Source organism: Delphinapterus leucas, chromosome 5 (assembly GCF_059928025.1).
Source record: "Delphinapterus leucas isolate spDelLeu-1000000601 "Yukka" chromosome 5, BTC_Dleu_Yukka2, whole genome shotgun sequence".
Classification (NCBI taxonomy): Eukaryota; Metazoa; Chordata; class Mammalia; order Artiodactyla; family Monodontidae; genus Delphinapterus; species Delphinapterus leucas.
The window spans coordinates 130127438-130252855 of record NC_143133.1 but is presented as its reverse complement, the minus strand read 5'-3'; the positions used below and the strand labels follow the sequence as shown (position 1 = coordinate 130252855).

Below are 125418 nucleotides of genomic sequence, written 5' to 3'. Positions count from 1 at the left end.
GTAGCCTGGGGATGACAATTCAAGTGCATCTTCAATCTGGGTCTCCAGGGCTGCAGTTCTAACAACCCCCAAATAAACATCTCTAATTCAATCAGGTCTGGGTTTCTGAAATTTTGTTTGACACCACAAACTGCCTCTGACAGAGACATCCCGGAGGGGGATCCCACAGTGGCTTCAGACCAGCTTCTTCCGTCACAAAAGATATCAGTCTCTCCATCCTTGGGCCCCGGACAGGGCGGGAACTGGGCATCGGCGCTCTCAGCAACATTTAGGTGACCTAGGACAAGGCCCGCTGAGGGGCTGGGAAACCTAATAAAGGGCGTGTTCTTACATAAGCCAAACCCAAGTCTGGATTCCCTTGGAGGTGGATCCCTAGGCTTGGCCCAGCGCAGGGGATCAGGAAGCCCCCAGTTGTGCCCCATCCTGGATCCCCACTTATCTGGGGCTGCGGTTCTTTCCTGGTTCACAGGGCCGGGTCCTCAGGCTGCTCTCCCACCAGATAGTGTGGTCCAGGATGTGACCCGGGCTTATATACACCCCCAGGAGGAGGATGGAGCTATTGGGGTCCCACCCTAAAGACCGTGGCTCCTCCCCCTGGGGAGTGGGGTCCTGTGAGGGAAGAGGGTGTTCAGACCTGCTGCCCAGAAGGGAGCAGAGGGCAGGGGAGGGGAAAGGAGGGGAGGGTCTACTCTGATTAGGTCAGGCACGGTTGGCCCTGGTGATAACAAGGTCTCCGCTGCACCTCTGTGATCTCCTCATGATCCTCTCAAGGCCACTTAACCCCATCTTCACTGATAAGGGACTGAAATCTGAAAGGCTTCTTCCCTGGGGAGGTGTGATGCCAGACCCTCGGGCTCCCCTGCTCTTCCCAGGCACAATCTCTGGCACCCCGGGCATGTGGAGGGGCCTGCACCCCTCAGGTTCAGGGGTCTGGTTGAGTCCATCCTATGTTCCCTGCGCCCACAGATCAAGTGGGTCCCTAGTGCAGGGTTGGAGGGCTCCTCATCCCAGAGGGGGCAGTGTACACAGACCAGCTCTGGACCTGCCTGACACACAGAAGAAAAACTGTGCAAAGTCCCAGCCCAGGAGACAGGTGTGCTGATGGTGGTTCAGGTTTCCAGCCTGAGAAGAGCGTCCAGTATGGTGTAGAATGAAGCAGGAACCCCAGGGCCAGGGGGCAGCGGTGAACACGGTACAGAGTCCTCTGAGCGTCTGCTGACTCTGCTTCCTGCTTGTGCCCCACGGCTTCAGTGCAGCAGCGATTAGAATGACCTCACCCTTTCCAGTCCTCAGCCCTACCCCATCTTTAGGCAGGTCACAGCCCTGGCCAAGACCAAGTTACCAGCATGTTTTTTCTCACATCAGTAATATTCTCCTTTGCATAAATAAAGTCTGCACTGGAGAGTGGAAGTGGCAGTGATTGGAAGAGAAATGATGATTTTACTTTTTATCTGTTGTGATGAGAGCTAAGGGCTTAGTCACACCTTACAGGAAAGGAGAGAGAGTGTTGGCCTTACAAGTGCACCAAGCAGACAAAATCAATTAACAAGGCGTGCACTGGACCATGGTTTTGACGTATAAGATTTGCATATTCTAGAATTAATTAGCTAGTTAATGAGTATATTTATTGAGCGCTTATTAATTAATAACTAGGACCATTATAGGAGATGGGAATACGGTAATGAACAACAGCAATTCCCCACAATGTCTTGTCTCAGCATCTTAGAAATGATTTTTCCCTTAATAGGTAAAATGTAACTCTTATTTTCCAGCAACCTTCTCTGCAATTCAGAAAACTACTCATTTCCTACTGTGTACATCTCAGTAATGGAACTATCATTTGCCCAAGTGCAAATGCAGAAATCCTTGGAAGAATCTTTGAATTCTCATTCCTTAATCCCAACCAATCAGTCCAGCTGCAAGTCCTGTGAGCACTAGATTGAACCTATGTCACTGCATCCCACACCACTGTCCTAGGGCCCCTGCTCTGGCCCCTCCTCTGTAACCCCCCCCCTTTAAGGCCACAGAATTCTAACGGGAAAAGTTCTTGTTCACGTGACTCCTGGCAAGCAGGGAACTGGTATAAAACACAGTTGATTCTTGTCAATCTCGTGGCCAAGAACAGAGTCAATAAGCACAGAAAAGTAAAGAAGAACTGAAGTCAAGTGACTTGACTTCCAGATCACTTATGAAGTTTCTGAAAAGTGTCAACTGAGTGATAAGGTCTGATGTCCGACTGCTCTGAGTCCAAGTGTGAAGAAGAGACAGACATCGATTCTTCAAATCACCTATCCTAGGAGATTCAACTGTGTGGAACGATTGGCCCTTGAAGGCATTTCATCAGGATTCTGGTTTTCCCTACTAATATTCTGTTAGTCCTCTGTGTTCTAACCCATATGGTATGACAATGTCATTAACCAGCCCAACAGGGAGCTCATGACGAATACCTTTAGCCTTTGAGAATACACATACTGTCCTAGGGAGAATGTTGGCAGAAACGTGAATTTTAAAGGTGCTTTGGTGAGAACTCAGGTGGAAATGAGGAACGTGTGACTTGAAACTGGAAGAAAGGTGATTCTTGGTATATCGCGGGAGAAAAAGACGGCTGAATTGTGTCCTACAGCTGTGTGGAAAGCAGAACTTGAGAGGGAATCGCCTGGATATTTGGCTGAGATTTCCAAGCAACGTGTTGAGGGTGTGGCCTGGTTCCTTCTTGCTGCTTACAGAAAAATGTGAGAGGAGGGAGATCGATTAAGGGGACCAGTCAGAAAATAAATAAGTAAATAAAATAAAATAAAAGCAGGATTTGATGATTTTGGAGATCCTCAGCCTATCCAGATTGCAAAAATAGCTGAAATTAGGAGAGTCGCTGTTAGACAATGTGTGCTGGAGAGAAGACCAGGGTGTGGCGGCACCACGTGGCTAGGGCAGATTTGAAATCCAGCAGAACCAATGTCATGAGCTTTCAAGGCCTGGCAGTAATCCTCTCTGGCTGGGGACCCCACCCTCTGGGTCCAGATAGTTTATACTTTATGGAAATATGGTTAATATACCCTGGTTAACTATTGATGACATTTGACCCACTGGGGGATGTGTTCTTTAACTAACCAGAGTGACAGAATTTTGTACATATCAGAACCACGCAAAGCACAAAATACGTCTGTGTGTGTGACTGTGTGTTTCCGGTCGGGACGTACCTCCACCCACCTCTGGTCTTCAGCACGTCACTCCAGTCATTTACGTAGCTCCTAGATCCTCATCCACAGAAGCCTTTCTCAGTTAAGAGATTTTTCTTCTTTCATTCCATTGTGTTTAGACATCACACTCCGTGATTTTTTCTGACGAATCACCAAAATTTCATAATAATAATGCTTTATAATTCTCCTAATGAAAACTGTTTTAAGGCTTATTTTACTTAAAAGAAATATCTTCTATAAACTTATTGAACAACTGCTATCAAATTGAGCCAAAATTATTAACAGTTTCTATGTTTATGTATTTATAAGTTGTATTTGGAAAGTTTTATTTCTAGCCCTCAGTATTAATGTAAATTTCATGAGTGTCTAATTGGACTCAAGAATTGTGGTTAACATCATTTTTTTTTACCTCTTGATACATATACCTTTACAGCCCCCTTGAGATGAGTGGGGCTTTACAATTTGTTTCAGAGAATACAATAAGAGAAAATGTGGGTCCCCTACTGGTGTTGGCTTTTAAGCCTCAGTGTGCCATTTTAAAGCTCCCTCTTGCTAACCTGAAACAAATAGATGGCCAGATGTTTCTCCAGAAAAGACGGGTTGGTTCTCACAGAATTGCCATTTGGGATCTGCCACCATGGCAAGCCATGTGCAAGTCCCCAGCACAGATGGAGAGGAGAGCTCTTTTATAGACAGAAAGGACACTGGGAGGGCTGTAGCAAAGAGTTCAGGGTTTCTCACTGATCAAGTCCTTGCCAGGAAAGAAGAGGTGTCTTTCTGAAACCGTGGCTTTAATCTATTTCACCTGCTTTCACTTATCAAGGTCGTTTTAAGACTTGCATGTCCTCCACAAACAGTAAGATGTTGGCCCCAGTGATTTTCCAGGGACTTGGAGTCAGCAGTGTCTAGTTCGATCTGAGCCAGTTAAGACTGGATGGGACCATCCATCAACAGATGAATGGATAAAGAAGATGTGGTGTGTATACATACACACACACACACACACACACACACACAATGGAATATTACCCAGTCATAAAAAAGAATGAAATAATGGCATTTATAGCAGCATCATGGCCATCATCAAAAAGTCTACAAATAATAAATGTTGGAGAGAGTATGGAGAAAAGGGAAGCCTCCTATACTGTTGGTGGGAATGTAAATTGTTACAGCCACTATGAAGAACACAAGGGAGATTCTTTAAAAAACTAAAAATATGATCCAGGAATCTCACTCCTGGGCATATATCTGGACAAATCTATAGTTCTGAAGGATACATGCACCCTTCTGTTCATACCAGCACTATTCACAAGAGCCAGAACATGGAAGAAACCTAAATGTCCCTTGATAGATGAATGGATAAAGAAGATATGGTACATATAATACAGTGGAATACTACTCAGCCATAAAAAAGAATGAAATTATGCCATTTTCAACAACTTGGATGGACCTAGAGATTATCATACTAAGTGAGGTGAGTCAGGCAGAGAAAGACATATAGCACATGATATCACTCATATGTGGAATCTAAAGTATGATACAAATGAGCTTATTTCCAAAACAGAAATAAACTCACTGACATAGAAAACATACTTATGTTTACCGCACGTTAAATTGCATGGGAAAGGAATAAAGTAGGAGTTTGGTATTAGCATATACAAACTAGTGTATATAAAATAGAGAAGCAACAAGGACATACAGTATAGTACAGGGAACTATATTCAATATCCTGGAATAAACAATTATGGAAATGAATATGAAAAAGAATAAAAATATATATTTTATATGTATATATATATACATATGAAAAATAATAAATATGACTGAATCACTTTGCTGTACACCAGAAACTATCAAAACACTCTAAATCAACTATACTTCAATGTATTTTTTTTTAAAGCAATGCAGTTATTGCCCTGTTTCGGTGTGGATGACCTTCCATTCGGGAGAGGGGGTAAGGCTTTTATTTTCATTGTGGACACAAATTCCTGTCCTAAGGACTTGTGCACTGAATAGTGTCTAGCACCATCTGCTGGAAAGCTTTTGAACAACCAAACTGATATGAATAGATGAAAAATAATGCAGGGTGTGCAGTCCTCTACTGGCCACTGCAGCACGTGTCAGAGCTGAATGTTTCCAGCTGTAGGTCTATACTGGAAGTGGCCTCTGCACATATAGGTGAATGTCCATTATGCCTTTTAAACCACAACTGAGAGGAGAAGTGTTCTCTAACCACACCCCTGCCCCTTTTCTCACTTAACTTCGGGTCTTAGAAATTATCCCATATCCACACAAATATTTCAATTTGGGGGGGGTCAACTGTGAGCAAAAAAACTTAAATGGAAAGTGTTGTATTCATGATGGGAAAAGAAGGTTTTTGGAGAAAGGATATCCTTTCGCTAGATCAGCCTTTCCTCCAGTATTCTTTGCTCTCTCATTTTAAAATAAAAGCTACCCTTTATTGAGTACTTTACTATAGTTTAGACCTTCTGCTCTATGCTTTAGTCAAACTTCCCATGAAAACTTTATGAGAATTCTCTGTTGTAGGAAGAATTGTCTCCCATAGACAAAAGTAGAAAGGGAGGCTTAGAGTGGTGATTTACTCGGGGCCACCCGGAGGGAATGTCACTTCTCTGGGCTGTGACAACAGCCTGTCTCTTTCAAAATACTTAGATCTGTACCTTTACTCCTCCTTGACGTGCTAATTCCTGATTTGAGAATATTCTCCCCAAAAAAGTCCCAAAAGAGGTAAAGCATGATTCGTAAGACTTCCATACAAGGAGGATTTATGGAAGGATGAGAGACAAGCCATGTGCGGGGGAAGCAGAATGAGCTTGAGCTTTGGGGTGATCTCAGTTATCTGCCAAATAAATCTAAGTCAAAAGTCACAGCGATGTTGTTAATAGTAAGTGTAGATGTATATTCTCCACGTTAACGGGCACAAATCAGTTACTCTGTAAGTTATATTAGCGTTAGATCAGCCTCCCAAAAAAGGGAAATGTTAGGGAATTAGTAGATTATTAAAAACTCAGAGGACAAGGAGACCTTAGCAAGTATTGACCCCAAAACCTTACTTCTAGCTTTCGTTTTCATTTTTTTTTAGGTATGTTATCAACTATACACTTATAGAAATGCCTAGAACTTCGGTATATTTTTGCTCGATATGTGCACATCAAACGGTGTTAAAATCATTTCTAACGTTCTGACTTTGAGGAGTGAGAGTAGGTGCGAAGATGGGAAGGAGATTGTTCCGCATAATTTAATAATAATATATCCTCATTAGTTTACTGTACGAAGTGACTCATACAATATGGTAGGGTATAATATTTTTAAAAAGTGACTGTATCTGAGTCCGTTCCAACTCACCAATTCACTTAATTCCAGGAATCGATCTCTCAAGAAGCAAACACTCCTATTTTTCCACACTCTTTTTAAAAATAATTACAAACCTACAGAAAAATGAAACGAATGGTAAAATTGACACCTATATACCTATCCCTCCAACTGTCAAATGGACATGTTGGCCACAGCGTATTATTTCTCTCCATATATCCATTTTGTTTATCTCTTAAATTGTTTTGCTAAAGCATTTGGGAGTTTCAGACACCTGCTAAATATTCAATTTTAACATCCTAAAACTGAGAATGTCTCCTACACAATATCATTACTGTAATGAAGGAATATGTTTTTAATTAATACGTAACATTCATTTCTCCAATCGCTGCAAAGCCATATTTAAATTTATTTTCAAAATTCAGATCTCGATTAATGTTCATACATTATCATTTTGTTTCAGCTATTTTAATCTAGAAAAGTTTCCCTGACTCTTTTAAAACATACATTTATCAAGGTATGATTGACAAGCAATAAAGTACAAACTAAGGTGCACAGTTTCATGGGGGCTGACATGAGTATAATGCATGAAAGCACCAGCATCATCAAGGCAATGAAAACACTCCTCACCCCCCATATTATCTTCAATCTAGAACACTGCTCCTGTCCCTCCCCCTCTTTGTCTTTCAAGACATTGACTTTTAGGAAAACTTCAGGCCAGGTGTCTCCTGCAGTGTTCCCCATTCTAGATTTGCCTCATTGTTTCCTCGTGATTCAATTCTGATTGAACATTTTTGTCCAGGACATCACCTGGGCGATGTAGAGTTCCTCCCACTGCATCCCATTAGGGGACGCACAATGTCAGTTTGGGCACTTGGTTCAAGTGGTGTCTGGGCATGTCTCCATGAGAAAGGTCCCTTTCTCCTTCATCGTCACAGGCCAAGTGGTCTGTCCCTGATACCCAGCTCCCTAACAAAGCCTTTGACCACCAGTGAGGATTCTTTCTGGCTCAGTGGTGGCATTGTGGGTAGCAGATGGTGGTTCTCTAATTGTGCATGCCTACACTTCACTGCTGGCATCCTCTCTAAAGAAGACCTTTCCCTCCCTGACTACCCCTCTGGCCTTTTTAAAGGTACCTCTTGGGCTCATGAATTCTTTTTTCTCCAATGTGTATAATCCCTTATCTTCTTTGCTGAGGTCCAGAGTGCTCTGTATTGGGCCTGTTGGGGCCTTTGCCCTGCCTCTGCATCCTTCTGGCGGGTCTTCACTAGTCTCCGAACACAGCTCTGCTGTCAGACGTGCGCTTTCAGTCTCGTTCTTTCCAACCATTTCTCCATGACACCCTACCTGCCTTTACTGGTGAAGGACATTGAAAAATCAAGATCTGGGGAGTAAAGCCTTTACAATGTTTGCTGTAAAACATTTGAGAATGTACATGTTAAGAACTATGAAGGATCTGAGATTTGCCTTAGTTCTGAGCTAACAAGTTAGCCTGCCCCTGTGTCCTGGATGCTGGCGGAACAGTATCATCTTGGATCAGACGCAAAGCATGTTCTCACTTGTGGCAGCGCGGGCAGCATGAGCTCCATGCTAGCGTCAGTTCCCCCTGTCCTTTCATCGTGGATGGGCCTAGATGGATGCTGTGCACGCAGCAAATTTACAGCACAGCCGAGGAACCTCCAGGCCAGGACATCCCAAGCTTCTCTACTGGGCTGCAGGCAAACCTGCCCAATCTCTGCCTCAAAGGGAGGCATCATCTTTATTATGTTGTACAGCAATCTCTCCTCCCACTGCTCTGGTGGGTGATTGTATAGAGATTTTCCTAAGCAGTTCCTCACGCAAGCATCCTTGAAAAGAGAGTCCAGAACTAAAAGGCAGTCAGTGCCTCTGCTCGCAGGATGTTCAAACACTCAAGAGACTGATGGAGAAAACTCTCGTAATATTGAACAGACCAAGAAGAAGCGCTGCAGTAGGAACTGAGACTATTCTGTGTGCTTGGAAACCTGGGTCTCTGATGACATTATTAAGAAAAATTCGGGGAAGTGGGAGGTGGAGGTGTGGAGAAGGTACAGGGAGGACCCCTCTGCAAGCAGGGCCTGCCCAGGGTCTCAAATGTGCTGTCCAGACCAGCAGCATCAGAACCAGGCACACATTTATTCAACCTACTGATTCTTAAGCCCCACTTCCAACCTACTGAGCAGAAATTCACAGGGTGGGGTGGGGAGTCAAGAAATCAATCCACGTTACAAAAAGCCGACCAGGTGATCCCAGTGCACCCTAACATTTGAGAATCATTCCTCTGTAAGTTGCACTTGAAAGAAACTAGTATATGTCACCACTATATAAATGTTTTTGACCTAAAAAATTATTCTGAGCAGAAAGCAATTAAGAAGAAAACCCAGAAAGTTTCCCTTTTCTGCCTGGAGGTGGGATATAATTTCTCATTTTCGTGGATGCAGATGCTTTAAGCCCAGAGTGGACACCAGGGGAATCTGCAAACAAACCTCACTCCATTAATTCTCTTCTGTGGATTTAACTTCCCACATTTTGCTGCCCTTGAAAGCCTAAACCTGCTTCCCATGTCCTCTCTCTCGTCTACAAACGCACTACTCTTTGTTGAAGCTGCTTTATAAACTGGGGTTCTAAGCCACCATTTGAAGTTCCTTCTCCTTTAGGTTCCTTCAGCTAGAGGGGCACTGCTGCCTTAATTCACCGCTTTCCTCTTGCTTATTTCTGTTTCTTTTTCTTTTCTTTTTTTAAAATTTTATTGAAGTATAGTTGATTTACAATGTCGTTTTAGTTTCAGGTGTACAAGACAGAGATTCCGTTTCATATATATGTAACTCTGAACACTCTGAACTGTTCAGTGCCTCCAACTCAAAATATGCACTAATTGGGGCCCTACGAGCAGGAGCACAAAGATCTCAGATGAAGTAACACTACCAATTATCCTCTTATCTGTACTCTTAATAAACGGGTCTTTCACCCTCACCACAACACAAGAACAACTATGATCGATCTTCCCATCATGACCACTAGCCATGATATGATTTATTTCCACCCTAGCAGGAACTAACCGAGCTCCGTTCGACTTGACAGGAGGAGAATCCGAACTCGTATCCGGCTTTAACTTTTTCCATATGATTAAGATAGAGGGATCAGGGACTTCCCTGGCGGTCCAGTGGTTAAGACTTCACATTCCAAATTCAGGGGGCACGGGTTTGATCCCTGGTTGGGGAATTAAAAAAAAAAAAAAAAAAAGAAAAGTAAGAAAGAAAGAAAAAAAGACAGCAGGATCAGTGAAATCAGGTTCAGGAGGAGATTACAAATTATTTTCAGGGCAAAAGTGAAGATAAATTTACAATGTCAAATTGGTGATGGGCAGTAACTGGGAATCATATGCTCTATGTTCGTTTATCATGTGATCATCAACACATTAATTAATCCATGTTTTCCCCCCATCTATAGAATGGCAAAACTAGTTAATTTTTTTCTACATGCTTAACAGAGATGCTGTAGGGGGTTGTTGCCAGCAAAATGCAACACAGATTAAAGGTACCAGAAAGTAAAACACAGCAAACACTGTTACCTTATTTATATCCCACAGGACCAGTTTGCATTTAAGTTTGGCAAATTCATAGGCAGTCAGTCTCCCAATTCCGTGTCCAGCTCCAGTAATCAGAACGATTTCTCCGGTGACTGCTTTTCTCTTCTTCGGAATGAAAAGCTTCAGGAGAGACTCTTAAGGTGCAGATGAGCAGAAGGGCAGAAGCTGGAGGCAGTCTAGAAGGAACTTCATCCTTTTGGTTGCTGCGAGGTTTCGGTATACTTTGTTTTACCAGTCACTCTAAATCGTTTCTGGGGGGTTGTTGCATCAAATACCAGAGAGAGTAAAAGCAAGAACAAGGAAGGGCTCCTTTATCAAAGAGAAACAAACAGCCCCGAAGCCGTTCCTTCTTTTGGGCTGGGCTTGGTTAGGTCTTCCGCAACTGGCTCAAGCTGCAGTGCAGAGCGACTGCTCCTGAGCTCAGAAATCTGGGAGGGACAAAACCCAGAGGAGAGCAAAACTTCCTAGTTCTGGGTGCCGCAGCCCCGACTAGGTGTGCAGCCAGAGCCATCTTTTACTCCCTTTCTCCTGGTCTCCTGATTGCAGGGTTAGTTGTCACTTGTTTTGCTAAATTTGATAAATTCCTTTTAAAGTTACAAGGCTAATGGACAGCGTCCGCAGTCCAGATGCTTCCTTGAAACTTGATGGTTGCCCTTCCCTAGTTAAGGGATGCAAATGTAGTTTGCTGTTTTTGTTTTTGTTTTTTTTTAATAAATGTATTTATTTATTTTTGGCTGCGTTGGGTCTTCATTGCTGCGCGTGGCTTTCTCTAGTTGCGGCGAGCGGGGGCTACTCTTTGTCGCAGTGCGCGGGCTTCTCATTGCGGTGGCTTCTCTTGTGGCGGAGCACGGGCTCTAGGCGCATAGGCTTCAGTAGTTGTGGCTCGCGGGCTCTAGAGCGCAGGCTCAGTAGTTGTGGCACACGGGCTTAGGTGCTCCGCAGCATGTGGGATCTTCCTGGACCAGGGATCAAACCTGTGTCCTCTGCATTGGCAGGCGGACTCTTAACCACTGCGCCACCAGGGAAGTCCCCTGTTAATCTGTCTTAATTAATAAATAAGCCCCCCCAAAGTTAAGAAGGGTAGAGAAAAAGGTTTTCCTCCCTTACATTCACAGTTGTATTCCCGGCATCTAGGGCAGTGCTTGGTAAATAGTAAGCAATCAGTTAATATTTGTTGTATACAAAATAAATGGAAAAGGGGGGAAACAACTGGAATTCTTATTTTTAGCGTACATATCAATTCCAGTAATCACATACAACGCTTTTCTATTTAAAAGTATTTTTCTCAGCATCTTTTGTCTGTTTCACCAACTATTATAAGATGCCCTTAAATGTTGGTATGTGGTTTCTAAATAAAAAAATAAAATAAAACCCAAAAGCCCTCACTTTTTTAAGTTCTGATGACACGCATCTAATTTGGGATGTGGGTAGATAAAGAGTAATAGAAAACAGTAAATATTCAAGATGGCATTTCTGTTCTGCCCAAGAGTGGGTTGCAGCACACTGTACTCTTGCAGACCTGGGAGTACATGTCCCTGAAGGGAGGAACCTAGGAGACCTGGCTGTCTGAGCCAATTGTGGCACAGGCCCAGTGTCAGGGAGTGGTTTTGTTTGCATTGTTGAGTCGCTCTTTAAACTAAGTCCACTCCAACCTCCCCTTAAGGAATGCAGCGTTGGAAGACGGGCTTGAGGAACTTCCTATGAGAACCCCTGTTTCTCCCGTTCTTTGATCAGAGGTTTTGTGAATCACACTGCCTTGCTCCTCTTCTCCCTAATGAGTAATTCGTCAATTGAATTAATTTGGATGAGCTGAGCCTTTTTAAGGGCCTGCCTAATACATTTCCAGTGTTAAAAAAGGATCAGTAGGTCCAAAGTGGAGTCACTAATGCTAAGCCCCGCAGAAGCAAACTAAAACTTAACACCTAACTGCAGTTTCAGCCTCGCTCAGAAATGTAATTTTGGGTTTTTTTTTTTTTTTTTTTTTTGGCCGCATTGTACAGTATGTGGGATCTTAGTTCCCTGAGCAGGGATCAAACCTGCGCCCTCTGCATTGGGAGTGCATAGTCTTAACCACTGGACCACCAGGGAAGTCCCTGAGAAATGTAATTCTATTTTTTATATTTTTAAATTAATTTTTATTGGAGTATAGTTGCTTTACAATGTTGTGTTAGTTTCTACTGTACAGCAAAATGAATCAGTTATACATATACATATATCCCCTCTTTTTTGGATTTCCTTCCCATTTAGGTCACCACAGTACATTAAGTAGAGTTCCCTGTGCTATACAGTATATTATTAGTTATCTATTTTATACATAGTATCTATATGTATATGTGTCAATCCCAATATCCCAATTCCTCCCACCCCCTCTTTTCCCCCTTGGTATCCATACATTTGTTCTCTACCTCTGTGTCTCTATTTCTGCTTTGCAGATAAGATCATCTATACCATTTTTCTAGGTTCCACATATATGCATTAATATACAATATTTGTTTTTCTCTTTCTGACTTACTTCACTCCATATGACACTCTCTAGGTCCATCCACATCTCCACAAATGACCCAGTTTCGTTCCTTTTTATGGCTGAGTAATATTCCACTGTATATATGTGTACTGGGTATATACCCAGAGAAATGTAATTTTAAACCAATCAGTTTGGAATTTCCTGATCAACACTAGTGAGGTGATCTGCATGATAAACCTCTACCCTTCTCCCCAAAGAAGGTGACCTTGCCTGAAATAATCCTTTCTTTTCTTTTTGACTTCCTTGTCCCCTCCTTCCTGCTTTTAAAAAACCTTTCATTGTACAGCTCCTTTCTATTTGTTAGATGGGATGATGCCTGATTCATGAATCATTTAGTAAAGCCAATTAGGTCTTCAAACTCACTCAGTTGAATTTTGTTTTTTAATACCAGCTTAAGCAGAGGTTAACGGCGGTCAACAACACTGACAGCAAAGTTTATCTGACTACAGGAAGCCAAGTCCAAATATTTATTTTTTAAAAGGCAAGCATATTTTAATAATAGAACTTTGCTACCTGGATGGATTGTTAGACATAAACAAAGCTGGACACGAAAGTGGTAAGGACATATTTTGTTCAGTAATACTACAGTATGAACTGAACTCCACTTCCCCTGAATCAGAAGGCTGAAGACTTTTCAAAGGCTGGAGTGTGCTAAGGGAAAGTCACTAAGGGGTAGTAAAGGGGTGGGTGGGTGATCCATGTGACTAGGCCATCTGGGTTTGTTAATTGGCAGTTGTCAGGGGAGAAAGAAACTTCTATCTTTATGAGAGGAAGCAGCAGTGCAAGTTGAAGAAAGGTAGGTCCTTATTGCTCCCACAGGGACTGGGAGCTAGCACAGAGTTATCTCCCTGAATAACTGCATCTTAAGGAGAGGGGCTCACACGTCCTTAAGGCAACAGTTCTGGGTGGTAGATTTATATCACAAAGGTCAGAGGAAAGAATTTACATTGCAAGCTTTCTAAAGTAGCTACTCCAAGAGAGGGCTCTGGGGTCTGTCTGCCTATCCAGGTTCTGCCTGGAACAAATCACAAATTCTTCGGGCAGTGTTGAGCTTTTCTAGGCAGGTATTTTAAAGGGGTGGGGCACTAGGATCACCCTAGGGGCAAGACCTTAAGCTGCTAGAAGCCATAATAGAGGGCTGAAGTAAAATTTATATTTTAAGGCAGGACAAGAAAAAATTACACATAAAATTCTCTGTTTGTTTGGGCCTCCTCCCTCCCTAATGTGCAGTGTGCATCTTTATTACAGTTAACCAGAACTTCTCAAAGACGGGAGCGCCCGCTCAACCATAAAGATCATTTTTTTCCCCTTTATTCTGACCCTAGCAATGTAACTTCTTAAAAGAACAGTGTTCTTTCCCAGCCCTTTAGGTGAGGGGGCGTGGGGTGGATAGGGTTAGAGGCTTGCTTGGCATGTGCTTACCTGGACTATGTATCTTTGGTGAAGTTTATGTAAAATATTAGTCGGTCATTTTGATGTATGATCCTTTGTTTCAAAATGTATATGCCTGTGCCTTCGACTTCTAACAGGCAGAATGGTCCTCCGAGCTTTCTGAGGCTGCTTCCTGTGTTATCACCATCAGTTTGGCTCAAATAAAATTCCCTTTTTTTCTTGACAGTTAATTGAATTTTCGTCAGCAAGAGTCTGGACAAGTCTCAGCGCAGAGGTTCTGAGGGAGCCTTCATATGCCGAGAGCTCTACAGCCTTCAGAACAAGTTGTTAAGGTTTGATAAATCTGGTTTTTGAGATGGTCAAAAGTTTTATACGGTCTGTGTCCACACCACACCACAGAACCAGCGGATTATGCACTTGCAAGTTAAATATTTCCACACATTAATAAGGCAACGAATATCAAACATGAAAACCACATTACAAACTTCTGAACAATCTTGATTTCCAATTTCCCGTGTGGCCAAGTTTTGCCTCTGCAGGTATCTCGCGTCTTAACCCTCGGTTTCTCTTCCAGGCTCTGTGTCTATCTCACAACTGGTTTACTCCTCCGTGGGTTAGGGCTTTTACCCATTGCAGCGAACAACTTGGTAGAAAAGGAAGAGAAAAGCCTCGGATGCGGAGATTGCAAGTCTCTCACCTCCCTCCTTTCCCTGCAACCACTCATAACTCAGATATGGCTGGGACACGCGTGGCTCACTACATCAGCCGCCTGTAACCCCTTCCTGCCGGAACAGTCAGGCCGACACACTTCTCTCAACCCCCTTTCTTTCTTTCCCTTTCCAATTCTTCGGCTCCTTTCACTTTTCGGCTTTCTCTTCCGCTTTCTCAGCGATTCCCCAGCCGCCTCCCTAACCCGGTCCCAAACACAGCTCAGCAAGGACGAGAAGCTGAGCGAAGCCGGCTCTACGAAGCCTGCGCCGTCTTCGCTTTGCGGCGCTGTCGTAAAGTGCCGTCGCGCACCGGGGGACGTCACGGCCCGGTTGGCTCTTCCCGACTGCTGGCGCTGGCCGCTTGGGCGTCCCCTGGGCGGCGTGTCTAGCCGGGCTGTTGTTTGGGGAGGGCGTTTGGTCCCCTGTGTGTTGATGAGATAAAACTGGCTGCTCCCGCTCCGGAACCCGAGGGCCGCCCGGTCCTAGTGCCTGCTGGATACCCGGGGCCCAGGGGTGTGGGGAGGCCGGAGGCTGCGGCCCAAGCTAACAGCGACCCTGCTCCGCACATCTCCCCGCGGGCTGCTGATGGCCGGACGCTTCCTGGGGAAGACTTTAGCCACCGTGTCTCTCTCTGTGGCCTTGGCCTCAGTGACTCTCAAGTCCTTGGGCCGTTGCAGCATCGCGGCGTGCAGGTATTCCCTCTTCTAGTGCTGGCTCCTTGTCCCGAGTCCTTGTGTTGTGAGGGGGAAGCAGCTTCTGGTCGGGCGGCTTCAGTAGGCTTTGCTTGGGTCCCAGCTCTTTACGGCCATATACACGTTTTTTAAAAGGCTCTAAAATGTTTTACCTGCCTTTTGAGAAAAACAAGCGGTAGTGACCTTTCTTATGATACTCGAACTTTGCCATCCTCCATGAGTCACTAACATTCTTGTCCCCAGAGAGTTTAAATAGCACATGTTTGGGTGTGGTGTTGTTCCGTGCCATTTTTTTGTTTTTTTGGTGGTTTTTTTTTTTTGGTTAATACTTAAAACATTATTGTTAAAATTAGCACATGCACGTAGTTTAAAGATGCTAACCGTATAAATGCTGTAAAAGGAAAAATATAAGTCGTCATTGCGCTCCTCCACTTCTCCATTTCAGTGTAGATAATATATTTATTAGTTACCTTTTAAAAAAAATTTGCCTTGGATAAATTCAGGCATTTATGGTAGCTCACGCTGCCTCCTCCTTTTATTCCTCTCTCCTTCTGGTTTCTAAACACGATGTCCTAGGTACCATGCCCATGGTAGGCGCGGAGTAATAAACAAGTTTTATGAGGCTGCCTCTAGGAGTTTTTTGTTTGTTTGTTTTTTGTTTCTTGTTTATTTATATTTTTGCTTCTCATGTCATGTTTACTTTCGGCACGAGGAAATTTTCTTCTATTTGTTTTTTCCCCCATTTTTTCTTCTGTCCTGTCCTTTTCCCCACCCCCGGAACTCCAGTGATAGCTTTTGGACTTTCTGGGTAGTGCCTCTGTTTCTCTTTTTCTTTAATTTTCCATTGGTTTGTCTGTTTGTATGAAGTTCTTAGAGATTTTCCTCAAATTTATCTTCTAGATTACTAGTTCAGACTGCTGTCCTGTGCATTGTCATCTCTTCTATTGAATCGTAAATTTTGACAAGAACTTTTTCCCCCTAATTGCTCTCTTTAATATCCTTTTCTTATTTTATGGCTATAAAAGTCCTTTGAATCTGTAAAAATGATAATTAGAATAAAAATTATTTTCTGTTTCCTGAATTGTCTGACCCTTCTGGGTCACTGGTTCTGTTCCTTTTTGGTCCCTTTTCCTTGTTTTTTTCTCAAACATCTGGCGGATGCTAGTTATTTATATTTTGATTAATGTAGATAATAGGCATTGTTTTCTGTAAACAGGAGCACTGATTGAATATTGCCCCCAGGTACCAGTGCACCTAGACCTGACGGTTTCTGCTGAGGGTGTGTGAGCAGGTGGCAGCAGGTGGACAGGCTGGAAACCTCCCCCTTCCTGTTCCAGACTTTACACTTGTGTAGCAGCTTCCCCGCTGAACATAGCTGCCCTAACTTTATTTCCTCAGTGTGAATTACGGAGATATTAAGCCTAAATTTCTGCTGTGTTCTCTAATACCTACTTCACAATAGAGGTTCTAGTCCTTCATTTTCTTTAAATTTTGGTTTTATCCTGGGGACAAACAACTAATACCGATTTTTTGTTTGTAGGGTAGGGAGGGAGGAGGGCTGATTTCCATGGTTACGTCCCACTGCTCACTTAGGACATTTGGGCCCACTTATTTCCAATGTAACTCTCTGGTGGGGCATGTTGGTATGGGGGGTGCTTTATGTGTGTGTGGTGGGGAGACTGGGGGTACATGGGAGCTCTGTGTTTTCTGCACAGTTTTGCTGTGAACCTGAAACCGCTTTCAAAAATAAACTCTATTCAAAAAAAAAAAGGCAGGTAGTATCCTTTCCTCGATTCACACAGGGACAGGTACATGGAAAATAAAAGACATAATGCTCTTGTTAAAAAGAAAAAAAAGTTGACAAAACCAATGGAAAGATAGTGTTTCAAGCAAGAATGGTTTGAATATCAAAGGAGTAAGGGAGGTCTTGGGGAAATTTTGATGAAGGCTTCTAATACTTTTGCTAAAATTATCCCCTCTGATTTGACTGTGAAGGTATAAAAGTGAAGTTTGCTGAATAATGTTATAAATAAAATGTAATAGAAATATAATAAAAACAAATTTGATTAATTCCTTGTTTGAAGACTTAGTTAGGTTATAACCAAATCTATATACTTATATACCTATAATATAAAATTTATTTTCATAATACTTCCCTTCAGTTTTATTGAGATAAAATGGATATACAGTACTGTATAAGATTAATGTGTACAGCCTAAATATTTGAAATACATCATGAAATGATTGTCACAACATGTTTAGTGAACATCATCACAGATAAATACAAAATTAAAGAAATAGAAAAAGAAATTCTTGTGATGAGAACTTTAGGATTTACTCTCTTAACCACTCTCATATATTTATATAACATACAGCAGTGTTAATTGTGTTTATCATGTCGTACATTACATCCCAAGTATGTTTTTGTCTTATGACTGGAAGTTTGTGTGTACCTTCTGACCACCTTCATCCAGTTTGCCCTCTAGCCCCGCCCCCTGCCTCATTACCACAAATCTGATCGCTTTTTCTATGAGTTTGTCTTTGAAGTATAATTGACCTACCACACTACGTTAGTTCCTGTTACACAACATAGTGATTTGATATTTCCATACATTTTAACTTGATAACCAGGGTAAGTCTAGTTACCTTATGTCGCCATACAAAGATAACATAGTTATTCCCCACATCTTACATTTCATACTCGTGACTCATTTATTTTGTACCTGGAAGTTTGTACCTCAATTAATCTTCTCCCTTTTCCACTTCTTTCCTCCCCCTACCACCCTCTCGTCTGGCAACCACCTGTTTGTTCTATGTATCTATGACTCTGTTTCTGTTTTGTTATGTTTGTTTATTTGTTTTGTGTTTTAGATTCCACATATAAGTGGAAAGACAGTATTTGTCTTTCTCTTTTCTCTGTGTGACACTTCACTTAGCATAATACTCTCTGAGTCCAACCGTGTTGTCACAAATGGAAAGATTTCATTCCTTTTTTATAGCTGAGTAATATTCCACTGTGTGTGTGTGTGTGTGTGTGTGTGTGTGTGTGTGAGAGAGAGAGAGAGAGAGACAGACAGACAGACAGACATCTTTATCCATCTTTTGATGGGCACTTAGGCTGCTTCCATATCTTGGCTATTATAAATAATACTGCTGTGAAAATGGGGGTGTGTGTATCTTTTCTAATTAGTGTTTTTGGTTTCTTCAGATAAATACCCTGGAGTGGAATTGCTGGATCATATGGTAGTTCTATTTTTAATTTTTTTGAGGAATCTCCATATTGTTTTCCGTAGTGGCTGCACCAATTTACATTCCCATTAGCAGCGCACAAACGTTCCCTTTTCTCTGCATCCTCACCAACACTTGTTATTTGTTGTCTTTTTGATAATAGCCATTCTGACAGGTGTAAGGTGATATCTCATTGTGGTTTTGATTTGCATTTCCATGATGATTAGCAGTGTTGAACATATTTTCATGTTCTGTTGGCCATTTCTGTGTCTTCTTTGGAAAAACATCTATTCGGATCCTCCACCCATTTTTTAAAATTGGGTTGTTTTTTTATTTTTTTTTTTTGCGGTACGCGGGCCTCTCACCGTTGCGGCCTCTCCCGTTGCGGAGCACAGTCTCCGGACGCGCAGGCCCAGCGGCTATGGCTCACGGGCCCAGATGTGGGATCTTCCTGGAGCGGGGCACGAACCCACGTCCCGTGCATCGGCAGGCGGACTCTCAACCACTGCGCCACCAGGGAAGCCTGTTTATTTCATTTTTATGGGATAGATTACCAGGAATGAAATTACTGAGTTGAAGGATATAAGTATATTCATCATTGATTGCACTTAGTTTTCATGTCTCTATCTGGAAGAGTTCTTCTAACTTTATCGTTCATGACCTTAGTGATTTAAAGAGTATGGACCTTTATTCTGTAAGTTATCCTTTAATGTGGGTGTGTCATATATTTCCTCATGTCTAGACTCGGGTCATATATTCTTGTAGGGAATACCTCAGAAATGATTGCTCTGTGCTTTTCACTATATAATATCAAGAGGCACATGAATTTGACTTATTTCACCACCCCATAAAGTTGGTGTTTGTCCCATCCGCCATTTGTCTCAGGAAGGGCAAATTGTTACAGTATTGTGAGAGCTGGGGAAGGGAGCTGTCATCAGTTTACCATGTTCTCAGAATCCCCTTTATCATATTAAATATCCTAATTTAGGGTCATTAGGAATTTTAATCTCTAAGAATAATGAGAAGGCATTTAAATTCTTAGGAAGAGAAATGAAAAATTTTTGTGTAGGCTGTGAGGTAAAGGTTCAGTTTTTTGTTTTCTCTTTTTTTGTATATGCTATCTAGTTATTTCAGCTCTACACCTCTTATTTTACTCTAAAGTTTATAATTTGTACATTTATCACAGTCTGACTTCAAGTAATATTACATTACTTTGTGTATAATGTAAGAATCCTACAACAGTATATTTCCACTTCCTGTTATTCTTTTGTGCTATTTTTGTCATACATTTTTTACACATGTATGTTAGACCGTAAACTATTTTTTAAAATTGATTCCTTCGTGTAGACCTAAGAGTCTTCCTTTACATTTGTTTTCGTGGTTGAATTTTTATAACAAACTTATCTTCCCCAACATTTGTGCTAACAAAAGTAAACTTCTGTCCCTTTTTCTCAATGAAAATAAATTCAGTGAATAGGTTTCAATTAATAAGATTTAGCAATATTTTTAAAAAATATTTATTTATTTATTTTGGCTGCACTGGGACTTAGTTGTGGCACTCAGGATCTTCGTTGCTGTGTGTGGGATCTTAGTTGTGGCATGCAGGATCTTTAGTTGAGGCATGCAGGCTTCTTAGTTGCGGCATGCAGGCTTCTTAGCTGCAGCATGCATGTGGGATCTATTTCCCCAACCAGGGATTGAACCCGCGCCCAGTGCATTGATAGTACAGTGTCTTGGCCACTGGACCACCAGGGAAGTCCCTAACAATATATATATATATTTTAAAATAAATTTATTTATTTTTGGCTGTGTTGGTTCTTAGTTTCTGTGCGAGGGCTTTCTCTAGTTGCGTTGAGCGGGGGCCACTCTTCATCGCAGTGCGCGGGCCTCTCACTATGGCGACCTCTCTTGTTGCACAGCACAGGCTCCAGATGCGCAGGCTCAGTAGCTGTGGTGCACGGGCTTAGTTGCTCCGCAGCATGTGGGATTTTCCCAGACCAGGGCTCGAACCCGTGTCCCCTGCATTGGCAGGCAGATTCTCAACCACTGTGCCACCAGGGAAGCCCCCTAGCAATATTTTTGTATTTGAAAATAATCTCTCACAGATTTTGGATCTTTACACTAATATGCATCAAATTAGAATTTTCTGATTTTTAAGTCTTTGAAAAGTTCTATTTTGTGGTCTGTGAATTAGGTTCTTTAATTAATTAATTTTGTACTTATATAAAACATTTTTCTTTTTCCTCCCAGTAACTCATTTTCATCCTGTGGATTTCATCTTAACTCCAACATGATGTCTGGTTCTGATGGTACCAAAGAGAATTCCCACAACAAGGCTCGGACATCTCCTTACCCAGGTTCAAAAGTTCAACGCAGCCAGGTTCCTAATGAAAAGGTAGGCTGGCTTGTTGAGTGGCAAGACTATAATCCTGTGGAATACACTGCAGTCTCTGTCTTGGCTGGACCTCGGTGGGCAGATCCTCAGATCAGGTGAGTAAATTAGTTGGTGTTAGCCGGGTGTAAGACTTTTGGAGAAGGTAATGGTTGTATTTGTAAATTATCATTTTATAGTTGAAAAATAGTTTTTATCCAGTGCTTGACTTTATTATAACTCAGTTTCCACATTTGCTTGAATTCTTTTTTAAAAATATTTATTTAGGCTCTGCCAGGTCTTAGTTGTGGCACATGGGCTCTTAGTTGCAGCATACGGGCTCTTAGTTGTGGCAGGCGGGCTTCTTAGTTGCGGCATGCATGTGGGATCTAGTTCCCCGACCAGGGATTGAACCCAGACCCCCTGCATTGGGAGCACGGAGTCTTACTCACTGGACCACCAGGGAAGTCCCTCACATTTGCTTGAATTCTTGCCAGAGCTATTCAGTTCATTTTTGTTTATTCTTTTGGGGGTTTTATGGTGATCTTTCCAAATAGGTAAATCTATTTTGTTGTGGAGTTTTTTACTTTATGAAATGACAAGTGGTGGTCTCTGTTTTTATTTCTTTTGTTTGGGTTATCAATAACACCTTTTGTGGTTATTTTCCAACATAGCTAGACTTGTATTTGAATAGTGAATATTTTTCAGAAACTTTTTCCAGATTACTAAGAACAGGATGGTGATAAAATTAGACCAGTGTGAAAAGATAGAAAAGGGATAGAAAAAGGAGAGAGAAAGAGGAAAAAAAAAAGTCAAGCAAAAATGTTTTGACTAAATTCAGAGAAGTGCTGTGTTGATTCATGTTTTATATTTATGTTTCTTTTGATAAATATAATGATAGAGTTGTAAAATGTGCTAACTGTGAGCTAGGCACTGTACTAAATGTTTTATAACCATTGTTTTATTTTATTCTTATAACTATTCTGGAAGGCAGACAGGGTTGTTATTTCTACTTTATAGAGAAATAAACACACACAAAAAATGGAAGCACAGAAAGTTTGTCCTTTGCATCTGGTCGGTCATGTAGCTAGTAGATGGTATAGCTTGGACTTGAGCTCAGTCTGACTTCAGATTTAATGCCCTTAACTACTCTGCTAAACTGCTGCCCTAGGTTTGGAACATTTTATAAGTTTGATTTAATGGGTAAATTTATTATAAATGATCATCCTCTCAAGGCCTTATTTAGTCAGTTAAATAAGAACTTTTGCTAGTTGGATTGATCAGTATTAGTTCATTAGGTTGTTAAACTTTACCAGGTCACTTATTGCTGTGACTTGATTTCTACCCACAGTTTCCTTATTTAATCCAAAGGTGTGTTTGTGATAGTACCTGGATTATTAATTAATCATGAAGCTAACTTGTGGAGAAATTATTAGCTGTAAATGAGTTCCATTTCCCTCATTTTAGAGGATATACATGTTTACACATATATTATACATACACATTATGTACAATTAAAATTAATGATGTTGGCAGGGGTGCTATACAGTGTAAACAGAGGAAGACAATACATCTTCTTATTTTTCATTCAATTTGTGTTTTAAAAGTTAAATTTGTATCACTATCTAAATCAAGCTTTATTACTAACGTTAATGCTTCAATTATAACTAGAGTCATGCTTTTTTTTTTCCCCCAGAAGATGGCTCCCTTTATTTATCTAAAATTTTATTATGAAACATTTCTACCATACAGAAAATTTGAAAGAACTTTATGGGGAACACTCATAAATCCACCACTTTGATTCTTTTATCAACATTTTATTATACTTATTTTATCACATATATATCCATCTATCCCTCCTCCTTTCATTTTTTTTTTTTTTTTTTTTTTTTTTTGTGGTACGCGGGCCTCTCACCGCTGTGGCCTCTCCTGTTGCGGAGCACAGGCTCCGGACGCGCAGGTTCAGCGGCCATGGCTCACGGGCCCAGCTGCTCCGCGGCATGCGGGATCTTCCCGGACTGGGGCACGAACCCGTGTCCCCTGCATCGGCAGGCGGACTCTCAACCACTGCGCCACCAGGGAAGACCCCATCTTGTTTTTTTGATGTATCAGTACATCTCCCCCTATATACTTCAACAAGTATTTCATTAACTAGTATTCAATATTTATTTAGTTTCTTTTCTTTTTAAAATTTTTATTGAAGTATATTTATTTACAATGTCGTGTTAATTTCAGGTGTACAGGAAAGTGAATCAGTTATACATGTACATGTATCCACTCTTTTTTAGATTCTTTTCCCATATAGGTCATTACAGAGTATTGAGTAGAGTTCCCTGTGTTATACAGTAGGTCCTTATTAGTTACCTATTTTATATATAGTGGTATGTATATGTCAATCCCAATCTCCCAATTTATCCCCCTCCCTCCTTTCCCCCCTGGTAACCGTAAGTTTGTTTTCTACATCTGCGACTTTATTTCTGTTTTGTAAATAAGTTCATTTGTACCATTTTTTTAGATTCCACATATAATGGTGCATTTCTAGAGTCCCAAGAGCATTATAAGTCTGGTTTTATAATTTCATGATTTTTACCATTTAATTATTTTTACATGTGTGTTCAATGGAAGAATGGTTAGAAGTCTTGAGAAAATGTCTGGATCATTCAAGTTGGAAATTATTTCCAAAACAGAGCACAAATATATCTATTCTCTTGCTTATTGGAATTAAAGCAAGAAAAAAAGTGAAACTTATGTCAGAACTGCCCGTGAACTGTTCAGTGCTATATAAATATTCACTGTCAGTGCAATTATATCAGCGATTTCATAATGGGGAGGAAAGTAGTTTATTTACAGCTTAAAAAAATTTTTTTTTGAGTATGACATACATGCAGTAAAGTATACATTTCTTAAGTATGCAGGTGTAGCTCAGTAAGATTTTATATTTATATAACTCTGTAATCCAGAGCTATATCCAGATCAAATCTGGAACATTTCCAGCATATTGTATCTATTTTAATCTACATCATGGTTATTATGAAGTTTGTGGGTGAATTCATGTTTTGTGGGTTTACTTTGATCAAAGTATTAATCAGTGTACATTTGAAGAAATTAAAATTACTTTGAAACAGTAGAAACAACAAAATATCAGAATGAATCTTATTTTTAGAACTATAGGAACCATTAATTGCCATATTGTGCCCACGGACAATTCCACTTTGCTAATAGTAACATAGACTTCCTTGTAGTATGTGGGAGGAGCTCCAGTGTGTCTGCCATTAGTCCTTCCCAGAGGGGTTACAACACATATCCTTGTCTTACAAGGTGTTTTGGTTAAACAAATTTTCTTTTTCCAGAAACTGTTTTGAAGGAGTTGATGAATATGTAAATGAAAACTAACTAAAGTTGTAACTAAAAATTTAGTTTCAAGGATACTGCTTTTATAAATAACTGACTGGCATTATTAAGCTGTTGGTAGTATTGGGTCATTATTTCTTATTTTGCATTGGTATTCTCATTACAGTGAAAGCAGCTTTTCGCCGAAGTTTAATGAAAAGGATGGGCATGTTGAGAGAAAGAGCCAGAATGGCCTGTATGAGATAGAAAATGGAAGACCTAGGTAGGTACTGGGGATGGGACATCTTACAATAATGGTCTTTAAAAGGTAGAAAATACTGTCAACGAAAATTCAATTAACAATCAAGGTAAGAAGAATGAAGGGAATTTTATTCAAACGAACTGAGGATTATAACCCGGAAGACAGACTCTCAGAAAGCTCTGAGAACTGTTCCACCTGTTCGAAGGTACAGTCATATACATTTTCGAGATGAAGGATTGTACATTAAAATGACACACCGATATTTCACATAAAGTTCACCGAAGATACATAGCCCAGGTGAGCACATGCAAAGCAAGCAGCAAGTCACCATGCCATCTTTCAGAGTTGGGAGAGAATGCCGTTCTTTTAAGAAGCTACATTGTTAGTGTCAGAATAAAGGGGAAAAAAGTGGATTTTTATGGTCAAGCAGGCACTCCCATCTTTGAGGAGGTCTGGTTAATGTGCAGTGCAGATGCATACTGCACATTAAGGAAGGAGGGTGGAGGCCCAGACGGACACAGAAAATTTTATGTTTAAATTTTCTTGTCCTGCCTTAAAATATACATTTTATTTTATCAATATAATTAATGTTTATTGAGTGCTTGTATATACCAGACATTGTATGAAAGAATTTATGTATGTGATCTAATTAAATCACCACAATAACCCTGTGGGTGGATATTTTTAGTTCCATTTACAGGTAAGGAGAGAGAATGTAAGTTGTTTGCACACAGTGAGTAAGTGGTAGAGACAGGGTTTGAATGCATCTTCTTGTAACCTTACCTTGAAGTAGAAATAATTACAGTTGACTCTTGAACAAAACAGGGGTTGAACTACACAAACCCACTTATACATGGATTTTTTTTCAATAGTAAATATTACAGAATTACACCGTCTGAGAGTGGTTGAATCCCTGGATGTGGAACCACGGATACAGGGGGACCGTGTATACAGAGGGCCGACTATAAGTTTATACGGGAGCATTGATCAAGGGTCAACTGTAATTGAATAAATTAACAGAGAAGGAAAGGATTAAAAACTGTATTTCAGTAGTTATTTATAAAATGAGATAATACCTTAAAGTAAGAATTTGTCCAAATATATAAGAGTAAAAATAAAAATAACCCAACAATTTAACATCACGTATCTTTTTGTACTTTTTTTATTTTTAATTTTTTTTTGGCAGTGCTGCACAGCATGTGAGTGGGATGTGGGATGTTAGTTCCCCGACCAGGGACCTAACCTGTGCCCCCTGCAGTGGAAGCACAGAGTCTTAACCACTGGACCACCAGGGAAGTCCCTCTTTTTGTACTTCTAAAAATGATTTTTCTACACAACTCCAGTATTTTCCATTTTCCTTAAGAAGACGTTATACAAGTTAGGAAGAAATGTAAAAATTAGCATGCCTCAAATAAAACAAAAAAAGGATCACAGATTTGGTAATCATGCTTATTACCTCGTAAAACTGTTGCAAAAACTAAAATAATTTTAGTTCTTCTAAGACTTGGAGATAGTAGAGCTCCTCTCACCCCAGCCTGGTCTTTCTTGCTAAATTCTTTCTTTGTTCATTACTTACTTGCCTTTCTATGTTATTGAACCTTTTCAAGTCAAACTCTCCTTGCATTTGACTTACTCCTCAGATTCTTTTCTGGGTAAAATATATTAAAAGACATGCACATATATAAAAGTATAGTCAGCAAAGGCAAGATAGCCTGTTGTTTTAGTCAAGACTCTCTGACTAATGGAAACCAGCTCTAGCTTGCTTGAGTGAAAAAGTGAAGTTTACCACAGGGCCATAGGATCATCTCAAGCCCAGAGCAGAAATGCAGCTAACTTTAGGAAAGGGTGGAGTTGGAAATCCATTAGAACTGTCTCTCTGCTTTATGTCTGCTTTTCTTTATATGTTGCCTTTGGTTTTCTTTTTCTGCAAACAAGTTTCTCTGCTGCTCAGGCTATAGCATAATCTATGTGTCTTTTCTACAGCTTCTAGTTTATAAGTAACAGGCTTGGTCATCTATAAAAACTAACATTATCTCTCTTAACATTGGCTTTGATCCTTTGTATTCAGGGGTGTATGGTTACATGGAATAAAACATAGCTGCTGACCACCCTGCCCCTCCTCCTGAATTTGAAAAGTAGAATTACCATCACCTGGCCAGGTGTCTTGTCTTTCTGTTTTTATTTGCAAGTCTTGCTGAAATATTTCTAAGTCTAGTATAAAACAATATAAAGATTCACTCAACTTTAATAAAAGTCACAGGCAAGACCAGAATAAAAAGAGATGGCTGAAAAAGAAAATTTGACAGGTTGTTTATTTACTTTCACATACTGGGAGGATCAAAGATATAACATTAAATAGGTAAGATTGCAGATTAGGGCATTTCATTTTACATAATGAAAGTTGAACATTTAAGGAATATTGGAAGAAACTGGAAGAAAATCACTCAGGCGTGAGTGTTGCTATGTTTATCTGACAGACTTTTTAACATTGGGTGTGGCATTAGGTTAAATAGTAGTTGGCATTTTTATAAAATTGTTATAAAAATTGAGTTTGGTATATTTGAAATCTTGAAATATTAAATACTTCTATCTCATTATATGCTACAAAATATCTATTACTGATAATAAAAATCTAGTAGAACCCACTGTGAAACAATGGACTTTAAAATGTAACCAAAACTATTTGAGTGAGACAGGTTGTAGGAGAGTGGAATGGGAAAAGAGGATGTTGAGAAAGTGAAGTGTGGGTGTCCTCAGTGATAAAGCATTGCTGTCGCAGAGGTAGACGATGATTAGGTTCAGAGCATTTCATTCTTCCGGATTTGAGTCCAGTAAGGTTCTAGTTTGAATTTTGAAGTATAGGTGAAAACTGAAACAAATTCTTATATTGTAGAACAACTATGGAAATGAGATCCTCCTCCTGGATCAAGCCCAAAGCTTAAGACAAGCACGAAAGAAAAGTTAAATAACACTATAAGGAAATCTGTACTTTGAGTGTCAAATATGTAATAGTGCTACTGGATTTGTGTAGAGATATTATTTCCTTCTTATTGCTCTTACTACCTTGTTTTGGGCCATATCAAGTTGTGTTAAAAAAGATGAGCACATTCAATTGATTTTATGGGTTTTTTTTCCAGAAATCCTGCAGGACGGACAGGACTGGTTGGCCGGGGACTTTTGGGGCGATGGGGCCCCAATCATGCTGCAGATCCCATCATAACCAGGTAAGAACTAAAAACACATTTCAGTAGCAAAGAGCTGAGTAATTGGATAAATACAGACTGTAACCATGTTTTTACATATGCATTATACACACACGCACATGCACACACACAGATGTATGTATGTATATGTATGTGTTTTTATATAGAGTCATCCCTTGGCATCCTGGGGGATTGGTTCCAGGACCACCCCCTGTGCCTCAAGCAGATACCAAAATCTGTGGATGCTTAATTAAGTCCCTTACCTAAAATAGGGTAGTACATTCGGCCCTTCTTATCCATGGGTTCCACATCTATGGATACAGATAGCTGACTGCATATACGTGTATATATATGTGTGTGTGCACACAGACACATATATATATATACATTCATATGCACACACATGAAATCTATATTTTAAAGGGACTTTATGTAAAATTATAGTGATGTGATTTAAGTGTAAAGTTGTAGTTTTATGTTGTGTGAGTAGGTTAGGCAACATTTAAACAAAGTTAGTTCACCACACATTTATTGAGCATCTATTCTCAGAATTGAGTAAGTGCTTTGGTGCATATGAAAGAGTGTAACAGTCCTAAGTTTCTGTTTCCTGTCATTGAGGAGCTATGTTCTCATTTGCAAGATAGAAAATATTAAATAAGGAAACATGTGAAAGTAATATGGATGACACAGGATACTTCAGAAAAGTAGAGAATCAGATGTGTGGGACATACTGATGGTAAACCAGAGCACCCAAGAAAGGTATTATGAAGAGGTAGACTGGAGCTGAACTAGAAGCTTAGATAGGGGGACGGGAGGACGCCTAGGAACAAGGCTTGTAGTAATATCTATTTGCGTATTGAGAGACAGTAAAAAGACCAGTTTGGTTGAAACAGAAGATCCTTGTAAGAGAATAGTAGATGATAAATTAGACTTAAAATTAAGTGTTACGCCATTCTATTGTGGAGAATATAAAATGCCAAAGTTAAGGAGTATGAAATGGAGCCATTGAAGGTTCCAGGACAGGGGGAAGGCATTCTCTTCCTGAGGCAGATCTATCTGGTAAGCCAAATCATAGTCAGAGGGTTTCTCGGTCAGCATGAATCACAGTAAAGGAGGTAGGGGAATGTAGTATTTAGATGGACTTAGCCATCTCCACTGGAGTCGTCTTCCCAACACATGTGGAATATTCCATCATCTCTGTCATTCTTTTATTTATTTTTTATTTTTAGGATTTCTTCACTGACAACCTCTCTTCTCACATGTGATTGTCATTTTCCTTCTTTAAATAATGCAGATACCCTCAATATTCTTGCTTTTTTAGTTTTGATATTTTGAGGGCTTTCCTTTCTTACAGGAGACTTTGTTCTCTCTGATCTGGGATATAATAATGATTTCATAGTTTAACTCTAAGAAAGCTTATTTTCAAGTTTCTGGGGGAGGTACCAATTCTCTCCCCATCTTATTCTCGTACTTGCCCGTCCAATTTCCTCTGACAAAAGGTATCTTTATCCCACACCCAGCCGCAGTTTTATTTTCCATCTATTCATTCATCCATCTACCCACCTACCTGCCTGCCTATCTACCTACGTACTGACCTACTTCTGTCCATCTAGAATTCCTTCAGAAACTTTACGGTTTAAGTGAGATGAGAAGAGTTAATATATTCTTATTAATGAATGTAGTTAAAATAATATAAGTAAATATTAATGGTAGTATCAGTTTCTTTTGATTTTGGTGAGCCTGTCTAAAGACAGGAAGGTGTGAAATATTTGAAGCAGGAATGCTAGCAAAGGGACAAGAAGCAGAAAAGGGAAGCCAGAGTCTTGAAAGTTAAGCTAGTCTCTAATTAGCTTATCATTATCTGTGGTGAACCAAATAGCAACTGAGAGTAAACATGGTGATTGTGTGTCATTTTGAAATGGTAGACTTTTTGAACTTTATTGTTATACAGATGAGAAAACTGAAGGCTTAGAGATGGTCCAAGGCTATAAAAGAGCGCACAAGTGGCAGAAACTAGCTTTCAACAGTAATCTTAAGTTGATTTCTTTGCTATCTCAGTAATACATATATTATTAACTGATGAGTCCCTCCAGATAGATGAGTGGCAGTAGAAATGGAGGGAAGAGAAGAATGAAGGATGTTGAAGAAAGAATCAACAGGATTAAATGAACTGTTAAAAATATTGCTTTACTCCAGGCACTCTGCTAGGTGCTATTATTAGTTTCTACATTTGTTTCTCACAGGAACTCCTCAAGGTAGGTATTGACATATCTGTTTTATGGTTCTGAAAGTGGAGACTTACTGAGGTTAAGTGACTTGCCTAAATCATGTAGGTCTGAAATTTGAAACAGGGGTATTTGGCTCCAAATATTGTGCTTTCTCTTTTACACCAGTATTTCACTAATGAGTAATCATAAGAATCACACAGGCACTTTTATTTTATTTTATTTTATTTATTTATTTATTTTTTTTGCGGTACGCGGGCCTCTCACTGTTGTGGCCTCTCCCGTTGCGGAGCACAGGCTCCGGACGCGCAGGCTCAGCGGCCATGGCTCACGGGCCCAGCCGCTCCGCGGCATGTGGGATCCTCCCGGACCGGGGCACGAACCCGTGTCCCCTGCATCGGCAGGCGGACTCTCAACCACTGCGCCACCAGGGAAGCCCCACACAGGCACTTTTAAAGCAAAGATTCTGTCCCCTTTTCTTCCAAGTACTTCATGATGCAAAATAGCATTGAGTCGTGCAGAATTTCACATTCTTGTTCAGAATCCCCAGGGAAAGTGTTAAATTTTTAGATTCCCAGATACCTCTTCTAGAGACTTCCCACATATAATGGGAAGTTATCAGAAGTTCCTGTATATCTTTTAAAGTCGAAATGAGAGGGGAAGTGTTAATAATATTATTGTGAATAAACTCGGGTCAAAAGTTAATGGCGGGGGCTTCCCTGGTGGCGCAGTGGTTGAGTCCTCCTGCCGATGCAGGGGACGCGGGTTCGTGCCCCAGTCCGGGAGGATCCCACATGCCGCAGAGCGGCTGGGCCCGTGAGCCATGGCCGCTGAGCCTGCGCGTCCGGAGCCTGTGCTCCGCAACGGGAGAGGCCATAACAGTGAGAGGCCCGCGTACCGCAAAAAAAAAAAAAAAAAAAAGTTAATGGCGGTATGATTTTCTTTCCTGTTTGGTTAGAAACAGGAAGGTGTGGACCTCAGAAGTAGGGAGGGAATATGAATCATACATAGGAATATCATTAGCATTTAATAAATGTTAATGAGGTTCACTAGTTAAAATGATATATTATTTCTGTTGTATCAAGAAATTTTGTTTTAAATTCAGTGACAATGTATTTGGTACTAACAGAAACATAGCAAGAAACTACCCTGTTTAAAATCCTTAAATGAGTCCACTGAGGATAAAATCTGAGAATGTAAATGTGACACGCAGGCTTCTCATCGTCTGCATGGGCCTGCCTTTTTGCCCAGCAGCATCTCTCTGTGCTCAGCTTCTCTTCCCAGGGCTCTAGCCATGACTGGCCGGCTGGCTGGCTGGCTGAGCAGGAGAGGCTCTGTGTTAGTCTTCGTTTTCCCAGCTCCTTGCACGTGAGGTGTAGTAGGTGCTAGTAAACGTTTCTGAGTGGACAGAGCCATCATTTGCCACCTTATCCCTCCTCTTACCTAATTAGTGTAAATTCTGTTTGTTTAATTTAAGTAAAACAGTATAGTGATTAAGAGTGCAGATTCTGGAACCAGATTGCCAGGGTTCAAATCTTGGTTTACACAACTTTTTTCCTCTGCAACCTCAGGAAAGTTATCTACTTCTCTGCGCCTCATTTTCCACATCTGTAAAATAAAAACAATAATACAGCTACTTTATAGGCTGGTTTTGAGGCTTAAGTGGATAAATACATTAAAGCACAACAGTATCAGGTCCATAATAAGTGCTATATAAATGACTTTTAAAAAGTAAAGGCTAAAAAAGAAAAAAGTAAAGGTAAAATCTGTCTTTTCTCCATGTTCACTGTCTCTACCTTCAGTCCTGTGCTCATCGTCTTGTACCTGGACCATGGTAACAGTCTTCTGGCTGGTTTTCTTGCCTCCAGTCTTGCTTCCCTCCAAACCAACTTCCAAACTTTTGTCAAAGTGAGTGAGCTTTCTAAAATACAAATTGCTAATGGCTTTTTCCCTGCTTAAAAAATATTCTCTGGCTCTCTAAGCAGATGAATTTGATGAATTCTTTGCCTACTTCTCCAGCCTCACCATCTATCTTTCCCTCACTGATGCTCATGTTGCCACATATACTTTCAGTTTCTTGAATACATTATTTTATTTTATAACTTTGCTTCCTCTCTCTGGCATCCTTAAAATCAGATGTTGTCTTCTTATACCAATTATTCTTTCATTTCTATTTACTGTGCTCATCAAGCTGTCACCCTTGTAGTTTATTCACATACATGTCTAGCTCCACTGCTAGACTATGAACTCTTTTGGGGGGAAATTATGGGTTAGATATGGTATTCAGCCACAATATAAAGAAATTTGGGCACTCATATCTAAGCTACTATATTCAAAAAAATTTTTTTAACATCTTTATTGGAGTATAATTGCTTTACAATGGTGTGTTAGTTTCTGCTGTATAACAAAGTGAATCAGCTATACATATATATATATCCCCATATCCCCTCCCTCTTGCGTCTCCCTCCCACCCTCCCTATCCCACCCCTCTAGGCGGTCACAAAGCACTGAGCTGATCTCCCTGTGCTATGCAGCTGCTTCCCACCAGCTATCTATTTTACATTTGGTAGTGTATATATGTCAATGCCACTCTCTCACTTCGTCCCAGCTTACCCTTACCCCTCCCCGTGTCCTCAAGTCCATTCTCTACGTCTACGTCTTTATATCTGTCCTGCCCCTAGGTTCATCAGAACCATTTTTTTTTTTTTTTTTTACATTCCATATATATGTGTTAGCATACGGTATTTGTTTTTCTCTTTCTGACTTACTTCACTCTGTATGACAGACTCTGGGTCCATCTACCTCACTACAAATAACTCAATTTCGTTTCTTTTTATGGCTGAGTAATATTCCATTGTATATATGTGCCACATCTTCTTTATCCATTCATCTGTTGATGGACACTTATGTTGCTTCCATGTCCTGGCTATTGTAAATAGAGCCGCATTGAACATTTTGGTACATGACTGTTTTTGAATTATGGTTTCTCAGGGTATATGCCCAGTAGTGGGATTGCTGGGTGATATGGTAGTTCTATTTTTAGTTTTTTAAGGAACCTCCTTACTGTTCTCCATAGCGGCTGTATCAATTTACATTCCCACCAACAGTGCAAGAGGGTTCCCTTTTCTCCACACCCTCTCCAGCATTTATTGTTTGTAGATTTTTTGATGATGGCCATTCTGACTGGTATGGGTATGAGGTAATACCTCATTGTAGTTTTGAATTGCATTTCTCTAATGATTAGTGATGTTGAGCATCCTTTCATGTGTTTGTTGGCAATCTGTATATCTTATTTGGAGAAATGTCTATTTAGGTCTTCTAAACTAGTATATTTTATTGAGTCTCATGCGGAGTGATGATTAGATCATAGGCTTTCTTTTTTGGTTTAGTACTGGAAGTTCAAAATCTTTATCTTTGTCTAAGGGACTATTAAAACTATTCTTAAAATTCGGCAGGAGGAAGTAGATGTGGTGGGTGTAGGGAAGGAGAAGGGGAGATTTATCAACATCTTTGTGAAGGAGGCTATGGTTAGAAAAAGCACATTCTGAAATTAACGCCGCCTCGATGCTTTACAAAATGCAATTCAATTTGAAATATAAAATTAAATTAAAGGATAGTGTGAGACTTCTTTTATCAAAAGCAGGGATAAAGATTGAGAAGCACTTTTCTTGAGACCAGCTGAACCTGTATCATATAATCTGCTTTTCTGAAAACATAGGACGAACTGTTAAAAGCAAATATTACAGATCTTTTTCACTACTTAAAATTCTTAAAAAGGATCCTTGGATTAAAAAAAACCCAAACTTTTATGACCCTTCTTTTTTTTTTTACATCTTTATTGGAGTATAATTGCTTTACAATGGTGTGTTAGTTTCTGCTTTATAACAAAGTGAATCAGTTATACATAAACATATGTTCCCATATCTCTTCCCTCTTGCGTCTCCCTCCCTCCCACCCTCCTTATCCCACCCTATGACCCTTCTTTTAAATTCTGTTCTGCTTTTAATTTTTTTGAAAATTTTACTTTAAGTAATAAAAACTGTTTATATCTTGAATTTTTATTATGGAGACTATAATATCCTTTATGGAAAGTAGACATTTGTCTTGGTTTGTAACAGTGCTAAATAAAGAATATTTTTAATACAAAACAATATTTCTTTACAAAACTAGCTGATTTGAGGTAAATTTATATATACTCTGTTATAAAGAAAAATATATCTTTATAGCTTTGTCTTAAGCTTGAAATAGAACCTTGGTCTTTGTTCTAAATCAGTTATGACCTTACGTTACTGTTATAGGTGGAAAAGGGACAGAAGTGGAAATAAAATTACCCATCCCATTTCTGGGAAAAACATCTTACAGTTTGTTGCAATAAAAAGGAAAGACTGTGGAGAATGGGCCATCCCAGGGGTAAGCATTAAAATCAAGTCAAATCAGTGTTGTAAGTTCTTTTTAGTTGCTTTATTTACTACAAGGTTATTGTGTATGGATCTTTTCTACTTCATTTATTCTCCATTCCTCCCCAGTGATTCTTTTGCAATGAAGTATCATTGTCAATGACAAATGTAGGATAATACAACAAAGCTGTTAGAATCTGAGTCTAATTCTAAAACTCTTGGGAAAGAACATGGACTTTGGAGTTAGACCCGGGCTTGTGTTTTGACCTTTGCACTTTGAGCTAGTGATATGGAGTTCAGACCTTTGTTTTAAAAATAATCATATATATTTCACAGGATTATTAGAGATAGCATATAAAGCACCTGGTATAGTAGATACTCACTAATATTGGGTTTCATCTCAGAACTCAACACCTACTCCAAGCCCAAGGTAAGATTTTTAGTATTTTTAAAAAGATAACACTATTACTGTTCCTTGTAGTTTTTTGAGTTTTCATAATATCATCAGGAAGAGTATACTTCTATTGGGTTCATGTCAGTAGTATATTTCAAGGGGCTTTTAAAAATGTGTATGTGTTCAGTAGTGGGTTTTATATTTTATGCCATATTGTGAAATGGAGATAGTTTGATGAGAGGATGGCTCTTTATATACACATTCCCCTATCTGCAGGAATGGCTTTTTTTCTTTGTAGGGTAAAATGGAATGAAAATGAAGGTTGTAGCTGACTGTGACAAAAGCTTAGGCTAATTATAAGAGCCAAATAGTCAAACTCCACTCAGTGCTGAATGCAAAATACAATGATATCATCACAGGATCTTATATTTTTATTGTCATTTGAAATTCTGATCAGTCAGGGAACTGTTGTCGTTAATATAATTTTGAGAGTCGTTGATCTACTCGGTATATTTTGAGCATCTGCCTTTTGTCAGCTAATATTTTAGACATTGAGGATACAGCAGAGCAACATAAACAAACATCCTTGTCTTCCTGGAGCTCACACTCCACTGAGGGAGACCGATAATATAACATAAACAAGTTACTGTAATGTTAGAAGGTGATAAATATCAATATTAAGAAAAAAACTAAAGCAAGGCAGGGGATTAGGAAGTGTTTGAGAGTTTGCAATTTTCAATAGGGTGGTTAGAGAAGGTCTCCTGAGAAGGTGACATTTGAGTAAAGTTCCGAAGGAGGTGAACGAGTGAACCATGTGGATGGATATCTGGGGAAAGCATCTTGGGCAGAAGTCATAGCAGGTACAAAGGCCTTAAGGTTGGGATATGTCTGGCATATCCTAGGAACATTGAGGAGGTCAGTTTGGCTGGAATGGAATGACCAATGGGGAAAGTATCAATTTGCTGTATTCTTTCTTGCCTGCATCCCTTCCTTCCATAGTTTGACTTTGGAAGATACCAGGAAAGGAGTCTGACTGGCTCAGTTGACCGTAGACTAACTTTGGACTAATTACTATGGTTGAGTATATGGGATATGCTGCTAAGCTGCTTCTACTAGAAACAAATGATTTAGAGAAGAACACATATCACAGAAGATTATGGGCAGATAGAGCAATATATGTCCACTGCATCACTCAGTAAATATCTATTGATTGAATTGAAGCTTATTACTTTTTCTAAACAAAAATGTGACTCTTAGGGGATGGTGGATCCAGGAGAGAAGATTAGTGCCACACTGAAAAGAGAATTTGGTGAGGAAGCTCTCAACTCCTTACAGAAATCTGGTGCTGAAAAGAGAGAATTAGAGGAAAAGTTGCACAAGCTCTTCAGCCAGGAACATCTAGTGGTAAGAAATGAAGATTTCCAGGAAGGATTTAGTCCTGGGGATTAATGAAAATTACTTAAAGTTCACCTGGAAATCTGGTAGATCATTTTCTGAATAAAGTGAAATACTTGTATATTTGAAATACATGTTCATAAAAACAAATTAAATTGTAGCTCTTAACTGTAAATAGATTTCTACTTAAATTTTTATAGTCCAATTTTAGGCCAGTTACATCATTTACTATAATACATTTTTTCCTCTTAATTTTTCTTTAGGTGTGAGCTAATGTGACACTGAGTTCACCCATCTAATGGAAAATCTTTTCTTTTTTAAAAAATTTGCATGAATTCAGCTTTTTTGAAAGGACATTTACATTTTAAATTATGTTATTCAGAGTTTTTCTTGTTCATAACCATTTAAGTCTCATGGCTGTTTTGTCTACATACCCTTTGTGATTAAAAAAAATCACTTTATAAGGTATATGTGCACTAATAATAAGGAAAAGGGTAGATTTTCTTTTCTTTTTTATTGGCTTTTCTTTTAATTGCTTTGTTTTCTTTCTAGAATTAGGATTTCTTAATTATTTATCTATCAATATGCTGTCTGGGTTTCAGGTCACATTTGTCATAGATGGCTGGATCCAAATTTTTTCACGTATTAATAGCTTAAAATTAGTCTTTACTAACCTTATTTATAGATTTCTAACTAGGAGAATCTATCTTTGCATGTCTAAAACTATAATCACAGAAGTTATTAAAACAGAAAAATACTTATAGACTCTTAAAAAAAACCATATGGCCCAAATATGACTATTCTTAAATTCTGAAATTAGAGTCTGAGGTGTTGAGGGTTTTATGAATTTTAAAGCTGCCTCAAAATGTTCTTGAGAATATTGTTCCCTGGGAAATTTATTTATTTATTTTAAAAAATATTTTATTCTTTTGATGCTAGTGTAAATGGAGTTGTTTTCTTAATTTCTTTTTTTAAAAAATTTTTACTTAATTTATTTATTTGGTTGCGCTGGGTCTTAGTTGCGGCTCACGGGCTCCTTAGTTGTGGCATGTGAACTCTTAGTTGCAGCATGCATGTGGGATCTAGTTCCCTGACCAGGGATTGAATCCGGGCCCCCTGCATTGGAAGCGTGGAGCCTTAACCACTGCACCACCAGGGAAGTCCCTGTTTTCTTAATTTCATTTTCACATCGACTTTTTTTTGGCTGAGCTGTGCGGCTTGTGGGAACTTAGTTCCCCGACCAGGGAGCTCTGGCAGTGAAAGCACCGAGTCCTAACCACTGGACCATCAGGGAATTCCCTCCCTGGGAAATGTAAAACCAGCGTATGGAATGCTACATTAAAGGTCCTGTAATATTTACATTTCTTTTTTTTTGTGATAAAAAGCACATAACATATAATTTGCCATCTTAACCATTTTTAAGTGTACAGTTCACTAATGTTAATTAAATGTGCATTGTTTGCAACAGGATATTTCTGATTCTAATGAAGGTAGCATGCTCTTCTCTACCCATTCCTGTTCACCCTGCACTTTTTTTTTGGTCTGTCTCCTTTTAAAAATAGATATATAAAGGTTATGTTGATGATCCTCGGAACACTGATAACGCATGGATGGAGACAGAAGCTGTGAATTACCATGATGAAACAGGTAATCTTACTTTTATGTTTATTAAGCTAACTGAATTAGAGGATCCAATTTAAGTGAAGCAGACTACTGGGGCACAGTTAAATCTGGACTATTTTAGCATTTTAAGTCAATCAACTACCGGTTATAGGATAATATTTGTATGAAAGCAGATTGTTTATATTAAAAGAATATGTAGAAGAAAGCTTTAAAAGTGTTACCAGTAACTAATATCCTTTAATCCATTGGTAGCATATAAAATTAAGGTTAAATTTATAGACTAAAATTATGTGCCCTAAAGTTGTAAGGTTGTTTGTATGACTCCATTTGTGTAAAATAAAAACAAAATCAACTGGAGATTTGGGTAGGAAGTATGGCTGTGGTAAAGTAAATGGGGTTTATATCTGTCTTAGTGTTTGAAATAATTTTATAAGAGCATGCATTATTAAAATACAAAACAATACCAAAAAAATTCCAAGTACTGAAAAAATTTTAAATGAATGTTTTTTTCTGGTCAATGGATTTAAAAATTTTAGAGGGTGGGTGGGAATCTGCTATCTTAAAAATTAATTATGATTTTAACATACATTGAATGGCTGGCTTCTTTTGAAACATATTTTATTGCTGAATTGGATGACATTTTAAATATTTTGTTTTCATCTGTAGCATAATGAAATGAGGGTACCATGTCAGAGAACTAAATGTTCCATTCATGGCTCCTTTCTAAGTTGTATTGTTGCAGGAAAAATAGGGCCTGAGTGGATGGTCATATCCCAGGTCTCAGGCGAGTCCCTGGGACGGGCTGCCAAGTGAGGGTCCTTGGCTTCATGTGGGAAGGAATACAAGAGCAAGACTAGTGAAAGCAGATTTATTCAGGGAGATACACACTCCATAGACAGAGTGTGGGCCATCTCAGAAGGCAAGAGGCCTCAAAATATGGGGCATTTAGTTTTTATGGTCTGGGTAATTTCATAGGCTAACGAGTGGGGGGATTATTCCAGCTATTTTGGGGAAAGGGTGGGGATTTCCAGGAATTGGGTCACCATCCACTTTTTTCCTTTTATGGTCGGCCTCGGAACTGTTATGGCACCTGTGGGTGTGTCATTTAGCCTGCTGATGTATTACAGTGAGCATATACTGAGGCTCAAGATCTAGTGGAAGTGGAATCATCCACCATCTTGGACCTAGTTGGTTCTAACCAGTTTATGTACTGTCTGCAATGGTTTTGTCATTCTTCTAAAGGTTTTGCCCTGCCCCCTTCCTGTCTCAGTATAACCTTGTGCAAATCACATGTTCTCTTGGACTCAGTTTTTTCCTTACAAAATGGGCTGGAACTAGAAGATCTGTCACTTTTACATTCTTGTTGAACTTCGGAAAACTCCCAGCACCAATTTCATTACTTCCAAACAACAACTCTAACCAAAGTATTAGGATAATTCATCCTGGTATTGAGAACTTAAAAGAAACATTTCAGAAGGAGAAGTATGCAAATATAATTTACAAGCAGGTCTCTACAACTTAAGTACTGATAAATTTGTTAGCTGCGTATTTTTGGAGTTAAAAAACAATGACTGACCCTCTAGAGGTTGCTTTTATAGTGTTTGAGTTGTTCAAATCACTGTTTTCACTGTTTTATTTTCTCTCTGAACTTAATAAAAAATTTGTGGTCTGATAATTCCAAATCTCTGCTATATCTGAGTCTCACTCTGATGTTTTGTCTCTTCAGACTGTGCTCTTTGCCTTGTAGCATGCCTTCTAGTTGTTTTGAAAGGTGAACATGATGTATCCAGTAAAAGAGACTGAGGTAAATAGATCTTTAGTGTGAGGCCTTATGTTTAGTTGACTAGGAATTAGGCTGTACTTCTTTGCTGTAATTGTACGTGTCAGAGGCTAAAACTTCCTCCGGTGTTTTTGTTTTTGTCTCTCCTGTTGTCTTTGGGTTTCTCTAGAGACTACTTAAATAAGGTCTGGGCCAGGCAATTCTTTCAGTTACACTCCCTGTTATTTTATGGAATCCCTATTGCTGTGGGATTTGGAGGGGGTTTGTGGGCTTTTGGAGGAGAATCGTAGGAGAACCCAATGATTAGGGCTTAGTTTTTCAGTGAGCCTGGGCCCCTGGGCTGTGACCTTCACTGCGGCTTCTCAGCTTCTTCCTTCCGCCCTCACACTCCTCAGGGGAGATAGGAAGGCTAGAGTTGGGTATTTCCCTTCCCCCAGGTTGGTTAGGACTGGTGAAATATTTTCCTTAAGGGCAGAATGCTCTGTCTTATTTCAGAATGGTTACTTTCCCCCTCTCCCTGCTGCAAGCAAGTGGGGATTTTTCTTGTCTTTACTCTGAGAACCTGGTGGCATTCCTGGAGGTAAAACTCCTGAAAATATGACCCTCCCACCCCAAGACTGTGCCTCCAGGAGATTTTCTCTCTCAAGCTAGTTCACAGATCAGTTTCCAAAAATGAGTCAGTTACCTTTTAAATGTTTCTACCACTTGTTAGCTCCAGAGGTGGGATTCTGTTCCTGGTAAGTTGTGATTCTCTGTATTTGCCTGTCTCTCCAGTTTTCAGGGTGGCATTGTGCCCTGTGACCTCAATTCTCTGATGGATCCAAAAAGAGTTGTTGATTTTCAGTTTGTTCAGATTTTTTGTGTGTGAAGATAGGAGTGATGACTTCCAAGCTCTTCACGTGTCAGACAATAAACTAAACTTTTTAGAATTCTGTTTTGTGTAATTTATTAGGTGACCAGAAGGGGAGGATGCTTTTCAGACATTGTTAGATCTGATAAAGAGCATGTTAGAGGACACTGTTATTTAGATAATCAGATATTTTAATTTAACTTTTAGATTCAGGTTTACTTCTTAATTCTGGCTCTCCATTGAAAATTGGATGTTGTAGTTGCTGTGAGATACACAAAGAGCTGTCATTTTAGCAGTGGGATTTAGAAACCTGTTATGCTGAAATATTCAATTGATTCTTTTCTTTTAAGAAGCAGCTTTATTATTTTAAAGGTAATCGTAAAGATAAAGGATATAGTGTTTATAATGAGTTATTTAGAAAATAGTTGGCATAAAGCAGAAAAAATTTTAAAGCACCAGTTATTTCATTTCCCAAAGATACCACTGTTAGCATTTTGATTTATCTTTTTCCAGATTTTATATAGCTGTTTTTAAAATAAAATGGGCTCACACTGTACATTCTGTTTTGTTACTTGAATTTTCACTTAAAAATATATTATGGAAATATTTCCATATCAGTATTTATAGAATGGCTTCCCTTTTAATGGGAGTGCATTGTGTAGCTGTCTTATCATTTATTTAATAATCTGTGCCCTCTAGATGGAAAGTTCGGTTACGTCCCATTTTCTCTTTTTGGTTATAAATAATGTTGCCTTGAATACTTCAGTAGCCTTGTCTTTTTATTTCCTTAGGATAAATCCTTTGAAGTGGAATTGCTGGGTTGTTTATTGTATCCCCAGTACAGAGTCTGGTACATAAGAGGCACTCTGATATTATTTGAATGAATGCTCATCAAAGAGCATTTGCTTTTTAAAAGCTCTTGATAAACATTGCCGAATTGTCCTACAGAAATATGCCATTTAGATTGCCAACAGTGATTGAAAGCATTTCTTTTTAATTTTTGATAATTGTAAATATTTTAATAAATATATATGTATTTATAAATATAACTCTAAATATTTTTTGAATTTTATTTTATTTATTTTTTATACAGCAGGTTCTTATTCTCTATTTTACACATATTAGTGTATACATGTCAATCCCAATCTCCCAGTTCATCCCACCACCACCTCATCCCCCCACTGAATATTTTATTTTATGGTTTCTGGTTTGGTGTCATACTTGGAAAAGTACACTTACTTACCTTAAGACTCTAAAGTGAGTCATCAATAATTGTTTTCTTTCTTTTTTTTAACATTTAAATCTGTAATCCTTCTGGAATTTTGATGTGAGTTTTCATGTTTATTTAATGTGAACTCTCTTTTTTTTTTTTGAAGGGTAATATTTTTACTTTTTAAAGAGAAAAGCTTTCTTACTGGTACCGTCACTTAAAATTTAGGAACTTAGTTAAAATTGGGGCATTTGGGAAATTTGGAATAGTCTAGTTTTTAATTCACTTGGCCACTTAATATAATGATGATTTAAGGTTATTATAGTAGCAATACTTGAAGATACAGAATTATGCTGAAAAAGAAATGAATAAATTACTTTTTCTTGATGATGTTTTTTCTTTGGTAACCAGGTGAGATAATGGATAACCTTACCTTAGAAGCTGGAGATGATGCTGGAAAAGTGAAATGGGTGGACATCAGTGATAAACTCAAGCTTTATGCTAGTCACTTTCAATTCATCAAACTTGTGGCAGAGAAACGAGATGCCCACTGGAGTGAGGACTCTGAAATTGACTGCCATGGGTTATAGCTCGCAATCTCCATGAAAGCCAAATGGCAACAAAGGAACATGTACTGAAAAGAAGGCAGCATCACAGAACTCATATATAAAAAGGGCAGGGGTAGATCACTTGGAAATTATTTTATTCACTTTCAAAATGATTTGCATTTAGAAGGTTTTGCTTCAGAATAAAGTTAGCAAATATGGTGAAACAGAACACAGAATTTTCTGCTTTCCAGTCAGAAGAGCTATAAATAATCATATTTTGTATGCATTTTATTTAAGCATGGCTTAAACCAAATTTAACAACCGATGCTCTTTGAAGAATCAGAATCTAAATAAAGGTAAATTTCTGTTCAGCCATAACTTCTGCTTTCCATGTAGTTCTTGTTTGTCTTTTTTTTTTTTTCCCCATTGATCTTCTGAGGTCTGAAGGATGTTCCTGTCACATCAAGCTTCTTTCAGAATAGCACCAATCACCATTGTTTAATCTGATTTATCTTTAAATTATTTGCTTTGCATTTTGCTTTACATGATCTTGTTGAAGCTGCTTTCAAAAGTGGAAGCCTCATGTATTCTTGCCTTTAGAGTTGTAAGTTTTATGAGGAAATTTCAGTCATTCTTAGCTGGTAAAGGTCAGGATCAGCGAACAAGAAATCATGTTCTCATTTCCAAGAATTATGACTTAAAAAAATGTGTGCAGGAAACTAGTAATTTAAATTGCTATATGCATTTCACTCTACTGTAACTGTATGTGCCATAAATGAATTAAAAATAGATGTTCAGAAAGGAACTGAAATCAGAGACAGAGGAGGTCTTCGGGAGTTTGGGTGTTTTTTGTTAGGAAGAGATTGTTAAAGACTGACATAGGTTTTTGAGAGACTCACTATTAACATTGTAATTCCCAGAGGAAAGGAAAGAGTTGGTGTTCCACGTGTTCTTGGAAGCAGGGAAGAGGAAGGAAAATAACACTGCCTTGTCGCATGTGTATCACGTTCTGGCCAAGATATCCATTGGGAAAGTCTCATGATACCAATTCCTGTCAGCCTGAGGCAGGGACTGTCATAATTCCATCTTCATTCCAGTTGGACTACAGGTGGGGCATCTGAAGAAAAGGAGGGTTAGGGGATAGAGACGTGGTTGTTTCCTTCAGATATTTGAAAAGAGTATTAGGCTTACTCTGTAGCTAGAGGACAGAACTAGGGCTAAGGTAAATCAATCGAAAAGGTGTTTTTTGTTTTTTATTTTCTCTCCCCCCCAACCCCGAGTTAGTGTCAAAACTCCTTTGGGGTAAATTTGAACTGAAATGACAGGAGGCTTTTTTCCCCTTAGTGTGACTGTAAGTTTTGCTGAGAAACATTAGAATGTTTGATTTCAGGATGCTGCCTCAAACCTCTCTGGAAGAGTTACAAGGTTTATGTGCAGTATTAATTTTCTAAGATCCATAAAATCCTGGTCCTTGGGTACATAACAAGGGACTTGTACTTGACAAGAATGATCTGCTCATTGGATGAGGGGTAGGATAACCTTGTCCCAGCATGAAAGAGTCTGATTCTACGTTTACTGTCTGGTAGGAAGAAATTGCTTCTTCCTGGCATGGAATAGAATTCTCTAAAATTGAAACTACTTACAGAAGCTCTTGAGAAAGTTTGAGCAATTGCCTAAAGAATGACATTTACTTCTGTTTTAATAGTTTTGACACATCTATCCTGACGTTAGTAAAGCTATTAGGTTATATGAAAATTTTACTTAAAGAATGAGTAAAGCACATGATCCGCAGATAATCAATGTTTTGGTGGCATTTTGTAGTTTTCATTGGAACATTTACAAAGTATGCAAAATGATAAAGCTACTATACCCTACAGATAGGGTAGAAGTAGATAATCTTCTAACTGTAAGTATCCAGCACCATCTATAATAGAAAAAAACCAGATTGAAATTTTAGTTTAAGACATTTATGGAGGAATATCTGCTCCTGTATCACTAGGTGATATTGCCTTCATATTTACTTATATTTCAGATATAAGGAATATTTTTTTAAGAGACAGTTAAAACAGTGATAGATAGCATTTATTGAATAGCTACATTGTATCACTTAATCCTCACAGCAATCCTGTGAGGTTAGGTGGTATTGTTCCTATTTCACAGATGAAAATGATATTTAGAAAGGTTGCCCCAAGGTTTACTCAGTAAGCAGCAGAGCTGGATTTGGAATCCCGGTCTGCAGGGTTCCAGAGCCAATCCTCTGTCTGTTGTATTCCCTACTACGTTTATGAAGCTTTTATGATTTCTTACTTTAAGTTTGTAGTTTGGAAGATTTATATTACTTAAGCAATACTCATGTTATCCATAGTAATCCATTTATGGTTTGTGACTTGAAATGTAAGGGCCACGTCTGATTTGGCTAGCCTTGTTAAACTGGTTCACATAATTTTGGCTCAGAGACAATTTATTGATAATATCTTAACCTAAGGATGAGCGGCTGCAATCAGGGTGTCTTGCCTGCAGGTGTTCTTGAGATTTGAAAGCATTTCAAACTCAGATAGAAGCGAGATACTAAACATGCTAAAGAGGGCACCTAAAATTTCTAACCACTTTTAGAGGCTAAATGCTACTCTGTCCTACAGTATAAGGACTTATGATGGTTGCTGTTATTTTCTAAAATATTTGTGAAGTTTGAATAAATAAACTGATTTCAAAACACATCATTTGAAGAAAGCACTTGTAATTAATTTGGTCTTGTTTACACCTCCTTTAATCATATAATTAATTTACCAACATGGGCACAATCTGAAGCTGTTAAACTCTTAGGATAGAAGTATTTAAAAATGTATAATAATGCTCAAAAGATATTTGGAGATTTTACTAACTGTATATAACTTCTGACGTAGTAGTAAGAGAATTATTTCTGCCAAAATAAACAATACAGATTATAGTTACTATATGAAGGTATTTTTGCCATATTTTTTCTTTGCCTCCACCCATGTCTCCCATATTATGTTTATTTAATGTTGATGGATTAGTATGGGTACAATCATGTAATGTTGGGAGGTAGCAAATAATGTGGTTCTGTTATACCTACATGCTGAGAAATTGAACCATCAACTGTCTTTTCTGCAACATAGAGCTTAATTTCTCCCACTTCACCCTTGATGGGCTGGTAAGAGCATTTGAATTGGTAAGAAACACAGAATAAACACTTTAGGGCAATGAAACTTTTCAGAAGGAAAACTTGCGTGAAATCCAATTTCTTTCTCAAAATTAAGATTGAGAATATTTTGATTCATCAGCTTCTCTCAAGGTAGGTTAAAATACATACTGACATTTAATTGACATTAATTCGGATATTTTAAAAAGGAATATACCTTTTTGGTCTCTCTCTCTCTATTGTATATATTTTAGATGAAAGCAAACTTGGGTGAGAATCAAAGCAGAAGTCTCAAGGTTTGTAGCCTTTCCATCAAGAGAGCTGATGCTTTTGTGTTAAGGAGACTTGTTGGCTTGCCTTGAGATTAGAGCATTTCTAGATTTGGTAGTTTCACAGCAGGCTTTTCTCACTGTTTGCTATGAATTGTCCATAAGACAAAAACAAGCTTGAGGTAAAATTTACTGTTTGAAATTTCTTAACCTAATTTCTATAAACTGAAATTTTGTCAAATGCTATGGGCATTATGAAAAGAATACAGTTTTAGACCTGCAGAAATTCTGATCTAAAGATTTTGGAGGAGGGACTTCCCTGGTGGTCCAGTGGTTAAGACTCCACACTTCTAATGCAGGGGGCGCAGGTTTGATCCCTGGTCGGGGAACTAAGATCCCACATGCTGCACGGCGCAGCCAGAAAAAAAAAAAAAAGATCCTGGAGGAAATCAAGTTTATAACTCATGAGATTTAATTTGGGTAAATCACTTGGGCTCCATTCTGCCATATGGTTTTATGGTTCAGAAGAATTATTCTTACCTTTTCTGAGATTATCACTTGCTTTTATCAATATAACCATAGCAAAAAAGTTTTACCCCAAAGAAGCCCTAAATATTAAAAAAAATAAGATACTATCTTCAGTCCATTAGGTAGATTTGTAGTTTATAATAGCTTAAAAGTTGTGGACTTACCCCAAGTTGGTTCAAAACAGAAATGATTAACTGTGAAAGAAGAAAAATCAATGATCAGTGATATCAATGGGTTTACCTTTTAGCTTATTTTTAACTTAGTACATATATAAGCTGAAATACTTTCTATATGAAAATCTTTGTTTTTATTGAAAAATTAATTCCATTTTTACTGCTTTGTGTTTTATTTACATGAGGTAAGATTTTTTTTTTTTTTTTTTTTTTTGCGGTACGTGGGCCTCTCACTGTTGTGGCCTCTCCCGTTGCGGAGCACAGGCTACGGATGCCCAGGCTCAGCGGCCATGGCTCACGGGCCTAGCCGCTCCACGGCATGTGGGATCTTCCCGGACCGGGGCACGATCCCGTGTCCCCTGCATCGGCAGGCGGACTCTCAACCACTGCGCCACCAGGGAAGCCCATGAGGTAAGATTTTTAAATGAATATGCAATATTTAGATTTAAATTCCCTTAATTCACAGAAATATTTTCTTGTAACTGCCTTGTAACAGTATTCACTATATCTGAAATATAGAAAATGGATGTGAATGGTTGAGAAACTCACTGTAAACACTTCCATACAAGTGCTATCTTTCTTAAATTGTTTGAATTCCCTCTGTGAATGATACTTGAACCAAAATTTTAGGACAGCTATGACTTTGCTTCGAGGGTTTGCTTACACAAGCAATTTCACTGGTTAAGTATTGTTTTATAGCTTTCCTGTGGTCCTGTTTTAAGAGACTGGCAGCTTGCTCAAGGAATTGACCACTATGTCAAAAAGGTGAATCCCTCTGTTTGTATGTAGAGCTGTCCATACCAGCATGTGTGCAACAATATGTAAGCTAAACACTGTCCTGCTTGTTCTTAGGCAAGAACAATTGCCCTGAGGTAGCATTTGTTCCCTTAGGGTGCATTTTCCTGCTTCTTGGTTTAACCACAGTCACTGGGAGAAAAAAATTCTTATCACTGTGAAGATATGGCAGTTCTATAGGTTACTCTGTCAGGATCCTTTCTGGATGGCTTGTGGCCAACAGCACTTTCAATAAAGTTCAGAAAAATAAAGTATAAAGTATTCAGATTTGGTAATTTGAATGAGTCATATGTCTGAGGAGTCAATATTTTCACTGGAAGAGACTTTGGAGGTAAATTAATACATTTACTCAAGGTCACAGAGCGAATTTAATTTTTTTTTTTTTTTTTTTTTGTGGTATGCGGGCCTCTCGCTGTTGTGGCCTCTCCCGTTGCGGAGCACAGGCTCCGGACGCGCAGGCTCAGCGGCCATGGCTCACGGGCCCAGTCGCTCCGCGGCATGTGGGATCTTCCCGGACCGGGGCACGAACCCGCGTCCCCTGCATCGGCAGGCGGACTCTCAACCACTGTGCCACCAGGGGAGCCCAGAGCTAATTTAATTTTAAAGGTGAGCTTACAATCTAGGCTTTCCCATCACAGGCCAGGGCTCTTTTAGCCATGTTTTGATGTAAAGATGAATTTGCTAATTTTGTAATCATCAATAATTAATTATTGACGGTAGTTTCCTAAAACATTTTTAGAATATATATTCATATATATATAATACATTCTAATTAAAAGATGCTAGAATTTTTACAATTTGTCATTTGGAAATGGACTATAGAATCTCTTAAACAGTGGATTGTGGGAAGAACACTAGCTATTTGAACTTGACTTAGGTTTTTTTTTTTGACTCTGTTTCTTATTTAGTTTGACCTTAAAGTTTCTGGCACATTTAAATATTCTTCAAGGTGACTGATTTTAAATAACCTGTAGTGAAGAATCCTGAAAATTTTTACCTCAGTCACGCAATGGTTTACGCCTAACTTTTTAGGCCTAACTTTTTGACATTTTTACGAATACTGCAGGTCTCTGAGATACCATCAACTGTAAAGTGTACCATTTAGTTAATGATGAATCTTAAAGAAAAAGGAGATTCTAGGTTAAATGCATCTGTTGTGAGATGTATCTTGATTTCAGAAAATGTTTAAATGTGCAAAGTATATGGGAAATGAAACTTTTAGTGTTCTCTTTTGTAACTCCCTTCAAGTATTTCTCCTGTGTTTTTATAAACTAATATTCTGAATAACATATATCAATAAAGGGCCTTGTTAAATAGTTGAATTATGTGCAGTTCAGTAAAAAAATTATGTGTTGGAATTTAGATTTGATCATCTTTAATGTATTATGCATTTAAGCTAGTGCTTCGTTAGTGAAGAAATAAACTAGTCTGTTTCATCTCTGCTAAAGTAATTTATTCTGTAGCTCTTAAGTCTTTTAAGACTCTTCACCTTCTTCCTTATCAATGATAGAAGAGGTTGTTTTGTCAATTTATAGTTTGGATGAGTTGAATAAATGAATGTAGAACTGTTTGCATGTATCGAGTTAGTTTTTTTGGCTTTGAATTTAACAGCTGTTCTTAATTTTGTTTCCAAATGAATTGGACTAATAAATACAGTAATTTTTCTGATGAACTGGCTCATCTTAAATGGAGTGTCGAATGTAATATTTTTGTAAACTTTATAGATCAACAGAGCAGTATTTACCACTTTAAGATCATTAAGTGTCAGGACCTAGAAAAAAGGAAAGACAATCAAATAATCAGGGAGTTGTAACGCAGTATTTTATCTATCTTTTCTATGTTATATATTTTCTGTTAGCTTGATTAATGAAAACATGCTTTTTAGAATTCTTAGCATTTATAAAATTACATCAGTAAGATTCACATTTGCTAATATTTTAAGTACCCCTCCACCCTTTAGTACCCACCCACCCCCTTCAAATCTACTATCTCAGGAAGCACTAGTCCACATTTCTGTGTGTATGTGTGTGGACCCCAAACGTAACAGGGACTTCTTGGAAAGATAATTAAACTTATGCTTACAAGGTTGGAAAAAAAGACTGTATTTGGGAATCCCCTCCCCCCCTTTTTTTTTTCTGGCTGCACCACATGGCTTGCGGGATCTTAGTTCCCTGACCAAGGATCAAACCCGGCCCAGCAGTGAAAGCCACTGGACCACCAGGGAATTCCCAGGGATCATTTCTTTATGAAAAAAAAACGTTAATAATATCATCTCCTACATTTGCAACCGAAGTATCATTTAAAAATTTAGAATTAATATGCTATGTTACACACAATTTATTTTTTTGCTTGTGACTGAGTCAGTCTTATTCTCTGTAATTTCCCCTCATTTACTAAAATCCTGTCAAAAGTAAAATTCAAATAATCCTTTTATACCTTGACCATAACCTTAAATCTAGTTCAAAGACTTCTGGGACAGATTCCATTTCAGTAAGAATGAATTTTCCCCCCATTAAGAGCAAATATAAGTACAAAATTTTAGAGGTGAAATGGACTTCATAAATCATTCCTTTTCACTATTTTATATTCTAAAGGAAAGTAAGACACAAAGGAGTTTAAGATTACTCCAAAGCGTTAAATGACAGAGCTTGCATCCCCAGATTATTTGACTTCAAATGCTTTTCTACTGGTCTCCTGGGTTCCCTCCACATGATCAAGGAAAGTTTCAGGTCTCAGGTTTCAAGGATATATGAGATTTTTACATTAAATGACTCAAATCAGACAAAATATCAATCACTAATTGTCCCCAAAGGAGAATAATAACCATTATTTTTGGTATCAACTTCCTTTCCAAATAAATCTAAAGAATTTTCAAGTTTTTGTTTTGTATTCATTTAAATACTTTCTTAAAGGAAACTTTAAGTATAATTACCTGATTTGGATTATTAGGAAATGGAAAAGGAATTGGAATCTACAAAAAGGAGGAAAAAAGTGAATTGTGAATAAAATAAGGTGCTACATTTTGTTTTAGCTTTCTTGTATGTTCATTTACTCATCCCTCCATCCATCCATCCCTCCATCCATCAGTATTTATTGAGCAATTACGTGCTCTCAGGGAGTTCATCTTCTAGTTAATGGAGATTAGATTCTAGTGAATTTCAAACATGTTTTTCTTTCGAGAAGTATGCTTATTTTGCTTAATTAGTCAAACCTAAAGCCTAGGAATCTGTCTTCTGTGTTGATAGTTCTTGCAAATCCTTCAGTTTTTCTACAGTAAGCCATCTTTGCCTGATTTTTCATACTATTCGGCCATCTGGTGGAAGGAAGAGCTTCTGTTTCATATACTAGTGATTCTTTTTATTGCCACAAAAATTTACATAATTTTAAGCATAGGACGTTAGTAGCAATTCCTAAATTCTAAACCAAGACTCCAGAATTTTGCGTTAATTTACAAATTAACGCAAAATCCAAATCGTATGGATTTCAGAAAAAGAAAAGAACCAACGCACCTTACCCTGACTAGAACCAAAATAATTAGCAATTAATTATAAATGCAAGAACTTAGAAATGTAGTGTCTAACAGTTAGGCCATGTGAAAACATTAAAGGGAAAGAATGTTCCATTGAGGACTGTAGCTTTAGTGACAACTTCTAAAAGACTACTTAAAGTTGAGAAGCAAACAGTTCAAAATTAAATATAAGCAAAGGGAAGGTGTTTTGTTACATTTAGATATAAAAACAAAAACTATGCAAAATTGTGTTCATATTTTAAAACTTTTAGATGATAGACAAGAAGTTAAACAAGTTGCTTATTTTAAAATGTGTATGAACTTTTCAAAACATCATTGCCTAAATTCTGTTTATTTAACATGTGCCAACCTGTGTGGCAGCCTCATTGCCCTGGTCATTCTTTCCCCAAGTTGCCATGTCCTTCTCAGCACTTGCTGTTCCTTCTGCCTGGAATGCCCCTTCCACTTCTCATGACCTGGCCTGGCTACCCTTCCTCTGTTAGGAACTCTTTGACACATAGCCTAAGTCAGCTGGTTTTGTATTTGCATCTAGAAGCACTCACCAAATTACATTGTTTTTTCATTTATAAATCTCTCTTCCTCATCAGATTGTGAACTTATTTATACTTTTTGTTTTTCCAGCACTCACTGTAGACCCCATTATTTGGTAGACACTCAGTAAATATTAACCAAATGAATGCTGTCTGTACCAAAAAGGTAACTCTATTATGTATTTAGCATTGTCCTGGCCTTTATTAAAAAGATATTATAAGAATTCAGATATTAGGAGAGATTGGAGAGGGTACAAGAAGAGCAAAATAATTATATTGTTTGACCTGTGAAAAAAAGCTGGAGAGCTGGGGAAAAAACTTTAGAGAAAAGAAAACAGCAAGGCTATTTACAAAAAGAAAAAGAACAGGTAATATAGAAGAACGTTAGCATTCCCTTCATGAAGAGTAACTAAGCTCATCATAGTCGGGGTAATTCAGTGTAAACGTCTTTTTGATAGCAAGTGTAGAGAGACATTGGAAGAAGTCACTGAAGTTTTAGAGGGAAAGTTGCTACTCCTTTGTCACACTTCACCACAAGCTATGCAGGGAGGTTAGTGTGAATAGCTGATGCCTGGTGGCCTCTTATATTTCTGTGTCAAAATTTGGAAAATGTTATAACCATCATCCAACTAATAAATGCAGTTTGGGATTCCCCAAACCCATGCTTACCAGGGGCAATTGTGGAGGTGGGAGAAATGGGATCTGAGGGGAAAATGGTGGTCCTTGTGGTAGGTAAAAGTTAAATCTCTATAATAAGAAACATGATGTCAGTCATTCCAAACATTTGAAAACTTTTAAAATGATGAACATGTCATTTGAAAATACAACCAGAAGTTTACCTGACCACTGGAACTTCCTCCAGACTGTTTCAAGCTTGTAAAACAATAACAGCAACAAGGTAAAGCAACATATGGCAATACGTTATTCATTACAAAGAGATTTTATTCTGAATGAGACTAGGTAACAAGCCACGATTGAGCATTATACGCATCAGTGACGTAGCTGTCCTGGAATAAAAAGCAGTTGAGTCTAATAGGGAAGAGTTGAATTAATTTTGTCCAGTGATTTAGAACTTGTACTTCTTACCTTTAAACTTATTTCCAAAGAATGTTTTCTCTTTTTTTTTTTTTTACATTTTGTAAGATTAATTACATATTGCATGCCTCTTCATCTTCAAATCAACAGTGTTCTGAGTTTAATTCTCAGCATTTATCAGTTCAAAGTGGAGAGAGTATGGAAGTGTAAATTTAAAGTTTGTATCCCCAAATACAGATTTTGAAAGCTCCCTCACTTCTCTGAAGGCTCCTTTGTTACAAAATGTTTAGGGGACAGGTGTTCCTGCCTACTAGGTACCCTACCTAGTCAGACTATAATAAGCAGAGCTTAAACTCATAGATCTCATTCGTATAGATGGGGACGCATGCCTATAATCAACATGAGATGGTTTGGGGTAAGGGTATTGTAAAGGAAACTCAATTCAAACTGCCTAATTAAGACTTAGGTCACTGTGGAATACTTGCTCTATATTGCTAAGTTTATTTGAGAGCTTCCTATGTTCCAGTTAGGACTCTTAAGTGCGTTAGATGCATTTTTATCATCCTTGCACAATTCTGAGGTAGTTCTTACAACTCATTTTACAGTCTGGGAAGCCATGGGTTAGTTCCTCACTGAAGGTCATGCAGTTTGCAAATAGCATGTAGAGCTGGGATTTGTGCTGGGAAGACCCTTGGGCTGAAGAAGAGTGGTAAATTCCTGGTTCTACAACTTTCCTGGAGTCCACTTTCCTCTTCTGTGAAATGAAAAGATAAAGGTAACACTTTCTAGCCCAGAAATACGATGTCTCTAGAATGGAAATGGAGTGGGAAACTGAGTAACAGTACTCACAGGGATGGGCAGAGCAGTGGAAGTTATCAGAAGGCCAGCAAGGATAAGAAATTTCATTCTGAAGGAAGAGTCTGGAATTGAAGGGTTAGGAGATCATTTTTAGTTTTTTCTAAGTCTTATTCCCGTTATTAATAGACTGTTTAGTTAGAGGTGTTGAATAGTGGTCAGACTAAATTCTGTCTCTAGATCCAGGTTTTGTAAACCTACATCAGTGCCTTAAAAACAGTGTTTAGGGACTTCCCTGGTGGTCCAGTGGTTAAGACTCTGCACTCCCAATGCATGGGGCCCGGGGCTTGATCCCTGGTCAGGGAACTAGATCCCACATGCATGCCGCAACTAAGAGTTCCCATGCCGCAACTAAAGATCCTGCATGCTGCAACGAAGATCCCGTGTGCCACAACTACAGAAAAATAAAAAAGATCCCACATGCTGCCGTGAAGATCCCGCATGCTACCATGAAGATCCCGCATGCAGCAACGAAAATCCCGTGTGCCACGACTAAGACCCAGTGCAGCCAAATAAATTAAAAAATGAATAAATAAATAAATATTTTTTAAAAAAAACCAGCTGTCTTTAGACAAGACATGCATTCTGTGGCTCATAACATTGCATATACTTACTACTCTTCCTTGTAATCTCACAGTTCAACCTGTACTGTTTGGTCCCTGAAGTTATTTGAACTTGTGATCTCTACCCACAAGTCTTCAAACACCAGTGTCGTATCATACTTAGGATCAGAGATATAACACCACTGGCTCAAGTGAGATTTCTTATGTAATATACAAGTAAATCCACCTTGAACTTCTACCCCCCATGAGATCTACCAGGTCTTCACATGGTCTGGATGCTGTTACTGACAATTGCAAGTTTTCAAGAAGGAAATGATATAGGAAAAATCTTGAAAGGCATAATGGCTTGGTAGAGCATAAACGCAATATGAATAAATCCAATGAAGCAAATCAATGTGATCTTTACTGGCCAGCTGATTCTGAAAGCAAAGCTTCATATGGCCTTAAATTACATTTAATTCAAATTAACTTACCTTAGGAGTTTCAAACTAAATCACTGTACTCTGGAATTGGAAGAAAAATCAACTTCATCATATTCCTATTAAGACCTGTCCCCATCATCTGAAGAAAGTCGCATCCCTTTACGTCACTCTTCAGCTATTTTATACCTATGTATTTGAAATTCAACTCTGATTTATCTTCACGCTATTTCATTTTGCCTGAAATTAGGCAGCTTATCTCCCTTTCCCTTTTTCGTGTTTCTTATTTGTATTTTTTTTCCTTCTGGATTCAAACCCTTGGGTTTATTTCTTCCTTTGATAAGTGGACCTATTCATTAAATTATCCAAAACAATACTTTTACCTAGTGTGATAGAATCAGTCCAAATTATACTGTGTCTTTTCAATTACCTTTGCTTCAAATAGTCCTTGGGCAACAAATTCAAAGAGCAGTGTGATCTAGAATCTCTATGCCCATCTCGTATTTAAGCGATATTACTAATGTCTTTGTGCTCATGGGTAATATGAGTCACAGAATTTGAAGCAAAATTGAATAATTGGTTTTAGACTAGGAACACCAACTTCTAAAGTATTTCAGTTACACAGAGATAGGCTTAAAGACCGACTACTGAGAAATAACTTCATCTCCTTGGTTGGGATTAATGTCTTTAGCGCAAACAACTCACAATTAAGAATTATGACCACTAAGAATATTAAAGTGCTTTTACAATATATCATCCAGCACAGCTATACATGTGGAAGCCTTAACTAATAGAAAAATTTAAGGTTCTAAAACTTTCTATTATTAAATAATATTTTTATTTCAAAATGAAATTTATTTTCAAATAAAACATTTTTAGTGAATAGGTAGTGCCCTCCGCATTAAAATCACTTTTCACTATTCCAAAACACTTAAAGTATTTAAAACATTAAACATAGTAATTTAGGTCTAATTAATGCCTCCAAATTTAATTTCACTATTCCGAACAAATGTACAATTAGAAACGTGGTTTCGAATTAGTTAGGACCTCCCATGACATTTCTTTGCAGGTACACGTAAAAACATTCTGAATTTTGGAATAATTCCTAAAATCATTTCTGTAGTTGGAAGAAATTATAAATAATGCTTAATTAGATTTTAATTAATCAAATTGAACTTAATTATTTAGACATGATCTGGTGTGATGTGGTCTGGTTAAGAACAAGTGACTCACTGAGCTAAGAAAAGACAATACAGTATGAAAGCTAACATACAATTTTGAAATTAATCAGAGATTATTCTGATAAAAAACAAACTCTTCCATAAGTGTCCTTCAGATAAAATTCCTGGGGGCATATTCTTTAAGTGACTATCACAGATAAGCCTCTCAACAACAACAAATTTTTGATTAGTTGAAAGAAAATAAAGACAATTGCACTGATATATTCCATTTCAGATAGGAAAATATGTGGGGACTTCCCTGGCAGTCCAGTGGTTTAGGACTCTGCACTTCTGCTGCAGGGGGCAAGGGTTCGATCCCTGGTTGGGGAACTAAGATCCCACATGCAGTGTGGTGGTGTGGCCAAAAAAAAAAAAAAAAGTGACCAAAGAAAGACAAATTTTCTCTTATGACACATTGTCTTGCTATCAAGTTATTCTAGTACTATTCACCTCTGACTACCTTGGACATCAAGACACTTCAGGGCTCTCCACTGTCTTTTATCTTTACATTCCCTTTATTCTGCGGACATGAAATGTGTAGAGATTTTGCTGGGCCTCCCTTTCCCCAGACACACATGCACGTCTGCACAAAAGCTAAAATTAGTTGCATCAAGCAGTGCACAATCACCCATATTTTAAATTGACTTTGGTGAAAAGCACTTGAATTCTTTTTTTTTTTTCTGTTTAAACTTAAATTATGACAAAAACCATTCATGAGCAACTACCATTTAACAACTGAATATTTGTTTCCCATAAGAAACAGCTCCCCAACCACTCATACCTTTTTTTTTAAGCAGTAGGGTCTAGAAAGCATGATTATAGTTTGATATGAAGTATGAGCCCTGGGTTGGTCTTTCACATATAATTGTTCAAGTAAATGACTGGAAATAAACTTGAGTAAACATTTGGATTTTTATTAGGATATTAAGATACTGAAAATAACACACATCAACAACAAAGAGGCTTATTTCACTTTTTTGAAGTGCACATGGTATTATGGACAAAATGAATTATTTTTTCGAGTTTTATAATCTTTAAGTATCTCATAAATGGATACAGAGTGATGAGTTAAACTCCTGTTCACAAACAGTGTACAATATTTTGCGTATATTGACTTTACTTAATTTTAAAGTTTCATTTCCAAAGTTAATGTTAAATGCCTGGTGCACATACTGTTATCAAGCAGTTACTCTCATTGTCGTCTCAGACATGCAAGCATATTGCTAAATATAAATCTACAAGTATCACACTGCATATACTTCAGAAGTGGTCAGGACAAAGGAGGAGGCTGGGTAGTTTGAGTTCTTTCAAATCTTAATTCAAAACAGGAGATTTTCATCTATGTCTTCTGTAAAAAACAAAAACAAAACATACTTTTAGAAAGTAGCCAGAGCAGTAATATAAACAATGTTAGACTAGGGGATCGGAGACCCCATCAATAAGGTGGTACGATGGTGGTTCTCAATCCTGGTAGGGCGTCAACATCACCTGTGAAGCTTTAAGAGCTATATATCCTTGGGCCTCACTCCTGCTCCACCCCGAATCAGCATCCCCATGGGTGGGCCAATGGCATGTATACATTTAGAAAGCTCTGCAGGTAGTTCTGATGTAGGGTTGAGAACCACTGATAGAGGAGGTTGAGGGGAAACCAGGCAATAAGTGCCAAGTATACTAATCTGTAAGGGTTGCTAAAATATAACCAAAATAAATAGAAGTATAGCGCCAGTTATGTCAAATTTCCAATCAAGTAATTGTCAAAGAACTTGTTGCCACACTAATGGAAGAAGACAGCATCCTCTGGGGGATATAAGACCACTCCTTAGCATTGTGGCCCACCCTTACTCAATAATTCTTGAGCAGATACCTAAAGCAGATTAATCTGAAACATACTACCCCGTCTGGGACACCAAGTAGTTTTCCTGCCCAATGTAAGTTTTCCTCTTGCCCCAAGAGAGGGAAAGATTACGGACTTTTGCTGTATTTCTTGTGAGCACTGGCTTCACTTGTAAAGTAGGGATAATAGTCTTCTTACTTATAAATTTACTCATATTGGCACTCATACGTTTTGTCTTCTTTTTTTTATATTATATTAAATTAAATTGATTTATTTTTATATGGCAGGTTCTTATTAATCTACTTTATACATATTAGTGTATATTTGTCAATCCCAATCTTCCAATTCATCCAACCACCACCACCACCTCCTCCTCCTCCCCCCAGCCCCGCCACCGCTTTCCCCCCTTGGTGTCCATACATTTCTTCTCTACATCTGTGTCTCTGTTTCTGCCCTGCAAACTGGTTCATCTGTACCATTTTTCTAGATTCCACATATATGCGTTAATATACAATATTTGTGTTTCTCTTTCTGACTTACTTCACTCTGTATGACAGTCTCTGGGTCCATCCACATCTCTACAAATGACCCAATTTCGTTCCTTTTTATGGCTGGGTAATATTCCATTGTATACATGTACCACATGTTTATCCATTCATCTGTCGATGGGTATTCAGGTTGCTTCCATGTCCTGGCTATTGTAAATAGTGCTGCAATGAACATTGGGGTGCATGTGTCTGTTTGAATTATGGTTTTCTCTGGGTATATGCCCAGTAGTGGGATTGCTGGGTCACATGGTAATTCTATTTTTAGTTTTTTAAGGGAACTGCATACTGTTCTCCATAGTGGCTGTATCAATTTACGTTCCCACCAACAGTGCAAGAAGATTCCCTTTTCTCCACACCCTCTCCAGCATTTGTTGTTTGTAGATTTTCTGATGACGCCCATGCTAACCAGCGTGAGGTGATACCTCATTGTAGTTTTGATTTGCATTTCTCTAATAATTAGTGATGTTAAGCAGCTTTTCATGTGCCTCTTGGCCATCTATATGTCTTCTTTGGAGAAATGTCTATTTAGGTCTTCTGCCCATTTTTTGATTCGGTTGTTTATTTTTTTGATATTGAGCTGCATGAGCTCAATATCCACTTCCTTCCATTACTCTAGGAGGTGGGTCAAAAAAGATCTTGCTGTGATATATGTCAAAGAGTGTTCTTCCTGTGTTTTCCTCTAAGAGTTTCATAGTGTCCAGTCTTACATTTAGCTCTTTAATCAATTTCGAGTTTATTTTTGTGTATGGTGTTAGGGAATGTTCTACTTTCATTCTTTTACATGTGGCTGTCCAGTTTTGCCAGCACCACTTATTGAAGAGACTGCCTTTTCTCCATTGTATATCCTTGCCTCCTTTGTCATAGATTAGTTGACCATAGGTGCATGGGTTTATCTCTGGGCTTTCTATCCTGTTCCATTGATCTATATCTCTGTTTTTGGGCCAGGAACATATTGTCTTGATTACTGTAGCTTTGTAGTATAGTCTGAAGTCAGCGAGTCTGATTCCTCCAGCTCCGTTTTCTTCCCCTCAAGATTGCTTTTGTGTCTCCATACAAATTTAAAAATTTTTTGTTCTAGTTCTGTAAAAAACGCCATTGGTAATTTGATAGGGATTTCATTCAATCTGTAGAATGCTTTGGGTAGAATAGTCATTTTCACAATATTGATTCTTCCAGTCCAAGAACATGCTATATCTCTCCATCTGTTTGTGTCATCTTTGATTTCTTTCATCAGTGTCTTATAGTTTTCGGAGTACAGGTATTTTACCTCCTTAGGTAGGTTTATCCCTAGGTATTTTGTTCTTTTTGTTGCAATGGTGACTGGGATTGTTTCCTTAATTTCTCTTTCTGATCTTTTATTGGTAGTGTATAAGAATGCAATGAAGAACCTTGCCAAATTCATCAATCAGCTCTAGTAGTTTTCTGGTGGCATCTTTAGGGTTTTCTATGTATAGTATCACATCATCTGCAAACCGTGACAGCTTTACTTCTTCTTTTCCAATTTGTATTCCTTTTATTTCTTTTTCTTCTCTGATTGCCATGGCTAGGACTTCCAAAACTATGTTGAATAACAGTGGCGAGAGTGAACATCCTTGTCTTGTTCCTGATCTTAGAGGAAATGCTTTCGGTTTTTCACCATTGAGAATGACGTTTGCTGTGGGTTTGTCATATATGGCTTTTATTATGTTGAGGTAGGTTCCCTCAATGCCCACTTTCTGGAGAGTTCTTATCATAAATGGGTGTTGAATTTTGTCAACAGTTTTTTTTCTGCATCTATTGAGATGATCATATGGTTTTTATTCTTCAATTGGTTAATATGGTTTTTCACATTGATTGATTTGTGTACATTGAAGATTCCTTGCATCCCTGGGATAAATCCTCCTTGATCATGGTGTATGAATCTTTTAATGTGCTGTTGGATTCCGTTTGCTAGTATTTTGTTGGGGATTTTTGCATCTATATTCATCAGTGATATTGGTTTGTAATTTTCTTTTTTTGTAGTATCTTTGGTTTTAATATCAGGATGATGGTGGCCTTGTACAATGAGTTTGGGAGCGTTCCTTCCTCTGCAGTTGTTTGGAAGAGTTTGAGAAGGATGGGTATTAGCTCTTCTCTAAATGTTTGATAGAATTCACCTGTGAAGTCATCTGGTCTTGGACTTTTGTTTGTTGTAAGGTTTTTAATCACAGTTTCAATTTCATTACTTGTGATTGGTCTATTCATGTTTTCTATTTCTTCCTGGTTCAGTATTGGAAGATTATACCTTTCTAAGAATTTGTCCATTTCTTCCAGATTATCCATTGTATTAGCACAGAGTTGCCTGTAGTAGTCTGTTATGATGCTTTGTATTTCTGCAGTGTCCGTTGTAACTTCTCCTTTTTCATTTCTAATTTCATTGATTTGAGTCCTCTCTCTCTTTTTCTTGATAAGTCTGGCTAAAGGTTTATCAATTTTGTTTATCTTCTCAAAGAATCATCTTTTAGTTTTATTGATCTTTGCTATTGTTTTCTTTGTTTCTATTTCATTTATTTCTGCTCTAATCCTTATGATTTCTTTCCTTCTACTAACTTTGGGTTTTGTTCTTCTTTCTCTAATTGCTTTAGGTGTAAGGTTAGATTGTTTATTTGAGATTTTTCTTGTTTCTTGAGGTAGGTTTGTATTGCTATAAACTTCCCTCTTAGAACTGCTTTTGCTGCATCCCAAAAGTTTTGGATCATCGTGTTTTTGTTGTCATTCGTCTCTAGGTATTTTTTGATTTCCTCTTTGATTTCTTCAGTTATCTCTTGGTTATTTAGTAATGTATTGTTTAACCTCCATGTGTTTGTGTTTTTTACGTTTTTTTCCCTGTAATTGATTTCTAATCTCATAGTGTTGTGGTCAGAAAAGATGCTTGATATGATTTCAATTTTCTTAAATTTACTGAGGCTTGATTTGTAACCCAAGATGTGACCTATCCTGGAGAATGTTCCACGTACACTTGAGAAGAAAGTGTTATCTGCTGTTTTCAGATGGAATCTCCTATAAATATCAATTAAATCTATCTGGTCTATTGTGTCATTTAAAGCTTCTGTTTCCTTATTTATTTTTGTTTTGGATGATCTGTCCATTGGTGAACGTGAGGTGTTAAAGTCCCCTACTACTATTGTGTTACTGCCGATTTCCCCTTTTATGGCTGTTAGCATTTGCCTTATGTATTGAGGTGCTCCTATCTTGCATGCATAAATATTTACAATTGTTTTATCTTCTTCTTGGATTGACCCCTTGATCATTACGTAGTGTCCTTCTTTGTCTCTTGTAATAGTCTTTATTTTAAAGTTTAATTTTTCTGAAATGAGAATTGCTACTCTAGCTTTCTTTTGATTTCCATTTGCATGGAATATCTTTTTCCATCCCCTCACTTTCTGTCTGTACTTGTCCCTAGGTGTGAAGTGGGTCTCTTGTAGACAGCATATATATGGGTCTTGCTTTTGTATCCATCAGCCAGTCTATGTCTTTTTTTTGGAGCATTTAATCCATTTACATTTAAGCTAATTATCGATATGTATGTTCCTATTACCATTTTCTTAATTGTTTTGGCTTTGCTATTGTAGGTCTTTTCCTTCTCTTGTGTTTCCTGCCTAGAGAAGTTCCTTTAGCATTTGTTGTAGAGCTGGTCTGGTGGTGCTGAATTCTCTTAGCTTTTGGTTGTCTGTAAAGTTTTGATTTCTCCATCGAATCTGAATGAGATCCTTGCTGGCTAGAGTAATCCTGGTTGTAGGTTTTTCCCTTTCATCACCTTGAATATATTGTGCCACTCCCTTCTGGCTTGTAGAGTTTCTGCTGAGAAATCAATTATTAACCTTATGTACATTCTCTTGTATGTTGTTTGTCATTTTTCCCTTGTTGCTTTTAATAATTTTTCTTTGTCTTTAATTTTTGTCAGTTCGATTGGTATGTGTCTTGGCATGTTTCTCCTTGAATTTATCCTGTATGGGACTCTCTGCACTTCCTGGACTTGGGTGGCTATTTCCTTTCCCATGTTAGGGAAGTTTTCAACTATAATCTCTTCAAAAATTTTCTCGGGTCCCCTTTCTCTCTCTCTCTCTCTCTCTCTTTCTCGTCTTCTTCTGGCACCCCTATAATGCAAATGTTGGTGTGTTTAATGTTGTCCCAGAGGTCTCTTAGGCTGTCTTCATTTCTTTCTGTTCCTTTTTCTTTATTCTGTTCCATTGCAGTGAATTCCACCATTCTGTCTTCCAGGTCACTTATCCATTGTTCTGCCTCAGTTATTCTGCTATTGATTCCTTCTAGTGTATTTTTCATTTCAGTTATTATATTGTTCATCTCCGTTGGTTTGTTCTTTAATTTTTCTAGGTGTTTATTCTTTAATTCTTCTAGGTCTTTGTTAAACATTTCTTTCATCTTCTCGATCTTTGCCTCCATTCTTTTTCCGAGGTCCTGGATCATCTTTACTATCATTATTCTGAATTCTTTTTCTGGAAGGTTGCCTATCTCCAGTTCATTTAGTTGTTTTTCTGGGGTTTTATCTTGTTTATGCATCTGGTACATAGCCCTCTGCCTTTTCACCTTGTCTATCTTTCTGTGAATGTGGTATTCATTCCACAGGCTGCAGGATTGTAGTTCTTCTTGCTTCTGCTGTCTGCCCTCTGGTGGATGAGGCTACCTAAGAGGCTTGTGCAGGCTTCCTGATGGGAGGGACTGGTGGTAGGTAGAGCTGGGTGTTGCTCTGGTGGGCAGAGCTCAGAAAAACTTTAATCCGCTTGTCTGCTGATGGGTGGGGATGAGTTCCCTCCTTGTTGGTTGTTTGGCCTGAGGTGACCCTGCACTGGAGGCTACAGGCCCTTTGGTGGGGCTAATAGCAGACTCTGGGAGGGCTCACGCCAAGGAGTACTTCCCAGAACTTCTGCTGCCAGTGTCCTTGTCCCTGTGGTGAGCCACCGCTGCCCCCCGCCTCTGCAGAAGACCCTCCAACACTAGCAGGTAGGTCTGGTTCAGTCTCCTCTGGGGTCACTGCTCCTTCCCCTGGGTCCCAATGCGCACACTACTTTGTGTGTGCCCTCCAAGAGTGGAGTCTCTGTTTCCCCCACACCTGTCAAAGTCCTGCAATCAAATCCCACTAGCCTTCAAAGTCTGATTCTCTGGGAATTCCTCCTCCTGTTGCTGGACCCCCAGGTTGGGAAGCCTGACGTGGGGCTCAGCACCTTCACTCCAGTGGATGGACTTCTGTGGTATAATTGTTCTCCAGTTTGAGTCACCCACCTAGCAGTTATGGGATTTGATTTTATCATGATTGTGCCCCTGCTACTGTCTCATGGCACCTTCTCCTTTGTGGATGTGGTGTATATTTTTTGGTGAGTTCCAGTGTCTCCCTGTCGATGATTGTTCAGCAGTTAGTTGTGATTCCAGTGCTCTTGCATGAGCGAGTGAGGGCACGTCCTTCTACTCCGCCATCTTGCTGTCTTCTTTCTGTTCAGATGAGAGATGTCCCTCCCTGTTGACTTGGAGGCTAACCCTCTGCCTGTGCTCAGGATCTCTTCTGATCTCAGAATTCTCCCCTATTTTCCTCTTTTCTTCTTATATCCTCAATCTTTCCTTTTTTTTTTTTTTTTTTTTACCAGGCCCTTCCTATTAATGTATAAATATGCTGCATACCTAGCCTTGAGAACAGTGCCTGGTACTATGTAGACCACCAGTAAAGACTTGTTGCAGGAATGAATGCATGAATAAATGATAAGAGCTCAAGCCTCTTTTATTCTCAAAAATGCTTCCCTCAACTCTATATCCCTCTCTAGCTCATTCCCGCTTTCAAACCTTCACTCTTTAGCCTTTCTTATCTCCTCTTCTTTCTTATGTGTCTTGCTTCCATCTCTACCATTCCACAAAAACTGCTCTTCCAAGGCCATCCAGGGTATCCTTATTTCTACGTCCAATGAATATTCTCAGTCTTTTACCTTACTTGACATCTCAGCAGCATTTAGCACTGTGACCTCTTCCTCCTCTTTGAAACACCTCCTTAGATATGGCACTATCCTGTTTTTTTTTTTTTTTTTTTTTTCATTTTGCGGGCCTCTCACTATTGTGGCCTCTCCCGTTGGGGAGCACAGGCTCCAGACACGCAGGCTCAGCGGCCATGGCAGGCAAACTCTCAACCACTGCGCCACCAGGGAAGCCCACTATCCTCTTTTCTTTTTTCTTTCAGGAGACTTTTCATTCTGCTTCATGTACTCCTTCTTCCTCCTGTATCCATCATCTAGATGTTGTTCCTTGGTATTCAACCCAAAACCCTTTTCCATGTAACTCAGCACATTTTCCTAAGAAAATTAATTTCCTTCCCTGGTATCAATTATTTTCTGTATGCTCACAATCCCCACATTTGTATTTCAATTCCTAAATTCTGTCTTGAAAAGCAGACCCACATATCCAACTATCTTTTTTTTTCATTTTTATTTTCTTGGCAGTGCTGCACAGCCTGTGGGCTCTTAGCTCCCTGACCAGGGATCGAACCCCCGCCGCTTGCATTGCAAGTGCAGAATCTTAACCACTGGACCCCCAGGGAAGTCCCTCAACTATCAACTGTACGTTGTCACCCAGCGACTTCAAAATTTAATGTGTCCCAAATGGAATTTATCTTTTCCCCCCAAACCTGCTTCTGTTCTTGTGTTTTCTGTCTCAGTGGAAGGTACCTCTCCTCACCCTGCCTGGCCTGTGCCAGGAACCTAGGCATTGTACTTCTCTTCCTCTCAACCTAACTGCCTGCTTCCTGCCTCCACGTATTTCCTATGAAACACTGTCTTATTACTTCTGCATACTGTACATCTTGAATATGTTTATATTCTCAACTATATCTTGAATATATTGATATTTTAAAATATATTGGAATATGTTTACTTTTCTTTTTCCCTACTATAACTGCCCTAAATCAGGTTCTCATCAACTTTTGCCTGGGTTCACCACAACAGTTCTCTGGCTTATCCACAATGTAACCAAAAGAATCTTTCTTAAGTACAAATCCAGTGAAATCACTCCCTTGTTAAAAACCCTTTGGGGATCCTCCAGTACTGTGAGGATAATGTCTTTAACTGGCTTAGTAGGACCTGCATGATGTGACTCGTTTCCCCTGTTCGTCTAGCTTGAAAGGTTTTCCTAAAGATTAATGTGGATATATGTTAATCCACAGTATGTCATAGGCACTAAATAAATAAGACTCCTTCACCTCGTAATTGAATCCCATTTTTACACACAAGGAAAATGAGACTTGCTGAGGATAAGTGGCATGCCGTAATTTGCATAGCTAGTTAATAACAGAGCTGGAATATTTGAGCGCATCTAGTTCAGAGCAAAGGAGGCTAACATTCAGGACAACACTGGCTACAATTTATCTTGTCCTGTGGATTCCTCCGTCCTGAGGGAATACATTTGTATGCTTACAAATAGACATTTTTTTTCTTTCCCTAGCTGAATCCCAAAGCAGTAACTTGTTTACATGTCCTGACTGAATATTTAATATGTGCTTTACTGGCTTATTGTGTGATAATTCTTTCCCTTCCTCAAAATGTAATCATGGCCAAACCATGAACAAACAAGAACGTTAGGAGCTTTGCGAGTCACAGAATTTAAGCCCTTCCTGCTTCTCCCAGACAACCACCCAGCACAGGGCCTGAGTAGGCTCATATGCTGAAGAGCTGCCAGAAGTTTTGAAAGGAACAGTGAAGTGCAACTGGTTTCCTTAAATGGTCTCTTTAAATTTGCCTTTGGATCACTCCTTTAAAACCACGTGCCATGTAAAAGGGCATACATAAATATGTCCTGTCCCAGCTAAGTTTTTTTCTTGATAATGGTGGAGGGGAGGGGTGGGGCAGCTGTCCTTGGGTACATTTTATCTTTTCAACATGGGAATTGGAAAAAACATTGTTAGCCATTTTAAGGGATGTATATGAATTTGTAAGTACTGTGCTTATAGAATAGGTGTTAGAAAGGAAATTGGCATTATTTGCATGAGACTGGGTCTTAATTGCCTGTTAATTTCCTATTGATGTTAATAGGATGTAAACAGTATGGGGTCGACAGTCTCCACTCTGGCCCCCAATGATCCCCATCTCCTGTGGTCTCCTCCCACATTGTAGCAGGGTTAGACTGTGTGACAAACAGAATATGGCAGAAATATGTCACTCGTGAGATTAGTCCTACAGGGAACTGCGGCTTCTGTCTTGGACTCTCTTCTCTCTCTTTCTATCTCTGTCTCTGATCACTTGCTCTGGAGGAAACCAGATACCATGTCATGAGCAGTACTGTGCAAAGGACCACATGGTGAGGAACTGAAGCCTCCTACCAATAGCCATGTAAGTGAGCTTAGAGCAGATCCTAAGGCAGATCCATCCAGGTAAGGTCCTCCCAGATTCCTAATCCTTAGAAACGTTGAGAGAGATTTTAAGCTTCTAATCTTTAGGGTAATTTGTTGTGCAGAAATGGACAACTAATACACAGAACTAGGTGCTTACAAAAAGATTCATTCTTTGCTCATTGCAGTTGTACTTATTTCACAGAATAACACTGTAGAGGAAAAGGACCTTTTCTGCTTATCTATTTATCAGTAAATAACTAAATCCTCATATTCCAACTCTTTCTTTCCAATTTCAAGCCATCATACATATGCATAAAGAATATTTTTAGAGTGAAGTTCACACAAGTTACCTCTTTTGGGGAAACTCTGACCTTTGATGAACTTACGTTTCTTTATTTCTGGGCTGCATAGTCATCCTACATATACGTATGTCGTGAACACGTGGGTAAAGCCTCTGCTTTACAGATCTGATGTTCGTTGTTGATTTACATTCTGTGAGCAGTTTTGATTGCTCATTGTTTGAACACCTTTCATATCTCGATTATTAAAAAACAGCCTTGCTCATAAAAATCAACTGTAACTTAGGAAAAGAAAAGGAAGTACATTAAGACATAACCTAGCAAAACAAATGTCTAAATTTAAATTCCTCCGCTGCAGGGGGAATTCCTTTTGGATTAAAGGAATAACACCTGGGCACAACTGGTGACAATCTTTAGTGTGTTGGTAATCAATTCTAAGATTCTTCTGGCATCTCCCATTTTCAGAATCAAGCTTGCTGTTTTACTCTTCACATATGATTTTTTAAAGTTTGGCCCAATACTCAGGTTAAGGAAGGATATAAAGTCCTTCCTTCCTTCCGGAGAAAGGTAGCCTTCGGAGATTTGGCGCAGCTCTCTGGATTCGCATCACTTTCTTAGGCTTAGCCAATTTCTGAGGCCTCGGTGTAGTTACCCCTTAAATATTCACCCTTGCTACACTTTGAAACAGAGATCATAAAGGGAGTAAGAAATAAGCTTGCAGTCTGCCACCCTGTGGTCTCTAGGTTTCAATTTGAACACACAGCAGGACCTGTCTATGAGGGCTGCGGGCTTAGGGCTTATCTGGAGAAGAGGACACCCCTCTCCCTGGGTTGATGATGAATTTACCTTCTTTAATTTCAAAGCAGTGACCCCACTCCTCCAGGGTGATGTGCTTATCCTTGTTGGGGTCACAGTCTTCAAAGAAGCGTGTTATGCAGTGTTCCAGGGGCACCAGAGATGCCCGCAAAGGAGCAAGCTCAGAGTGGGTCAAGACCCTGCAATGAGATAAATGGCAGCCAGTTAGCTGGGTTACTAACTTGTGTATGAAGAGCTAACTCTTACGATCACCAAGGGCATTTTTCTTCCCCAAGGCTGCTGAGGATGGCAAATAAGGAGTGCGTTCGTGAAGAGCTACAAATGAAATAAACGATTTGTGGGTAAGACAGACAGCTTTTGGGATGTCAATTCATAAGGTTTCCTCCTTCCCTAGGAACTATCCTCCCTCCACCCTAAATTTATAGGGCTGCATCCCAACAATCATGTTTATACAACCTGGCTCTTACCACCGGCCGTACCGGATCATTCCAGACGTAGGTGCTTAATCCAACTGGGGCCAATCAGATTAGCTTCAGAATTTAGGATCAAGAATGAGGAAGAGTGGAAAGAGCCTCTTGGGAGGCTGGACCCTAACGTGGAAACTTGGGAGCTTGTGGAATTGTGGCCATATTCTGTTATGGTCAAAGCAGCACTTTTCTTAAATTTTTTGGATGTGGACCATTTTTAAAGTCTTTATTGAATTTGCTACAATATTGCTTCTGTTGTATGTTTTGGTTTTTTGGCTGCGAGGCATGTGGGATCTTAGCTCCCTGCCCAGGGATCAAACCCACACCCCCTGCATTGGAAGGCGAAATCTTAACCACTGGACGGCCAGGGAAGTCCCTCAAAGCAGCTTTGTGTTTAGACTCATAACCGTATTTGCTTGACATTTCTGTGTTCTAAAATGGAACTGGGAAGTTTCGTAAATCTGTTTAGAATTCTTGGGTATAGATAACTAGACATTGTATCAGGGAGATGACCTAGTTAATGGGAAAGTGGAAAGTGTTTACCTGTCCCTAGGATGTTGATCCAGCTCACTGAACTGCCAGTGTACCGGATACACATACATGTGGTAGTTTTTCTTAAAGTCTCTTAAGAGAAGGTCAAGTGAGTGGTCCCCAGCCAGGAGTCTCTTTTCATCCAGGTAAATTTTCTTGACCTGAGATTAGGAAGGGAGATGATCATTAGAGAATCAGACAAGTGTAAAGGAATTATCACTTGCTAAACTTTACTTGAAGAGTATTCCTAACATGACAGAGGAAAACAAAACCAGAATGTTATTTGAGAACAAATTACATGCCTTCTAATCAACACTACAGCTTTCTGCATAGAATAACAGCTAACATTTAAAAAACCCTGGGGTTTTCAGAAGAAGTTTAAGACTTTGTTTGATCTTTTAACCAAGTGATGTTCCTCATATTTCTTAAAACTATGAAAAGGTTTTAATGAAAAGGGCTGAACAGACCTGGACAAAATTGTTCATTTGTTGGTGAAAAGTTCTGTTCTCCCCCACTGGCATACTCCATTCTTTTTTCTGTTAAGATTTATTATTAATTAATTAAACTTATTTTTGGCTGCATCAGGTCTTAGTTGAGGCACGTGGGCTCTTCATTGTGGTGCGCAGGCTTCTCCCTAGCTGTGGCGTGGGCTCTGCAGCTGTGGCGTGCCAGTTCCAGGGTGCATGGGCTCTGTAGTTTGCGGCACTCGGGCTCTAGTTGAGGCGTGTGAGCTCAGTAGTTGTGGCGTGCGGGCTTAGTTGCACCGTGGCATGTGGGATCTTAGTTCCCTGACCAGGGATCAAACCTGCGTCCCCTGCATTGGAAGACGGATTCTTTACCCCTGGACCACCAGGGAAGCCCTGGCATACTCCATTCTTAATCCTTTATGTATTTCCGTCCAGTGCCTGCTGCGGCTCAGGTCAGCCCTGGCGTGATGCTGCTTGACACCCCTATTGAAATTTCCCTGTTTTGTATCTAATGCTCTCAAGGCTGTCTGTGGCAATGTGTTGTTAAAGAGAGAGGATAGAAATTATTTAGGGGCAATGCATATAAAACTACCAGCTTGTGACGTTACCAATTAGTGCACTGAGTAACTGAAAGCAATCAGAACAGAACTTCTACTTGTTCTCATGAACACATCTACCAATTTCCCTCCTTGTCACCATGCGTGAAATTCCTTCGCTCCTCATCTACTAAGCCCAGCCGCTCACTGGTGCTCAGAAGCTCACCCCTTCTCATCTACTCAAGAATACCCTGTGGCAGTTGGGGACCCTTCCTTCTTTACTGGATTATTTCCAGAGGCATACAAACATCCTCTGTCACCTCCCGCTGGTAGATAAGACCCTTGAACTCACATTCCTGTCCACCTGCCACCCATTTCACTTTCCCCTTTACAGCAAAGTGTCTTCTATACTTGCTGCTTTTACATCATTCCTCCTATTCTCTTTTGAACCCTATCCATTCGGGCTTTTCTCTTGCAAAAACAACTCCTGTCATGGTCAACTATGACTGTCATGTGCCAAATCAGGGGCCAACTCTCAGTCCCCATCTTAACAACCTGTAAACAGCATTTGACACAGTTAATGCACACCCCCCCTACATGTTTTTTTTTTTTTCTTTATAGCATGTTTCATCCCACCTGCCATTATGTTCATATTTGCATACATGTGTATATAAGTATATATCATCTCTTTGCCTAGAATGTAGGCTTATGAAGGCAGAGATTTTTGTTTGGTCCCTTGCTGTATTTCCAGCATGTAAATCAATTCCAGGTACCTGGTATGCACTCAGTAACTATCTGATGAATGAATTTTCCCTGGGAACTTCTAGGATTAATATTCTGCACTTTTTAATCTTAATATATTACTGACATTGTTAATAATGGATTTCCCTTATATCATAAATCTATGTCTGGCCTATAAAGGCAAAAAACACGTTTAGATTTAAATAATATGCCTGGGCCTGAACATATAAACGCTGAACTGAGGTTCACTTTGGTCAACAGAGTTTGCTCTAGGGATGAGTTCAAGAGCTCTTACTCGGGCCCCTGCCCTGCCTGTACGAATTGGGTGGTTTGGCTGTGTCCCAAACTTTGAGGCGTGAATAATGACCACTACTGTTCTGTTAATCCGTGGGTGTTAACAAGGTGTGGTTTCTGATATGCAGAGGAAGGGCTGATATACCCCTCCACCCTGCCCCGTCCCCTGACGCTTTTTTCCTCAAGCCCTGTAGACAGACGCTTAGGTAGCTGGCCGTGGATAACTTACTTTATTTCTCTGCTTCTCATTTAGATATCCAGCGTGCTCAGGGTTAGGTTCATAAAGCTGCATGAGGATATTCTTGAGCCAGTCTCTCATCCTTAGAGGAAACTGGGTCACTTCAAAGTCCGTACAAGCAGGAATAGCTGTTCCAGGCAGAAAGTAAATTGATTTTAATTTTGGGGTCTTACTCCGGTCCCAAGGAAAGTCCTCATAACAGGACGCTTGACAACTTCCGGTGACTGACAGCATCCTCACTGCCCCTCCATCACAACAGTGGTCCTTAACCCTGGCACCATAACAGAATTGCCAGGAGTGTTTTAGAAACATACCAGATGCCAGCTTCCTTTCAAAGAAATCCTGATTTGATTGATCTGGGGGTGGAGCCTGGGCATCAGGATGTTTTAAAAGCTCCAGAAGCAATTGTGATGTGCAGCCAGGGCTGAGAACCACTACTCTAGAATCAGAGAGTTGGAATTCAGAGGTGGAGGTCACAAGAGCTATTTATTAGGAGAAAAGAGCAGAAGGCAGCAGTTAGCTTATACTGTGGCAATAATGTTAAATCTCAGTGGCTTAAAGGAACAAACATTTTTTTTCAGGTTTATTGAAATATAACTGACATACCACCCTGTAAGTTTAAGGTGTGCAGCATAATGACTTGACATACATATATTGTGTAATGATTACCACAGTAATCATTAGTTTAGTTAAACGTCCATAACCTCATATAGTTAGCTTGAGTTTTTTATTTCCTTGTGGTGAGAACTGTCAGGATCTACTCTCTTAGCAACTTTCAAATATACCATATACAGCAGTGTTGACTAGTATGTCGTACATCACATCAAATGTTTATCTCTCCATCCTGCTACATGTCCCCTATAAGTTGGCAGGAGAGTTCTGCTCATCTGTTTCTCTGGGGCTCAGGATGGGGGAGACACCGCCATTCAGCATCATCTCAACACGAGCTGAAGACGGCATGGAGAGCCATACACCAGCTCTTAAATGCTCTGTCCAGAGCTCCCATGGATGATTCTTGCTCACATTGCACTGGACAAAGCAACTCATATGGCTGCATCTAACATCAAGGGGGCTGAGAAACTGAATCCTCTCATGTGTCTGGAAAGACAGGCGAGGTTAGTGAGCACTGCTAATGTGGAGAATCACTTAGCGACCAGGAGATCCAAACACAATTGAGAGTATCCTGGGGAAGGAAGACAATTTCAAAAACTTCTGGAGGACTATGCTGTCACTAAAACTTCTTGGCAAAGGCTTAGCTTTTGGAAGAGGACGACTAATTTAACAAAATTCCAATGATTCATCTCAGTTATTAAGCGGATAACATTATCATAGTGGTTCTGAACGCTGACTGCACATTACAATTGTCTCGGTTACTTTGAAAACAAGTGAAAAAACAATGCCAAGGTTCCAACCCAGTCCAATTAAATCAGAATCTGTTACAGTTAAAGCCTGGACATTATTCTTCTAATTTTTAAAAAAGTCTTCCCAGTTATTTTAATGAGCAGCCTGGATTCAGAGCTACATTAACTTCTTGCTATTGTCGTCTGCATATATATGAGTACATACATATATGTATATAATTCAGATTCACCCAGAACACTTTCAGCAGTGGTGGTTAGACTCTTACATTTGCAGGCTCCAAAGTAATCCAGCTGCAGTTGGTGCCCCTTTTTGGTCCCCTCCAATCTGCACTTAGTAGCAAAGAGATGGCAGGAGCTGGCATAGGTCTGATTGTCAGTGCCACAAACCTAAGAAAGACAAGTAGGAGAAAAACCTCAGGCTTGGGAATGTTCATTGGGAAAACACTCTGTTCCTCAAAGTCTAATGAACTTCTGTTTCTATTGACTGTTGTTTAAATATTAGATGATAACCTGGGCATTCACTTTTTTTCTTTAACAAAAGATTTCAACTGCAAATTACTTTCATTCAAATCACTAACTGTTTGATGTCCCTTAAAGACCATTTTGTAGAAGCCTTACTTGGTCAAGGAGTTTTGTAGGAGGACAAGTCGCTGGATCTTGGCAAGCACAGTGGGGTTTTCCCTGTTGATCAGCCTTGCAGACGTGTCCTCTTTTACACTGGAAGTTCATGCAAGAATCTAACAGAAAAGTTTAGACAGGAAACATGGACAAAGCTAAAGTGAGTACGTAAACTCAAATTCATCCAGACAGTTCCATTTCCATGAATAAGAGAAAATTTGGGAAAACATTAGAAGCCTTTTTAATGGATGCGTTAATTTTCAGGTGGGACCCTCTGGCTCCAGACTATTTTGCATAATAGTCTAGATTTCTTTGCAGTTTGGATTGGGGATTTAAAAAGAACAAACAACTTTTCTTGACCTGCCGGCAATGGTCATAGTCTGACGTCTACAGAGCAGTGCTGTGCAAGTTGGTCAAAAGTTAAATAAGCCACGAGAATTTTTATGGTTGAAATTCAAAATTTTGTGACTGGGGTATGTGATTAAGAATTAGGTCTTGGGCTTCCCTGGTGGCACAGCGGTTGAGAGTCTGCCTGCCGATGCAGGGGATGCGGGTTCGTGCCCCGGTCCGGGAAGATCCCACATGCCGCGGAGCAGCTGGGCCCGTGAGCCATGGCCGCTGAGCCTGTGCGTCTGGAGCATGTGCTCCGCAAAGGGAGAGGCCACAACAGTAAGAGGCCCAGGTACCGCAAAAAAAAAAAAAAAAAAAGAATTAGGTCTTTATTAAATATGGGATCTCAATTCTAAGTTATGGATTTGAGTGTAAATAAGGTAGAATCAATTTTTCTTCTTCGAAGCAAAAGGACTTAGAGAAAAAGAATTCTAGCTTTTGCAGTAACATTGCAACCGGATTTCCAGTTTGTAAACTGTTACCACAGTTGTAGATCAAATGTGCACACGAGAATGTCAACAATTTATGGGAGCATTTCCTTGGGGAGGAGTAGGGAGAGGAAAAATTCTGTGCAGTAGTCACAAATGAAGGCGTGGGGATAGCCCAACATAGCCCATTCCATCTCTCTCCTCATATAGTCACAGTCTGCTTGCTTAGCCCGTACTCACCGACACTGTGCACCCTTGTGTTGCCTTCAGTTGAACGGTCATCTTCATTCAGTGAGCTTTCTGCTTTCTTGGCCTTTATAATAACAAGGGCAGAAGTTGAAGTCTATTTTAGGGAAAGCCTTTACATAATTTATATTTCCACTGTGCGTACCTTCACAGATCTTTTCATACTCCAATCGTTTCAGATCTCAGAAGGAGAAGACACCAGCCGCAGCCGTGGAAATAGACAGTAACCCTCTGAGAACAGGAGCCATTTCTATCTTTATGAACTGGGTTCAGTGCTATATCTCTGGGGATTACCCAATAAACATTGGAACTAACATCAGAAGTGAAGTTCGAACCTCCCCTTTGGTTTGGGAAAACAGTAGAAATGTGGTATTACCATGTGATTCTATAGTTAAGACATGATTACATTAGTAATCTCTGTGACGCTATTGGGAAACGTTTCTTACCAGGTTTCTAAAATGCAAGAAAACTCCTGCCTTAGAATGGCAGCAGAGTTCTCAGGAATCGAAGTTAGTATTCACCTTGCCCACCAAAAGCTGTGCTAGGTGCTCCTGGTGGGTGGCTGCCAGAGTTTTGCATGAAAGCTCCAAATGATTAAACAACCAAATAGCAATATATTTCTTCCCTTCCCTCACCCTGTTGCCGTTTCCTGATTATCATTTTGGTGTGTGTTTGCTTCATAAAGCTGTAGCTGAAGTCTTTGTTCTTTGCCTTTATAGCTAAATCAATAAACATTGCTGTATCTCTTACGTTATTATGTTAGAGGCATTTTGCTAGACATTGGTGATCAACTTGACTATGACCTGGCACCTGCTATCAAGGCATGAGAGCAGCAGTTGTCATGCCTCCCATCCCTCTTATCTATCAGAATTTACCACTCTAGTTAGTGCCAGGGACGTTCAACTGCCGGTATCTGCATCTCTGTGCCTGGAAAACCACGACACTCTATATGGCCTGCTCAAGGACAGACTGGAAGTGCTGGGGAATTCACACCTCTCCTAGTAATCCTCAGCTTATATAAAAGCCATAGGTCCCTCACTCTCCAAAGGGGCTAATTCAGAGGAATGTGCTTTCCATGGCTTTAATTATGTACCGTTGATTAGCTTCCTTTGTTCCCTGAACTTCTCAAACAAACTGCACTAAAATCCAAGATATGCTTCTAGGGGAACCCAAATAAAACAGGCATTTTCAGACTAATGATGGAGATGTAGAGAAAAATAAATAATTATAATATATTTTAGTAACGTACTAAGAGATGAGCACGTGGGATTGCAAGAGCACAGAGAAAGGTCATGGCTATTTTCTGAAAAGCTAACCACTTTATCAGACAAGCATCATTGTAAACAATCTCACCCCTCGGTTTTCTGCAGGTTCGCTGGTATCTACATTCTCATTCTCACGTGCTTTTTCTCTTTGCTCCTCATATTTAATGGGATAGTAATTGGATTGAGCTCTTTCATTCTCCAGGAAAGCCTCGCTTGGGTTGAAGTACTCCTCACTCGCATTGCGCCTGGGGCCATCATCGCCGTCGTCATCACTCCCATGATTTCTGAGCTTGATGTTACCGTCCGTAGGCTCCACCAGCGAAGGCTCAGAAAGAGTCTTTTTGTCCATCTCCTCATGGTTGCTGATAACTTCAAGGCCAGGCTGTCCTTCTCGGCTCTGCCATTCTTTATCTTGATTGGGCTTACTGATTTTTGATGCAGTTTCCTCTTCCATTTCTGCATTGGAGTTTTCCTCTTCTTGTTCTTGGCCACCCTGTTCAAATTCATCTTTCTGCATCTTGCTTACTTGAGTTGGTTGATAGGAATCTTCCAAAATGTCATCAGACTGTGTACTGTCTTCTTCCTGATTGCTGGTAGAATGCTGCTCGGGAACTTCTCTCTCCCTTTCTTGGTTATCATTGTGGGTACCAGTTTTACCTGGCTCTCTCTCATCTCCATTTGGGATATTTGGACCCTGCTCTTGGTTTCCTTGAACACTTAGGTCTTGGCTATGTTTGCTGCTCCCGTTCAACTGAGGATGTGAGTCATTTATAGGTTGTCCTTGGTTTTCCTCTGTCTCTGTGATGCTTTCTTGTTGATTAGAATCTACAATGGAACTAACATCATGACCAAAGAATCTCTCGGGGAGTTTTTCCTTTGGAGGCTCACTCATATCTTCTTTTAGGTCCAGTGTACCTTCAGTTGGTGTATACTCCAAATTCTCAATTAAGTCACTTTCACTTTTCTCTTGATCCTGTAATCCCAGGTGTTGGCTGTAACTCTGGTCCTGATCTGCTGACTGGTCATGGTTTTCCTCCTCTGACTTTAGTACTGAAGATTTTTCAGGCTAAAAAGAAAAAAGTTTATCCTTGAAACAAATGATTATGTCATATCTACATCATATTTACAATTCATAAGCCAACATTGAATATTTCTTAATTCTTTTTCTTCACATAACGTCTGATAAACTTACTTTTGATGTTCTTCACATTCGATAGCTACAAGTTTAACCTGAACTTGAATTTTTTGAAATAAAACAATTATGTAGCACTTCAGCCCAAGAAGTAAAACTCATCAATCCTCACAATTCTGTTAGAGATTGGAGGCAGTTGATGTGATCATCATCTTAAAAAAAATTAAACGAGTGAATCAGGTAGTCTCTTTGACCACGCTTTAGAATTGAGACCTTGAGAGACAAAAGTCTGTACTAGTATAACCATGTTACTTTTACCTTATGAGTGGGATGGTCTTCTATGGATACTTCAGTTTCATTTTCTGCATCTTCGGCCCTTACGGTGGGGATTGCAGCGTGCTCAGATGTTACCAACATTTCAGCCTGTTGGAAGGAACTCAGGGAATCAGCAGTTGGGTTGGAATGATCAGATAGGAACCTTGCTTGTGTCTGAAAAAAATTAAAAACTGGTTTGTTATTCATGCCTAAATGTTGTTTAAAATTTCCAGCTACTTTTTTCTTGTCATCATTGTTAGTAGTAATATATTTCATTTATAACATCAGTTAAAAGATATTCTCTAGAATTTTTAAAGATACAAGCAAATAGTCAGAATATAATCTTAAGTGAAAACAAAATCCCAATCATGATGAAGAAAGAGTTATATATGCATAGAATGGGGGAAGATAGGGCCAAAATGATTTCAATAATAGCAACCTTTGATTTTTGGAATTATTTTCTGTGTTTTTAAAACTTTTACAAAGCATTTGTACTTTATAATTTTGAAAAATGTTGTTTAGCATAAAGTTGAAATCAAATTAACCATAGGCTATAGCACTGTGCATTTTCTTAAATTAACTTTTAAGTACTCACTGATAATTAGCAGGAAAAGTTATAAACCCTTTATTCAATTTTTGCATACTTTCCTAACTCTATCAGTCTTATATTCATCAGGAAATCATGTAGTAAAAAAATAATTTAATCTTGAACTAATTGAAAAACTGTATGAAACAGGACACCAAGTCTAGTAGGGCTGAACAGCTATGGAGTATTATTTCCTTTATAGGAATAGCTCTATTTCTAGCAAGACTGGAGGCATAGATGAAGAGCTGGGCGGTGATACATGATGGAGAAGTTGAACAACTGGACGTAGAGATAAGAGACCTTCCTTCAAGTCTTGACTCTGCTATTTACTATGTGTGGTGGTTTGACAAATTGTTCATCTGTACTCTCTCATCTCTCAAGGTGAGGTGAGCAGAAATATCAAGATAAGGCTATGTATACAAGACATTTTGTGAATTTTAAGGGGTAACCCAAGTGAAAAATTACTATTGCTAGTAGTAATATCACACAGTGGTAATAATATGAACTGTCTGATATCTTAGGCAGGTATTCATCACAGATCTTTATTAGAGAGATACTATGAACACTCATGTCAGACAGGTCCAGGTATAAGTATAAAACTCAGATTTTATTTGAATTAACTTGTCTTTACTCCATTACCAGGTCCTGTAGTGCTGATTATATAATGTAAAGAAAGTTATGGAGTACAGGATTTTATTGATTGATTTAATTTTAAAGTGAAATATAAATTACTTTTTTAAAGTTTTTATTTCATATTGGAGTATAGTTGATTAACAATGTTCTGTTAGTTTCAGGTGTACAGCAAAGTGATTCAGTTATACATATACATGTATCTATTCTTTTTCAAATTCTTTTCCCATTTAGGTTGTTACATAATATTGAGCAGAGTTTCCTGTGCTGTACAGTAGGTCCTTGTTGGTTATCTATTCTATTCTATTCTATTCTATTCTATTCTATTATTTATTTAGTTAGTTAGTCTTTGGCCACACCCCACAGCATGTGGGATCTTATTTCCCTGACCAGGGGTCAAACCCACGCCTTCTACATTGGAAGGCAGAGTCTTAACCACTGGACTGCTGGGGAAGTCCTGTATTGTTTTATTAATTTTTATTGGAGTATAGTTGCTTTACAATGTTGTGTTAGTTTCTGCTGTGCAGCAAAGTGAATCAGTTCTACGTATACATATCTCCACTCTTTTTAAGATTTCCTTCCCATTTATGTCACCACAGAGCACTGAGTAGAGTTCCCTGTGCTCTACAGTAGGTTCTCATTAGTTACCTATTTTATACATAGTTGTGTATATATGTCAGTCCCAATCTCCCAATTCATCCCTCCACCCCCAGGATTTGTTTTAGATGTGGTTTCTTCTCTTGCTTCTTATTACCTTTTAAACTAAAAGGAATAATCATATTTGAAAAAATTTCCAGAGAAGCCATTTTTAAGAGGAGCATGGGGAAAGAACGGTGGCCAGTTTGGCAAGTTGCTGGCAGGGGCCTGATGGAGGATAATAGTGGAGGAGACTTTCGGCTTATTAATGGAGAACTGCTCCCTGTCTCTGCACCCTTCTTCCTCCACTCCCCCTCAGCAAGCTGGAAGAAATGCAACAGCTTATCTTTCAGAAACACAGCAGCTTATCTTTCAGAAATTTTCAGAAAGTGAAATTCTGTTTCATTATTCTCTCCACATGTAACAACATACCCTCTGGAAATCTGTGTGGTTTCTCTGAACCATACAGAACTCACTTATTTCTGGAGAATTCAGGCAGGCAGGGAAAATGATACAAGATTTTTAACAGGTATATCCTTTGAGAAGATACTTAGTTTTTTTTTTGTTTTTTTTTTTGCGGTACGCGGGCCTGTCACTGTTGCGGCCTCTCCCGCTGCGGAGCACAGGCTCCGGATGTGCAGGCTCAGCGGCCATGGCTCACGGGCCCAGCCGCTCCGTGGCATGTGGGATCCTCCCGGACCGAGGCACGAACCCGTGTCCCCTGCATCGGCAGGCGGACTCTCAACCACTGCGCCAACAGGGAAGCCCGATACTTAGTTTCTTAACACGGAACTGAGTCTATGAAAAATATTTTCCTAGCAGGGAAACATCTGGAACATGTCTATATGCAGGCGTGTCATTCAAACATTTAGTTCAAAGACCCTTTTGATGCTTGTTTACATAGTGGCGACAGCTGCAAGGGCAAACTGCATTTTCAAGAGAAAACAATGGTCCTGTGGGAACTTCTCTCTGTGCTGAACATATTAATTATTCCACTTCTGTAATTTCAGAGGAGAATTTATAATTACAGCTGGAGTAGCTCCTCGTTACTTAAGCATGATTCTTAGCAGTGCTCACAAATTCTTTTTTCTAAGAACTACTTGGTCTGGGTGGCATGGTGTTTATCCTTGCTGACACATCTGTCAACCAGAAGCTATCCAAAAAGCAAGGACAGGGACTTCCCTGGTGGTCCAGTGGTAAAGAATTTGCCTTACAATGCAGAGTACACGTGTTCGATCCCTGCTCAGGGAACTAAGATCCCACATGCCGCGGGGCAACTAAGCCCGCGTGTAGCAACTACTGAGCTCACACGCCTCAACTAGAGCCCGTGTGCCGCAAACTACAGAGCCCATGCGCTCTGGAACCGGCATGCCACAACTGCAGAGCCCACGCCACAACTAGAGAGAGGACTGAGTACCACAACGAAGAGCCCAAGTGCCGCAAGTAAGACCTGATGCAGCCAAAAAGAAAATAAATAAATAAATCTTAAAAAAAAAAAAATGGAGTATGCCAGTGGGGAAGAGCAGAACTTTTCACTAACCAATGAACAATTTTGTCTCACATGCCTCACCTAGAGCCCATGTGCTGCAAACTACAGAGCCCCCGTGTCCTGGAGCTCGCGCACCACACAACTAGTGAAGAGAAAACCTGCACGCCACAACTAGAGAGAAGCCCGTGCACCACAAAGAAAGATCCCGCGTGCTGCAACTGAGACCCGACGCAGTCAAAAATAAATAAAATATATAAATAAAAAATAAATCTTTAAACAACAACAAAAGCAAGGACAGACTCTTAGACGTAGTAGAGAGGGAAGGAGAGAAGGAACAAGAGATAAATTGCTTTGTCTATTTCAAGGAGGTTGATTCATCCATTTGGTGAAAAGGAAAAAATGGCACAAATCCTTTAGTCTGATTAAGGATGATATGGATCCTTGGGGAGATATCCAAATGATCATCCAAGCTACGGTCCCATTAAATCAACAAAGACAACTTTCAGGTATTTTGAGGCTGCTGACATGGTCTCAGATGATCTGATTTGTGTGTGGCTGATTTATTGCAGTGTGAATGGTGGGGCTAGTATATCTGGCTGTGAAGAAAAGAAAGTTCTGGTCCTGTCTGCTTTCAGCATGTTTGCTTGGACGTACCCCCAAGTGTGAGTTAGGAGCTGTTTTATGGTTACCATATCATTTCCTATCCCTAACCTGTTGGGTCCTGCTTTCATTATAGACTCAGAATTACTCAGCCAGTATGTATTGATCTTGAAGAAACTGCTGCTGGCAAGTGTGGGTATTTGCTCCAAGATTTCTCATACTAATTTCTTAGATTTTTCATATTAGCCTGGTGAGCTTCCATAGGAGAATTTATTTCTTCCTGTTCTCTTTGGTATTTGGGCATATTCCCTGGCTAATAGACAGTTAGTCAACACTTTCAGCTGCGTACTCGTATGTTGTAGAACCTGCTGGCTCTTAAAGAAATATATTTTTTGTCGACCTTTTTTCTGTTGTGTCTCGCGGCTTGCGGCATTTTAGTTCCCCAACCAGGGATCGAACCCGGGCCCCCTGCAGTGGAAGCATGGATTCCTAACCACTGGACCACCAGGGAATTCCCAAGAAATATATTTTTTTTAAGTACCTTATTTCATTTTTACTAGTCATTCATTCCTTGCTTGGGAAAAAAAATAATTTGATTAAAATAAAAATGAATTTATCTACAAAACAGAAATAAAGTTACAGATGTAGAAAACAAACTTATGGTTACCGGGGGTAAGGTGGGGAAGGGATAAATTGGGAGATTGGGACTGACATATACACACTACTATATATAAAATAGATAACTAATAAGGACCTACTGTACAGCACAGGGAACTCTACTCAGTACTCTGTAATGACCTATATGGGAAAAGAATCTGAAAAAGAGTGGACATGTGTATATGTATAACTGAATCACTTTGCTGTACACCTGAAACTAGCACAACATTGTAAGTCAACTATATGCCAATAAACATTAAAAAAATTAAAAAAGAGAACTTCAAAGCATTCTATAAGAACATTTTATTTATTTATTTATTTAGGGAGGGTGGTCCCTGATTTATTTCTTAAAAATTTAGGGCTAATATAAAATCAAAAGCACCTCATAGGTGATATGATTAACATGCTACTAAGTAAATAGCGCAAGCTGAAGAACATTTTCTTTTAAATGGAGGATTTCTAAATTGAATGTCAGGAAGGAGAGATGTAACAATAGAGGAAAGGATATTTACCGGGATTGCAACTGCAGTTTCCAAAATGAATAGGAAAAAAATCACAGACTTCATTTTTCTAGACCTGTAAACCAAGAAGATAATTAGCAGTAGTGGGTAAAATTTCCTTGTAAAAGATTAAAAGATACTCTGCTTAGCAAATATTGAGCTTGATTCTGTCCTTTGTATTTAAAGGCAATTGTTGTCCTTGTGGACTAACATGTCTGAAAAGACCGATTAATGACAGTTTTTACCCAATCATGTCCCTCTGAGAATGACTCCTTGATTTTTTGGCCCAGCTGTGTTTGGCAGAACCTGTCTTTGTTTTGTTTTGTTTCTATTAATTTATTTCTTTTATTTTTGGCTGCGTTGGGCCTTCATTGCTGTGCACGGGCTTTCTCTAGTTGCAGCGAGCGGGGGCTACTCTTTGTTGCGGTGCACGGGCTTCTCATTGCGGTGGCTTCTCTTGTTGCGGAGCACAGGCTCTAGCGCGCAGGCTTCTGTAGTTGTGGCACGCAGGCTCAGTAGTTGTGGCACACGGGCTTAGCTTCTCCGCGGCACGTGGGATCTTCCTGGACCAGGGATAGAACCCGTGTCCCCTGCGTTGGCAGGCAGATTTTTAACCACTGCGCCACCAGGGAAGCCCACCTAGCTTTGTTGATGACTGTGCTTTCTTGGATAAAGGCTTTATGCAGATCTTGGTTCTGAAGATTTGTGAGTGTTCACAGTGAATGCAAAAGTCACAAAGTGAAGTAATATAGTGGGTCAGGTTTGGATTAAACAAACTGCTTCTTTGGTGTTGGAGAAACTCATACATTCAATAGAGATTTTTAGAAATGAGACGCTGCACTGCCCTAGAGGGGCCATCCATGTTCACTAACTTAGAGGTCGCACGTTGGGAATCTGTGAGCTGGTGGTGGCTTGCAGATGGGTTGGGTTTGGCAGGCACTGTGTGTTTTAAACTAGCATTCTAAAATCTGGAGCTTTCATGTGAAAGTTCAGATTTGTAGTTTCTTTTGAACCGTTGGGCCTCTTAGCACCAATGTGTCCTTATGGCAACGCTGGCTGGATCTGAGTTGAGACTATCACCTGTAAGTGATGCTGGCAGTTGTACCTGGTCTGTCTCATTTTTGTTATTTGCCATGCATTTGAGTTTAATTAGTTCCAAATGAACTTACTTAATTTAGAGATGAAACAAGTGAGGCTCAGGGAGGCTAAGTAAATTGGCCTCCACATGAACTCTTGAAAGAGTGGGCTGTCTACATTTTCTTGCAGAGTATCCCTAAGCCTGGTAGTCTGAACTCTGACTGGGATTAGGGGTACACTTTTTATTCTTTAATAGAGATTCTCTGGATCTCCCAGAACTGGAATATGACTTTTCAAATGATTTTTTAGAGTCATAGCTTTATATATAAATACATGCATAGAGCTTTAAATATTACTTTGATGTTTATAAAGAAAGTGAGGAATTTCTTCTGCTAGTTACTCAATATTTTAAAATAAATGCTTAAGTGGGTATTTAAAACTATCTTAATATTTAACATTATTCAACTAATTTAATACTGTAACAGCTCTCACTTCACACACACACAGCACACGCATGCACACATGCACACACACATGCACACAGTACTCTTCTTCTCCTTCTTCCCCTCCCCCTCTTCCTAAAATAATTGTATCACAATTCTTATTTAAATCATTATTTGACATTATGACAAGGTAAATATTCTTCATAGCTGAGCCAAGTAGCAGTTTCTTGTGTTGAATAATACTTACGTTTCTTTTCTTGAACAATATTTTGTTTTTGTCTGGACCTAGAAATTGTCTCCCTTTTCAAAGTACCTTCCCGTGTACCCATCACTTATTCTCCCCAGATTTTCCAAGGTAGGTGAGGCTATTAAAGTGAATCATAATCTAGAATTTAACGTCCATTCACTCTTTTCACCAGTATTTATTAGGTTTATGGAACTCTAGTCATTTATATTTTAGATCAGCGTATTATTCCTAGTCTACTGTTTTGGAAAACCGTTAATATAGTATAGTTTCAGGCAGGGTCTCTTTACCTTGGCACTATTAACATCTTGGGCTGCATAATTTTCAGTTGTGAGGGCCGTCCTGGGCATCGTAGGATGTTTAGCAGCATCCCTAACTTCTACCCATTGTATGTCAGTAGCAAGTCCCTCAATCCCCACCAGTTATGACAACCAAAAATGTCTTTAGACATGGCCAAGTGACCCTGGAGGGCAAATTCACCTGAGTTAGACTTACTGTCTTAGTAGAAGGAACGTGGTGCTTTGGGATTAGAAACACATGTATTTGAACTTGAACCCACACTTGCCATCCATGTAATCTTTGGAAAATTACTTAACCCTCTGAACCTCAGATTCCCCACCTGAAAATGGGGATCACGTCTGTGATGGTTAATTCTATGCGACAACTTGACTGGCCTGTGGGATGCCCAGGTATCTGGTTAAACATTATTTCTAGATGTGTCTGTGAAGGTGTTTCCAGAAGAGATTAGCATTTGAATCAGTAGACTGCATAAAGCTGATTGCCCTTCCAGTGTGGGTGGGCTTCATCAGATCTGTCGAGGGCCAACAAAAAGTTGGAATAAGGGAGAATTTGCTCTCTCAGCCTCCCTGTTTGAGCGAGAACGTCGGTCTTCTCCTGCCCTTGGTCTGGAACACGTACCGTCAGTTCCTGGTGCTCAGGCCTTCAGACTAGAACTGCACAGTTACATGAGATCATCGTGCTTACCGGGCCTCCGGCTAGCAGAAGCCAAATCATGGGACCTTATCAGTGTATATAGTTGAATGAGCCAATTTCTTATAATCAATCTCTCTCTATATATAAACACAAACATAAACACATATCTATTCCCTGCCACCCTGGAGAACCCTAACACAACATCTAATTCAGTTTTGTGAAGATTAGAAGAAATAGTATTTGTAAAAACGCCTGATACCTAGGAGATGGTCAATACATCTTTCTTCTTTCTTTTTTCATTTTCCATAAAAGTCAAATTGCGATCCTTAGATAAACAACTTAGAGCCTCAGAAAATAATAGAATTTAATTTTTGCTGTGAGGTCAGAATAATTTTCCAGTGGATGTTTAGTCTCTTTTGCCCACACATTTACCAAAGCTCCCTTTAACCCGAGGAGTCTTTCCTACATTCATCACAAATAACAATGGAATTAGGCTAAGGCACCGTTAGCACATTCCTTATAAATGGTAGCGACATAAAGAGGAAGCAAAAATCAGCAAAAACATTGTGGGTTTTAAAACTAATTTCCTTCTGATTTTAGTTTTTATAGCACTATGTATAGCTAATTAAACTTGAGAAAATATTTCCCTTTGATTTGATCATAGGATCTCACAAATTCCCTTCACTTTCTTAAATCTAATGCAGCTGAATGAGTCAAAAAGAAACATGTGCCCAGTTGGCCAGAGCTTGCGTCACTCATCTACTCTCTTATTCATTTATTGAGCACTTACTAGACACTGCCTAAGCACAGGGCCACATGGTTCCTGTCTGAAGAGTTACAAACGAGGAAGTCAAGTAAATCAGTGATTTAGTATTCTGTGATGAGTATGTACATAATGCTGTGGAAATACAGATAAGAAGCATTTACAGTTAGGTAGTTAATATTGCTAACATTTACTGAGTCCTAAGGGCTTAAGTTATAGGCACTGTTCTGAGGGTTTTGCACATAGTAACTCTTTGAATCTTCCCAACAATTCTACAAGGTAACACTTTATTTTCATCATTTTATTAGTAAGGAAACTAAGGTTAGGTAACGTGTTCAAGGTTACTCAGTTAAGTGGCAGAACCGACATTAGAGACCTAGCTGTTTGGTTTTATGTCCATGTTCTAATCAGTACTCTATACTGCCACTGTATAGAAAAGACTTTCAGAGGAGGGAGTTCTTGACCTGAGATCTGAAAAACCACTCAGTACTAGTTAGCTGTGTGAAAGATGGGAGGGCAATCTAGAGGGTGGAAGCAGCATGGGGGAAGGTCCAGAGTCATGAGACAGCATATGTTTGAGTTGCTAGGGTGTTAGTGGGTGAAGCAGAGGGAGACAAGGCTCAAAACAAGGCAAGTCTCTGTGCATTAAACTAGGAATTTTAAGTTCCAGTTGAAAAGCTATGGGGCTTCAATGACTGTAAGTGAGGGCATGATATAATCAGATCTGAGTGTTAGAAAGGGTCCTTGGGACAGCGATGTGGGGGACAGATGAGCAGAAAGACTTACTAGGAGGAAATTGCAATATCAAGATGACAGGTGGTCAGAGCCTTAAATTTTGCCTCTGGTCTTGAGAACGGGAAAGAGAGGGATAGATCCAGCTTGTACTGGCTCATGAGAGCCAGTTGTTAAATTTCCAGGAATTTGGTGAGCTGGCTATTAAACAAAGCCATCACTGAAAATTAAAGTATGTACACTTACAATTTAGTTATATTAAAAACAAAAGAAATAAATACTCAGAACTCATCATTTTATACTTATTTTACTACTTTTACTGCTACTACTCTCTTGAAGTTATTTATGCCTGTTGTATCTGTAGGTGGAAATACTATATAATGTGTGGTAATGCACTTCTCTTCCCAATTCTATTCAGTGATGTCACATTAGTAGCTTGAAATCAACCATGGTGGGAAGATTACACCATGGAAATCATCAAATGCTACTCATCCCCCATCGCCTGCAAAAGCTGGTAGCTAAGCATTTGCCAGTATACCACTGGATAGTTATGAGAAATATTTAAAGCCGGAACAGGTAAGACTCAATGTCAAATTGTATACTGTGGGAAGAAGCAAAGGAAGAGTCTTGGGCTATCACATTTCTAATTTGGGCAACTGGGTAAAGGGTGGTGGTAATACAAATATAAAGGATTATAAGAGTTTTAGAAGAAAGATGATGATTCGTTTTGGACTTGTTGGATTTGAGTAGAGATATACTTAAATGAATGGGTCTGGAGGTAAGCATAGAGTTTGGGGCTAAAGGTATAGTTTGAGTGTTTTTCGCATGAAAAGCTATACAGTGAGTAGAACAGAGGGCAGGAGCCAGAACCCTGGTGAGTGAAGACCATTAGGTGCCATTAGAGGATGGGAAGAACTACACACACAGAGGATGAGAGAAAGGAGAGTCGCATAAGAAAAAGAAAACATTAAATGTTACAGAGAGGTCAAAGTAAACAAGTCTAGAGATTCTCCACTGCACTTGGAAATGCAGAGGTTACTGGAGAGTTGAGGGAGTGTATTTTTGGTGCAACAGTGTTGGTAGAGGCCAGTCTCCAGTGACTGGGGAGTAGATAGACAGTAATGGAGTGAAGACAGTGAGTGTAGACCACTCATAAGATGGTTGGCCATGAAAGGAAAGAGAGTAAGATGGAGATGGTAGCTAAAGGGGAAATGCAGTCACAGGAAACTTTTACTTGTATTCAGATGTGGTCCTCCAAGTCTCTTCTATGCTGAGGGGGAGACATAAGTAATGAATGAGAAGATAGATGGGAAGAGAGGAGACGTGGTAAACATCATGGCCTCCAGGGACCTGCACCTCCTGGGTTTCATACCCTGTGACTTTGTCCTTGGCCTTGTGACTCGTTCTGGCCAAAGGGACATTAGCAAGTAGGATGCCAGCAGAGGCCCGGGAAGCACTTGCAAAGTGGGATTTGTCCTCCTGTGGAAGCCATCTGCCATGCTATAAAAATGCTCGGACTAGAGGCTGGTCCAGACCACTGAATGATAAGCAGCCACATGAAGAGAACCCTGGAGGATGAGAAACCACAAGGGATGGTTCAGCCCCAGTTAAGCTCCCAGCTGGTTGGAGCCTCATGAGTGACTCCAGACAAAGTCAACAGAAGAATGACCCAGTTGAACTCAGTACAGATTGCAGAATCATGTGCAAATAGGGGGACTGGTTTTAAGCCATTTAATTTGGGGCTGGATCGTTATGCAGTAATAGATAACTGAAATGGGGGAAAACAAAGAAGTTGCCTGAGTCATTGGTGAGGCAATATTGCACAGTGATTAAAGACATAGGCCCTGAAATGGGACTTCCTAGGCCCTAATACTTAATTTGCATAATCTTGGGTAAATTATTCAGCTTTTAGGAACCTCAGTTCTTTATCTGTAAAATGATAATGGACATTAAGTGAGGCAATAGACTCTCAGTAAGCCCTTGATAAATATTTACTGGTCTCATATAAGCACAGGTGGAAGGTTTAACTTTGAAGAGAAGGAGACTCTTTGTTCTTCCAGACAAAAGGGAGGAAAAACTGTAAGGATACGTTGAGGTGAGGCCCCAGAAATATCAGTCATTAAGTTGGACTTAGTTACACCTTCCTCACATTTATGTAGCATTTCACAGTGTATAAAAGATTTTCTTGTATACTGTTTCATTTTATCCAACAAGAAAAGGAGGGTAGGTAATATTTAGCTATAAAGAAACAGAAGCTTGAAGAATATAAATTATTTGGCTAAATGTGCAAGACTTAAGAGGTGAGCAAGGACTAGAATGCTGCACTGTGGACTCAGAATCCAGGGTTCTCACATGGTCTCGCAGAACAGGCTGCAAACTAGAAATGAGAAGCCTGGCTTTGGGCCCTAGTACTGCCAAGTCCTAAATGCTACTTTGAGAAAATTACTTAATCTCTCCAAACTTCATCTATAGAATGGGAATAACAATTCCAATGTCAAAGGGAGCCATTGAAGTGGGGAAGCTCTTTGCAGACTCTGAAATAACATACACGTGTAAGTGATTATTATTTCCGTTGCTCTGCCTGGTGGCTGTCATCAGTATTATCATTATAGCCATTTGTGTCTTATATTTAATGTGGTATAAGGGAAATGAATCTTTAGTGTTCCTTACTTTTTCTCCTCCCTCTTTTCATGTCTTCTTCCCCTTGGTGATATCAAGCTACCCAGGAGTCCTAGTTACAAAATATTTTCACATTTAGTTCACTCAATGAAACAAACTCACATGTCCTATATTCCACATATTTAAATTCTAGTTTTCTACATGCAATGAATCCATAGGTAGAAGATAAGAAAATGTCTAAGTTAATGTCTTTCTAGTCCGGGTAAGAGGTATCTTCACATTGGCCTTAACCAAAAGGAGCTATAGAGCTATAGAATGCTAATATTCTCGGCATAGCTGTGGAGAAGACATGAAGGCAAGTTAAGTATAGGGTTTGTCATATGAGCTTAGGTGGCCAGTTGTGCAGGATTTGGGGGAGTCAACCCCAACTTTCGCTGCATGGTCTGTGATTATTTACTGTGTCCCAGGTTGGAACTATTTTTTAGGGGTCTCATGTTTATTTCCATCCTGAAATCAAAAAAATTTAAAGACAGAATATGGTTATGTCATTTAGAATGATCCAAGTCAGGGGGACCTTCAAGATGCTGGAGGAGTAAGACATGGAGATCACCTTCCTCCCAACAAATACATCAGAAATACATCTACATGTGGAACAACTCCTATAGAACACCTACTGAATGCTGGCAGAAGACCTCAGACTTCCCCAAAGGCAAGAAACTCCCCACATACCTGGGTAGGGCAAAAGAAAAAAGAAAAAACAGAGATAAAAGAATAGGGACAGGACCTGCACCAGTGGGAGGGAGCTGTGAAGGAGGAACAGTTTCCACACACCAGGAAGCCCTTTCAATGGCGGAGACAGGGGCTGGGCAGGGGGAATCTTCGGAGCCATGGAGGAGAGCACAGCCACAGGGGTGCGGAGGGCAAAACGGAGAGATTCCTGCATAGAGCATCGGTGCCAACCAGCACTCACCAGCCCGAGAGGCTTGTCTGCTCACCCGCCAGGGTGGGCGGGGGCTGGGAGCTGAGGCTTGGGCTTCGGTCGGATCCCAGGGAGAGGACTCTGGTTGGCTGCGTGAACACAGCCTGCAGGGGGTTAGTGCGCCACGGCTAGCCGGGCGGGAGTCCGGGAAAAAGTCTGGACATGCCTAAGATGCAAGAGACCATTGTTTCGGGGTGCACGAGGAGATGGGATTCCTTCCCTGTGTGCTCACAGAGGCAGAGCACAGCCTAAACGAGCTCCAGAGATGGGCGCGAGCCACGGCTATGAGCTCAGACACCAGAGAGGGGCATGAAACGCTAAGGCTGTGGCTGCACGCACCAAGAATCCTGTGTGCAAGCAGAAGTCACTGTCCACACCTCCCCTCCCGGGAGCCTGTGCAGCCTGCCACTGCCAGGGTCCCGTGATCCAGGGACAACTTCCCCGGGAGAACGCACGGCGCGCCTCAGGCTGGTGCAACGTCATGCTGGCCTCTGCACCTGCAGGCTCGCCCCGCACTCCGCGCCCCTCCTTCCCCCCGGCCTGAGTGAGCCAGAGCCCCCTAATCAGCCGCTCCTTTAACCACATAGTGTCTGGGCGGGAACAGAAGCCTGAGGGCGACCTAGATGCAGAGGCGGGGCCAAATCCAAAGCTGAAGCCCGGGAGCTGTGCGAACAAAGAAGAGAAAGGGAAATCTCTCCCAGCAGCCTCAGAAGCAGCGGATTAAATCTCCACAATCAACTTGGTGTACCCTGCATCTGTGGAAAACATGAATAGACTTTAAAATAAAGACTATTACAAGAGACAAAGAAGGACACTACATAATGATCAAGGGATCGATCCAAGAAGAAGATATAACAATTGTAAATATTTATGCACCCACCAGAGCAGCACCTCAATACATAAGGCAAATGCTAACAGCCATAAAAGGGGAAATCAACAGTAACACAATCATAGTAGGGGACTTTAGCACCCCACTTTCACCAATGGACAGATCAAGCAAAATGAAAATAAATAAGGAAACACAAACTTTAAATGATACATTAAACAAGATGGATGTAACTGATATTTATAGGACATTCCATCCAAGAACAACTGGATACACTCTTTTCTCAAGTGCTCATTGAACATTCTCCAGGATAGATCATATCTTGGGTCACAAATCAAGCCATGGTAAATTTAAGGAAATTGAAATCATATCAGGTATCTTTTCCAACCACAGCACTATGAGACTAGATATCAATTACAAGAAAAAAACTATAAAAAATACAAACACATGGAGGCTAAAAAATACCTTACAAATAAACAAGAGATCACTGAAGAAATCAAAGAGGAAATCCAAAAAAACCTAGAAACAAATGACAATGATAACATGATGACCCAAAACTTACGGGATGCAGCAAAAGAAGTTCTAAGAGGGAAGTTTATAGCAATAAAATCCTACCTCAAGAAACAAGAAAAATCTCAAATAAACAATCTAACCTTACACCTAAGGCAATCAGAGAAAGGAGAACAAAAAAACCCCAAAGTTAGCAGAAGGAAAGAAATCATAAAGATCAGATCAGAAATAAATGAAAAAGAAATGAAGGAAATGATAGGAAAATCAATAAAACTAAAAGCTGGTTCTTTGAGAAGATAAAAAAAAATTGATAAACCATTAGCCAGACTCATCAAGAAAAAAAGGGAGAAGACTCAAATAAAAAGAATTAGAAGATACCCCAAACTAGACAAGGACGTCACAAAGAAAGAAAACTACAGGCCAATATCACTGATGAATATAGATGCAAAAATCCTCAACAAAATACTAGCAAACAGAATCCAACAGCACATTAAAAGAATCATACAGCATGATCAAGTGGGGTTTATCCCAGGAATGCAAGGATTCTTCAATATACGCAAATCAATCAACGTGATACACATATTAACAAATTGAAGGAGAAAAAACATATGATCATCTCAACAGATGCAGAGAAACCTTTCGACAAAATTCAACACCCATTTATGATAAAAACTCTCCAGAAAGTAGGCATAGAGGGAACTTACCTCAACATAATAAAGGCCATATATGACAAACCCACAGCCAACATCGTTCTCAATGGTGAAAAACTGAAACCATTTCCTCTAAAATCAGGAACAAGACAAGGATGCCCAGGCTCACCACTCTTATTCAACGTAGTTTGAGAAGTTTTAGCCACAGCAATTAGAGAAGAAAAAGAAATAAAAGGAATCCAAATCAGAAAAGAAGAAGTAAAGTTGTCACTCTTTGACAATGACATGATACTATACACAGAGAATCCTAAAGATGCTACCAGAAAACTACTAGAGCTAATCAATGAATTTGGTAAAGTTGCAGGATCCAAAATTAATGCACAGAAATCTCTTGCATTCCTATACACTAATGATGAAAAATCTGAAAGAGAAATTAAGGGAACACTCCCATTTACCATTGCAACAAAAAGAATCAAATACCTATGAATAAACCTAACTAAAGAGACAGAAGACTTGTATGCAGAAAACTAAAAGACTGATGAAAGAAGTTAAGGATGATACAAACAGACGGAGAGATATACCATACTCTTGGATTGGAAGAATCAACATTGTGAAAATGACTATACTACCCAAAGCAATCTACAGATTTAGTGCAGTCCCTATCAAACTACCAATGGCATTTTTCACAGAACTAGAACAAAAAATTTCACAATTTGTATGGAAATGCAAAAGACCCCAAATAGCCAAAGCAATCTTGAGAAAGAAAAATGGAGCTGGAGGAATCAGGCTCCCTGACTTCAGACTATACTGCAAAGCTACAGTAATCAAGACATTACGGTACTGGCACAAAAACAGAAAGATAGATCAATGGAACAGGATAGAAAGCCCAGAGATAAACCCACGCACATATGGTCACCTTATTTTTGATAAAGGAGGCAAGAGTATACAATGGAGAAAAGACAGCCTCTTCAATAAGTGGTGCTGGGAAAACTGGACAGCTACATGTAGAAGAATGAAATTAGAACACTCCCTAACACCATACACAAAAATAAACTCAAAATGGATTAAAGACCTAAATGTAAGGCCAGACACTATAAAACTCTAGAGGAAAACATAGGAAGAACACTCTTTGAAATAAATTACAGCAAGGTCCTTTTTGACCCACCTCCTAGAGAAATGGAAATAAAAAGAAACAGATGGGACCTAATGAAATTTAAAAGCTCTTGCACGGCAAAGGAAACTATAAGCAAGACCAAAAGACAACCCTCAGAATGGGAGAAAATATTTGCAAATGAAGCAACGGACTCCAAAATATACAAGCAGCTCATGCAGCTCAATATCAAAAAAACAGACAACCCAATCCAAAAATGGCCAGAAGACCTAAATAGACATTTCCTGAAAGACGATATACAGATTGCCAACAAACACATGAAAGGATGCTCAACATCACTAATCATTAGAGAAATGCAAATCAAAAGTACAATGAGGTATCACCTCACACCAGAATGGCCATCATCAAAATATCTACAAACAATAAAAGCTGGAGAGGGTGTGGAGAAAAGGGAATCCTCTTGCACTGTTGGTAGGAATGTAAATTGATACAGCCACTATGGAGAACAGTATGGAGGTTCCTTAAATAACTAAAAATAGGACTACCATAACGACCCAGCAATCCCACTACTGGGCATATATCCTGAGAAAACCATAATTCAAAAAGAGACATGTACACAATGTTCATTGCAGCACTATTTACAATAGCCAGGACATGGAAGCAACCTAGGTGTCCATCGACAGATGAATGGATGAAGAGGATGTGGCACATATATGCAATGGAATATTACTTAGTCTTAAAGAGAAATGAAGTTGAGTTATTTGTATTGAGGTTGGTGGACCTAGAGTCTGTCATACAGAGTGAAGTAAGCCAGAAAGAGAAAAACAAATACTGTATGCTAACACATATATATGGAATCTAAAAAAAAAAAAGATGTTCGATGAACCTTGGGGCAGGACAGGAATAAAGACTCAGACGTAGAGAATGGACTTGAAGACACAGGGAGGCAGAAGGGTAAGCTGGGACGAAGTGAGATAGTAGCATTGACATATATATACAATACCAAATATAAAATAGATAGCTATTGGGAAGCAGCTACATAGCACAGGGAGATCAGCTCCGTGCTTTGTGACCACCTAGAAAGGTGGGATAGGGAGGGTGGGAGGGAGATGCAAGAGGGAGGAGATATGGGGATATATGTATACATATAGCTGATTCACTTTGTTATACAGCAGAAAGTAACACTGTAAAGCAATTATACTCCAATAAAGATGTTAAAACAAGCAAACAAACAAAAATGCAGAATGATCCAAGTAGGAAACCACTTCAAGTTTTAATTGTAAAGCAGATGCCTATGTTGTAGTTTTAAAGATAGGACCTTGTGGAACAATCCAGTATCTATTTAGAATGTAGAAGACCTTGAGTTCTTCTGCTATGTTCCAATTTGTCCTGCAGACGAGTCACTGAGCATTTTTATCTCACTGAGCTCATTGTATTTGTCACACACTGATCAAAAATAATTTCACAGCCTTTAGCTTCTTATTTTAAGAACCGAACAAATGCGCTGATTTGTATGAATAAGACAGAGTGGAGAACTTTTCTGGGAAACAAGAGACTTTTGAAAACAACTGTCAAACTGAAGACTACAGGAGTCTTAATTAGCTGATGCTTGCAAAATACTTCGAAAATGAAACCCATGGTGTTCTTGCTAAGTGTGATGAATACCATTTATTCTTGGATAAGTAAAACGTCATATATTTTGAGACATTTGAATTTGCATGCGCTCTCTACAAGATGCAGATTTTTATTTTTGCAGAAAGAGCAAGTGAAACTCTATATGAAAAATGCAGAAGTGAGACACATTTTTGAATAGAGTTATTATTCTTGAAGATGTAAATATGCAGTGATGATGTGAAATTAGATGAATATTATTTTGCCTAAATGTGTGAGCTGATTCAAAGGCAGCAGTATAGCTGAAAGAATACGTGGTATGAAATTGGAAGCTCTAAGTCCAGACTTGAACTACTTTTTACCAGCAGAGAGACTTCAGTCAAGTCACTGGTTTCTTCATCTACAAAACAGGAAAAATAATAGTAGCTTTCCTACTTATCTTCTAGGGTTGTTTTGAGACTCAAATGTGATCAGATAGTCATGTGATAATTTTATTAACTGTCAATAAGAAATGAAAGATATTATTTCTTTGAAACATTGATAAGGCAAAAAATGGCTTAATAACCCTAATAAGTAATAATCCACAGAAACTCTAATTCATCCTTTTACTTACAGTTCTTAAGTTATTTTTTTCTTACCTTTGTCCCATTGTTTCTTTCCATGGGTCTAGAGAGGTTAAAGATGAGAGATGGTGGGGAAATTCAAGGAGAGCATTTTCCTTCTCTTAGGAACAAAGTGTCTCATTATCAAACTTTTAGGAGAACCTCATCTGGAATTTTAAAAGATGACTGCTAGACTCCATTTTTTAGGTATGGCCTTTCTAGGGAAGCCCAGGATTTAGAATTTCAAATGCCTGCAGTTCTTCTACTCGCTGGCCCATATACCATCAAAACGATTATCCAGATGAAATGTTTGACATGGCAGAAATAGGTCTTCCATTAAGAACTAAACACCCACAAATGTCAATTCTCTTCTAACTCATGCGAATAGTTGTCTTGACACAGTTTCTAACATTTTTCATTTAATATGTATAAACAGTATGGTAAAGTAAAGATGCCTATCAATTCTTTGCTGTTCCTCCCATTGAGAGGTGAAGTTGAATTCTCCTCCCCTTGAATCCGGACTGGCCTTAGTGACTTATCTGACCGAACAATTGAGGCGGAATTGATGTTCTGGGACTTTGGAGGTTAGCTCATAAGAGGCCTTGGACTTTTGACCTTAATCTCTCGGAGTACTTGTTTTGGGAGTTCCAAGCCAGTTTGTAAGAGACTGTCACACCACAGAAGACACTGTTCATGGTCCCTGCTGATCCCAGCTATCCATGTGTCCTTGCAAAGGCACAGTGTATGTGAGTGGAGCCACCTTGGACCCTCCAGAGTGGCTCACCTGCCAGCTCAGTACCTCTGAGTGACCTGCCCAAACGCCTAACGCACAAAATCTTGAGAAATTATGTAATAATTGTTGTTTAAAGTCACAATTTGTAAGCAGCAATGAAGAATTGGACTGAACATTGAATGTCTTGAGTGAAATATTCATTAGAATTGCTTATGTTCATCAAAGTATTATTTTATTGAAAAAGTAGGTTCTTATCATTGACTGTTTAACATAGTAGCTAATGCAATGGCTTATATTTTTTGAGATTTTACTATGTGCCAGGTACTATGGTAAGTACATCACCCATGCATCACCCATGTATTCCCACCTGTCACCTCACCTCCACTTCATAGAGTATCCATCCATCCAATGAGAGCCTGCTGCACATCCCCCTGTGCCACTGTGCCCAGTCTTGAGTGAGGAGCATGGAAGCCAAAGGAATTTCCAAAGGGGTGGCCTTGACATTCTCAAAGATCTCTCTCTTTCTAGCTCAGGAGAAATTAGTATGTTCTGCCTGTTCTATAATGTGTAATTGAGGGATCCCTTTAACTATATTTAGAGGATCCCCACAGGCTTATCTTAGGCAAGACTGTGCGATAGCCTTGTTCCCACACCTCTTCATCATTCCTTTCAGAGTTCCTCATCTTACTGTGTCATCCACCACTCACTTATCTCACTGGGTCTCATTTCACAGCTTCATTCGGGATGGCCCCCTGGAGGCAGAGCTCTGCCTCTCTCCTGAGGCATTTGCCGGTCCTTCAGAAAGTCGCCACCTCTCCCTGCCCTGGGGTGTAGGGGAGGGATGACTTTGGCCACATTTAATTGTCTTTGCTCAAATCATACTCTGATATCTGTCCTTTAAGTTCTTCTTTCTCTGTGAATGCTGGGCTTTCTCATATTTACAACTATTTATTCCTCCCTGCTTTTTTGCATATTCTTTGGGGTATAGACTTTTGAGTATGGCCAGAGGTGGATGTGCCACAAAGCTAAGAAGCTTAAGTTTCAGGGCTCCTCTCTTTTACAGGCTCCTTACAAATCCCTAGGCCTCATTTTGATCTTTTAATTTTTTTCACTTTTTTGAATTTGTCAAGTTTTATTTGTGGCCAAGTACATGTTATATATACATATATATATATCATATATATATATATATATGATATAGAAATATACATGATATTGGAATATATATAAATATACAAATGTTTTATTGACATAAGGTAAAAAAACATGTTCTGTATTTGTATGTTTCGAAGTTCTATACACATCTATTAAATTGAGCTGGTTGATTTTAATACTCAGATCCTCTATGTCCCAGCTAAATTTTTATCTTCTAGATCTGTCAGATTTTGAAAGATTTATATTGGAATCTGTTACTGTAATTATGCATGCATTTTAAAAATATTTATTTATTTTTGGCTGCGTTGGGTCTTCATTGCTGCGCACGGGATTTCTCTAGTTGCAGAGAGCGGGGGCTACTCTTCGTTGTGGTGCACAGGCTTCTTATTGCGATGGCTTCTCTTGTTGTGGAGCACGGGCTCTAGGCACACGGGCTTCAGTAGTTTTGGCTCACGGGCTCAGTAGCTGTGGCTCATGGGCTCTAGAGCACAGGCTCAGTAGCTGTGGTGCACGGGCTTATTTGCTTTGCGGCATGTGGGATCTTCCCGGACCAGGGCTTGAACCCATGTCCCCTGCATTAGCAGGCGGATTCTTAACCACTGTGCCACCAGGGAAGCCCATGCATGCATGTTTTAAAATGAGGTTCTTCTTTTATTTTTATGTTTTTATTTTTTTTAAAAAAGGAGTCCCAGGACTTCCCTGATGGTTCAGTGGCTAAGACTCCACGCTCCCAATGCAGGGGGCCTGGGTTCGATCCCTGGTCAGGGAACTAGATCCCACATGCATGCCACAACTAGGAGTCTGCATGCCGCAACTAAAGATCCCACATGCTGCCACGAAGATCCCTCATGCCACAACTAAGACCCGATGCAGCCGAAATATCAAGCAATCAATAAATATTTAAAAAGTAAAAAATAAAAATGAAAAAGAAGGTCCCACACATTGTGTAAACCTCTGCTTCACAAGTGATGCTCACCTGAATGCCTGTGGCATTTGTCATGTTGCAGGACTTAGTAATATCTGAATGATTTGCTTCACAGTGCTAATAGCATGACAATTCACCTTTGACACCTCCCTAGCCCCTAAAATGATCAGTTACATGAGTCCTATTCTTTTTCTGCATTTAGCTCTTCTCTCTACCCACTAAGTTATTTTATTCTCAACCTTCTTAAAGTTTCTTTTCTCTGAATGCCAGGTTCTTAGCTTTCTCCTCTGACTACCCTTATTTGAATTTCCCTTATTAGTTAAACTCCACCAGCATATAAAACATCTTTGGATTCAATGGAAATTGTCTCTCTTCTTTAGTTAATATAGTAAGTCGGTCGTTAAGTTCAGCTGGTTGGGAGAAGAATTTCAAGTGTTTCAGCTCTGTGAAAGTACCAAGAATTACTGCGGTAATTCTCTTCCGGGATTAAGAAAAACAGCAAATCATACCTAAGAACAGTTCCAAGTAGCCTCATTCTCATGGCGCTGGGACCCGCTGGGGAACAGCGGTGGGTTTTGATGAGTAGTTTTTGTGCAAACCGCTAATGAAAGCGTTCACTTCAAGCAGAAGTGCCTTCAGGATTCATCATGCTTCTCGGGTGCCTTATTGAGAGCCAACACACTGAATAGGGGAAAGACTGCTCGCCCAGTGGTACAACGTTACTCATTACCTGCCTTCTGTGAAAGAAGCAGATACAATAAACCCCAGCGGATTTAGTGGCTGAGGTTTGAGGAGTTCTTTGAAAATAGGGTGAAAACCTAGGCTTATTTATGCCCTCAGAGGGGAAGCCCTGGAAGATTTATTCAAGCACGGAGAAGACACGGCTTCTCTACAGCTGTACATTCTGCCTTTCCCGCATTGGGAAGAGATTATTTTTCTCTGAATATCCAGATATCTTCCATTTGCTCCCCCCAATCCACTCCACACCCACTCTCCTGCCTTCTCCACCCTGAGCTGTCACAGGGCCTGTGTGAACTGTAGCATCAGGTTCTCTTGCACGATGGTTTCTGTTGGGTTCAGCCATGGGGTGCCCTGGCAGGAGAGATTTGAGGGAAGGAGGAGAGTAAAACCAGGGTGTGTATTTTCTCAGTGCCATCTCTGTGACTCTGTCCCTCTCCGGAAGGTCACAGCCCCTCTCAGTGTCCCTGGCTCGTACAATCGTAGCTTTCACTAGTCCATTCCTACAACACCTTGAGACTTCTCTATGCCCTGCCCATTCTTCGGTCAATCGTCCCTTAATTCCACTCTCCTCAAATCCCCAAATTCAGTTTTCCTGCCGGGATATGTCATTTCCTTGCTAGACCTTGACCCACAGTACTTGATCCAAATTTAGGATTCATGGGTTTGAATATAATTCAGACCCCCTGCCAGCAAAGCTGTGCCCTGCTCCCCAGTGATGCCCTGTTTCAAGTCTTTCTATAGTTGCTGTGGGTTTGTATAAAGATTATTTGACGATGAAGACATTTGAGATTCAACAGCGAAGCCTTCTCAGAGCATCCCTTGTCTGACTAAAAGCAGAAACTTCTGAGAAATGAGAACTACCATAAATTCCCTCTTCAGGGTGGCTCTATTCCCAGTAGAGAGAACAAGGGTAAATCTACCAGTTTCCTCTCCAGGGCAGTTTTATCACCTTGAAAAAGACAGAAAAACCACTTATACCTTTATGACAAATATCATAAACTCTCGTATCTCCAGTTTGTTCTAAAAACCCCATTTGTCTTTCCTAAAAAATCCTTTTGTTCTTGCCACAGAAGCTGTTTCTCTCCCTTCCCTTTCTCCTACCAAATTAGGTCAGTAAGCCTTTAACAGTTTAAGGAGCCAGCTACTTTTGTTGGCCTCTCTATGCATATAAATAAATGTTTTTCTCCTATTAATCTGTATTTCGTCCATTTAATTTGCAGGCCCCAATTACTGAATTTAAGAGGGTAGAGGAAAAAGTTTTTCCTCCCTTACATTGCCTTAGCAGGTGCACATATTTCTTTTTAAATGGAGCATAGCATTCCTCACCTTTGGAGAGAATCAAAAGTTACAAGGTATTAACCCGTGACTAGCACTCAATAAACTTGATTTCACCCAGGATTTAAAGGTGTTCTGGAATCGAAGAGTTTTAGAAAGAAATATGGGCATCTAGCTCTGGGAGTGTTTTGTGTTGGAACTTGGCATTTTCACTTTACCCTCCTATTTCTCTTTTCATGTAATTGCTTGAATGTTATGGCACCAGGATTGCTCTGGAGACTTGGGAAGTAAATCAGTCTCTCTGTTCTTTTCCCTTCCATTATAGTCCTTTCCCACACCAAAGGAAACCCAATTCATTAGCTTAATCCGACTGAACATTTTAAACATTGTCCTAAATATACTGGTTTGGGCTTGTTAGTCCCAGAATGTGTAGAAATTTGCCTAATCAAGGGTAGTCTAATTAGGACTTCCCTGGCAGTCCAGTGGTTAGGACTTCACGCTTCCACTGCCGGAGGCACAGGTTCCTTCCCTGGTCAGGGAGCTAAGATCCCCGCATGCTGCATGGTGCAGCCAAAAAAAAAAAAAAAAAGAGAGAGAGAGAGAGGGAGCGAGTAGTCTAATTAGCCACATTAAAACAAAACTGTATTCTGCATGAATAATGCTGCACAAGGGAGTCTGTTGTTAATTCTTTTTGGATAATGACTATTTGGGGTTTCACGGCACTAAAATGTACGTAGCACATCCAGTAACTGGCTGGGCTATGGATGTCTACAGATATTAACCCTGTTAACAAGCTGCTGGGAAGCATGAGGTGAGTCAGCCACCTCCAGCCATGACCACAACCTCAGACCTTACTGTGGCCGCCATCTAAACACAGGATTTAAGAACAATAAAACAACAAAGAACCAAATGTAGAGTAAGCGTGGGCTGGAATTTTTGTGTGCCATCTTTTGGAAAAGAAAAGAAGTTAGTCATATCCAGATCTCAGGCTATAGTAACCTCCAACATTCCTACCCAGAGTATTTTTCAAATTATAAGAAAACATTTATTTGCTTTTGAAATCAATCACTTTAAATTGTTTTCCTATCGCAAGAAGACATCAATCAGTTGTTTTTATCGGTGACCTGGTGCTGTCACTTCCCACCCCTCCCTCCCCCTTGCCTATCCAAGAAGCTACTGAATGCAAGGTCACTGGGAATGCCGAGGTCTATGCCAAAATCTTGAAGCTCCCAGTTTAAAACAAAAGCTTCCAGTAGTTTCCTCTACCTATATTTTAGGAAATTACTGAGAAGTTTTCCTAGAAAGAGCTTCATCTATACCCCGTGTGTGAGGTCCTCAAAGCCTGCTGTTACGTGTGCTGGAATTGGGGAGCAGGGAAGAAAAGGAGAAGGAAAGAAGACCCTTGGGGTTCAGCATTTGTGTTTTGTTTCTTCTGAATTCCAACAGAATGCTGTGTAGATTTAGAGTTAGCTCAAAGTTGCTTGGTCCCCAATAAAAGGTTGGGAAATCCACTGAACAAATGGCTTGAGAGTTAAAAATGATTCCATTGTGCTAAGACAGCATGAAGATCTGACCAATCATGGTGTCTTGAAACCAGCTACAAGTTTTCTTTGACCCATAATCAAGATCAATTCTTCTGACTTTTGTAGATTTCAGGCCACCTTCCCACTGGGTCACCATCATATTATATAGATGATTAGGTAATTCAAGTTGAATCAAGTATGGTAAAAATGCATTACTTTTGGTGCTCTTTGAGGGTAACTATGAATGGCGGATTCTTATCCTTGTTTATTTACTTTTTATTAACTCTATGGGCATATCAGTATTATTGAACCTATGGTAAACTGTATCCTAAACAAAACAAAAGCATTTACCTGTTCATATTCCACTCATATTCAGTTAAAAACTTATGAGTTGATTGGTTGCTCCTTCTAAAAATTTTGCCCAATTTGGGGGGATAAGCTGCAAATCCAGGTCTTATACATATTCAGTGGACTACAGTGATTATGTTGTAGTGATAGAGATTTGGTTAGAATGTGGTTGGTAGTTTTATTGTTTCAACAATTATAGAGTTTTGCCAGGTATTTGTAAAATATGTATTTCCAAAAATGACTATTTTGAGAACTATCTCCATTTATCTCAATTAAGTTTGAGGAATTTGGGGTGACCCTTCTTTAAGCACTGCAGTTTCTCCTTATCCTTAAGGGAATGGGTGGCACAGGGTGTGAAAGACGTCAGGAAAAGATTATAGGAGGATACTGACAAATAACTCACTACTTTTTTTTCTCGTTTGACATGACATTCCAAATTCAAAAAGAGAAGTCATCTTGCTGAATCAAAAATGTGTCTGTGGAGGATTTTGCTTTGCTCAGCTAATGGATCCTGGAGGAAATCTCCAGAAACTCCTGGCATCAGATATGAACATATTTTTCCTTCTTATGGGAATGGGGGTAGTAATCGTATGACCATCATTCCTAAGTAAGGCCGGTCAAGGTCACTGCAACCTTTCTGCATAGTTGCCTAAGAGAGAAGGCAGAACACAGACACATCCCCCCGTGTCTGAAACCCCTTTGTTTAGTTTCCTTTTGTATCAAAAGGATTGGCTTTCACCATGGGAGAGGCTGTAACTGGATTTCACCATGAAAGGAGGTTGTAATTAGATTTCTCAGCAGGTCTATGAGTTCTGTCCCTGGAAAAAAACAGAGAAAAGGGCCTGAATATTCTTTCCTCTAGCTGGAAAGGTAGCCAGCCAAGCCTGCAGAGATTGGTCTGAAAGGCCCCGACCTCTGATGGAACAATGTCAACTCTGGCCTCCAAGACTGACTGCGTGGTCCTTCAGGTTGAGGGTGCAAAGCAGTGCAAGTGATAGCTAAAGATTTCTTGGCATTTGGTAGGAAACATAGGACATTCCTCCGAATGAAACCCTCTGACTCTTGGTCTCTCTGTCTCTTGGCGTCCTGAAACTTCTACCTCCTAGAGAAGCAGAGGGCACCTAAACTTTGGAACATTCTGGAACATCATTCTCCATCTAGATTTAGGAATGAACTTACACAAACAACCAGAATATATTTTTGGGTACTGTGGTTCATTTTGAGTTCTTAGTTGTATTGGTTCCATTTCAGTTTCCATAATATTTTCTAGAAGTTTACATTGGAATGCAGTTATGTCAGAGAAGGTGTTTGTATTTGATTTCTTTTCAGTTCTTACAGTTTTTAAAAAGAACGTTAATTGAAATTCACATTTAAAATGGTGAATTTTATTTTTGAAGTTCTGCTTGTTGCCTTGCCACGTAAATCTACTTAATCTAACCATCTATCTCCACTGGGCACTCCTTGTCTCGCTAGATCTCTTTTCTCTTCTTATCTCCTTGCTCTTTCTTTTCCTCCTAAGCATTAACAAGCTGTCTGACCACTGAACCAGAGTGGAAACGTGGCTATCCATACTTTTAAAGGCAGGAACAGGCTTGGAGTCTACTCTTTTCCATCTCTTGTATTGGCTATGTCAATGACCCCTTGGAAAATTTAGTGCTGGTAGTTTTTTTAACTGAATTTCCTTCATGCTGCTTGGAGCTCCTCAGGCAGCCAGTATTTTCCCTAACCCTCCCCCTTGCTCTGCCACCCCCCGTTGTTGGCTCCTTCCTTGGCAGCCTCAGCCAAACGTATAAGTCCCCCTCCTTCTCTTGGAGACCAAGGAAACTTCCTTTGGCATTTTTGGTTTTCAAAGCAGACGATGACTACGTGATCTGTTTGTCTTACCTTGTCTAAGGTCAGAAGAACTGAGAATGACGTACATGTGTGCAGAAAAAGGAGAGGTTTGCCCTATCTGTTTTCCCTGTTACTTTACTTTTCTTCTTACGACTGGCATCTTGTTTCCTGGAGTATGTACCTCTACATTTCCAAATAAGGCCAGGTATCTTTTGTTGAGTTTGTTTATATCAGGGGAAGACTGTAGGCTACTATTTTTAGCAATTATTATAACTATGGAAAAATTTCCCTTCAGGGAAATGTAGTAAACAAAATGATTATTATCATTTTGCTTCATAATCAGACTCAGACAGAACATTCTCCTTCACCCTGACTTTACATGGGCCAAAGGCTCCATTATCAGAGAGCAAACCCCTTAGGCATATTTTGGCTAACGTATACATGTTGTTACCTGATCCAGACTTAACACTGTTGCTTTAGGGCTTTTAAAGTGTGACTGAGTCTCTTGGGAGAGCTCTATAGCTTGGCGTTAAATGAATCTGAAGATTTAAGAAAGATGGCTTTCTATTTTGAGTTCTCTGCTGAGTCGCCATTTGACATCGAAGTGTCCCAGTCCTGCCAGTGTATATGATACACTCAGACTCAAAGATGCAGACTTTTCTAGGGCTCTGACTGCAGCTGTCTGTCATCCTGCCTAACTGAACCTACCACTATGTGAGTCTAGGCTAGGGATAGATACGGTTCATGCCCGTCGGAACTTTGAGTCTAACCAGAATTCAACATTAAACATGAATCAAGCAGAGGACAAATACTTTTAGGGCTTCACATCTCCCACTGCGCTACCCCTTCCTCTCAGAGGATCTGGCCTTCTCTCTGTTCCTCAGTCTACGGTCCCTCCTGCCACAGGATCTTTGCACGCTCAGACTTCTCTTGTCAGCGTCCACTTGCTCCAGCTGCCACTGCCCAGCACGCACACCTCCCACAGGGCTAACCTCTATTTAGCCTTCCGATCAAGGAAAGTCATCCCTGACCTTGAGCGGAAGTCGGGATCCTTACGTGCTTTCTTAGAAGAAAGGTGCTTTTCCTTCTTAACACTTATTTCAGCATATAATTATACAATACACGCTCAATATAATGTGAACTTTTTCGCCCCCCAAAATCGTGCTATAACAAAAGGGATGTGCCCTATATTTTAGCACTTCTGAGGTCTCTCGCATAAAAGGGTATTGTCTCAATTACTTCATTTTGAACAACGAAGTACCATTTCAGGCAAACAGCCTGAAATGATCTCAAGCAATGCTTATTTTTGTTCTTAGGAAGGTCACCCGGACGATGAAAAAGGAGATAAAGATATGTAAAGCAGATTTAGCAATTATTCTTGAGGTATGACTTCATTTTTGCAACTGTTGGAATTACACAGTTTTAGAAAACTACACTTTAGAGACTCAAGCGGTTTTCAATAAGCCCTTTAAAGAGTACTGGAAAAAGCCATATAGGAGGTAATTAATATGTAGAGATCATCACCATGGAATGAGAATCTATGCTTGGGGCTCAAATTTGCAGCGCTAGCAGATTTCTGAGAAGTGAGTTATAAACAACTTGCAGAGGATTGATGATGCGCTACTCTCTATTAGACGGTTACAGAGTGGCTCCAGTGAACACAGACAGTGTTGTTAAAGAGGCATAGAGAGTGTTAACAAAATCATTTCATGAAATATGAGAATAAAAAAGTCATTTTTATAAGTATAAAATATTTTAAATGAAACGAGATTTAAAATAATGTATCTGTAACACATAAGCATACCTTACAATATTATCCATCTGTGTGTGCATTTAGGTTGGCCAAAGGTTTTGCCTGAGGATCTTTTTATTAGAAAAATGAAGGTGACTTTGTATTTGAGGTCACCTTATGTTTGGGCAAATGTACTTTTTAAAAAAAATTTATCAAAGTAAGTTGATTTACAATCTTGTGTTAATTTCTGCTGGACAGCAAAGTGACTCAGTTATACACACACACACACACACACTCACGCACACATACATATATATTCTTTTTCACGAATGCAGTTTTTATTAATGTGATAATTTGATTAACAACTGTCTCCCTAACTACATAGTAAGTGCCACAAGAGCACAGCCATTCTCTGTTTGTTCCTGTAGCATCCCTGGCATTTCACACAGGATAGAACTGAGCACATTAGTTGTTTGAGACATAAGATAAAAATATTACTTATTTCATGACCTGGAAAACACTGGAGAAACTAAAACAGAAATTTTAATAAAAAGTATTTTAATGAAAGATAAGATGTTTTGATACATTTTGCCCTAGTGTTAATCAAGATGAGAAGAATCTCTTTTACTCCTTATAAATGTAAAAATCCTTAATTATTCCCTTTTATCCTTTTAAGAAATTCAATGGTTCCTGTTTATACAAGGATAATTCTGAGGCCTGTTTTCACTGCAGTTTCCTCACTGGGAGATTCCAAGTTCAAAAAAGCCATTCTTAGCAGAGTTAGACCAAATGAGAAAAGTATTAAAAGAACGACTGCTTCTTGAGCACTTCCATCCATTGTTTCAGTTAATCCTACAACAGTCTTATGAATTAGCTGTTACTCCCGTTGAAGAAGTAGGGGAAACTGAGGTTTGGTGAACTTCACGGCCAACCTTTACCACTGGTCAGATCCTGTAATAAGAGCCTTACATAGAGTATCTCATTCAATTCCCATGACAATTTTATGACCATTATTATCTCTCTTTTACATATGAGAAGATGAGGCCAAGAGTGGATAAGATAAAAAACTAGAGAGTGTAAGTGCCAGGATTCCAGTCCAGGCAGCCTGCCCCTGAGTCCCCTTGATTGATAATCACCTGGATAAGCACATCGTGAAGGTGGGAGGCGGTAGTGGGGACTCGGGAAATGGCTTTAGTGTAGGGCCCAGCCTGTCCTACAAAGTGAGGTCCTGTCTCTTTCTCCTCCTTTGCCTTCCCGGTTGCTTTTCCCTGCACTCGACAGTAAGCTGGGCACCGTGTCGTAGCTTTCTTGTTCATTTTCTTAACACCTATTCACTGACTCTTTAAAGGAAATGTTTGGCGTACATAAGTTGGTTGCATAATAGGAAGGAAACAAGCCAGGATGGGGGACTTCATTTCTCAAGGATTTTAAAAGCCGACTAAGAGTTATTTCACAGAGAGGGCTGTGAAACTCGAGCCTCTCTATCCCCTTTCATTGCTATGACGACAGGCTGCTCCTGCTACAGAAAAAGCAGCTGACATTTCAATTCTAGGAACATAGAGGAGAGGTTTACAAAAACAGAAAAACAAAAAACAAACCCTTTTGTTTGAAATTCAGTTAGAGAGGAAAAAGATACCCCCTAGAGCAAGTCAAAACCCCTATTCCTGCCTTTAGAAAAGATAAGAAAGGAGAAATGTTCGGGCCTTTCCCCCCCTCCAGGTAGGCCAATAAAACAGTTGAGTGCAAAGCAGCATTTCGCCTCATTCCTCTTAATGGCAATCTGAAACAGAAAACTCACTCTGGTTTCGTTTGACTTGGCCATTAAGAAGCTACTAATGGATGAAGCAGTAAGGACTCAGTAATAAATACTTCAGGCTGAGGCCCTCTCAAGGGCATACGGTAGTGTCAGATTTATTTTTCCATTTCTTTAGATAAAAAAAAGACAATTCAACGAATATTTCCTTTTTGACCCCCACTATTACTGCCAGAAAAATTATTCCAAGTGTGTAATCAAACACTTCCTCACTGTGTGTCTAGTACTCTGCCAGGTGCTATACCTGACATTTAAAAAGCATCTTATTTAATTCCTACAATGACCCCATTGTGGGTATTATTATCACTATTTGCTTAATAGACGGGTAAACTGAGTCCTGGAGGTGTGAAGTGACTGCCTAAGCTCGCATAGCCTGTAAGAGGCAGAGCCAGGATTCAAACTGAGGCGTGTTAGACGCTGAAACCCATGCTCTATCTGCTCTGTCGGGCTGACTCTGAGGCATAGACCTGGCATTGACATTTTATTATACAGCAAAGTGTGTAAGTACAAGGAAGAAACCCTGAGGGAAATCTTAGAGTAAATTCCCTTTCTACAGAGTTCCATTCGGGACATGTAGGTAGACTAGTGCTTTAATATCAGCTACGATCGATAGATTGATTCAAACGTACCAGACATAGCTGTTTTCCTCGTTTATCACAACAACTCTCTAAGGTAGTAACTAATTTTATGATCCCCATTTTGGCAAATGAGGGCACGGAGGTTCAAAATGTCCTTTGTGCAAAGTCACAGACCCTGGGAAAGCCCAGATATAGACCAGATCTGTAAGTTTCTAGAGCCCATGATCTTATTCACTTTATTACACCATCTCCCTACAATCAGTCAAGACCACACACTCTGTTTCCCACACTTCTGATCATGTTTTTAATTAATTAATTTTACGGTACGCGGGCCTCTCACCGCTGTGGCCTCTCCCGTTGCGGAGCACAGGCTCTGGACGCGCAGGCTCAGCGGCCATGGCTCACAGGCCCAGCCGCTCCACGGCATGTGGGATCTTCCCGGACCGGGGCACGAACCCGTGTCCCCTGCATCGGCAGGCGGACTCTCAACCACTGCGCCACCAGGGAAGCCCTCTGATCATCTTTCGATGCCCAAGATAAAAATCAGGCTAGCCTCAGGTGGTACTACCTGTGCAAGCCCAGCCTTTGGAGGAAGATGCTCTGTGGGCCCTGTTTGAACCAGACCCTGGCCTAATTGGGCATCTCTTGGGTAGCCAGACCTACTGGGGAAGTTCTCCTGGATTTATGGGCCCCCCTTCTCCTTCACTGAAGGGTGTTCCAGAATGGTATGTGAGGGAAAAGGGCATCTGAAGTCTGAAAAACAGTCGCTTATGTTCTTGGTGGAAAAAGATTCCCAACATGTTCTGGACCTTGTACTAAACTTAGCTGAAATAGCAATGCTTGTGTACCGTTACATATCAACTGAATAAAAATAAGAAGCTGTCAAGAGGAAATGAAATGAAGAATGTTTTGGAGTTATCCAGATATATCACTATTTATTTCATTTCCGTCCTCCCTACTTATTATTTTTACTTAGTTGATAAGTGAAACTGTGCATAAGAGCCTATTGGGGATTAAATACCAAAGGACCTGGAAGGAAACCCCAGTACTCAAATTGCTAAATGGCTGTACAGAAATTCCCTGAAAGAAAAAAGGCAAGATTCATTAATAACGTGTACATATTCTTTTCCAAAATGTGGAAAGCAGCATTGTTTGATTGGATGATAAGCAGATGGAACAGACGGCTGTGCCTTGCTGGATCTTGTTAAATGGATAGAAATATAAACTTAAATGTTTCCTGAGAGGGGTGTCCTTTTTTTTTTTTTAATATTCATAGTTAATGTACCCATCAACGTTTAGCTGAATAAGATGTGAATTGAAAAAAACTGGTATCCATGAGAAAGGGGAGAATCAAAAAAAAAAAAGGATTTCTGCTGAGTTGGACCAAGTGAACATTTCTATTCAGTGTACTTAGGCCCTGGGCCAGAGGGGAGCTCAGATATAATGCCAAGGTGACATATTTAACCTCTGTGCAGATTAAAGGCAGTTCAAAAGAGATACTCTCTCTGCACTACCTCTTGGTTATAGTATCAACAGCATTGATCTGCAGTTGAAAACATGGTTTCCTCCTGCAGGGTGACCTCTAATACCCAGGAGGAATGAGGGAGCGTGACTTGCATTATTGTTTTATTTTAGAAGATAGAGCCAGAAATGAAGGTACCTTACAATATAGGAGTTATCATAATTTTTTAGTTCTTTGATTCCCCTCCCTCCTTTTTCCCTTGCTAAATTAGACATCGTTAGGAATTAGAAATTTTATGTGTGTGTGTGTGTGTGTGTGTGTGTGTGTGTGTATCCTAAAAAATGATAGAAGGTGACAAGAGACAGTGAGTCAGAAAACTATAAAAGGGAGTCAGGAAAAAATAATCACAATAACTAAAAAGTAATCAAAGGAAAATATAGTATTATAGGGATTTTCTTACCTTTTGGAAAAGCAAAATGTTCCATTTCTACATTGCTGTTAGGTACAGACTGGGACAGTGGTGGTGACTGAATAACTTCAGATAATTTAAACATGGAAAACACCCAAATTACTTTGATTTGAAAGTTTTTTTTTTTTGTAACAACTACTTTCCTTTTGATTTATTTAATACACTTAGTAAACTATTTCTATAAAACACATTTCAGGATTTCAGACTTCACCAAGATCTGAATGCTAGTCTGGCCAACAACATTTCTACATTTCTAAACATCATTTATTAGTTCTTACTATTTAATCTTGGAGAAGAAAAGGAAACATGAATTCAAGTGTTAAAATTCCCTAGTAAGTAGCTTTTCTGTAAATCATGCAAAAGGGTTCTTTTGTTCTTGTTGTTAAAAAATGGCTTTGTATTAGGCAAAAATATTAGACATCTTTATCAGATCATGCAAATCAGGTTAACAAATACAGTAAACTTATTAAAATTTACCTTCAGGTAGGTGGCTGGACCCAGAGCCTTGGCAGAAAATTGAAGCTGAATCCTGTCTTTGCACACAGTCAGGAAATAAGTTTCACAAACGCCCAATACTCTTTGAATCTCTTTCCTCGTTAGCTCTGCTTCTTTGCCCAGAAACACATTCAGGTCTATTGGAGTTGAAATTCTGCTGCTCTGTCAACTACTCAGGGTCTGAGGTGACAGACGAATTTGGAGGTTGGCACAGGGACGTATTTCAGACTGTCATCGTTTTTGTTGCAGATTCCTGCAGTTCTCCTGCGGGCTAGCCTCTCACTCCAAGGGCGAGGGCGCGCTCAGCTTTACAGGCAGCGCAGACCTGCAGGGAAAGAGCTCATTCTGCCGGAGAGAACGGGTTAACAGTTCTCCCCTCAAGCTCTTGTTCTCAGAGGCTCGTAACTTGGCCAGAATATAAGCACTTGGCTCCGTATGCCTTTTTCTTGTCTTTTTCAAACAACTCTAAAAGGTTTTACAAGCGGGATCCCTTTTGGGGGAATTTTTATTTTAAGACTGAAAAGAAACTCCATGCTGTGGTTTCTTCCTAAAGGAAATCGGTGGGGTGGGGCTTAAGGAAGGGGTAAGAATAATTGCAGCAGATGCATTTCTACATTGCTTCTGCAAAAATTGTTCTCACGAATATGCCTGAATTTAGTAACAGTAGGATACTACAGATACTTCAACCTTTCTTTAAGTGACCTTCAGAAATGTACATATATGTGAAGCATTCCTCCTTCATAGTGTAGCTCATTCATAAGCCGGTTCAGGAATGTTACAGTTCATAGACTATTCTTCCCCCTACACAGCTCCCTACCACAACCTTCTGTATGATGATGGGTCTGGAAGAAGGAGTTTTGCCATGAAATAGACTTGGCCCTCTGGTTATTTATGTATGTATCTAACCTCTTCCACGGCTACGTCTACATTTATTGCACATTTACTACGTCAGACACTGGCTAACGGTTTTTTAGTGCGTCCATTTCAGTTGACCCTCACAAGTCTACATGAAGTAAGCATTACACCCATTTGATGATAGCGTGGTTTAGTGGGAGAGTCTCCATGTTTGAGGCCACACAGCTTGGGTTTGCATCTTGGTTCCTAACCGGATATGACCTGGGACAAGTTAGGTAATGTCTCTAAGCTTCAGGATTCTTATCTATAAGGCATGGATACAAATAAGGGGATGATATGAGTATCTACCTCAGGTGGCTGTCCTGTGTTTTAAGTAGGTAAACACCTCCTGCCACCCTGCAGACACGCACATGTTAGTGATTATGATTTGCATGAGGAAACCAGAGCTTGGTGAACCTGAGTGATTCTTCCAGCGTCTCTGGCTCGTAGGTGGTGGCTGACTGCTGCGCCTGTGTTACTCAACTTCTAGGCTGTAACACCTCCTTCTGAGGGAGCTGTGAGCCCCTTGAGGGTGGGGACGTGCCCCCTCTGTACTCTCTATGTGCCTAGCACGGTGCTTTACATACTGTAACTGCTCCATTAACCTTAGATAAATGGTTAAAATTTAATTTAACTTAGATTTTTCTACATTTATGCCAAAGTCAGGCCAAAAGCAAAACGACATTAACAAAAATAAAGAAAAAACCCCACCTCTAGTTCTAGGCAAATATGCCCTCAGTCAGTTGTCCTTAAGCACTTTAGAAACATTTGCCCTATTTATTTTTCAGAACACCACAAGAGAAAGGTAACAAGAATTATCTCAGTTTTGCAGTTGGGGAAATTTGGGAGCGGAGGAAACTGGGCAATTTGCCTAGGAACCGAAAACACGTCACAGTGCAGCTGGGATCGTCTCAACATCTCTAGAATCAGGATTATTTGTTCCAAGCCGCCTTCCCAGGCACACGATGAAATGACGTGGTGTCCTTTGGCCTCAGACACTGGGATGTTTTTCCTTAGCCCAGGTCTAGGGTGTGATCAGTCCCCTCAGAGAAGGATCAAAGGAGTGGGCTGTGTTCGACTCTGATGGCCCTCTGCTTCCGTGCACATGGTCTGAGAAGTGTGGGAGACACAGGCACCATTTCTCCAGTGGCTCCCGAGGGCCACAGGTGTGGTGGGACTATTGCTGGATATGTAGGACAAGCATTTCTGATGATTTTGCCTGGGCTTGGCTAAAGGCGGTTTTCTCTGGAACTCAAAATGCTAACTTCTTCTAACAACATTCCCCATTTACTTGACATAGCTTCGTGAGATTGGCTTCAGGGGACAACAGCAATTCAGTGAAAATGTAGAGAAAGTTTTAGCTAGAGGGCTATGGGGAAACGATTTGACCAACCGAAGTATTTTCTCTAATACTAAAATTGATATTTTATGTCTTTGCAAAATGATCATAAAATTTCTTTCAGAAATCTATGCTAACAAAAAAAAATAACTTGGTTAGAGCAATCTGGATTTATCTCTCAAATGTGAATATGTACTTTGAGAGTTCCTTTGTAGGTGGCAAAGCTTGAGAATTTTGACTCTCAGTTATACAGGATGTTTGCTCTAGGTCTTATTAATCTATAACATGGTTAAAAGGATCCACTGTATTTCTTGTAACTAGATAATAGAGAAAAGTGTGTGTGTGTGTGTGTGTGTGTGTGTGTGTGTGTGTGTGTGTTTTAGTAAAGGGACCTTGAATCCGCAATGTCTTTTAAGTATGACTTTATTTTGGGAATGTTTATGGGCAGATATCCAAACTTTTATTGTTTCTGAAGCTGTCATTTCTAAAATCGTTTACAGCTCATGAAGCTGAGGACAATAAACCTACACCAATACCCACTTAACAGATGGAGCTGTGGAATAGATTTAGAAACTTATCCGATATCTAAATGTGATGAGAGAACTCTGATAAAAAAAAAGATTGTTACATTCCTGCATATGAACTGACCCAGATAACATCAGCTTTGGTCAGAAGGGTCTAACAAAAGTCAGTATCAAAGCTAAAGTGTGTTTTCAAAATTTTAAGGCTCGGATTTCCTTTGAGAGTCTGATGAAAGCTGTGGGCAAGCTCCTAAAGTTCATCCATGAACTGCCCTCCACGCCCCTACGCCAGGGGTTCCATAGGTAAGAACCTCTGATTCAGGTGCAGGACCAGAGAACACATTCATCAGTCCTTAAGCATCAAATGAGCCTTTTTGTTATACATAGCACAGATCTCTGGGTGATAGGAGAGAAATATCATAGCTCCTGCCCATAAGGAGTCTAAGAGACAAGAATATACTCATTGTCAAAAGGGGGCACGATTCCCTTGGAGTAGTCGTCGACGAAAAATTAATCAGTTGATTTCAGAAAGAAGTGGAAAATTTTATTCGAGCCAAATTTGAGGATTATAGCCCAGGAAGAGCATCTCAGAAAGCTCTGAGAACTGTTCCACCCATTAGACTTTAAGATACAGTTAGTTATATAAGTTTTTTTGAGACAGAGGGCTGCACATCAAATGATGTATTTTTTTTAACATCTTTACTGGAGTATAATTGCTTTACAATGGTGTGTTAGTTTCTGCTTTATAACAAAGTGAATCAGCTATACATATACATATATCCCCATATCCCCTCCCTCTTGCGTCTCCCTCCCACCCTCCCTATCCCACCCCTCTAGGTGGTCACAAAGCACCGAGCTGATCTCCCTGTGCTATGCGGCTGCTTCCCACTAGCTATCTATTTTACGTTTGGTAGTATATATATGTCCATGCCACTCTCTCACTTCGTCCCAGCTTACCCTTCCCCCTCCCCGTGTCCTCAGGTCCATTCTCTAGGTCTGCATCTTTATTCCTGTCTTGCCCCTAGGTTCTTCAGAACCCTTTTCTTTTTTTTTTAGATTCCATATATATGTGTTAGCATACGGTATTTGCTTTTCTCTTTCTGACTTACTTCACTCTGTATGACAGACTCTAGGTCCATCCACCTCACTACAAATAACTCAATTTCATTTCTTTTTATGGCTGAGTAATATTCCATTGTATATATGTGCCACATCTTCTTTCTCCATTCATCTGCCAATGGACACTTAGGTTGCTTCCATGTCCTGGCTATTATAAATAGTGCTGCAATGAACATTGTGGTACATGACTCTTTTTGAATTATGGCTTTCTCAGGGCATATACCTAGTAGTGGGATTGCTGGGTCATATGGTAGTTCTATTTTTAGTTTCTTAAGGAACCTCCATACTGTTCTGCATAATGGCTGTATCAATTTACATTCCCACCAACAGTGCAAGAGGGTTCCCTTTTCTCCACACCCTCTCTAGCATTTACTGTTTGTAGATTTTTTGATGGTGGCCATTCTGACCGGTGTGAGGTGATAACCTCATTGTAGTTTTGATTTGCATTTCTCTAATGATTAGTGATGTTGAGCATCCTTTCACGTGTTTGTTGGCAATCTGTATATCTTCTTTGGAGAAATGTCTATTTAGGTGTTCTGCCCATTTTTGGATTGGGTTGTTTGTTTTTTTGATGTTGAGCTGCATGAGCTGCTTGTAAATTTTGGAGATTAACGCTTTGTCAGAAATGATGTATTATTGACAGTTTACATGATCCAGATCTGAGGGTCATCGTGGTAGGTCATGTGACCCTGTACAAGATCAAAAAGCTTTATGACTTTTTTAAGGGGTTGTCTTGTTGGTGCTGGGAGAATGCTGCTCTTAATGGTTGAGCAGGTGTTCCTGCCGATGGGGAGGTCTGATTGATGCGTAATGCAGATACACAATGCACAGTGAGGGGAGAGGGGAGGCCAAAGAGCAGAGAAGAACTTTTATGTTTAAATTTTTCTTGTCTTGCCATAAAATATGAATTTTATTTCACATAGTGGAGAGCCCAATTTAGGAAGTGAGTATGGCTGAAGGGAAGCTGCAGTGACAACAGAGTGTTGACAATTCTCTTAGCCAGGACCTGGCCTGTAGGACCCTTCGCCTTGCTTACGCCATGTGGTAGTTTTCTAGGGCTACCATAACAAAGTACCACAGACTGGGTGGTTTGCATAACAGAAACTAATTTTCTCCCAGTTCTGCAGGCTAGAAGTCCAAGACCAAGGTGCCGTCTGGGTTGGTTTCTCCTGAGCCTTTTCTCCTTAGCTGGAGATGGCTGTCTTTTCACTGTCTTCATCTAGCCTTTTTTCCTGCACTCATGTACTCTTGGTGTCTCTCTCTCTTCTTATAAGGACACTAGACCTTATAAGGACATTAGTGCCCCACCCTTATGACCTTGTTCAACCTTAGTTACCTCTTTAAAGGCTCTATCTCCAGATCTAGTTACACTGGGTGTTAGGGCGTCAACATATGAATTTTGGAGAGACACAGTTCAGTCTGTAACACCCCATATATCTTTCAGACTTTGACATTTAATTCTCTGTGGCTTTACTTCTGGGAACCACGTTCATTTCTCAATCCTGGCTTAGTTACTGACCTCTTTCTATGCGATTTTCCCTATTCCCCTGCACTACCATCATATCTCAGCACAGAATCATTTCAGATCTCTCAGCTCTGTCTTGGTTATCAACCCACAGGGTCAATTTCTGACTATGGATTCTTGCAGGAGTTTACTCTAGCCACCCCCCACCCCCCACCCAAGCCCAGCACATCTATGGACTTAGTCAAACCCTCTATTAGGTCTTAAGCAGAGGCTTGACTCACAGAAGTAATTAATAAGTACAAGTTGCAAATATGCATAATATTTTGCTAAATATATGGCGAATGTGATTACCTGCCATTTGTCTCATTATAACTTTAAAAGCAAAAAAATAAAAATAAAAGGAGGAAGATTGGTTAGGGCTAGGTGAACTTTGTATGTCAGGCTAAGCAGTTTGACTTTTTTTCATTAGGTAAGAGGGACCTCTGGGAGGTTAGAAAGAGTAGGAAGGAAATAACATAAAATGCATCTATCAGGATATATTATGCTACAATAACAAAGAGCCCCAAACGATCAGGGGCTTACAGCAAAGGTTTGTTTTTCATTCATGCTCCATGTTTATTGTAGCCTACTGCAATTCTGCTCTACCTTATCTTCACTCCAGGATCCAGGCTGACAAACACGTTCCCTTGGCAGAAGAAAAAGAAATATGGCAAACTATGCTCAGTTCTTAAAGCTTCTGCCTGGATGTGATGCACATCACTTCTGCCCACATTTCATTGACCACAGCAGGTCATGTGGCCACAACTAAGTTCGACAGCGGGGGGCAGTATAGTCCTCCTATAGAGAAAAGAAACCATAGGCAGGAGAACCAGAAAATAGATTTTAATTGGAAGGGAAGGATAGGACAGACTGTGGGGGAAAAAAAAGTATTAGGAAAAAGGAAGAGAAGAAAATAAAAGGGGCAGAAGCAAAGTTTAAAAAAAATGTGGAGAATAAAAAAAATAAGAGGGCAGAAGAGAGAAGAAGTAGGGTAAAAATAAGAGGTAGTTTCCTAGGGCTGTCATAACAAATTACCACAGACTGGGTGGCTTAAAACAACAGAACTTTATTTTCTCAACGTTCTGAAGGACGAAAGTCTGAAATCAAGGTGTAAGTAGGCACAAGTTGCCAAGGAAGGCAAAGATCCTCTCTTGCCTCTTCGTAGCTTCTGGTGGCTCCCAGAATTTCTTGGCATTCCTTGCTTTGCAGCAGCATCATATGAAACCCTGCATCCATCTTCACGTGGCCTTCTTCCCCTGTGCCTCCTCTGAATCTCTGTGTCCTCTCCTCTTCTTGTAAGGACACCAGTTATTGAATTTAGGGTCTGCCTAAGCCAGTATGATCTCACCTTAACCTGGTTATATCTGCAAAGACTCTATTTTCAAACAAGGCACATTCACGGGTACCAGGGATTGAGACTTGAACGTATCTCTTGAGGGGACACAATTCAACTCACTACAGTCTACTGTCCACCTCCCTTGCCCCAGATTCATGATTCTCCCACGTGCAAAATACATTCGCTTCGTCCTAACATTCTTAATCCATTTCAAATGTCTTAACCCATTCCAGCATCAACTCGAAGTCCCAAATCTCCTCTGTCATCAACTCAGAAAGTTCCAAATCTCGTCCTCTAAATAATCTAAATCAGGCCAGGTGAGACTCTAGGTATGCTCGATCCTGGGGCAAGCGTCCTGTCCATCTGTGAACCTATGAGACTAAAAAGCAAGTTATCTACTTCCAAAATACAATGGAGGGACAGGCATAGGATAGACACTTCCATTCTGAAAGGGAGAAAATGGAGGGAATAAAGGGGTCACTTGTTCTAAGCAAGTTCAAAACTCACCAGGGTAAGTTCTATAAGGTTTCAAGTCATGAGAATAATCCTCTGTGTTGCAGTACTCTTCCTTCTGGCCAACAGAGGTTCGACCCTTTTGGTCTGTGGAGGTCCCACCAGCCTTTGGAGCTGTATTACTTTGGTAGGGCTGCCATAAAATACCACGGATTGTGTGGCTTAAGCACAGGAATCAATTTTCTCACAGTTCTGGAGACTGAAGGTCTGAAATCAAGGTGTTTGCAGAGTTGGTTTCTTCTGAGGTCTCTCTCCTTGGCTTGCAGACGACTGTCTTCTCCATTTGTCTTCACAGGATCTCCCCTCTGTGTGTGTTTGTGTCCTAATCTCTTCTTAAAAAGACAGCAGTCATATTGGGTTAGGGCCCATCCATATGACCTTATTTTACCTTAATTACTTTAAAGGCCCTGTCTCCAAATACAGTCACATTCTGAGATACTAGGGGTTAGGACTTTAACATGTGAATAACATGTGAATTTTGGGGGGACACAATTCACCTCATAATGGGAGTCCTTTTTCCTTTTCCTTCAAGGATAACACCTGTTTATAACCATGTAGAATTTTGGAAGTCTGACAGCCTTCCTTCCATTCTGTCTCTCTCTCTCTCTCTTTCAGCCCAGGGTGGAAGTGTTTCTGCTTCAATAACATTCTCAAAAATTTTGTTGGTCTCCTGCGAAATCTGTGGGGGTTCATGCCATCAGACAAGAGGGTCCTCCACAGATCTTTCCTGGATAAATTCATCTTGATTCCTGGCTTCTACTGAGAAAGTTGATTGGATCCACAGATCACATTCACATGCCTAATCTCTGTAGCAAAAGGTTGCCTAGCTATAGGCATGCTTGATCTTCTTTCCAGAGAATGCTTTGTGGTCTTTTGCTATCTGGAGGCTATTTTCGAAATCAAGTCCTGGTCCTTTTTGGCTTGATAGTTTCTTCCTCCATTTATAGCTTTCCTCTCACATTTTACTATAAGCAGCAAGGGGAAACCAGGTGTACTGTCCATACTTTGGAGATTTCCTTAGCTCAATATCTAAGCTCATCACTTACAAGCTCTCCTTTCCAACCCAACAGCAAAAGATAATTCAGCCAAGTTCCTGCCCCTTTAACCAAGGGTTGTTTTTTACCCTGGTCTCCAGTAACATGTTCATTTCCTCCTGAGACCTGACCAGAATCACCTTTAACATTTATATTTCTACCACCATTTTGTTCGTGATAATACATGTATTCTCTAAGATGATAGATTTCTCTACATTTCTCCTTACTTCTTTCTAAGCCCTGACCAGAATCTCCCTTAATGTCCATATTTCTACCAACAATCTCTTCAAGGCAATCTAGACTTTTTTCTTTTTTTGGCCGCACAGCTTGCAGGATCCTAGTTCCCCGACCAGAGATCGAACCCATCCCCCCCTTAGTGGAAGTGCCAAGTCTTAACCACCAGACTGCCAGGGAAGTCCCTAGACTTTTTCTATTATGTGCCTCAAAATTCTTCCAACCACTGCTCAACATCCAATTCCAAAGCCACATCCACATTTTTAGGAATTTGGTATAGAGTTTGGTATAGTTTTGGTCTCAGAACCGAAACTTCTATTAGTTTCCAACAGTTGCCATAACAAATTACCAAAAATTGGATGGCTTAAAAAACCAGGAATTTATTTTCTTAAAGTTCTGGAGGCTAAAAGTCTGAAATCAGCAGGCACAGGCTCTTTAAGGAGGCTTTAGGGAAAAATTCTTCCTTCCCTCTTCCTAGCTTCTGGTGGCCCCCAACAATCTTTGGCATTCCTTGGTTTGTAGCTGTACCGTTCCAATCTCTACCTCTATCTTCACATGGCTTTCTTCCCCTGTGTGTCTCCTCTGAGTCTCCGTGTGTTTTATTTTCTTACAAGGACACCAGTCACTGGATCTAAGGCCCATCCTAATCCAGTATGACATCATCTTAACTTAATTACATCTGCGAAGACCTTATTTCCAAATAAGGTCTCATTCACAGCTGTCAGGGGCTGAGGCTTGAATATATCTTTTTGAGGGACACAATTCAACCCACTACAAGGTGGATTGCAGATTTGACTCTCAACTTCTGGTTGACCAAAGGAATGAGGAAAAGATGGTTAGTGGTATAATTCAAAATGTAAAAAATTTCATAAAAAACATATAAGACACTTTGTAGAGCAGCAAATGGTACCCTTATAGCCTTCTTGCAATGTCACATTTCTTTTGGCTTAAGATGTTCTTATAACATCTTAAGGTGAATAGGTAGTGGGAAAATGTTAAAGTCCAGTTAAGTAAGAGAAATTCTGTGAGACAGTAACAAACAATCTGTGATAGTTTGGCTTTTATTCTTCAGTTTTGATGGTGGCAAAGCTCCAAAACAATGTAATTCCTATTTGCAATTAAATTCTGACGTCTATTCTGTGAGTTCAGCTGGCACCCAGTTTTATTCACAACTGAATACATTTGGGTATGTCTGAAGGATGAGTGGGATGGGTCCTCTAGGAAGAACTAAGGACTTCTTGGGAAAGACTCATTCTAAGGGAACAGAAAGCCAGGCAGATAAAACGAGCTGCCAAAAATATATAGCAAGTGGAGTGGCGGAATCGTTGATTTCCCTTAGATTTGACCCTAAGCCAGCCCTCAATGGACTCAAGAGTACTCTGAAAAGAGGGGGACACAAGGTTTAAAGGCAACAAGCTATTGAATCAAATCTCTTGAAAAACCAGGGCATAAGCAGCCCTGCTTTTATACCCATGTGACTCAGTGTAATGCAAGGTATAGCAGGATTTGGTGTATGGATGACTCCAGAGCACACAGAGGTACTTTGGCATCTCAGGGTCCTCAGCCACAGGCAACAGTGCACAGTTTAGACCCTGGGGGTGATGGCAATAGTGATGTTGACGAGCAGTGACAGTGTTTGGCAGAGGCAGAGTGCCTGGTGAGGTTGGTGGCATTAGCCAGTAATAGTGGTGCCCAGTAGAGGTAGTAGTGTAGGGCAAACAAAGTGGAACTCAACAGGAGGGCGCAGTGGTTGGTGAGAGGTAGTCCAATCGTGGACCTCAGAGCAGGACTGACCTCATGTAGCTTCCGAAGCAGTGGATAACTCCAGAGGAGCCATGGCAAGAGATTACAAAATTGGAGATGTGATCATTGAAAATCTAGGAACACATGAGAAGTCTTTGAGGACGTCAGGAAAATAATGATTGAGTATAACTTTGAGGTGGAGGGCTGAGTTTAAAGAGTAAAGTTGAAAGTGAAAGAAGTAAAGCTACAGTGGCCTGAGGAAGGAAACAGGAGCATTTAATACATAATTTTTTATTCTGTAATTGCTTAAGGTTATTCTCAGCTTAAAATCTACAGCTGTTTTTAATGCAGCCTAGTTCACGATATTTTTGTACCTGTGTGTGAGCAGATTTTCATTTAGTAGTTAAGCATCTGTCTCCATTTTCTGTGTTCCTGAAGTCCTTCATCACAATAGAAAGAAATCTTTTCTCTTATTTTTTGTCCTCTGAGAAGCTTTAATCACCACTGAAAGATTCCAAAAGAACCTAGTCTGATGGTATTTGACTATGAACATGGATTATTAAATCCATTACTAAGATGCAAGTCACATGTCTGAGTCCCAGTCCAAAAAGTTCCCTGTAGATACATATAGCCAACGATTTGATTCAGAATTGGTAAATTCTAAATTTAAGGACATCAGGAGTTGAAATTCAATGCCTACCGTTTTCTTCAACCTTCCATCTTTTGTGCCCATCTTCCTATCAGATGCCAGATTATCAAAGGACATCAGAAAGCCCTGATAGGATATTGCTAATCACTGATATGATTGAATATTACCAGAAACAAATTCTACTACCTCTCAATATGATTTACACCAATCAAGCCCTCAGTGGAGGGAGTGCATATTCAAAATCCTTCTTCTCCCTGGATGAGGTATAGTAGAGAATTGATGAATCTGACGGACCTGAATTCAAGTCCCAGCTCTGATGCTTCCTAGCTGAATGACCTTGAGCAAGTTGCTTAACCTTTCTGTGTTTTCAAGTCCTCTTCTGTCAAATGAGGATGCTAATAATACCTCATTGGGTAATTTTGAGGAAGAAATGACGTTTGCATAATGCTTTGTCCAATGCAAACATCATCTCTTCCTCAATTTATAATAATAATAAAGATCATGGTGATGGTGAAGGCCACCCATAAGGAAGCTGGATGTTGCTGGATAGTGTCACGGAGCCTTCTGTAATAGAAATTAGAACGCCTCCTCCTTTCACACAAACTGCTAATAAACCCTGTGAGGGATGCAGACGTTCAGGCAGAGGGATGAAACACATCCTTTTAGTTAAGCTCTGCAAACACAGCAGCTGCGCGCATCAATCCCTGGAGTCTTATGTCGTCGTTTTTTCTCAGACAGAGCCCTCACTTAGTTTAGGGGAATCCGGGTTGGCTGTGCAGATAACATATGGCAATGTGAGCTATGTAGCTGCTCTCATTCTGACCTCACCTTGGGATATACACACAGCCCAATCTATCAAATTGCTCAGTGTTTGGATCTCGTCCAGTGCATATTTCTGTGCATTTGACTTGCAGGATGTCTCTTGTTGACCAAGAAGTTTATACTGGGGCCTTCTCACGGGTGAGATCATTTTGTTGTTATTAGCCAAAAGCCAGCCTCCTCTAAATCTGTCTGATGTTTTCTTGGCCGTAGTGTTAAGTTCCCAGAGCAAGATGCTTTAGACTAAGAAGAACTGTTTGTGTAATGATGCAATCCTGTTCTGGAAATGTGTTCCAGTGGTTGTTTTCTTCTTGGTTTTGAGCAAGGGCATTTGTATTTTTGTCAATATTTCAGTTGTGAAAGAGCATTGGGTTTGCTATAGAGGTTTCACATGGGCTGGTTGTACACATGAGTGCTGGCAGCCCTACAACTGAGGCTCCATCTCTAGCAAACGGTAAGAGAGCCTGATGAGGACTGATTGGAGTCTCACTGCCATTAACTGGCTGGCAACTCAAATGGAGACACAAAGGGTAATTTGAACAATGCCTGTTCTCTCTAATCTAGTATTTCTCAAATTTTTCTTTTCATTATCACTCTCCTAAGGGCCCTTTGAACAATTTTTTTTCCTGAGCGCTCCCTGCTCCCAACTCATGAAATTGTGACAATGGATATACTGTATATTCATTTATGTACTATATCTATAGCTGTGTTTTTTTTTAACATCTTTATTGGGGTATAATTGCTTTACAATGGTGTGTTAGTTTCTGCTTTATAACAAAGTGAATCAGTTATACATATGTTCCCATGTATAGCTGTGTTTTATATATAAAAATATTAGGATTTTTTGCCTCTCCCAAGAATCAGTTTTGCCCCCCCTTGACTAAAGAGCCTCACCAATTGACTTCAGCATACCTCATGCTTAAAAAGGTACAATTTACTGTGGCATAATCAATTGACTATTATAATTCATGGTTGGAGAAACTGAGTCATTTACGTTTTCCTGTTGAACAGCATTCATTTCTCTAAAAACTCTTGTAAAGGAAGAAGGCAGAAACACTTTCTGAAAATATTATAGTTATTTTCTGAGAAAATGTAGTTAAATTTTTCATAATTATAAATTTTTTTCCATTTTGTTAGCTCTCCTCAGGTTGTACGTTAATAGTTAGTTGAGAGTCAGCAAAAACAGCAGGACAAGTATCTCTAGCACATATTCTCTTCTTCATTCCTATGATCACATTCCTCATGGAATGGCCTGCTCACCTCACAGCTGACTCTTTTCTCCCTCTGGACTCACATTTGCAAATGTGATTGCCCCAAGGGCCAGGGAGGTCACATGAATTAATAAGGAAGGTCAGAAGTAAGAAAGCCACATTCCCAGGACAACTTGGGACCTGGAAAGTATGGTCCATCTAAAGGGGGCAGCTGCTGCTGCGCTTTTGCATCCTTATTGCCATGGGGAAATGACCGTCCCGTGTTGCCAGACCATTTTGTCCTTTTAAAGAGAAGCCAGAAATCTGAAACTTTATTTGATCTTTAAATGTTGACCAACACTCCTTAGGCCAGATAAAACAGGTCTATGAGCTGGACTGAGCCACTGAACAGTAATTTTTGACCTTGGTTCCAGGTATTCAATACTTGTTCCTTCCCCAATTCAATCCACCTTGAACCACATTAAAAAGAAAATTCATCCTTTCAAAGTGTAACTCACATCATGTCACTGTCCCGCTTAGAAGCTTTCAGTAGCCTCTCACTGCCTTCCAAGTCTCTTCTAAACACATGAGCCAGGCATGGAAAGCCGTCTGCCACAGTATGTACTATCTTCCATTCACTTCACTGAATGTCATCTCTGTTCCTTGCTCTGTAATTTTCTGCCTCTATCCTTTTGCGTAGGTGGCTTCCTCTACCTGAAACCTTCATGCTTAAATCCTACCAATCTTTCAAGGCCCAAATAGATCCTTCCTTTCCAAGAAGCCTTCTCTGCTACCTCTGATAAGAAATTATTCTTTCTCTGAACTTCAATAGCATATTTTAAGAGATATTTATTTATTTTCCTTATTATTATTTTTTTGGCTGCGTTGGGTCTTAGTTGCGGCACACGGGATCTTTGTTGAGGCATGCGGGATCTTTTTGTTACGGCGCACTGTCTGCTCGGGTTTTTCTCTAGTTGCAGTGCACTGGCTTCTCTCTAGTTGTGGCGTGCAGGCTCCAGAGCGTGTGGGCTCTGTAGTTTGCGGCATGCGGGCTCTCTCGTTGAGGTGCGAGAGCTCAGTAGTTGTGGCGCGTGGGTTTAGTTGCCCCGCAACATGCAGGATCTTATTTCCCCGACCAGGGATTGAACCTGCGTCCCCTGCATTGAAAGGCAGATTCTTTACCCATGGACCACCAGGGAAGTCCCAATAGCATATTTTTTAAAAGAATTTTTAATTGTGGTAAAATACACATAAGGTAAAATTTACCATCTTAACCACGTTCAAGTGTCCAGTGATATTAGATACATTCATCATGATATGTAACTATTGCCACCATCCACCTCTGTCACTCTTCACCACGTAAAATTAAAATTCTATACCCGTTCAACAATAACCCCCCATTCCCTCTCATCCCTCAAAGTCCTGGAACTACCATTCTGCTTCTGTCAGTACAATTTTGACTGCTCTAAGTACCTCATATGAGTGGAAATGCACAGTGTTTGTGTTCTTTTTGTGACTGTCTTATTTCACTTAGCATAAAGCCCTCAAGGTTCATCCATGTCACAGCATATGTCAGAATTTCCTTCCTTTTTAAGGCTGGATAATATTCTGTTGTATGTATATTCCACATTTTGCTTATCTATGCATCTGTCAGTGGACACTTGTGTTGTTTCTATTCAATACACTTTTGTTATTGCTTATTTTTGCTGCTATGAACACGGGTATACAACTATCTCTTTGAGTCCCTGCTTTCAATTATTTTGGTAATATACCAGGAAGTGGAATTGCTGGATGATATGGTAATTCTATTTTAAGCTTTTGGACGAATGGAATGATCATACTGTTTTCCACAGTTGCTCTACCACTTTACATTCTCAACAATAGGACGCAAGGATTCCAGTTTCCCCACATCGTTGCAAACACTTGTTGTTTTCTTTTTGCCATCAGCCGTCCTAATGGGTGTGAAGTGAATAGCATTTTTTTTTTTTTTTTTTTTTTCTCTACGCGGGCCTCTCACTGCTGTGGCCTCTCCCGTTGCGGAGCACAGGCTCCGGACGCGCAGGCTCAGCGGCCATGGCTCACGGGCCCCGCCGCTCCGCGGCACGTGGGATCTTCCCGGACCGGGGCACGAACCCGCGTCCCCTGCATCGGCAGGCGGACTCTCAGCCACTGCGCCACCAGGGAAGCCCCTATTTTTGATAAAGTGCTTAGAACACCTGATGCAGAGTAAGCGCTCTGTCCATATTTGTCCTGCGCTAGAATGTGTTGGTTCAGAAGAAGCAGCACATTACTGTCCCCTACACTCCCCACCTCTGGCTTTGCCCTGTGTCCGAGGGGACTAGCATATTAATTTAAATTTTCACTTGGAATGTATTGCTTTTTTATCATGTAATATAGTTATATGTATACAGGTCCCCTTCTCCCTTACCTGGTAGTATTTTTAGGCAGGGATTATTTTTTATATAACCTTGATTCCCTATGAGGCAAGTACTCAATAAACATCTGTAGTATGAGCATTTGTAACTCTATTGATTGCTTCATCCACCAGATCATTCCTTCCCACACTCCTCCCAAATTCCACATCTACTGATGTGCTACTTGAGGGGGACTAAATTGAGGTAAGGCAAATATAATTAAGGAAGGGTAATGTGTAAGGAATGACCAGACCTCTAATGTATTTGCAGCAAACTCTCCATCAGCTTTAGCTCAAATGTTGAGCTTTTTTTTTTTTAAATTTTTTGTTTATTTTTGGCTACTTTGGGGCTTTGTTGCTGTGCGCGGGCTTTCTCTAGTTGTGGCAAGCGGGGGCTATTCTTCATTGCGATGCGGTGGCTTCTCTTGTTGTGGAACAGAGACTCTAGGCAAGCAGGCTCAGTAGCTGTGGCTCACACTCTACAGCGCAGGCTCAGTAGTTGTGGCTCGTGGGCTCACTAGTTGTGGCTCACGGGCTCTAGAGAGCAGGCTCAGTAGTTGTGGCTCGTGGGCTCACTAGTTGTGGCTCGTGGGCTCTAGAGCGCAGGCTCAGTAGT

At 39.8% G+C, this 125418-nt stretch overlaps 3 protein-coding genes, 1 long non-coding RNA gene and 1 other non-coding gene across 16 annotated transcripts; 1 reads left to right on the top strand and 4 right to left on the bottom strand.

Annotated features, from left to right (window-relative positions):
• Window positions 1-6915: 6915 nt before the first annotated feature.
• LOC111179043 (uncharacterized) lies at window positions 6916-16923 on the bottom strand. Its single transcript, XR_002645812.2, has 2 exons — window positions 10120-16923; window positions 6916-9758 (listed from the first exon to the last, which is right to left on the bottom strand). It is a non-coding gene; the product is annotated as an uncharacterized LOC111179043 (long non-coding RNA).
• Window positions 12153-12225, bottom strand: TRNAG-CCC (transfer RNA glycine (anticodon CCC)). Its single transcript has one exon. It is a non-coding gene; the product is annotated as a tRNA-Gly (tRNA).
• On the top strand, window positions 15091-48864 carry NUDT9 (nudix hydrolase 9). 8 transcript variants are annotated; one of them, XM_022582274.2, is made up of 9 exons: window positions 15091-15455; window positions 20934-21173; window positions 24572-24667; window positions 27784-27870; window positions 34373-34484; window positions 36123-36269; window positions 37823-37907; window positions 42569-42627; window positions 43192-48864. In XM_022582274.2, the coding sequence occupies exons 1-8, from the start codon at window positions 15349-15351 to the stop codon at window positions 42604-42606; spliced, it is 912 nt and encodes a 303-aa protein (XP_022437982.1). In that variant the 5' UTR covers window positions 15091-15348; the 3' UTR covers window positions 42607-42627; window positions 43192-48864. The 8 variants fall into 8 exon arrangements, 7 of the variants coding, with proteins under 7 accessions (XP_022437982.1, XP_022437981.1, XP_089768614.1 ...); XR_002645811.3 differs by having other exon boundaries at window positions 15095-15455; window positions 42135-42627; XM_022582278.2 differs by adding an exon at window positions 18664-18698 and having other exon boundaries at window positions 15341-15455; window positions 20934-21078; window positions 42135-48864.
• SCPPPQ1 (secretory calcium-binding phosphoprotein proline-glutamine rich 1) lies at window positions 42862-52230 on the bottom strand (the record flags this gene model as incomplete). The annotated part of the gene is given in 7 exon segments (XM_089911282.1): window positions 42862-46308; window positions 46393-46422; window positions 48941-48967; window positions 50129-50167; window positions 51925-52002; window positions 52095-52121; window positions 52123-52230. Coding segments are annotated over 7 exon segments (363 nt in total), but the record flags the coding sequence as incomplete, so codon positions are not given.
• A 4000-nt stretch (window positions 52231-56230) lies between these two features.
• On the bottom strand, window positions 56231-110293 carry SPARCL1 (SPARC like 1). 5 transcript variants are annotated; one of them, XR_016393412.1, is made up of 12 exons: window positions 109477-110293; window positions 81325-81388; window positions 76218-76388; window positions 74856-75833; window positions 73497-73569; window positions 72439-72557; window positions 72087-72207; window positions 70451-70587; window positions 68196-68344; window positions 67216-67364; window positions 66457-66650; window positions 56232-56695 (listed from the first exon to the last, which is right to left on the bottom strand). XR_016393412.1 is itself a non-coding variant. In XM_022582279.3 (11 exons), the coding sequence occupies exons 2-11, from the start codon at window positions 81376-81378 to the stop codon at window positions 56667-56669; spliced, it is 1980 nt and encodes a 659-aa protein (XP_022437987.1). In that variant the 5' UTR covers window positions 81379-81388; window positions 109477-110292; the 3' UTR covers window positions 56235-56666. The 5 variants fall into 5 exon arrangements, 2 of the variants coding, with proteins under 2 accessions (XP_022437987.1, XP_089768613.1); XR_016393413.1 differs by having other exon boundaries at window positions 66457-66644; XR_016393414.1 differs by lacking the exon at window positions 109477-110293 and having other exon boundaries at window positions 56231-56695; window positions 81325-81386.
• Between the last annotated feature and the right edge of the window lie 15125 nt (window positions 110294-125418).

Bases quoted from the DNA above. Each gene is read 5' to 3' on its own strand.
- NUDT9 (XM_022582272.3), top strand. From the start codon at position 15,349: ATGGCCGGACGCTTCCTGGGGAAGACTTTAGCCACCGTGTCTCTCTCT. The intron at 21,174-24,571 runs GTGAGTAAATTA...TTCTCATTACAG, and splicing joins TGGGCAGATCCTCAGATCAG to TGAAAGCAGCTTTTCGCCGA. The intron at 36,270-37,822 runs GTAAGAAATGAA...TTTTAAAAATAG, and splicing joins TCAGCCAGGAACATCTAGTG to ATATATAAAGGTTATGTTGA.
- SPARCL1 (XM_089912487.1), bottom strand. From the start codon at position 81,378: ATGAAGTCTGTGATTTTTTTCCTATTCATTTTGGAAACTGCAGTTGCA. The intron at 76,389-81,324 runs GTAAATATCCTT...AATTTTTTTCAG, and splicing joins AAACTGCAGTTGCAATCCCG to ACACAAGCAAGGTTCCTATC. The intron at 72,558-73,496 runs GTGAGTACGGGC...CTTTTCTGTTAG, and splicing joins CACAAGGGTGCACAGTGTCG to ATTCTTGCATGAACTTCCAG.